The sequence below is a fragment of the Perca fluviatilis genome, chromosome 4, assembly GCF_010015445.1.
Source record: "Perca fluviatilis chromosome 4, GENO_Pfluv_1.0, whole genome shotgun sequence".
Classification (NCBI taxonomy): domain Eukaryota; kingdom Metazoa; phylum Chordata; class Actinopteri; order Perciformes; family Percidae; genus Perca; species Perca fluviatilis.
The window spans coordinates 17,429,730-17,557,616 of NC_053115.1; the positions used below are offsets into that span (position 1 = coordinate 17,429,730).

General features: G+C 41.1%; 17 protein-coding genes across 27 annotated transcripts in view; 11 read left to right on the forward strand and 6 right to left on the reverse strand.

Annotated features, from left to right (window-relative positions):
- The window catches only part of LOC120557606 (von Willebrand factor A domain-containing protein 1-like), a 10,484-nt gene extending 3,648 nt beyond the window's left edge, over positions 1-6,836 (forward strand). Inside the window, exons 2-5 of one of the 2 annotated variants that reach the window (XM_039798116.1) lie at positions 4,547-5,086; positions 5,276-5,554; positions 5,951-6,226; positions 6,468-6,836. In XM_039798116.1, coding sequence (XP_039654050.1) covers positions 4,547-5,086; positions 5,276-5,554; positions 5,951-6,226; positions 6,468-6,751 — 1,379 coding nt within the window. In that variant the 3' untranslated portion in view covers positions 6,752-6,836. The remainder of the gene's footprint in view (positions 1-4,546; positions 5,087-5,275; positions 5,555-5,950; positions 6,227-6,467) is intronic. The other variant, XM_039798117.1, reaches the window with a different exon arrangement.
- Positions 6,837-12,921: 6,085 nt separating this feature from the next.
- LOC120557619 (olfactory receptor class A-like protein 4) lies at positions 12,922-16,264 on the forward strand. Its single transcript, XM_039798140.1, has 4 exons — positions 12,922-13,152; positions 14,315-14,566; positions 15,427-15,672; positions 16,049-16,264. Exons 1-4 carry the CDS (start codon positions 12,922-12,924, stop codon positions 16,262-16,264), a joined length of 945 nt encoding a protein of 314 aa, XP_039654074.1.
- Positions 16,265-16,532: 268 nt separating this feature from the next.
- LOC120557613 (olfactory receptor class A-like protein 4) lies at positions 16,533-18,403 on the reverse strand. The gene is made up of 2 exons (XM_039798133.1): positions 18,148-18,403; positions 16,533-18,060 (listed from the first exon to the last, which is right to left on the reverse strand). The coding sequence occupies exons 1-2, from the start codon at positions 18,232-18,234 to the stop codon at positions 17,041-17,043; spliced, it is 1,107 nt and encodes a 368-aa protein (XP_039654067.1). The 5' UTR covers positions 18,235-18,403; the 3' UTR covers positions 16,533-17,040.
- Positions 18,404-19,998: 1,595 nt separating this feature from the next.
- fndc10 (fibronectin type III domain containing 10) lies at positions 19,999-22,328 on the forward strand. The gene is made up of 2 exons (XM_039798135.1): positions 19,999-20,287; positions 20,478-22,328. Exon 2 carries the CDS (start codon positions 20,641-20,643, stop codon positions 21,667-21,669), a length of 1,029 nt encoding a protein of 342 aa, XP_039654069.1. The 5' UTR covers positions 19,999-20,287; positions 20,478-20,640; the 3' UTR covers positions 21,670-22,328.
- A 764-nt stretch (positions 22,329-23,092) lies between these two features.
- On the forward strand, positions 23,093-28,262 carry ssu72 (SSU72 homolog, RNA polymerase II CTD phosphatase). The gene is made up of 5 exons (XM_039798155.1): positions 23,093-23,366; positions 24,324-24,467; positions 26,482-26,621; positions 26,805-26,923; positions 27,271-28,262. Exons 1-5 carry the CDS (start codon positions 23,287-23,289, stop codon positions 27,370-27,372), a joined length of 585 nt encoding a protein of 194 aa, XP_039654089.1. The 5' UTR covers positions 23,093-23,286; the 3' UTR covers positions 27,373-28,262.
- A 932-nt stretch (positions 28,263-29,194) lies between these two features.
- On the forward strand, positions 29,195-32,993 carry LOC120557636 (transmembrane protein 240-like). 2 transcript variants are annotated; one of them, XM_039798165.1, is made up of 5 exons: positions 29,195-29,210; positions 29,461-29,561; positions 29,774-29,861; positions 31,458-31,666; positions 32,826-32,993. In XM_039798165.1, the coding sequence occupies exons 3-5, from the start codon at positions 29,776-29,778 to the stop codon at positions 32,933-32,935; spliced, it is 405 nt and encodes a 134-aa protein (XP_039654099.1). In that variant the 5' UTR covers positions 29,195-29,210; positions 29,461-29,561; positions 29,774-29,775; the 3' UTR covers positions 32,936-32,993. The 2 variants fall into 2 exon arrangements, with proteins under 2 accessions (XP_039654099.1, XP_039654098.1); XM_039798164.1 differs by lacking the exon at positions 29,195-29,210 and having other exon boundaries at positions 29,248-29,561.
- Positions 32,994-33,785: 792 nt separating this feature from the next.
- On the reverse strand, positions 33,786-40,123 carry atad3 (ATPase family AAA domain containing 3). Its single transcript, XM_039798105.1, has 16 exons — positions 39,931-40,123; positions 39,306-39,382; positions 38,489-38,590; positions 38,308-38,367; positions 37,984-38,053; positions 37,730-37,895; positions 37,383-37,452; positions 36,712-36,867; positions 36,559-36,615; positions 36,358-36,483; positions 36,134-36,258; positions 35,971-36,022; positions 35,768-35,838; positions 35,476-35,643; positions 34,684-34,792; positions 33,786-34,567 (listed from the first exon to the last, which is right to left on the reverse strand). The coding sequence occupies exons 1-16, from the start codon at positions 40,121-40,123 to the stop codon at positions 34,094-34,096; spliced, it is 2,076 nt and encodes a 691-aa protein (XP_039654039.1). The 3' UTR covers positions 33,786-34,093.
- Positions 40,124-40,808: 685 nt separating this feature from the next.
- mrpl20 (mitochondrial ribosomal protein L20) lies at positions 40,809-43,333 on the reverse strand. Its single transcript, XM_039798163.1, has 4 exons — positions 43,092-43,333; positions 42,688-42,798; positions 42,130-42,207; positions 40,809-42,025 (listed from the first exon to the last, which is right to left on the reverse strand). The coding sequence occupies exons 1-4, from the start codon at positions 43,176-43,178 to the stop codon at positions 41,852-41,854; spliced, it is 450 nt and encodes a 149-aa protein (XP_039654097.1). The 5' UTR covers positions 43,179-43,333; the 3' UTR covers positions 40,809-41,851.
- A 250-nt stretch (positions 43,334-43,583) lies between these two features.
- On the forward strand, positions 43,584-50,363 carry sdhb (succinate dehydrogenase complex, subunit B, iron sulfur (Ip)). The gene is made up of 8 exons (XM_039798141.1): positions 43,584-43,721; positions 44,407-44,540; positions 45,276-45,361; positions 45,862-45,998; positions 47,580-47,696; positions 47,790-47,891; positions 48,013-48,135; positions 49,765-50,363. Exons 1-8 carry the CDS (start codon positions 43,650-43,652, stop codon positions 49,843-49,845), a joined length of 852 nt encoding a protein of 283 aa, XP_039654075.1. The 5' UTR covers positions 43,584-43,649; the 3' UTR covers positions 49,846-50,363.
- Positions 50,364-51,129: 766 nt separating this feature from the next.
- On the forward strand, positions 51,130-57,148 carry mfap2 (microfibril associated protein 2). Its single transcript, XM_039798160.1, has 9 exons — positions 51,130-51,504; positions 53,345-53,406; positions 54,464-54,511; positions 54,904-54,930; positions 55,030-55,110; positions 55,212-55,253; positions 55,342-55,429; positions 56,194-56,267; positions 56,348-57,148. Exons 2-9 carry the CDS (start codon positions 53,376-53,378, stop codon positions 56,449-56,451), a joined length of 495 nt encoding a protein of 164 aa, XP_039654094.1. The 5' UTR covers positions 51,130-51,504; positions 53,345-53,375; the 3' UTR covers positions 56,452-57,148.
- Positions 57,149-57,209: 61 nt separating this feature from the next.
- On the reverse strand, positions 57,210-80,402 carry LOC120557595 (rootletin-like). Of its 5 annotated transcripts, none has more exons than XM_039798094.1 (37): positions 80,251-80,402; positions 76,130-76,256; positions 75,889-76,031; positions 74,195-74,386; positions 74,028-74,111; positions 73,846-73,937; positions 73,594-73,759; positions 73,390-73,496; positions 73,062-73,289; positions 72,877-72,967; positions 72,395-72,481; positions 72,108-72,320; positions 71,249-71,448; positions 70,965-71,147; positions 70,284-70,428; positions 70,044-70,190; positions 69,121-69,351; positions 68,745-68,938; positions 68,464-68,591; positions 68,078-68,247; positions 67,778-67,957; positions 67,474-67,608; positions 67,220-67,363; positions 66,077-66,315; positions 65,812-65,971; positions 65,525-65,692; positions 65,012-65,435; positions 64,555-64,712; positions 64,317-64,437; positions 64,014-64,177; positions 63,235-63,450; positions 62,581-62,805; positions 62,334-62,492; positions 61,857-62,057; positions 60,926-61,057; positions 58,315-58,488; positions 57,210-58,171 (listed from the first exon to the last, which is right to left on the reverse strand). In XM_039798094.1, exons 3-37 carry the CDS (start codon positions 76,021-76,023, stop codon positions 58,085-58,087), a joined length of 5,880 nt encoding a protein of 1,959 aa, XP_039654028.1. In that variant the 5' UTR covers positions 76,024-76,031; positions 76,130-76,256; positions 80,251-80,402; the 3' UTR covers positions 57,210-58,084. The 5 variants fall into 5 exon arrangements, with proteins under 5 accessions (XP_039654028.1, XP_039654025.1, XP_039654026.1 ...); XM_039798091.1 differs by lacking the exon at positions 80,251-80,402 and adding an exon at positions 76,900-77,188; XM_039798092.1 differs by lacking the exon at positions 80,251-80,402 and adding an exon at positions 76,900-77,188 and having other exon boundaries at positions 62,343-62,492; positions 75,889-76,034.
- A 965-nt stretch (positions 80,403-81,367) lies between these two features.
- Positions 81,368-87,391, reverse strand: necap2 (NECAP endocytosis associated 2). Its single transcript, XM_039798147.1, has 8 exons — positions 87,143-87,391; positions 85,800-85,900; positions 83,985-84,089; positions 83,173-83,254; positions 82,803-82,911; positions 82,514-82,658; positions 82,321-82,411; positions 81,368-82,156 (listed from the first exon to the last, which is right to left on the reverse strand). Exons 1-8 carry the CDS (start codon positions 87,235-87,237, stop codon positions 82,111-82,113), a joined length of 774 nt encoding a protein of 257 aa, XP_039654081.1. The 5' UTR covers positions 87,238-87,391; the 3' UTR covers positions 81,368-82,110.
- Positions 87,392-88,145: 754 nt separating this feature from the next.
- LOC120557633 (SUZ domain-containing protein 1-like) lies at positions 88,146-93,386 on the reverse strand. The gene is made up of 4 exons (XM_039798161.1): positions 92,690-93,386; positions 90,982-91,031; positions 90,608-90,877; positions 88,146-90,508 (listed from the first exon to the last, which is right to left on the reverse strand). Exons 1-4 carry the CDS (start codon positions 92,738-92,740, stop codon positions 90,397-90,399), a joined length of 483 nt encoding a protein of 160 aa, XP_039654095.1. The 5' UTR covers positions 92,741-93,386; the 3' UTR covers positions 88,146-90,396.
- Positions 93,387-95,285: 1,899 nt separating this feature from the next.
- fbxo42 (F-box protein 42) lies at positions 95,286-101,722 on the forward strand. 2 transcript variants are annotated; one of them, XM_039798104.1, is made up of 10 exons: positions 95,286-95,510; positions 96,540-96,761; positions 96,983-97,099; positions 97,843-97,977; positions 98,611-98,764; positions 98,901-99,011; positions 99,704-99,800; positions 100,057-100,113; positions 100,237-100,353; positions 100,469-101,722. In XM_039798104.1, exons 2-10 carry the CDS (start codon positions 96,590-96,592, stop codon positions 101,528-101,530), a joined length of 2,022 nt encoding a protein of 673 aa, XP_039654038.1. In that variant the 5' UTR covers positions 95,286-95,510; positions 96,540-96,589; the 3' UTR covers positions 101,531-101,722. The 2 variants fall into 2 exon arrangements, with proteins under 2 accessions (XP_039654038.1, XP_039654037.1); XM_039798103.1 differs by having other exon boundaries at positions 95,334-95,510; positions 96,482-96,761.
- Positions 101,723-103,335: 1,613 nt separating this feature from the next.
- On the forward strand, positions 103,336-112,409 carry slc25a34 (solute carrier family 25 member 34). Of its 3 annotated transcripts, none has more exons than XM_039798137.1 (7): positions 103,336-103,399; positions 106,081-106,342; positions 106,800-107,525; positions 109,765-109,830; positions 110,430-110,582; positions 110,698-110,832; positions 110,953-112,409. In XM_039798137.1, the coding sequence occupies exons 3-7, from the start codon at positions 107,043-107,045 to the stop codon at positions 111,139-111,141; spliced, it is 1,026 nt and encodes a 341-aa protein (XP_039654071.1). In that variant the 5' UTR covers positions 103,336-103,399; positions 106,081-106,342; positions 106,800-107,042; the 3' UTR covers positions 111,142-112,409. The 3 variants fall into 3 exon arrangements, with proteins under 3 accessions (XP_039654071.1, XP_039654070.1, XP_039654072.1); XM_039798136.1 differs by lacking the exon at positions 103,336-103,399 and adding an exon at positions 104,351-104,397; XM_039798138.1 differs by lacking the exons at positions 103,336-103,399; positions 106,081-106,342 and adding an exon at positions 106,377-106,435.
- A 69-nt stretch (positions 112,410-112,478) lies between these two features.
- On the forward strand, positions 112,479-115,822 carry LOC120557614 (transmembrane protein 82-like). The gene is made up of 6 exons (XM_039798134.1): positions 112,479-112,896; positions 112,992-113,064; positions 113,150-113,339; positions 113,499-113,916; positions 115,299-115,483; positions 115,638-115,822. Exons 1-6 carry the CDS (start codon positions 112,815-112,817, stop codon positions 115,716-115,718), a joined length of 1,029 nt encoding a protein of 342 aa, XP_039654068.1. The 5' UTR covers positions 112,479-112,814; the 3' UTR covers positions 115,719-115,822.
- Positions 115,823-119,793: 3,971 nt separating this feature from the next.
- Positions 119,794-125,635, forward strand: fblim1 (filamin binding LIM protein 1). Of its 2 annotated transcripts, none has more exons than XM_039798131.1 (8): positions 119,794-120,007; positions 120,378-120,729; positions 121,383-121,540; positions 123,069-123,162; positions 123,275-123,444; positions 124,089-124,267; positions 125,094-125,214; positions 125,306-125,635. In XM_039798131.1, the coding sequence occupies exons 2-8, from the start codon at positions 120,402-120,404 to the stop codon at positions 125,414-125,416; spliced, it is 1,161 nt and encodes a 386-aa protein (XP_039654065.1). In that variant the 5' UTR covers positions 119,794-120,007; positions 120,378-120,401; the 3' UTR covers positions 125,417-125,635. The 2 variants fall into 2 exon arrangements, with proteins under 2 accessions (XP_039654065.1, XP_039654063.1); XM_039798129.1 differs by having other exon boundaries at positions 119,796-120,007; positions 120,378-120,738.
- The last annotated feature ends 2,252 nt before the right edge of the window (positions 125,636-127,887 follow it).

Genomic DNA, 127,887 nt, shown 5'->3' on the forward strand with positions numbered 1-127,887 from the left:
CGTTACGCCCTGTGTCTCTTCAGATTCTGCAAATTAGTAGTAATATGCTTGTTTATCTCAAGTATTTTCAGTAAAAACAGTCTAGCGTACATATCATACACCCGACAGGAACTTTTGGACATCGGCTTCTGCAATTCTGACATTGTTATTAGGCTAAAGCTAACTCCACATCGACTCTCTCTTCCAAGCCTTTTCCTCGCCAATTATCGCTCGCTGGCAAACAAAATCGATGAACTGTGGCTGCGGATCACCACACACAGAATGATTATGGACTGCAACATCATGATTTTCACAGAAACTTGGCTTAACAGTGGAATACCCAACAGCGCCATCACAGACTACAACGCTACCAACCCCCCCTGTCACCGACACCTCCTTGCCTGATGAGCTGAACCACTTCTTTGGCCGCTTCGATAGGGACAACAAAGAGGTGGCCATCAAGGCCGTGGTCTCTGCAGATCACCAGCCCCTCACACTCTCCACCACTGATGTGTGTGTGGCACTGAGCAAGATTAATGCACACAAGGCTGCTGGTCCTGATGGTATCCCCGGACGTGTACTCAGGGCCTGTGCTGTGCCGCTAACTGAGGTTTGGATTGATATATTTAATCTGTCACTAGCCCAGGCAGCCGTCCCCGCGTCCTTTAAAACCACCTCCATCTTGCCGGTGTCAAAACACTCCTTAACGACTTCCATCCAGTGGCACTCACCCCCATCATAATGAAGTGCTTCGAGAGGCTGGTCCTGGCACATCTCAAGAACTGCTTACCACCTTCACTGGACCCCTTCCAATTCACCTACCGTCAGAACAGGAGCACAGAGGATAGCAACACCTATGTGAGAATGCTGTTCATTGACTTTAGTTCAGCATTCAACACCACCATCCCCTCCAAACTGATCACAAAACTCAGGGAACTGGGCGTCAATACCTCCCTCTGTAACTGGATTCTGGACTTCCTAACCAACAGATCTCAGTCTTTCAGGTAAGATAATCACACCTCCTCAACAATCACCCTGAACACCAGCGTACCACAGGGATGTGTGCTGAGCGCTCTCCTTTACTCCCTCTTCACCTACGACTGCACACCTGTACATGGCTCTAACACCATTGTAAAGTTTACAGACGACACTACGGTGATTGTTCTTATCAGCAACAACGATGAGACGGCCTACAGCGAAGGGGTCCAGCATCTATCCTCGTGGTGCACTGACAACAACCCGGCTCTCAACACCAAGAAGACCAAAGAGCTCATTGTGGACTTCAGGAAGTCTAAAGCTGGCACACACACCCCCATCCTCATCAACGGGACTGAGGTCACCAGCTTCACGTTTCTGGGTGTTCACATCTCTGAGGACCTCTCTTGGACCCTCAACACCTCTACCCCGAACAAGAAGGCTCACCAGCGTCTCTTCTTTCTGAGGAGACTCAAGAAGGTCTCCTCAGATCCTGGTAAACTTCTACCGCTGCACCATCGAGAGCATCCTCACCAACTGTGGTTTGGCAACTGCTCTGCCCATGACCGGAAAGCACTGCAGAGGGTGGTGAAAACTGCCCAACACATCACCTGTTCCTCACTCCCCTCCATCGAGACCATCCAGGGCATGCGATGCTTGCGTAAGGCGCGCAGCATCATCAAAGACTGTTCTCACCCCCAATATTTCTTGTCCTGCCTAGGCACCACCTGTCTATACTTGTATATCACATTGCACTTTCTGCTTTTTTGCACTTCTGGTTGGACGCAAACTGCATTTCGCTGTCTTTGTACTTGTACGCTGCACATGACAATAAAGTTGAAGTTGCAAAACTAATTGCCCCTCGGGGACAAATAAAGGTCTTGAACTTGAACTTGAATCTAATCTAATCTTCTCTTTTTCTCTTTGTAGGTTATCTGTGTTTTATTAAGACGTTAGCTGACACCTCTTTGTCTGATTGCGTTCTCCTTCATTTCCTCCCTGCCTGTTTATTTTCCTGCAGCTTTATTTTCTGCCTCCCTATACAAGTTTAATGATTATCGACCACTGCTGCAATAAAATAATGTGTGTCTTATGTGGAGGAGCTGCAAATGGAAAAGAGTGTGACGGATAAGGGAAGAAGTGAAGCATAAAAGCAGATGTGTGCATTATGTAGTAGGGGACAATTAAGGACTCTATTTGTGTTGAATTTATTCTCATATAGCACACACGTTTAATCTGATCCTTAGTCAAGAATCAGATTAAATTATTCTAAGAATGTGTGGCCGGGTTGGCTCAGTTGGTAGAGCAGGCACACATATACATAGAGGTTTATGCCTCGACGCAGAGGTCCAGGGTTTGAGTCTGACCTGTGACGAGTTCCTGCATGTCTTCCCCCTCTCTCTCCCCTTTCTCACTTAGCTGTCCTGTCCATTAAAGGCGGAAAAGCCAAAAAAAAAAAATATTATTCTAAGAACGAATGTCAGTGTAGTTATTACCGGTGATATAAGACCAATATTTCATGAACGACAGGCACCAAATGCACAGAAGTCAAATGCAGTGAGCAGGATTATTAGGAAACACTCAGTGGTCTCCAGGTATGTGTGTACAGGATGGTGCTCTGGGTAGAGTTGATTTTTTTCATCGAAAAGGATTCCGTAAAGGGGACTTTTTGATGACGAAATGGAGCATAATGGCTTCTGAGAAATGAAAGTTTAAGATGGGGAAACCAGCATGTTTTCTTTCATGTGGAGAGATCCCAATATGTGGGATGTGCTTTCTCTTCTTCTCTCTGCACTGCTGTTTTTTTTTCCAGCTGATATATACACAATGTAAATCTCACTCTGGTTTCATATGATAAATTGCGGTGATTCAATTCTCTTTATTCCTGGCAATCATAAATCCTCTGCTGTAGCGCCATTTAAAGTATTTCTCAAGGCAATATTTTTTGGACATGTTTTGAAAATGTTTGAGCAGATTGTTCTCAGGATTTCAGCGTTATGCATGAAACAAGACAGCTCCTCTATCTGTTATTGTCCTTCATTCTTATTCCAAGGACAAGGAAAGCATGTATGACAAACGTCAAGGCTGTAGGCCATGAATTAAAGCTTTTCAATTTGTGTCAAGGTGAGCCTTGTTTTATATTTTGATATACTACATGTATAACAGCTTTTTACATAAAGAATTGCTGTAGAACTGTAAGACAAGAGTGCAGGATGTTTTGACTCGAATATCTGTTGCAGGTTGAAATATCTCAACTTTTTTTGCCATGGAATTTTGTGCAGACATTTCGTGGTTCCTATATGATGGATCCTACGTACTTTGGTGACCCCCTGACTTCATTTAGTGACACCAGGTGAAATGTTTTCACATATCCACAATAGCATATGTGACAATAAGATGAGTCTTGCCTAAGATACCATACATCAGTGTCCCTTTTCTTATATAACTGAGATATCAATATAGTCATGATGGGATGATTCATCACTGGAAATTGTAGTAGTATCTAGTATCTTTAAGCGAAGGCACCTAATAAGTAACCATGTTTTATGAAATTCCATGTTAACCATTAATTAAAAACTTGCTCGTCTGTGCCTTGATCCTATGTCTTAAAAGGGGGGAATTGAAGCTCTACTTTAAAGCTGCGATTACCAATATATTAATGGATCAAATACATTTTTCACATACACAAAGGTGTATGCAAAAAGTGTTTGCTTGTAGTGACGAACTCAAAGAGAATTATCACTTGATTGCAGTTTTAGTATCTTTCAGCTCATTGTTTTGGTTTTATGGCCCGTTATTATATTTCCTGATATCAGACAGAATCCTCAACTCATTATAATCTGTTTCCATCTTCAGTCTGAAATGGCGTCCACTCTAACCAATTTCTGTGGGGGGAGCGGGATTTGATTTTTCCTAACCAGTATAGACCAACGTATCTACCTGAATCTAATCTCATTTTAAGTCGACACTGATGAGTAGCCATGCCAACATCCTAATTTAGCAAAGTAAAAGCAAACTAAGATGTTGGGCGATGCTGAGAAGACGCTTGACAACAGCTTGACAACGTCATTAGTTCCACCCGTGGCACTCATTGGCTAACCATTAATCCCCCCGCAGCGCTTATTGGATCGATTGTTGTTTCAACCTATGAAACTGCTTTTTCATGTCATGATGTCAGGAGAATCGATCAACTTGGTGGAATGGGCGGATTCAAAAGTCTGGATCCAGGCAAGCTACTTTAATGTTTTGATTCACTCTCCCCGCTCTCATCAGCACCATTTTCAGTCACTTTCAGCAACTGTACTAAAAGCTCTAAAAAATGTAGTAGCACCTAAAAGTAAGACCTAAAACGAGAGTGAATACTGGACTTACATTAGCTAGTTGACCAGAAACAAGACTCCAAATGAATCCTTATGTTACTCTAGATATGTAAATAATGTGTAACTGTTTTCCAACAAGTACACCATATCAACGTAAAGGTGATAATATGTCAATTTTGCGTTGACAGCTTTATTCTGCTGCCCCCAAGTGGCCAAAAACTATTGAAACGACATTGAAATGACCTTCCTTTTTTTCCTTCTGTTGTGCACAGTGTTAAACTGCTGTGAAGGGCATATTCTCCTTCTGCTGGACTCTTCAGGAAGTATAGCAAACTACGAGTTCTTACGCCTGTTGCACTTCGTCACCGAGCTGCTTCGCCCCTTCTCATTGGGCCGTGGGCACGTAAGAGTCGGGCTGCTGCAGGTGGGCACAAATCCTAACCTGGAGTTCGGCCTGGACGTCCACAGCAATCAGGAAGGTCTGCAGAAAGCTCTGCGGAGTGTCAGCCAGCTACAGGGAGACACCAACACCGAGGCAGCGCTCAGGGTGGCGCAGCAGCTTCTGACAGAGACAGATGAGAACGTGCCAAAGATTCTGCTGTGGCTGACGGATGGTGTGCAGCCTGGAGACGTGGACGAACCGATGTCGGAGCTGAAGGCGCAGGGAGTTTCTGTTCTAGCTGTGTCTACAGTACATGGCAACTACCAGGTGTTACAACGTGCAGTGACACCTCCACTGGAGTCTCACCTCTACTCTGTGGACATAGATAACATCGACATCATCACAGAGGACCTGAGGGAGGCCATTATCAGTATGTGTATGTGTGTGTGTGTGTGTGTGTGTGTGTGTGTGGTTGAAATATGAGGTTTAGCACAGTAGAAGCAGTAGTTCCATGTCAGATTTTAGACCGTTATTATTAGACTGAAAAAGTGATTTAAAATCTATTAATCTGTCTCTCCTCCCCCCCTCGCTCTTTCCTCTCGTCTTATGTTATCTAAAGAAATTATTCGTGCAGAACGGCTGCGTGTGGTTCACGTGACTTCCCACAGTGCTGTGCTGCAATGGCGTCCTGTTCTGAGTGCTGACAACGGTTACTATGAGCTCTCGTACAAATCTAGGTGGAAAACGGACACTGAAACTAGACGCATTCTCCCAGGCGACTCCAGCTGGGTAGAGCTGACCAAACTCCAGCCTGAAACCACCTACACAGCTGCCCTCCGCCCAGAGTCCAACCAGGGGCTGTTTAACACACTCTCTGTTGACTTCACTACACTTCCTGGTGAGAGGATTTAAAGGGGAAATCCCCTTCCCCTTTAAATACATGTCTTATTATCCTGTAATGCACTTAACAAAACATATTGGATTCATGACACAAAAAAAGGAGAAGAAAAAAAAAACACTTGCTGTTATTGTTCATTTTGCGTAATCTTCCTCAGTTTCATGAAGTTTTCATAATTGTCATCAAATTGTAGATGTTAGAATTTCCATTGATTTTTTACAGAAACATAACACAAAACTGGAGTCATTCAACAGGCTGAGTTTGTGTCATGAAAGAGCATTTTACCTAATTTCTTACTGTTAATGTTTGTATTAAATGTATTATTATTTAATTTGTTGCAGCTAGTCATCGTCACACCTGTGTCTCTTGTCACCCCTCTGCCTCCTCTCCCCTCAGATATTTTAAGCCCGACAGTCGTCTCTGTGTCAGACTCTGGGCCTCGTCAGATCCGTGTGAGCTGGGGTCCCCTGCAGCCGGCTCGAGTCCAGAGATATACTGTTGAGTATGGAGCTATTCCAAGCGGACACGTCCACACCGTTACATTACGAAACCAACAGAACTCTACCTTGCTGAACGGCTTGGAGCCGGGCACTCTGTACCTGGTCACAGTCAGTGCTCTGCATGTGAATGGAAAAGAAAGAGCCATGTCTGTAAGGGCATGCACTCAAGAGGGTACGTATTCAGTTTGAGGTTTGTATACCATGTTTTTATGTCTGTTTGTGTCTTTCAGATGTTCTTCCTTTTACATAATGTTGTTGTCTTTGGTTAAAAGCATTTTTTTCTGTTTATTTGTCTTTATTTAAGGTTGACCTTTAGAGTTCATTTGTGAATCATTCCTACTTTTTGAGGCTGCATTAGCATTAGGATGTTTAAATCTTTCCATTGCTTTCCTCTATGTTTTTTTATCCTGCAGCAGCTCTGGCCGACCTTCGGTTGACCACAGTGGAGCGTCAGGAGGTGCAAGTAACATGGAAGGCCCATCAGGAAGGTTTGAAAGGCTTCTGGCTGAGCTGGGAGGGAGAATTCTCTAAAAGCTCCTCCTCGAAGCCCTCCGCGTACCTGCCTCCTACCTCTCATTCAACGCGTCTCACGCGCCTTGCACCGAGCAGTCGAGTGTGTGTGTCCCCAGTCTATGGCTGGGGCCGAGGAGACGGGTTATGCTGCACTGCAGAGAGGCACACACGTTGGCTCAGCTGAATATTATTAACTGCTTTTTTTCTTAATTCCTGCAATTATGCTCATGCATAGCAGGTTTGGTTCATTAAAGGGAATTGTAATTTTTCATTTGACTTTCTCTTCGGTCTAATAGAATCCAGCCAGTGGGGTTAAAGGTCCCATGGCATGAAATTTTCACTTCATGAGTTTTTTTAACATTAATATGCGCTCCCCAAGCCTGCCAATGGTCCCCCAGTGGCTAGAAATGGCAATAGGTGTAAACCGAGCCCTGGGTATCCTGCTCAGCCTTTTGAGAAAATGAAAGCTCAGATGGGCCAATCAGGAATCTTGCTCCTTATTAGGTCATAAGGAGGAAGGTTACCTCCCCTTTCTCTGCTTTGCCCGCCCAGAGAATTTGGCCCACCCATGAGAGAGAGAGAGAGACATCATGGCTTTCAAATGAGCAAAGTGGCAGTTGGTCAAGGACACACCCCCACCCTCCACCTTGCCCCCCCTCCTCCTCAACAGCTACAGACACAGAAATGGCACATACTAAGGAAAGCTCATTGTAGGACTGGCTCTAGTGGCTGTAATTCTGCACCAAGGCTGAATTTTGGGAAACAGACTTCAGATACAGTATTAGGGGACCACTAAGGTCTATATAAAAGCATCCAAAGAGCACCATGTCATGGGACCTTTAACAACCAGAGTCTGCAGCAATCAGGCTGCTGGAGCAAAACTGTTTGTGAAGGTTGAGCATTTTAGGTGCTGGATGAACCATATATATCTTGAGCAAGACTGAATTATAAATAATAGTATTATCAAGTTAAAATGTTCATCTTGTGGCTTGGTTGGCTCAGTTGTAGAGCAGGGTAACATATACTGAGATATATGCAGAGGTCTAGGGTTCGAATCTGACCTGGGACAATTTCCTGCATGTCTTCCTCCTCTCTCTCACCTAGCTGTCCTCAGTGTTCGAACTATACCGTGGCCTTCGGGGGAGCCCACTTTTTTTTCGGGGTCGTGCGCTTGCAACTTACAATGACTTACAAAGATACATAACAGCTACAAGTGTATGCACTACAGGATTTACCCTATCATACTTTATCGACAGGAGTAGATAGGGCAAACAGCCAGCCACAAATATATAAACAAAGCATCAGGCTGTTTTTGAGATTTCACATGAACAACAGTTAAAGTTACTCAGGCTACCGAAGAATACCAGAATTCCTCCGTTCAATTAGACCTTAGCGACGCACCCCAAGCTCCCATCCTTAACAAACAGCCATGTATATGGGCTCTTCCAGGCTCTCCACTGCTGGCTGTTCCAATTTAACGGGAGAGAGGAGCGAGAGGGGTTAGGATCATCTTCAGCCAGAGACGACATTATTTCTTCAGCTTCTTCTTGCGTTGTCACCCTGGTGGGAGGTGTGCTAACAGGGCTTGCAGCAGGTGAATTAGTCGTGCTATTAACGTCATCGCTACACAGTTTCTTAGTAAAACCAAAATTAATTATACTGCCTTGTTTTCTTTTTGCCATGGCTATATGATGCTTACTGCCGAATGGATTTCAAGGACTTTGCGCACCGATTAATGGCCTCCAATGTTTATATTTTTTCTACGAATCTTTGAGTTAACATGTAGCCTACTAAACATGAGTTGGAATAGCATAGTTTTCTTTATTGAAGTGAATTGGGTTTAAATCACCATCACGCATGGATTATATTTTTGAAGTTTTACACATTATAATCCACGATGATCACATTACACAAAACTGAAATTGCACGTCAAAATGACACATTGTCAATATTTTTAGAGACCCCCCAAAATTTCACAAATCACGTTTTCAGGGGAGCCCATGTCTTATTAAGGGGAGCCGAGCTCCCCCTAGCTCCCCCGTAGTTCGCACCCTGGCTGTCCTGTCATAAATTAAAACGGTGGAAAAGCCCCCAAAATTTTTTTATTTAAGTGACAGAAAAGGCTTTATCACATAACCCCAGCCCTCTGTCCTCACAATGGCTAAGCAAAATTGGGCATTCAGTTTTATTACCAACTTAGCAGGAATGTTTCCCACACAAGCATCACACATTTGTTCCAACACATCAGTTAGTCACACAAATAAACAACTGCAGAGTGTGCAGGCAGCATTCACAGTTTGTGTGAGGAACTATTGTTATTAGCAATTATTAGTTATCATAATGATTATCACTTTGTAATACCAGCCTACCCTTAAATTGTACCTTACAGGTGTAATTACTTGAACTTATATGTAAAAAGTTGTCTTCTCTGTGCAAGTATTCAAAGTTCTTATAATAAACGCCTGAAATAAGATAAGCATGAGAAAATGAATTGAGGCACAATAAACCACAAAACACTCTGTAGAGCTAAAGCTATAAAAATCCAAGTTCCCTGATAAGCTGAGAAGCTGAATCAGAAGCCTGATAATCAGGCAGAATTGCATTTCATTTTCACTTCATTATTCATTTTAAATTGGTGAAAAGAATATGATGTTATGTGACCATTAATTCAGAGGTCTGGAACCAAACAGGTCATCTTAACCCTCAAACAAATGCACTTATTTTTCTTGTACTACAACCCCAAATCAGAAAAAGTTGGGACAGTATAGAAAACACAAATAAAAAAATAAAGTAGTGATTTCTAAATGTACCTTGACTTGTATTTCATTGCAGACAATGTGAACACAAAATATTTCATGTTTTGTCTGGTCAACATAATTTCATTTGTAAATATACATCCTTTCCTGTCATTCAGACCTGCAACACATTCCAAAAAAGGTTGGGACAGGAGCAATTTAGGGCTAGTAATCAGGTAAATTGGTTAAATAATGATGTGATTTGACACAGGAGATGTCAACAGGTGATTGTTATTATGATTTGGTACAAAACAAAGTTGTTAGAAAGGTCTAGTCCTTTAGGAGCAACGATGGGCCGAGGATCGCCTGTTTGCCAACAAATACGTGAGAAAATTATTGAAATGTTTAAAAACAATGTTCCTCAAAGAAAGATAGGAAGACATTTGCTTATTTCACCTTCAACAGTGCATAACATAATTAAAAGATTCAAGGAATGTGGAGGAATTTCAGTGCGTAAAGGACAAGGGCGCAAGCCTAAGCTGAACAACCGTGACCTCCGATCCCTCAGGCGGCACTGCATCAAGAATCGTCATTCATCTGTAAGAGATATCACCACATGGGCTCAGCACTACTTTGGCAAACCTTTGTCAAGTACCACAATACGTAGTTACATCCACAAATGCCAGTTAAAACTGTACTGTGCCAAAAGGAAGCCCTGTGTTAACAGTGTCCAGAAGCGCCGTCGACTTCTCTGGGCTCGGAGGCATCTGGGATGGACCATCACACAGTGGAAACGTGTACTGTGGTCAGATGAATCAGTATTTCAGGTATTTTTTGGGAGAAATGGAAGCTGTGTGCTCCGGACCAAAGAAGAAAAGGATCATCCAGACTGTTACCAGCAACAAGTCCAAAAGCCAGGGTCTTGTCATGGTATGGGGTTGTGTCAGTGCCCTTGGCAAAGGTAACTTGCACTTCTGTGATGGCACCATTAATGCTGAAAAGTACATAGAGATTTTGGAGCACAATATGCTGCCTTCAAGAAGACATCTTTTCCAGGGACATGCATATTTCAACAAGATCATGCAAAACCACATTCTGCACACATTACAAAGTCCTGGCTGCGGAGGAAGAGGATACGGGTGCTTGACTGGCCTTCCTGCAGTCCCGACCTGTCTCCAATAGAGAATGTGTGGCGCATTTTGAAGCGCAAAATGCGACAACGAAGACCCCGTACCGTTGCCCACCCTCAGACTTGTTTGCAGCAAGAATGGGACAAAATTACACCTGAAACACTTCATCACTTGGTGTCTTCAGTCCCTAAACGTCTTTTAAGTGTTGTGAAAAGGAATGGCAACATTACAAAGTGGTAAATGCTTTACTGTTCCAACTTTTTTTGAAATGTGTTGCAAGAACCAAAATAGGAATTTTGTTTTTTCGAAAAAAACAAACAATACAAATCATGAGGAACACATTAAATTATGTGCGGTTGTATTGTCTGAAATGAAATACAAGTCAAAGTACATTTAGAAATCACTACTTTCTTTTTTTATTTGTTTTCCATACTGTCCCAACTTTTTCTGATTTTGGGGTTGTAGTGTTCACGTGAATGTTGAATGAAATAATAGCCTGAAGCTGAAGACGCTTTGAATGCCAAGTTAGAGGAGTATGACCTTGTCTGTTAATGTTTAGCTCAGACTAGCAGCGCTTTGAAACTTATAAAAGCAGTGTTCTCTTGTGAAAATGATCCAAATGTATTACCTTTAAAAAAAAAAAAAGGTTGTGTTACACACAGCAGTATGATAACAAAACAATTGAATTCATCAGTGCAAAGTTATATACATCCATTTTTCTCTTGGTTTCACTAAGTGATGGACATTTAGCAGTGACATCATGTGTCACGCTGGCAGCGCACAGTAAAATCAGACAGGTGTGTTTCTGCATTGCCATCAGCAATAAAACACAGAGACAATGTGGTGCTTGTGAAGCATGAAGATTGTTGTATTTTATGTTATCGGCTCTTCAGATCAGAGTGAATTTTATACTGTATCTGCATCCTGTTTCTGTACTTTCTGTACAGCTCTCAAGTGTTTAGTGCTTATAGTGAATATGTACTGTGAATACATTTTTAATTATTTGTATTGTATTGGACTTTATATGCTGAATTTGGGGCCATGTATATCTGGTAGAATTTACCAGATTTTACCAAAAAGTTTCTTTGGTAAAAGAGAAAAAAGATTCTTTTAAATATATTTGCACACTGTCCATAAGCGTTTAGATTTTTTTTTTTATTATTGGAAGGGGCGGGATTCTGTATGAAAACATTTTTTGTCTTCTCTGGAATTTTGTTGTTTATGGGACCATCTTGTGGCTGTTGGCTGCAATCAAAAACTGCCAACAGAGTAAATGGTGATCTTCGTTTTAACATGATTAGAGGTTATGTTTCATTATATATTATAACTTAACTTGAATGCACACAAATCTGTTCATAAAACTTAAATTGCACATACAGAATGCAATGGATTGGACTGAAAAACATCTTACAATTACAATAATGTACCCACTGATTTAATTTGTTCTATTGGTAGAAATATTAGTAAAGGCATTGGTGTGTTTATGCAGCAGTAATAGTAAAAAGTCAGGCGAAACGTAACACAGCTGCTGTTTAAGGTATGTGTATGTATTTCTTGCACACCTAACCTAAATTGGTAACTGTAAGATTTAAGAAAGGAAATATTACTTGTTGGATATACTGTATATTTGACTGCATTGTTTTTCCTTTTGCACCTTGCACCATCTTCATACGCCACACATCCAGGCATTGCTTTAATGGCTACTGATCTCCACACCTGATTGTTCAGTTTGGTTTAAATAGGCCTATTTTATGTTTGTTAAAATATCCCTTGTGTGAAGTAACCTCCCTGTCACAATTCCTGAACCAGTTTGTGACAAATGGGGGCTTGTAGGATATGAACGCAGAACTTCTCGCACCCCAAGCGTGAATCATACCTTTTGGCTTTTGCCTTTTTTCATTTTTGATAGGGGCATATCTAGCTGTAGTGGAAATTAGGCCAACTTTGATTGCTGATAACCCACCCACAAGCAAGATTGTACATGCACATAAACAAAAAGGCTTCCCCTTCCCAGAGGATGATGGCGAAGTGAATCAAGTTACAAAGACAGCACATTTCATTCAGGGAAGCTGATTAATCTCCTGTGTTTCATTATCATGCACCTCGAGCTCCCCAAGGCATAAAACATTGTGTTGCTTCTTGGTTTTCTGACGTCCTAACAGAGATTGCCTCATCAGATTGGAGCACATCAGATTGGAGCACAAAGACAACTCTGCTGTCAGTTTTTTGTTGTGATGACCCACACAGTATATAAACTTCTTTCATTAGCCCCATTAGGTAATGTCCTATAGGTCAGTGACTGCACCTGCAAAGATCCAGAAGCTACCAGTGGGGTGAGGTGCATAATATGTTGGCAACATGCTGGATGAAGAAAGCTGATTTGTATTCATCTGACATACATTAAAATGAAGATGGAACATGCTTTAAGACTTTACTCCAGCTGTTAGAACAACCCTATAAAGGAGGCTGGAGACACCAAGCTTGTGGGGATGGGACTTCCTGTCTCTGCGTCCCCTGTGCAAAATGCCTTATACATAATCCTGGTGATGCTGGGGATCCTGGGTAATGCCACCGTTATTGTGGTGATTGGTAAGAGTGTAATAATGGACCGTGGTGTGGGACGTACCTCGGACATCATTATCATTAACATGACACTGTCGAACCTGCTTGTGTCTCTGATAAGGAACACGCTGCTTGTCATATCAGACACGGGAGTCAAGGTATGTGGTATTTAAGATTAATAGTTTTTAAGATTGACAGTGAGTCACAATTTAGTTGTTTCAAATGGTATGTTGATTTGACTTCTTTTGCACTAATGATGGGAATTACGGCCCTTTGAAGGGAGCCAGATCTTATGGTTCAGTTCCTTTTCGGCTCATCGTTCTTTTTTTCTTTTCTTTTTTAGGGGGCAGGGGTTAGGCTATTATGTTTTTGTACAAAATAATCACTCTGATAATGATAGGGTAAGATTTGGATCAGAGTCAAACTTAGACATCCCACTAATATATTTTCACTTCAAATGTGTGGACTAGGTTTAGCAGCACAAAATTACTCGTATTGTCAGATCTAACGTCAATGATCTGCATTTTAAACATTAGAAAAAGCCATATCCTTCTGCTTTGTCAGGGACTTTATTACTTTGAATTTGAAGTTTGTGTTTGCCACAACAAACCATAACTGAAAACTAGGGCTGTGTATTGGCAAGAATCTGGCGATACGATACGTATCACGATACATGGGTCACGATTCAATATATTGCAATATATTTCGATACTGTGCGTAAGGCGATATATTGGGATTTTTTTTAAGTATAATTTTAGAAAAACTAATATTTAAAAAAAGACAGGATGTGCATAAAAGTCAAAGAAGTTTACTTTAGGTAAACAATTCAGTGCACAGAAAATCAAACTGCCAGTTTGGGATTGTGGTTCACAGGTTCTTAGTGAGCTAGTTTATATGCTAAAGTAGGCCGAAGTTCAGCCATAGCTACACTGTTATCTTCTAGCAAAAAGTCAGGCACTGCTAGGCACCGCTAGGCAAGGACACTAGTGGTGCGTCTCAGCATAGCCATCTAGCGGTAGGGGGTTTAAACACAACATAAACGTGAACCACTGTCTTACATGAATATTTTTGCACGTAAACTTAATTAAAAATTAAAAATTTAAATAAATCTATATTGTGTTTTTGAAAATCGATACAGTATTGCAAAATAAAATATTGTGATACTCAAGTGTATCGATTCCCCTACTGAAAACTTAGTTATATTTCAGTAAGGTTGGTGAAAAAGACCTCTTTGTGTGTGCGGGAGATAAGTGTGAGTACAGGATATTAGTCTGGAAAAGTTCAAAATTTGTGAATATGCATCGTTCTTTTCTTTTACAGATTTACTTATCCAAAGGGTGGTGTCAGTACTTCATGGGTGTCTGGGTGTGGCTGCGATCGGTCAATGTTTGGTCAACGCTCTTCCTCAGTGTGTTCCACTTCCGGACACTAAGGCGTGTGGCTCCTACTATTGCGTGCCGGGGCATTCCTAAGACATTACTTCTGAGTCTGGCACTCATCTGGTTTCTCAACTTTATTTACTCCATTCCTGCTCATATATTTTCCACTAGTGGGAGCATTAACAGCACAGAGGTGAGAGTTTGCTGCAACAGGAGGCTACATTATTTTAAGTTAAAGGACCACACCTGTGGTTTTTAATGTTTCAGCCTATTTTCTACAAATCATGTAATCTACACATCACAGCTCATTTTGCACACCATGCTACGAAATGTGCATGTTCGAGGCTGGTTCCATTCATTTCTGTACGGGATGAAAATCAACTTTGCTTTCATTGTGTGACCCATCCCAGTTATTAACAACTTTGCATTTATTTTTGTTAGAGTTACATTATCATGACATTACCTTAGAAATGTAATGTAATGCTGACTACAAAAGTAAGCTGCATTACCACACAGACAAAAAATAGTGCAGACTTGATGTTAAACTAAACTATTATGTCTGTCTGTATAGCATGTGTAAAAATGTAACATTGTAAAGGAGTTTGGTGTTAAAACACTGGTATAGTCCTTTAAAGTTTAGAAATGTTTTGTGATAAGGAAAATAGTAGTAAGTAAAAAAAGTAAAAGTAAAAAAGTAAAATTACTTAAACAACAAAGATTTGATGTAGACCAAATGGGGTTACGCTTCAAAAAAGTTTAGTTTGTGGATAGTTTAGTTTAGTTTATTAATAATACCAAGCATCAATCTCTCCCTTTATAAGTGGTACAGAAAGTACTGAAATCGGTCTAACGTAGACTAGCAATACCACAGTGTATTCATCTGAAGCAAGAGGCCTGCATTTATGCTTTACTTCAAACAGATCAGCAATAAAATATTTGTGTCATCGTTGTCCCTTGTCTATGGATAGAATTCCTCTTCCTTAATGGCTAAACGTGTATGTTCCACCATCTTTCCTCCAGCCCCACTCATCTCTCTTCCTCTTCTTCTCTCAGACCCTGATGCTGGTGAGCAGCACAACTCGCCCCCTGCTGGGCTGTGTGTGGAAATTTCCCTCCAGCCTCCATGGCCTGGCCTATGCCACCACATCTATTATCATTAATGAAGCAATTCCCATAATACTTATGGTCTTTACCAACCTGGGCTCCTTTTTCACTCTCTACACCTATGGCAGGACACAGAGTTCGGGAAAGGATGCACCTTTAATAAAACGGGTGCCTGCTGAGAGACGAGCAGCAAAGGTGAGGAAGAGGAGGGTGGAAGGGGGAGGCTTTGTGGTTGTGAAGAGCTCACTGAAGCCATGTTTATCACGTAGATGAGCTGTGGATATGTAAATGAAAATGTTAAATCTACAGCAGACCTGAGAATTAATTTATGGAACCATCAATTGTTTCAATTTTTATGGAGAAACAAAAAAATAATAACTTCCAGTTGCACTTTCACATGGCTCTTTGTAGCTTGGCTTATTTAAAGCTATTCACAATTCTTGCTGTTTGGATATTGTATCTTCAAGATTAAAATCAGCTAAATGACATGTAATGTAATGTAATGAGTCAATTTGAGAATATTTGATCAGTTTCATCTCTCTCCCATTCTTTGCTTTGTGTGTTTCTCCAGGTGATTCTCGCTCTCATAATGCTCTTCATTGCATCCTGGGGAACCAGCATTATTTCTGTCAACTATTTCAACTACAACCGTGGATCATCTGTGGAGTTTCTTCTGGTCATTGCTCGTTTTTCCAACACTACCTTCATTGCCATGTCACCTGTTATTCTGGCAGTTGGCCACCGGCATCTGCGTGCTTTCATCAAGTCTTTGCTCTTTGCTCACTGACAGACAGACACCTGTGCAGCTTACACAATACTGCTAATCATAAACTGCTATTTGCATCAACTTCCCTAAAAAAAAAAACATTTAAAGGAGGTTCATGGTTAAAGGTATCAATATGTGATGTTTCTAAATCTCTACATTTGCATATGCGTGACTGGAGTTGGACTGATGGACTCAATAGAGAGACAAAGTGCTAAAAAGTAATTAAGGTTCCAAGGATTTGTGCAACATTGCCCCATTTATTCAATATGTAGACAGGGCTGACAGATGATGTGATGGCTTTGTTTAACAGTCTAAACAAATAGTCAAAATAAAAAAAAATAAAAAAATCTACCAAAGCACTTCAATTAGCGGCTACATTTTATTTGGAAGCGTTCACTTGGAAAGTTTTTATTGTAGGCTTGTGAAGCCTATTGATACATTGGATGTGATGCTATCTTAAACTCAAAGGATTAGAATAGGATATTCTCAGTTCAAAAGAAACAACAAAGAATCAATGTTACATTGGATTGGATGGAATTGTTTCAACAATAAAACAAAATCAAATCACCTGCTTGATTGCACTGTAATGATTTCTGAATTATAACATACTGTGTTTCAGTTTGACTTGCATTAAATGGCTTGACATATCTCAAAATAAGCATAAATAAACAGTTCTGTCCAGAGGAAACATGCAGTATGGTGCCTCTGGATTCAAATGGATGATGCATCCGTGCTAATTTGGGTATACATTTTAGTATTTTTTCCGTACTTTAGTATCAGTGCAGTCACACTTTCCATCATTTGTTTGCTTTAACTTTGTCCTTCACTTTTATGACCTTCATCTCTTTTTGAACACTAAAAACAGTTAGTTTCCCTTTCTTTCTTTTAGTCTTTGGGGATTTACCCACTTCTTCAGTGTCTTCCCTGTGACATTTAAGAACTTTAAACCACATCAGGATCATACTCATGATTCTCCTCCTTAGCTTGCCATGTCCCAGGGCCACCACCATGGGACTGAATCCTACAAACAGCGAAGCAGAGAATTGAGCCACAGTCAGTAACCCTGTAGCGTGTTGTCCCCTATCATAGTTGTAGTACGTCACTGCAGCAACCTGTAACGCCCAGCAGACCACGAAGAGCAACACCAGCGACATGATTACATGAGCTGCTTTGCGTTCAGTGGACACGTGTTTGTCCAGCTCCCCATGGATTCCTCCTGACTCTGCCCCTGAGGTAACAGCTCGGATGTGTTTTGCCAGAGGAAGTGTGGCTAAATTGGTGCAAACCATCAGCACCAGTGGCAACACCTCATTAATTGCAAGCGAAGAGGAGGCGAAGGCTGAGCCCTGTTGGTTGGAGGGGAACTCCCAGACGCAGCCCAGGAGAGGCCTAGTGGTGCAGCTGATCACCATCAGCTCCACAGTGGTGTTGCCCTGAACATGAGTGCTATATACCAGAGCTGGAGTTGAGATGGCCAGGTTTGCCCCCCACACAAGCCCCAGAACGATCCAGACCCGCCGCCGCTCCCTCTGCTGTGTGAGAGGTCCAAAGGCAATGTACTGTCGCTTCAGGGTGGTGTAGTGGAAGACGCTAAGTGCTAAAGTCATCCAACAGCCCACACCTCGCCACCACACCCACAGCAGCATGAAGATTCGGCACCAGCCTGGAGACAGAGACACATCCAAGCCCAGGTCTGACACAAAGATAGGTACTGTGCAGAAAAGAGAGGTCAGCAGGTTGGCCAGTGACAGGTGCACCAAAATTGTGTCAGAGGGAGGGAGTCTCCGAGACGGAGTCTCAACAACTGACTGAAACACCTGAGAGTAGAAGCAAGACAGACTGAGAATAATCCTACCCTGAACATTCAGCTCAATCAACAAATACTATTCTCCATTTCAACTCACCACATGGATGACCAGGATGTTTCCCAGGATGCCAGAAAAGACCAAGAGCCCAAACAAAATAGCATCTAAAGTGAGGACCTCTGACATGGCATTACCCTTTGCATGGCGACATAGTTAGCTTTTTCTTGTTGACAAGCAAATGTGTGTAAACATCAGGGCTTCACGTGCACCACTACCGCTGCTGATGCTCCTCATGGCATTTTATATATGCACACAGACAAACAAATAGATTTGTCACACAGAAGGTTTCATCTTTGCTGACCAGGCTCAAGGTCAATTTAACCTAATATGTTGATGCTCTGAGTGCACATGCAGAAGGCAAGCATTTTCGTGTTTTCTTTCCACATCACTGACCAACTGCAAATGCAACGCTGCCTCTTGACTTGAACAATCGCATCAACAGGTGTGGGTTGCTGTTATTCATTGTGTTTATAACAGCCTGTTGCATTAAACATTAAATTGTTAAATCTAAATCATCACTTAACTATATGGAAATTCATGTTATGAAGGACCAGCAATCTGCTCATTTAATGTTAACACTTTAGCTAAATGAAAATATAGCTTTCAGACCATCAGATATAATATAAACTGCAGATTTACGCAATGGATTTAACTAATTACCCTGTTCGACCTTTAAAGGCCCGGTGGAGCTTAGTCAGTCCCAGTGAAGCAGCATTTGTTTCTCCTATTAGTCAGCTGTTCATTCTCTCCCTTGGTACTAATTGTTTACTGAGTTGCCAAGTTTCTGTCTTGGCACAAGGCAATAATTGCTCATACATGTTTTCCATTGTGCTTGACATTAAACTTGTTTTTTATGATCATTATAGGTTCTATTTGTTCATGAGGATTTTATACAGAGAACATATGGCTATAATTTCATTCAACAGAAATTACAGTTTGGCCCAGAGAGGTCTTGGTATAATTTAACTTTTGAGGCTGTAGAGTTTCTGTTTTCACCATCAGAGGGCTGAATAAAATGACCTGATGATTTCCCATTACAATTCCATACAACAACACAAGCTACTATCCTCACCCCTTTCTATATATACACAACACATTTACTAAAATAATTTGAACCCAGGAAAAACCAGCAGCAACAACCTTCTGTCTTGCAATTGTACAGTACATAACGCCCCTGTTGTGAAAATTAAAGAATAAAGTGTATTTCTTTGTCTTGTCCATTTCTACCACTTCCCAAAAAAAACATAATATACCATTCATATATTGGGCATGTAAACTCTATTAAATTCCATGCAACCAAAAGTGAGAGGAGGCATCAGATGCAACTATATCAAAACTTGTTGGTTCTTGCAGTGTAACTTCACCACCACCATATGAGTAGGCCTACGAATTGTGTTTTTGGAATTTGAACTGTAAAAGCACCACGGCAACTCTGGTTTACAGCAAGCATAATAAAATCTGAGGTCTGAAAGAGACATGGCACCAAGATTAAACATTTAAGTGTATTTTAAAAGTCCAATCAGAAAATGTTAGATGTGCTTCTATATTAAGAGGCATTTTGATCTGAATAAAGACTGATTCTGTTAATTTTTTCATGTTGGCAAAACAATTAGTAAAATTGATGATTATAGCCTAGAAGATAAATATTTCTTAAAGCTAAGTGATTTATTTATCTAAGCAATATTTTTTTCAAACACGTACGTCTCTCTCTGGGACCCTATATCATAAAAGTTAAACTAATTCAAGATTAAGAGAAACATGACACTTTTTAGGAGACGGGTTTTGTGTTTGTCTGTAGGTGTTTGTCTTTTTTGGACAGGTAGATGTAGCAGCTCTGATCTGCTAGCCTACTCTTCCTGGATGCGATCAGACCTGCAGGTAAGCAGCATGTGGGATGCTTTGGTTAAAACCCTCCATCCCTCAGCGTTGTCGGGATCCTGGTTGTTTTCTCCGTTATTGACAGAGACCTGAAGCACTGTGTAGGATGATGACTCACAAACCGACTGTTGATGACTACAAATATCTATTTTGTGCACGCACCCACGCTCCCAATCACACCGCGGCGCGCGCTCCTCCACGTGCACTCTCGCACAGCAGGAATCAAACCCTTTACGTCAAGCCAGACAGGAAGGCGAAAGCGAACCTGATGGTCTGATAGCCGGGGTCCTCTCCGAAACAAGTAAGTGTTTTCTTTTTAAATGTCTGTGAGTGGAAAGCTGCACGGCATTTATCATCGTTTAGGCTTTATTAACTTTATCCTGCAAGCTTATCATATGCAAGGTCACACTCGAATATCTTACTGGCATGGATCCGCATGACTAAATGTCGGTAGGCTAGTCCTAAATGTTCTTTCTGTCTTCATCTCGCAGATGCAGACCCGCTCCTCTCGCCCATGGACGAGCTATCCCTTTTCACACGGATTTCGTCGTGTGCACTGAGGCAGAGTTGATCTTATGGCAGACATCAGCCCGCCTTGTACCATCGCCCATCTGATCCACTGTGAGAGAAAATAATTCGACGAGAGGACGTGAGATGAAAAGCCAAAAACGACCATCACTGCTCGCCTTATCGGCACTCCTGCTCTGCACATTACACCAGACAGCTGGGTCCAGCAGATCTCATCGCAGCAGCACAGCATCATCAACAACAACATCCTCATCAGAGGCTAGAGGCAGGAATCATTTGGGGACCCAAAACTGGCTAAAAACGACAAACATCAGTTCTAATGGCAATCACAGCCACGATAATAGGCCAAATAAGCTAAAAGAGGCAATGGGGCAAGTGAATAGCTTCTCTTTCAACACCAGCAGAGGCAATATGACTACTGTGATAACGGAAAGGTCTGGCAGGGCACCAAACTGGAGCCGGGAAGAAGGAGTGTCACCACTGTGTGCCTACCGAGTGATTGAGGGAGGTATTGGGGGCCAGCTGTGTTTTCGACACACACTGTTTGGGTACAAGTGTCACAAGGGAGACTGCAGGACAGTGGTGTCTTTCAGGAATCTGGTGGCAAATATTCTCATCAATGGCAGTGTACTGTTACAGTGGACCCATGAGGGAGAATCCACAATGACTGGCCGAGACGTAAAGACAAAAGAGACTGTAGCTGGTCAGAAGGGCGATGGGGATCCAGGGACAAATTTAACAAGAAAGGAAAGCTCAAAGGCTGCTTTCAGTGGCCGACGACACAAGCGTGGAGGCTATGAGTTAAGCTGCTGGTGGAATGGAAGCTATACTCAATTTGAGTGTGCTGGTGTCCATCTCGGATCTGGCTGCAGGGACTTTCTCCTGATTGAGCTGCATGAGAACATCCCCTACCGCATCTGCCTGCGCTCCCTGGCCCGCTTCGATCCAGCTCAGAAAGCAGACCAGCGGGACTGTGTAGAGTTTACCTTGCCGCCATCTGGGATGCAGGACATTGTGATCGCCATGACAACGGTTGGGGGAGCTATTTGCGTGATGCTGGTCATCATCTGCTTGCTGGTGGCATACATCACAGAAAATATCATGAGCCCCACGACACAGCACACATACTCCTACCGCACTCACTCGCATCACTGATGTGACACTGAATCCAAGATGCACTGTTAATAAATAAAATGGCTTACATTTAACTTCCATGATGACCATATCTAATCTCACAATCATAGCCACTCACTGTCAATAATACTTATTTTTCAATCAGCCACATAATGATATAAACACGCTGTTACAACTGAATTGAAGCACAAACTACTGTGGGTACATGCCTTTCTCAACCTCTGCGAGGGTGCACTGAACCAAAAGTACTGATAACCTAATGTACATTTACTATCATACGGTAGTTTACTGTGTTGTGTTTTTGTTTAAGGTTGTGATTGAGTCTGTCAATCTGTATGCTGGCTGCTTATACAGCAATACAATTAATGAAATTGATTGAGCTTGAGCGCATCAGAAACAGCAGTTTTTGCTAAATGTGCAGCCTGTGAAAGTGTCCAGACTTGTCCTGTCCTTGCTGTGACAATGGAAAATAAAACTTAACTGAATTACATTTTTCCACTTGACTAAACCATCAAACTAGTTTTGCTTTTGGTTCCGCATACAGTATTTGTACCATTTTGTGAAAGGCAATACAATCTGGTGTACAATCTCGAAATACCGTGCCAAACATCTTTAGTTAGAATGCCTTTATGTCCTGCTGTCAGTGAATAAAGTACCATGAGGTCATTTGTAATACTTTACAGCTGTCCTGTTTTTTTCTCCTGGTGTGTGATAAAGCGTGTGCATGTGTTCATCCTCACATCCCTGGACAATTTACAAGAATAAAGAACAGACAGGAATTAAAAATATATCGGTATAAACAGACACTAGGTGTCTGATGCAGGTTAATCACTGGGGCTTGATCCCATTATTAAGCATTTTTTTGTTTATGTCTTTTTGGATGGTTAAACAGTATATCGCAATATCGAATGTGTTTTTATTTGAAAATGATGTCACCTCAGGGTATGCATCATCAGATCAGATGAAACAAATAAGTCCAGTGGGAAGAATGTACACAGTAAAGCACAATATGATATAGTAAAACAATACAATGTTGCTGCTATTACACTGTACAGATGCAGTACTACCCATATGAATGGTGGGGAACCTTAGATTTATGGATACAAACACAAAAATATTGGTATTGAACACAAATTAAAAGGAAAAATATATCATAAAAATACGTGTACGCACTGTCTGCTAACACAAACACGATGTCAACTCGAGCTTATTTTTTGGTTTGTTTAGGCCTATTTACTTACTCATTTGTATCATTTGTGTGCCCCTATTTTTGGAAAATGCCCCGGGTGCCCTCATGGCCAAATTTAATGTAGGCCTAGTAAACATATGTCTTTCAAGGAAAGTCACATTTTTGTTTATTGACGTCACGTCTACGTGCATTTTTCAGCATGACTAGTAGAAAACCCCGCCCTCAAATGACATCACTTGATAAAGCCGTAGTCGCTAACGGGGCGCCGCCATTTTAACTTCCTGTATCAAAAGAAAGCGAGTCAGTCGCACAGCATTTGTACTCGAAACGTTTTCTTAGTTAGTGTAACGAAAGGGGTCTGTCTTGTTTTTTTTTTTCAGGGAGCAAACTAACTACCTCTGTATAGTTTCTGACAGCTTGTGTCGGTTAGTTTCAGCCGGAGAGACGCAATGCCGAGCCACCCGCTGCGTGTAGCGGTTGTGTGCTCGAGCAACCAGAACCGCAGTATGGAAGCGCACAGTATCCTCAGGTAAAGATGAGACGCCGGGAGGAGAGCAAAAGGAAAACCACAATGAAGTGAACCAAATCTGCCCGGTATCGAGCCGTTTCTTGAGCCGGTCACGAGTCAAGCCGACACGGTGGCTGGCAGTCCGTCAGGCCTCAACGCAGTTAACAATGGACTCGCTCCTTTTGAGTGTCACACGGGGGCTATGCCGTACTTTCAACGCTTATTACTGACTAGGTTTCAGGTTTGCGTTTGCCTGAAGTAAATATCCACACAGATTTAGTTTTCAAACAGATTCAGGGTTTTCAAAATGCCGACCCAAGTAGGTTTTTTTTTTTTTTTTGTAATTCTCCCACATGCTGACTAGAGCGCCCCCCTGGAGGGAATATTCCGGAAGGGAGGAACTGCAGCCTGTGCAACATCGGGTGGCTTAGCCGCTCTGACCAGTCCCCTTATTCACACACCATTTAGAAAGGTTGTCTGTATTTATTTGTAAACCAAAGGTGTGCGCTGTTCTGGGACTGTCAGACATGTCACACTTGATCTCATTCCCTAATGGCTGTTCTTTTGTCATTGGGAAGCAGTGCACTTCTGTCTAGTAAATTATTTACAGGCCAAGATAGCCTTGTGGTTAGCTGAAATAAAATTAAAAAAAAAAAACTTTCTCTTAATGTTTATTCTATATTAAGAAAAGGTTAATCTCTTATGTAGCAGGAGACAAGGTGGAATTGGCCTATGCACTCTAGTGTCCAGTGGTGTCCTAATTCAGCCTGTGACATGGAACAGGACCATGTTATACATTATGTTTATAACTTGTATGTGAGAAGGCAATTTCAATTGCTGACTTCATAAGGGTACCTTTTACTTAAGTCGTGTAAAGACGCAGATACTGCATTTGGCTCTTGTGTAATGTTTTCTTGTCTAGTGTTGATGTCAGAAATGGTATGTAATTTACTGTCTTGTCCTTTTTCGTCTTTGCAGCAAACGTGGATTTGATGTGCGTTCATTTGGGACAGGGTCTCACGTGAAGCTACCCGGTCCTGCCCCGGATAAGCCAAATGTGTATGACTTCAAAACGACATATGTACAGATGTACAACGACTTGGTCCGCAAGGACAAGGAACTGTATCCCCTCCTCACTCACTTTTCCAAACGCACTCACACACGTTTATACTGTATACTGGAAGCCAGATAAGTAGACATGACGTATGTACATGTATTGTTTAGATATTTATCTTTAGGGGAATTTATGCAAGTGTGACGGCGTTTGAACGGCACAGCAGATGGGACTGCACCGATGGGTAAATCACATGCAGGGATTTTAGAATGTGTTAGATATATTTTGTTATTAAACCTATAATATACAGTGGGTGGAAAAACGCCTTGCAATACAGCAGTAAGTGCAATTTGGTGAAGATCCGTTTTTGTGGAGACCATCAGATTTGAATCTATATTCACTTCTAAAACCCTAGCTTATGTTGAGTGTATTTGCAAGGGTCATGTTACCACTGTTGTTCCTCGCTAGTGCAGTTTCCCTATGTTTTGAATATGAGTGTTAATTTTCTCAATTGATATTTTTGCAGTTTGAGTAAGTCTTTTTTTTTTTTTTCTCTCTCTCTGACATTCCAGTAGTTAATTGCTGTAACTCTTACACTAAAACTAAAAGGCGAAAGTATCAAACCACTGGAGAACTCCATTGGCAAAGAAAAACAGTGGAGACATGACACTGACTGAAAAAAACCTAGCGGAGCATTTAACAAAAGTTAACAAAAACATCACAGGCAGTTTTCCTGTTCAAAGAACTGGCATTCTGAGTTTCATCTTAAATTTGTAGTAAGATATTGACTATAGTATCCCAAAGTTTAATAAAGTAAGTTCAACAAATGAAGATGAATTACTTGTGTTGGTCCTCCTTAGTGAGACTATACATGCACATGCCACCAAACGGGATACTCAAATATCCTTGGACCCCATTACAAAAAGCTTGTAATGTCTGGAGCTGGAGCCTTAAAACCACCTTTGCACATTTGAAAACTGTCAAACTTTGAGTTAATCAAAATTATGTTTTTTATTGTTCCTGTCAATAAGTACGGAGTTGTATTTTGTTTTTGGTATTCATTGATAAACTTCAAGTAATCCATGTCTCCACTGCCAGTTAGCAGTTTAAAGGTAAACCTGCCCCCTTGGTTGGTATATTTTAAGGCTTAATTTATTCCTGGAATATCTCCAATTTTTCTTCAGATAATTGCTTTGTTTAATTAAAGACTAGGCTAAATGTAGGCATATTTTTTAGAAGTTAAGCATGTCTAAGGGGTTCTTGAGTTACTCTCTTTTAAATAGGCTTCCTTTGAAAGTCGAGGCTTAAAAGTAGTAGACGTGTGCTTCACCAAATTTTTACCTGCTAATATTACTGTATTGCAGGTGTACATTTTGCCACCCCACGGTAGGTTGTCTGTATTCCTGCATGTCAAAGGTGCTGTTACAAATTGTAAACTAGCTGCCCTGTAAATCCCAATGTATTGTGAATAGAATATGTACATACTGCCTCTTACAAAAGTATTTGTTGTATTCTTGCAACTTTGCATGGATTTCTTAAAAATATAGTCCACTATTATCGACAATTCACCATGGTGGTTGGTCTTTTTTTATTTATAGCCTATATTTGGCAATGTCTTTTAGGGTGGCCATGTAGTGACAGCAAGATGGACTACTTTGGTTACAATTTAGAAACCTGGAGTATTGGAATTATAATATATGTATTAAGGACAACAAATGCTGGCTGGGCAGTCTCAGAATTGCTTGTCAATATAAGTTTCAAATTTTACTGTTAGCCCTGAAATGCCATTCTTCTATTTAATTATTTTTTTTCCTTTTCACCAGACCACTTGTTTGGTAGTTTTTGCAGACACCACTAGAGGGTGCTGTAGTTTGTCTAATACAAACACTTGATGCCATTCAAGGGTATACCCCACAATGCAAACAAAATATGCAGTCTCATTCAGACAAATGAATATCTGACTGTGTCACACAGTCTTGGCAGGCATTGGAGTCCTGTCTCTGATAGTGTGATGGGTGTGTTGTATTACCTTGAAGTGTGTCTCTCGCTCCTGCTGTGCTCCTTGACTTCCCAACTCTTTAGATACACACAGAATGGCATCCTGCACATGCTGGACCGCAACAAGCGCATCAAATCAAAGCCAGAGCGCTTTCAAAGCTGCAAGGAGAAGTTTGACCTGGTCATCACATGTGAAGAGAGAGTCTATGACCAAGTGCTGGAGGGTAAGGCTTCTCATAATGAATAGTATAATCACTGAAGGGATATAGTTCGTAATTCAGAGCCCCTTGCAAGAACACTGCTTTGATACTACATGATGACATTTATACCCCACAATGTTTGTATGCAGACCCAATTTTTTTACTTTTTACTTCACTCTTTCGCTTTCATCTGTTGTTGCTCCCCAGATCTGAATTCAAGAGAGCAGGAGACTCTACAGCCTGTGCATGTTATCAATGTAGACATTCAGGATAACCACGAGGAAGCCACGCTGGGCGCCTTCCTCATCTGTGAGCTGTGTCAATGTGTAAGTGTCTCCTACTGGGATTCTTAAATGCTGTTGTACAGGCACACTGAGGGCATAGTACAACAAACACTGTTATGTCATTTATGACATTGTGGTTTAATAATGAAAAACTATACAGTATATCTATCTACTTCAGTAGTATGAATAAATTGTTCTTTAAGTGGACCTAATCTGCCATCCAGTATATTTCCAAAATGGGGGATTCAGCGGTCACCTAATGAAAATGCTACCAGTGCTAAAAGGAGCTATATGTTCATAATATGGTGTGCAGATTGATTTGAGTTTATGCAAGTGAGTTGTGTGGATTCAGGCTGTTTAATGTGCTTCCTCCTCCTTCGCCCCTGCAGATCCAGCACACTGAGGACATGGAGGATGAAATGGATGAGCTCATACAAGAGTTTGAGGAGAAGAGCAACAGGCCTTTTCTTCACACTGTCTGTTTCTACTGATACACAATAGAAATTTGCAATAAACGCAGACCCGGATCACAAGCAATCAAACAATATGGACACACACACACACACACACACACACACACACACACACACTTCTTACTCCTCACTCCTCAGTCATCTACAACACTCTTTATATACAGTCTATGCCACAACACAATACATGCACATTGTGTGCCTACACACACACACACACACACACACCTTTGGGTCAGGACCTAAAAAATGGCTGCTGGTGATGATGGGTCTTTCCTCTATGCAGAGGACGGACTCGCTGCTCTCGCGCTGCCTTTATTTCTCCGGATCAAGGTCAGGCCAAGGAGGTCCTCCCTCAATCCCAGTCCAGTGAAACCGCTCGACCATGTCTCCTCAGGGAGAGCCATTAACACCCACACCCTTGATTCAACAACTCCTTTACCAGTCCCTTTTGATTTTGTTCAGTACAGCATATTAACGCTGTTTTTTGTTTTTGGCAAATTATATATAATTGTAATTCATTTAAGTCAGATTTTTATTGCTGACCTGGGGCAGTGTAATTGTTTATCTCGGGGTCAGACAGGAAGGGGAGAATGAACTGAATGCATGTGTATGTGCGACCATGTGTTGTAGATTAGTTTGGATTAAGTTTAAGTGGGTGGGCTGATAATGAATAACCAAACCTAGACCTCTCTAAGGCTCTCCTCCAGTGTGTTTCCAATATAATGTGTTGATTCATATTTAAACTTGGATATGCTGTTTTTCAGGGCGTAGTATTTTTTTTTTCTTTTGTAAATGTTAAAGAATTGAAGCATTGTAATTATTTGCAAACTGCGAGCTCAGCTCAGAGTGCCTGATTTTTCTGTATGTACATATGAATCCTCTAAAGAAAGAAACCTCTCTAAAAAACATGTCATAGCTCTTTATTTGCTTTGTGATATTTAGTTCATGATGGTTTTATGCGAAATGGGTATTGTTACAAAAAAACTATTAGCATTCTGTTACATCAATTAACCATTATCAAGCTATAACTTGTTCTTTCGGCGGATCCTGTTAGTGGTCGCCACAGCGGATCATCTGTTCCCACCTAACGTACTGTATATGGAAAAATATGACTATGACTATCAAGCTAATAACCATGTTAACGTTAGCTGATAGAACTGTCATGTTATTTTCACGTCTAATTTAATGTTATAGGCCTTTGTGGACAAGCAGGGGCAACTTCGATTATTTAAAAAATATTTTACAGTAACGTGTCGAAAGCCAAACATGAGGACTTGGTTTAAATATTTTTGCCTGTTTGAAATCATAGCTAGATTAACAATTTTTTTTTTAAACAATCGAAGTGTCCCTTACTTGTCTATATTCACCAAAGTCCACAGTAAATGTTTATCTAGAAAGCTTTTATCATTGTACAGAAAAAAATAGGAGCGCTACTCCTGATCAGTGCAATAAAAAGACAGGGAAATACCACAAAAACAAAACTTCAGCAAACAAACATCTACAGCCGGCAACAAAGGTTCAAACATATAAAGTAAAATAAATGCAATGTAATTTTGCACTAGATAAGTGTAATTATTGTATATAACAAATCATTTAGTTTGTTACCTAGGCTTGCGATATTTATTTTCCTAGGATGGCCAAGGCATTGCCCGCCCTACTCTGCCTCTGATTGGCGGCAACGAGTACTAGTCAATCACTGTGTATGGGTCAATCAGAGGCAGAGGACTATGCCCTAGCCATCCTAGGAAACGCTCATTTGCTGCCCGGATGTAGCTACCTCGGCTTTAATCTGCATAAATTAACAGTACGTAAATAATGAGCTATAGCTGTTTTACATATTAGCTAACTACTATGAAGTAAGTATTTGTAGGCTTTCTTACCTTAACAAACTATTCTGAACAAACTGATTAACGACGTTACCCAAGCAACCGTCAGTTTAAAAGAAAATGACTAACGTTAAGTTGGAATTGAAATAGTTCTTGTGATCTGCTAACACGTTGCGGTAGCTGATAGTTACCTTGGTAACCTATTTTGTTTATTATAAGCAAAACAACAATGATTTGTTAATACCTGACTGGGAAAATCCATCACCGACTCTTCCCCCAGTGGTGTGGGATAGCTGAGCACGCCGGACAGAGGAGGCAGGACAGCCAGTCTCGGGGAGCCCCGTTTTCTTATCTTGGATCGAAAGCACTAGCTAGCTAACGGTACGGTAGTAAGTAACGCTAACGATATTACGCTAAAGATTTTAACGCTTTTCCATCGACAGTTATAAATCGATAGCAATTAAGCTAGTTAATCAGCAGTTTAACGTGTCTTTCCCCTAGTGTTTTTGGAATAGTATGTAGCTGTAGTGTTGTGGTGGTGTGTAGCGATATCTCAGCTGACTTTTGTTATTGTTTGTCGACTTTGCTGACAGAAATGAACGCGCTTTTTGGCCGCTTTCACAACTTCATCCTCCCGTTAGTGCGAGGGGCGGACGGTGTCTGCGCATGCACCTGTGGAAGGTAAGATACAATCCAGCTGTAATGTTACTGAATGATGTGTCAGGGTTCAAAATTAACTTTTTCGTCCAGCAGCCGAATGGCTAGTGAATGTTCAAATTCTACCAGCCACTCAACATATTACCATTGTTTTTTTGGCTGGTGAGTGAAGCAAATGTACCAGCCACTTGCATATTTTACCAGCATTTGGCTGGTAGATGGTGCTAATTTTGAACCATGGATGTGGTGAGTGAGACACACTCGCCGCTTATATTCCTAAACTTGCTTTATCGCTTCTGTGAGTTGCTAGGCTAAGTGGACAGTGAGCTCCAAAAAGGCTACAGCGATTCAAGAAGCTTTAAGTCACATTTAGCGTTTATTATGGCTCAGAATATGGATTTTCAGTGAGTTACTCACCCTCTGTGTGTTGGTGGGAGATGTTCAGACTGTGTGCTGCTGATGCAGAGGGATGGAGAACACCCCCGCCTGTTTGTTCCTCTGGTTGCTGTGACTTTAGGTGGTGTGTGGTTGTGTTTAACCCGTGACCTGTCAAACCCCAGGGGTCATACAGGCCAGCTGTTGATGATGTCTCATCTGTGCTGCTGTTATAGACAATGTAATGAAGTTGCACTTGTACATTGTGACATTATGGTGGGAAACCTTTACTTAAGGATGCACCAATATATCAGCAATGATATTAGCTTATGACTGTTAAATTATCTTCAGCATTAAAAGTGTGTTCACAAAGTATTTCAAAGTTTGATGATTGTTTATATTTTCAGGTAACATTGTTTCCCTCAGTGCTTTCTAGCAGAGGTTGGTCAGAAAACATTTATGTTAAAAATTATGGTCACATTTTTATGGTAATGGGATTTGAATACCTGTGCGTTCTTAATCTTCTGCAGACTTAAGGAGTTGCATGAGAGCCGAGGTCATTTCCATACCCTGCGCTACATATCTTGCGCTTGCAAAACACTGCACCATTGTCGTCTCTGCTTCCTCCGGTCAGAGGAGACCTTTTCTCAGTTCCCAATCATTCCCTGGGTGCCAATATCCCATACTCCCTTTATAATGTCTTATCACTTTAAAAACCAGATGGCCTCTCATAACCCAGAGAAGCAGAGAAGACAAGGTCAGCTCATGAACTTTAAAGCCCCACACTTTATTCTCACAAAATATATTCCAACAAAGGCAAATGTCATATTTTCAATTATTGTGGCCTTTGTTTAGGCTGTCATTTACTAATTTATTTGATCACAAGACAAGATGTGTCAGGCTGGTCTACCACCTCTGCTAATCAATTTCCTGTGGGACACCCTAGTTAAGATGAAAGATTACGCACATTATGGATCAAGAAAACCCTTATACCTCTTAGGTTCCTAAAACTCATGTAAAATGCATCTGTATAAAAAAAAAATCCATTATTACACATTTTTTTTGTATTCTGAAAACTTGACATTTTGGAAATACATATTTCAAATACAACAACAGGGGTGGGAAAATATCAGATGTTGGTATAAGCTATTTAAAAAAAAATAATCTTATTAATTTTTGGTTAATTTTTGTCTTTACTTTTCTGTGTAAATCTCCCACCACTAGCTTCTGCTTTGTCTGTTGCAGGCGTCAAGTCTATCATGTTATTTCATATAATGGGGCCCAGTCCATGATGGATTCCATAGAAAACTACGTTGTAAGTGACATCATGGCCCGGCAGGAGATTAATCTGATAGTTGGACTGCTCTTGGGCCTCTGCATCAGTTTGTTCTTGCAGTGGCTGCTCGGAGTTTGCCACTCACAGCTCAAATACTGGATTTCAAACCAAATGAAAGGTGAGTAAGAAGATGTCAACTGAAACTGAACTTGCATGTGGGAAAGTTTGTGTTCCTATAGAAAGGCCCCTTGCAGTGATTATATAGTATATGAAACACTTATACTGTATATTTAAGCTATAGCATTAATGTAAGTGAAAGTTTCCAGCCTGATGTCACAGCAAACTCATTCTTTGCTGGACAAAAATGGTTGCATTTCTGGTCTGTGATGTATAGAAAAGAGCACACAAAAACCTTACCCATAACCTGACCAAAAATAATTTTACATACCCTCCTCTACCTTCTAACTTATTTCCACTCTTCCTGAGATAATAGCTCTGAGTAACTGTCAGGAACCAAGCAAGAAAGGCAGAAGGACAAATGTGTAAAAAAAGAAATATTTCTTTAACAAAGTTCCACATTTTGGTAACAAATGATAAAAATTAATACATGTTAATATAACATAAGAAACTAGAGAAAATAGCTAGAGAAGTTAGGGCCCAAACAGAAAGGAAGTCAACTAAGCAATAAAGAAACTAAAGCTTCAACCCAACACAACCTAACCCTAACCAAACAGACCTACAGTATCTTCTAAATGACACACAAGGGGGTTATAGTGCATTCCAGTCCATTTACCTCAGAACTCGGAAGCCGGAGCTGGGAATGACCTCACAGCCGAGTTGACTGCGATCCATTCAACAAGTCAGATTTTCACTGTGGGGCAAGCTCTAGCCAGGTTTGCCATGGTTAGCGATACAAATTGATAACAATTGATTAAGCTGTTTTTTGATAGAAGTTGGACAGGACTGTGTGTACGACTGATTTAGTGAGACACAAATAAGACAGAAGCGCTAATAAACTCTATGTTACTACAGCTTTCACTACTGTTAATGCACGGCGCAGCAATGTGGGCTTGTTTCCGACTTTGACCTAAAAAAAAAAAAAAAATCCGACTTCTGAGTACAAATGGAACACACTATTATATACACACATGACCGGGCTTCACATGTGGAGCCTAACTACATCCATATATTTCTTTCTAATGCCATCAAAATGAGATGTTTTCCCTCTCTCCTTACTATCCATGTAATTTAGCCCACCCCCATGCACACACACACACACACACAAACACAAATTGAAGAGCTTTTCACCAGCCCAATTTCCCTGTCTTTCTTTCCAGATGTGGATTTCTGGTCATGGATGCCCAAATTAAGTAACACAAGGGAGTTGTTCAGGCAGTTACATCCAAAACACACAGAGGACTCCGGGGGGGAACATGTTGCATCTTGAGCAAGATGTGCACCATGATGTTAATGACCCATCAAGATAAAAATGTGGATTCAATTCAGTAGTTACTGCGTGTGCTTTCTTTCCAATAACTTTTCGTTTTCAATCTTGTAGTCTTCAGCCCCAACCGACACTGACTCAAGTGACATCAGTTGAAGCAATGTATCAGATTTTGAGCAGCTCCCTCTGGAGCCACAAAGGTCTTTATACAACTTTTTTTCCACAAAGGCAGCTGTACTTCCCAAGACCTGAAATCAGACATTGAGGTTTAATATCGGTGGAGTTCCCCTTTAACCAGTAAGATATTTAAGATCATTTTCAAATCAGGTGACCTTGTTGCATTGTTGCGAGAACACTGGAAATAACACTTTTGACAGGTTTACCTGGGGACCTCCAGTGCATACCACTTTCAGGTTTTTCATTAAAAGGAGTATTTCTTGCAGTTAACTGCTTAATGCTCAATGCAGCTGTTTGATGTTTTATAAATCAAGCTTAAATGGAATTACCAGATAGCTTGTTTTTTTTTTATGTGAAGCCGTATATCATAGTATATGAAGTTATTCCTATAATGTCTGACAGGGAGATTTATCATGGAGCCTATTCTATACCAAGGACAACTTCATGCCCTTGACTCTGCTTTGTAGGAGAAGCTTCCTAAAGCCCTTGGCCATTACTGTGAAACACTGGAATCCCATGTGGACGGGATCACTGACTCATCCAATCTTAACCCCTCATCTCTGCTGGCTATGTATATTGTTGCTATACCCTGTCTTTCTTATTAAATAAATATATACATATAGCATGTTATAAGGGTTTTAAAGGGTTATACAAAATGTTACCCCAAAAACATCAGAACTTCTACTGTACAAAACACAGATCCATTTAATTATTTCAACAGAGACATTCCACTGTGCACAACACTTATATACTTACAGACACACAGTCTGGTTCCCATGTAAAGTACACTTACAATGTACACATTATATATTAGAATCAATGAGTCTTTTGTGTTTTGTAAAGTTAATTGATTACCTGCTGAACTCATCTTCTGTCACAGACAAGTCAACAGACTTTTAGACTTAAACTGACAGACTAGTTTAAGAAGCAGGACGGGACATTCATCTTTCTAATCCAGGATGCCCCACTGAGCAAATCTACGACTCAAACTGGAGTTCCGTCTTTTGGAGGAGAAGATCCAATTTTGTCTTCCTTTTCCATCTTGCTCTCACTGTCAATGGGGGCAGCAGGCTGGGCTAAACTCTCTGCCTCTGTTGCAGCTTCTGCTTTGACAGCATCTTTACAGTCCTGTCCAGCTGGGGTGGCACTTTTGCCTTCTGCTGATTGGTCGTTGTCTGAAGGAGGTGTTATATTTTCACCTGCTTGTTTCGAATTTATCTCAAGAACTGGAGCGATCACCTCCTGAGCCTCAGGTGCCTCACTGAGGGGCAGAGTAAAGCCCATTTTCCCCCCGCTGCCTGTCCCTCCAGCTGTGGGAGGTGTAAGGCTCTTGGCCCGAGCCTCGTCCTCTCCATGCAGCCAGTCCATCTTCTGAAGGTGTTGCTTGACAGCGTCGTTAACTCGAGCATCAATCATGGCCTCTGTCAGGACGCCATCTTCAGAGGAATATGCTGCCGCCTACAAGAGAAAATGAGTCATCAACACACGTGTTTTGTAGATTCATTTACCTCCAGAAAATCTTTATCGGACTGTGAAATATAGCTTTTTATTCAAAATGACTACAGGAAACGTACCTGCCAAGCCACACCCAGCTTAGAGATCTCTCTTCCTGACATGCCCTCTGTCCATTTTGCTATTTCAGAGCACTTTTGACCATAGTCAAACTGTGCAAGCTTCATCCTCCTGCACACACGGACAGATGAGATGGGGACAAAGTTAAATTATTGTCCCACAGCCTGGATGCAATTTTCTTTCTGACTTTGTTTTGTTGTTGACTGTGTTTTGGAGTTCAGTTCATTGCTTCCTGGCATGTGTGTGTAATGCTCCCCACCTTTCAGCCTCCATCACACATGTGACCTCTGTGTAATTACGGATTTAACAGGACATGTGCAATCTGGGTAGAATTAATTTCAATATGAGGGGGGAGGATGTGCTGTGGGTTCTTTCTATTTCTTCTGTTAGTGTGGTTGAAGGTGGTGGTGGGGGTCTTGTGTGAGTTTTTTTTTTTTAATACATTTGGATGAGGTAATGTATGCTTATGTTTTATGTATGTTTATGTGCAATGCGTTGCCATGTTTTTTGTTCTCTCGACTGCCCAAGACAAATTTCTCCTGTAGGAGACAATAAAGGCTCCAGATGCCCAGCAGGATGTTTAATGGCCTTCATCTCAAAAGAGTCTGAATCTAATACTCATGCTGTCACAGCCATGACTCAGCCCTCACTCTATCGAAATCTCTAAGAATGAATACATTTACATGTGAGTGTAAGACATGGCGGACTGGGCCTAATTACTGGTTTCAGTATGCATCCGTAGTGTGCAGTGGCTTGGTGTAAGTGCTGTGTTGCTGTGTGGCGGTTGTACTCACTGCCTCCCTCCTGTGGCGGGCTCCAGCACATATTTGTCAAAGTACAACCGCACCAGCCTCTCTCTCTCGTCAGGACCCGGCAGAGCAAAATTCACTATTTCATCTATACGGTCGTTTATGGCCCAGTCAAACTGCTCTGGTTGGTTACTGGCCAACACCAGCATGAACCTGCCGGAAAAACACAGCAATCAAGCATCTTCAAAGATGCGCAGGAGCCGAGGTTGTATAGGCAAGGTAAAATAGAGTTGTAACATTGTACATTTTATTTGTACAGAATGTAAATAATTTTTACTTGCTGCTCTGCTCTCCGGTGCGATACAAGAATGCATTCAAAGTGGCTCTGAGGTCTTCACTGATCTTCTCCTACAAAAAACAGAGTAAAGATTGCATGTTATGTAGTTAAAGATAAGTCAAGGAGAATATAAAGGGTAGGGAAATATGTTTTGAAACAAAATTATCCATGGTTTCTGGGAAATTGAATACATGTAGACTTACAGTGGATCTCTTGCGAAGGAATGCATCAGCTTCATCAACAAAAAGCAGAAGTCTGTAACAGGGTCAAAACACATGATAGCCTTTATCTGTTGATATTATATCTGGAGTAGACAGTATTGTTGTTTGTATATTTGTCCATCTGATATAATATCAAGTAGCCTACCCGCGTCGACTTGTGCCAGCCCAGTCAAACACTTTGTGCATGGCTGTCACACCATCACGGCCCATGGGTGCCACATCACCACCAGTCATAATTGCGTAGTCCATCCCAGAATGCACTGCCAGCTTCTACTCGAATGAAAAAGAAATGCCTTAAGGTGAGACAAAGCTTCTTTTTCCCATATATGTGAATGTTTACATCGGTCATTGTTCAGTCCTGGGGTATACCTTAGCGAAGAGAGTTTTGCCTGTGCCTGGAGGGCCGTACATGAGGATGTTCCTGTACAGGCCATTGTTCTGCCTTGTGTTTCTTGTTGCTATGGCGATGTCACGTACACGCTCTTCCAGGGTAGGCTAAGAGACAGAAAAATGCAACTTTAAAAATGCATGCTGGTTACATGCATTGTAAAGGCTTTGTTGTCCACTTACACTGAGCACAACTCCCTCGAGGGCATCCTGAGGTTTGCTCTTCAGCCGTTTGGCCATCTAAACAGTTCAGAAGGAGGGAGAGAAAAAGTATAGTTAGCACGTTAAAATCTACAGTTAACAAAATAAGCAAAGGATCAATTGCTAATTAGCTACCTTGACTGGATGCTTGATTGCCTCTGCCACGGTGAATCGGGACGTTTCCCGCACCAGGGACGGCTTCCCGAGCCTGGCCTCGATGTAACGTCCCGCCACCGCTGTTGCATTTCGGGCCGAATAAACTCCCACAGCTAAAAGGGTCAGTCCTGCCACCTGGTGGTGTGATGGAACAGTTACACAATATTATAATAACATTAACTAATATTAAAATAACACATAATGTTCACGGGGAGGATGAGGAAAACTCAATCCAAAAGCCCAAACCATTTACATGTAAGTGTATGGTTACTCTTTGTGCATAATCGGATGTCATCAATGGTGTAATACTAACAAATGCAAATATGTGTGATAGAATGATTGTAATGTTGGTACTTTTATTTAACAGCAGTATGACTACTTGCTTTGACCATTTTTTGTTATGGACTGAATTTGTGGGCACTCAAAGATGTGTGATGTGTTTACCCAATCAGACAGAAGGTCCAAGTGTTAGAGACTAGACCTAGACCTTTATGAACAAGCTTCAGTCGGAGTGAACTAGAGGCATCTGTATACCTTTAAACTAATTGTCTAATGTCTGTCCTAACATCAGTTGCAAATTCTGCTCTTATTATGAATTCATAATATAAATCATTCAGTAAACTGATTGTGGATGGAAACCGAAATCTCACCGTGGCTGTGACTTTGTCCCAGTCTGAAACAAAGGTCCTGAATCCTTCTCCAAACACAGCACCTGCAGTCCTAAAATTAAATACACGTCAACTGTCAGCACACCTTGTGGGCGTTTACAAGATTCAACTGTCAACTGTTACTTAACATACAAAACTCAAAACTTCTACGATAAGATAAGAGACTATGGATAGAACTTTATTTATCCTGAGGGGGAACTGCTGTTATTTACTGGTATTTATTTCAGTTTCGATGCATGATTCAGGACACCAAGAACCATCAATACACTTCATCTAACCCTCACCATCTATACTACAGTGTGAAATCTTATTGAGTCAGTGTGTCTTACTTTATGGACTCCAGAACAGTCTGTCTGTGTTCTGCAGCCTTCAGACGGATTTGCTCGCGGATTATATCGGCGTTCTCTCGCTCCACACGGCCCCGTGCTTTAGACTCGGCCTCTATACGCAGGAGCTCGTTCTTGTGCCTCAGCTCCATCTCGTGCTCTATCGTCGCTATTAAAACCATGACACACACAAGTACATCAATCACCGCTCAACATCTTCCAAAAGATCCTGTCATTAGGGTTATATAGTGCTATACCTTTCCTCATGGCCTCCTGTTTCTGTACAGACTCCTCCTGTTTGCGAAGGTTCTCCTCGTTCAGGGCTTGCTGTTGGAGAAAAAACATTATGATACTGCGTCTCATTTTAAAGATTATGTTTTGGGCTTTTATTGCCTTAATTGATAGGACAGCTGTAGACAGGAAAGGGGGGGGCTGTTGGTTGGTATCGAAACCCGGGCCATTTCAGTAAGGACTGAGCCTTGGTACATGGGGCGCACGCTCAATCAAGTGAGCTACCAGGGTGCCCTGCTGTGTCTCATTTTAGAGCATTTTATTTTGAAATATGTAGGAGATAACCTCACCTGTTGTCTTAGTTGGTCCTCATATCGCTGCCTGGCCAGTTTATCTTGATACTGAGCTCTCTGTAGCAGAAAACAACCAATTGTCACTATTCAACTCTAACTGGTCTAGCTCACTGCGGCAGCATACTTCCAATTGTTTTTAATATACTAAAAGAAAAGGAAAAGTATTTTCTGTTCTTACCGCTTGATGCTGCTTGGTCTCCTCATTAACAGTTTTCCTCCTCTCCTCTCCCTGGACTCGGATCTGGTCGCCTTTGAGCTGCTCAACTGCTGCTTCATATTCCTGTTACAGAGGCGAACAAAATGATACAAGATGCATGATGCCAAAATCTATTAAACCCCCCCTTTTTAAAAAAAAAAAAAAAAAAAAAAAAAGGTTATTTTTGGCCATTTTTAGGCCTTTATTTGACAGGACAGCTGAAGACATTAAAAAGGGGAAAGAGAGGGGGAATGACATGCAGCAAAGGGCCGCAGGGTAGATACGAACCCGAGCCCCTTGCGTCGAGGAGTAAACCTCTATATATTAAACCCAGTTAATACACTGCTGAACATTTTAATACATTGCAACTGCACGATCAACTGGGTCTTCAAAAAAGTATAAACACATCATCCACATGTGAAAGACATCAACAATGACATTAAACTTCAACATATAGTCATTATCTGACCAAGTAAATAACGTTCAATATTTACGGTTCTCAGTTTTCTAAACTGTTTAACTTCCACATTGTAAACTACATACTCGACTGGTCTAATGCTGACAATTCTGATGAACATATTGCAGCACAGAGTAAAAATAGAGATGTGAAGTATCCATACTCAGTGCAACTCTACCATATCTCTCAGCACCATTATCCATCCAGTAAAATGACATGATTAGTATCATATTCTTTAGTTGATGGAGCACTGTCGAAATCAACTTAATTCTCTGGAAAAGCACTGGTGTCCTGCAGCAGATGAAGAGAGAAGCAGTAGTTTAAGGTGTGGGTCTGCTGTACCTTCATTTTGCTCTGATGTTCCATCTGAGTGGTCTGCTCCTGCATTCGAGCCAACTCCAGAGCTTCTTTGGCATGTCCTGAATGGGGGTGAGAGAGGAGAGAGGCAGTGAAAAGATGTGATGGCTTGGAACATGGAGATTTTCAGTTATCAATGTAACATGATGGTCTATCTGTGAATCCTGACAGATGTGTCACAATAGTCTCTCTTTCTACTTCATCTTGCTAAAACGGTAATGGGACATGCTTAAATCATGAGCACAAAACAAGATACACTCCGTGAGCATGTATGTGGAACAAGTAGAATTTGGGATTTGGAAGCCAGATTGCAAGGTGATGACCTTTGAACACGGTCTAGTAGATTGAATGAAGGTGACAGAAACACAAGGTTGTTCGCATAAGCAAACAACAATTTTAGAAAGATGAAATGAAATGTATATATGTACAGATGCTGGCCAGGGAGTGTGGGCCTCACTACCTAAGCCGTAGCATCACTGAAGCGACCACCACCATGAACCAGAAAGGAGCTGGATGCTGGAGCATCAAGACTTTCTGTGTGTAGTAACTAATGTTGTTATAATCAGGTGAATGCTTTGCTGAGCTAACAGGCCGTGCAGAACAAACTTACGGGACTTGTCGAGCTCCTTGGCCGCCTGAGCAGCTCGCTCCAGCCCGGTGGGATCAAAGTTGCTCCATTTGTCCTTGGCTTTATCTCCTCCGCCGCTGGAGCCTCCGGCCGGCGGCGGCGGCGGTGGAGGCTGAACCGGGAGACCAGCAGGCACTTCAGGCTGCCCCTTGTTCAAGCCGAACAGCCACGACATTTTAACGACAATAAATGAAGCACAGTTACGCCGGTTCTGTGTGGAGCGAGAGTCAGCTGCTGCTCCAGACCTGTCACTGCACTTCCCCTACACGCGTGTCATGCCGCAATCTTCTGCGCAGGTGCAACTGAGTTTACAGGTTTGTTTGAATAACTGCAACGACGATTGGCTGGTAACAAGTACTCCTTCTTCTCATTGGCTGTTCCAACAACCGTCTTCAGCAGAGGCAAAGCAGAGGTCATTCATGATATAGTCCCACCCAAAATCGTATGGTAGCCGCAGAGGGTCATAATAGATGCAATTCACAGGAAAGGACTGGTTTTCGTTTGGTTGCATCAGGCTGTTTGTGCAATGTGTGCTTTATATCTCAGTGTCTGGCCAGGAGCATTCATCAGGAATAAATGTTGACTGGAGGAATGTTTAAACTTCAAACCTGGGTGTTTGTTCTTCTCAAATATCACTGCTGCTAGATAATTGTATCCTTGTGTTCCCTTGTGAGACTGTGCATAGTGGCTCATGGCTATAAGAACATTTGGTTGACATAGCAGTCAAAATGAAGGCTGCAAATGACTAGTCTAGAATAAAGTATTTCTCAAAATCACATCCTTAACAGGTTATTTAACATTTAGAATCAAGAAAAGGAGGACAAATTATATACCAAAAATGTTTAATGAATGAATATTTTAAGAGGACAACTTTGCCACAACAAATGGTTTCATATATATTTACATAAAGACAGAGCTTGAGGTCACGCTTCTTCTCAACCTCAAAAAAAAAAAAAAAAACTCACATCAGCATCCTCTATCTCGATACTGGCTGACTCTAGTGAAGTATTTTGTACGCAGCACTGTTGCCGGAAAAGTCTGGCACACATGATAGAGGTGTTGGACTGAAATCAGTGACAGAGCAGAAGCAGGGCTGTCTGTGGACAAAGCCTTGCTATTATGTTTAATGTCAGCTGCCATCTTGGATTATGATTGTATCCTTGACATAAGAGTGCACAATTTCCAAAAATATGCTCTAATCTACTATAAACTTTACTTGAAATAGGTCACCTGAAAAGAATTTACAAATGGATGTAGGGGTTGCCCATTGCCAGCATTGTCAGCAAGGGAAAAGGCATGAACTTGTCAAATCGGTTTTCGTGGAAGCACTGCTTTTGGACAACACAATCGCAGCATGGGTGCAGGGAGGGTAGCACAGTGAGGGGAGAAACCTTTCTTCAAGGTCAGGGATCAAGGCACTGCAACAGTAATCATCCATCCTGCTGGAGTGTCCTTGAGCAAGATATTGCATCCCTTTCTACTTCAGTGACATTGCTCTGTTGGCAACTGTTTAAAATCAGTGCGGGACTAACCCACGTGAGACTCCATGTCGACCTGTTTATACATGGTGCAGGCAAAGAGACACAGGTCTGGCTGTGCATCACGTCATGGTCTCTCTGATCAGCTATCAGTCCATACTTTTTCAGCCACATATATGGTCATCAGACTCTGGTGTCAAGAAAGGTAATTTATGTGAGTCGTTCAGCGTGGAGTAGCCCTGGTATTGTGAGCAATGAAGTATCATAAAAAATAAATGAAATAATTTAACCTTATATTATGTGAAAGCTACTAAGATGAAGTGACAACTGTAAAGCAAGGAGGTGAGTGTGTGCCTGACTGACTCAAGAACAAGCTCCACAATCCAAAACCACACAACTGTAAATCTGTTACTGCAGCAAGTCCTTCACTGTAGCAAAACAATACGGGAGAAGACACCAGAAGGCTCCTTGCCGTCACCCAACGCTGCACGGAAGCCTTCCTGTTGCCGAGCCTGCGCCAGCTTTGCGAGTGAGAGGAATGTCCGAGGTTCCGTGATCGCCAGATCGCTGATCACACGTCGGTTGAGCTGAACGCTGGTCTGTATGGAAGAAGAGAGGAAATATGTCACATACGGATAAAGTGAACAAACATAAAGAACGTAGAGAGGACTGGTGCAATACTGTAACATTCAGCACAACTAACCTTGGTGAGGTTGTGCATAAGGGCGGGATACTTCATGCCGTGCTCTCGTGATGCTGCTGCAATGCGTGTGATCCAGAGCTGAAGAAATAAGGGCACGACAAATACAATAAGTTACATTGATTACTTTGCTCAATTAAATACAAAATTATTCTTTGCAAGAAGTAAACATGTCCATACTGTAAACAACCTTTTTGACCCACTAAAATCAACCAATGTCGACTTGTCATCACTAATCACAGGATATGGCCCTAGTGTGGACATGATTTATGAGGAGTTCATCCATAGAGTGACTTTTCCTTTATTGTACTATTTAAAATTTGAACGATTTTTAGGGCCCCAGGAGAGGTACAAAAATATCCAATGCCCCCCATCATTCCCAAAGACTCCCTACAGGTGATGCATACTTGTTCCTATACTGAGAACGGTAGCATGGGTTACATAGTAGCTAGAAACTCTTTTTCGGATATTACAAATTAAATCTCATTGAGAGACTGCAGCCTGTGTGCCAGCCATGTGTTTGTTGTTATAGAGGACATTTGTATTTGACGAGTGTCTCACGGTTCTCATGTAACGCTTCTTGAGCCTCCGAGCTGTAGTGGCGTAGACAAAAGCTCTCCTGACCGCCTTCACAGCCAGACTGTAGCAGCGGTTCTTTCTGCCTCTGAAGTGCTGTTGGAGGAACCGACAGGAAGGATGACTGACACAAAATGATTATCATTGTGTCATTATGCTATTAATATTAGAGTAAAATTATGAGGCATCTTTCTAACCGAATTCAACAACATGGACCATCTCTACACAGCAGAACAATATAGCAAATGACTCACTGATTTTTTTTATTTATTTTTATTTTTTTTTAAAGATGTAACTACCAGACAGATTTCTACATGATAAGAATCACAACATTTTGACAGTATGGAACAGCTCAACCTCTTCATTCCAGTAAATAGTCGTGGCCTTACCCGTGCATGTTTGAGAACTTCTTGAACTTTCCAGTATCTGTCAGGTCCACGACTTCTGATCAAACAAGACAACGTCAGAAATACCATGTCTGTTCTTCTAGTGAACGACTTCACCACAATGTCCTTTTTAACAGGATATAAATACTATTTAAATGACCTTAGCCCAGCTCCACCAGTAAAGAGACTCTGTTATGTGAGTTCAATTCCACACACGCCGTGTTACGAGTACGACTGACAGAGCAGAGGAGCACTGTGTTCGCTTGATTTATAAGCCCGGACATCTTGTGACCTCTTCTCCGCCCTGTTTTTGCTGACATAAAAAGGCAAGAAAGATATTATGATAGCTAAACCTTGTTTTTCACAGTTTATAGGGTAAACAAACTAGGAAATAAAACTCAAAAAGTTCAAATAAACCACAAACATTTCACTTTATTCTTCTGCCTCATTATACAGCCGAGGGACGCCAGTCAACAAAACACGCGCTCCCTCCAGAGCAGTGACGCGGCCACGGAGTTGTATGCTGGGATAGCAGGCGCTGGAGGTCAGAGAAACTCCAAAATGTCGGTTGCTGGTCTCACGTCCTTGAGCCGCTGTGGTGTTTTGGCGTTCCGCTCCCCCGCAGGACTGGTGGTATGTTGAAAAGTCTTTTCAGTAATCAAACCATTTCAATCAGCCGATATTGTCAGTTTCAATTTCTGTCCTCGCTTTTCTCAGAGTAACTTGACAACATAGCGGAGGGCTCCGTCTATGCTCTGAACTTCATGTTACGTAGCTAGTCCAGTTAGCTACTAGCTACTAGCTAGCCCTTACTGTTAATTGTAATTGTACTTACACAACATTTCTTCTTATTGGCTGATGTGTGTTTAGCTTAATCTGTAGACAATTCAAATCCACGTAAACACCCGATATGGCAGGAAACGAGTTAAATAAGGTGTAAACATTGTTCATCTTATTATAGTAACGTTAACATTACCTAATGTATATTATTATAAAACAGCAGTCTGACACACTTTATGTACAGAATTCAGTCAAAATAATCAACCAGACAAAATGTATTGAAAATGTATAATACCTTTTTATAATAGTAGAGCCACGTTTAGCAAACACGTCATAAGATCATGAGTGATGATGACCGATACATAAACAATCAATCGTGGTTATTTTGTAATTTTGAATTGTCTGTGCTTTAACGAAAAAAAAAAAATGCTTTATGATCACTGATGTCGCAGTGGTTTAGGCTTAGTGTTAAGCCATGTAGAGTGACAGTAGAGTGCCAAAATGAACATGTATTCTCTCCCCTTGTCCCTGCTGTCAGGCGGTGCGGTATGCTCAAACAGCAGCGGCTCCAGCAGCTCAACCCAGAATAAAGAAGTTCCAGGTGTACAGATGGGACCCAGACACTCCAGGAGACAAACCACGCATGCAGACCTACGACATCGACCTCAACACGTAGGTGCTGCAGCTATTCCCTCTGCCATGAGGAAGCCCAGTGCTGTATGTGCAGCAGTGCGTCAATCTGTGTTATTATTGATTTGCTACTTAAATGTGCAACAAGATGTGCTGATATCCATACATGATGGATGAGTTTATTCCAATGCCACTTGTTAGAAAAACGGGGAGATTGAGTTTAAAATTAATTGACACCTGCCGTCCAGTCAGGAACAACCATTATCTGTGACCATTGTGTATAGATTTTAAACTTTTTATTAGTAAGATGTGAAGTGGACTCCGAGGACAGACAAAACTCTGCTTATCTCTTATAATGCATACTTGTAAATATGGCTATTTTTTAATAGCACTGCTATTAGCTAATCATTTGCACTAGTGGAGGCTTATCTTTTAGTGAAGTTCAAACCAGTACTCAAGCACTTGCTAACAGAGGGCATTATTAATGAACTGTGAAAAGCCTTCAAGTAGATTTAACTTGAGTGGCTCTGACAGCCTGGCATATTTCCAATCCTCTTCCTTCATCTGTTTTCTAATCAGCTTGAGGAAACTCTCAACTCACTTCTGTCAACATGACGCCGCAGCCAAAAGAGTCCAATACTCAAAAATGCTCTTAGGCCATAACATGTGTCAGCATGTTCTTGTTGGACAAGTCAAACACATCAGAGATGTCCCTTTTTACACTTCCATGTCTTGACATTCTGTCCTCACGGACTTGTTTTGTTCTTCTTCATGTAGTTGTGGCCCAATGGTTCTTGATGCCTTGATCAAGATCAAAAATGAGATGGACTCCACTCTGACCTTCCGCCGCTCCTGCAGAGAAGGTCAGTAACATGGAGGCCAGAGGAAACCAATTTACAAGAAGAAACGATAATTAAATGTGTCAAATAATAATTCTGTGTATATAGTAGTAGTAGTTGTTGATGTAGTAGTCAATTAATATATTAGAACAAACCACAAAAAGTCTCAAATTATTCCGTTTGTTTTGGTGCAGCCTACATTTAGTAAAGGTCAAGTAGTTAGATTTCTCTTCAGAAGTTGAAGACAACTCCAGTTTATTTAAGGCAGTATACCAAAGTTTGCTCTGTAGATTATTTTTAAAGTTCATGCCAACTACAGGTCCTTCAACCATGAAAGAGAATGCTGCACTCTCTCCATTTGACTATTTTTGGGGTCCACATTACTCTTCTTTTCCCAATAAAATGTGTCATTACGCTAGAATAACAAAATACTCATGTCCAGTATTGTGATAGAAAAGTGTTTTTGTCTTCACATTATCCTGTCTTAGAAATTCTATAAAACCTCTTATTTTGTTTAAATTAAGGTATTTGTGGATCCTGTGCAATGAACATTAATGGAGGAAACACACTTGCCTGTCTTGACAAGATTGACACCAACATTAGCAAGCCAACTAAGATTTACCCTCTGCCACATATGTATGTGGTCAAGGACCTGGTACCTGTGAGTAAATATACAATCCATTTCTATTTGTGTGAAAATGTTTTTGACGACTTTTCATTTAATCATTAGTTGCCTCTGTATTTTTATGGAAAATATGCACATGGTAATTTTGATGTACAAATAAAGTGTTATTGTTGCTTCTTAGATTCAATCAGAAATCGAGTATTCAAACAAGCCGTGTAATATAACTAAATATTACAGTGGGATCAGGTCGTTCCACTTGTTCTTGGTTGATATATTCCTGGCCTTTTGTGAACTAAGTTAAGTTAATCGGAGAGACATAGATATTGTTCTAACTGGGAATCCCCATTGGAAGCGAGACGTGAGCAGCGTGCTAGCGTTCCATCATCCAATGCACAACACACAGACTCCACCCCCGGCTTCGGTACAGCTGTCTGTCAGCAGCATCTCCTAGGGAGCTGAGTGGACAGTAAGTAAGTAAAGTTTATTTGTATAGCGCTTATCACAGAAAGAGTCACAAAGTGCTTCACAGGCCAAATAAATGCATAAATTAAAACAAATTGATAATCATAAAAAGCACAATAAATCACAGTAAATCATAATAAAACACAAAATTATAAGATATTACATATTAATGCAGTCAACAATGTGGCTAAATAACAGCAGCTGCCTTCACCAGGCTGACAGACGGCAGAAATTTACTGAACTAAAATAGTTTTTATGTTTGGCTCATGGGAAGAAATCAACAGTGTTTGTATGGATTGATTCCTTGATCTTATATCGCCACCCACCATAGCGAGTGAGGGGAATCTGCCTGTAGTAAAACAGACACATTCACAACAGACAGACTGGGAGTGGGGCCGGTTGATATGGAGGAAATCAAATATCACGATATTCTTGACTAAATACCTTGATGTCGATATTGCGACGATATTGTAGGATTGACAATTGGTGCTTTTAACAAAATGTTATTTACACAATGAGATTTTTGTTAATCATCAGAAATGTCGATTTAATGACAAAGTGTGTAAAGGCAAATAATAGAACAGCTAGAACAGTCTGGTAAGCTATATCACTACATCACTTTACTGTAATGCAGCCTTTAAAACCAGGAAAAGACAACACTTATGCCATATTACGATTTTACGATATCCAAAATCTAAGACGTTATCTAGTCTCATATCACAATATTGATATATTGCCCAGCCCTAACTGGGAGGCTTTCTCAATCAAAGTAGATAAGGTTAGGTTCGAAACACATATACAGCGGGATATTTGTGTGATTTAAACTGCTGTCTATGCAGATTACCCTTCACTAAACGTAACAAAAATGCTTTTGACTTCAAGTGTAAAAAAACAAACAAACAAATGCGGGGTCTTTGTGAGACACCCGTCTCACAGAGCCAGTGTGGATAAAACCATTTTTAAAAATGGAAGTGTATCTGTTCCGTGAGACGAGTGAGTGATGGGCGTCAAAAAACACTGTTAGTGGGTGTCGGCCGTAAAGCATCGACACAAAAATCCAGTTTTCCTTTATGCATTTTCAGATGCATTTAAAAAAAGGTTTTATTCTGAAATGTATATGCTGACTGAATCCTTGAATGTACTATTGGTTTGCAGGACATGAGTAACTTCTACGCCCAGTACAAGTCTATTGAACCCTACCTGAAGAAGAAGGATGACTCAAAGGAAGGGAAAGAGCAGTACCTGCAGTCTGTGGAGGACAGACAGAAACTGGTACACCTGTTTTTTTTTCGTGGATCAAACATTGAAGTGCATCATAAAAGTCACATGAAAATAAAAAGCATTCCTTCCTTTTGCCGTGTGTAGGACGGGCTGTATGAATGTATCCTGTGCGCCTGCTGCAGTACCAGCTGCCCCAGCTACTGGTGGAATGGAGACAAATATCTTGGGCCTGCTGTGCTGATGCAGGTGTGTGTCTGAGCACATAAACATTTAGGAATCACTTGATTGAAATCTTAATCGGCATAAAAAAAAAACTGAAAAACCAGACAGATGAAGAGTTTATGGGTTCCATCCTGTTGTCTCTCAGGCATACCGCTGGATGATTGACTCGCGAGACGAGTTCACAGAGGAGCGTCTGTCCAAGCTGCAGGATCCTTTCTCCCTATATCGCTGCCACACTATCATGAACTGCACCAAGACCTGCCCCAAGGTAACCTGTCGGCACACATCTGCAGCCACTTGCACACCGCAGCTTATGTATGTCTTGTGACCTTGAAATACAGACATGTGCCGTTTGCAGTGTTGTGCCTGAACAAGTTCATTGAACGATAGTTCATGAACTCGTTAATATTTTGGGCGAACGTGAACTGACCGTACTGTAATACTGCCTGATGAGCGTTACTGTGAACTCGTTCATTCTGGTGTCTGTGAACGGCACACTCTCTCAGTTTAACTTAGTTCAATAGGGTGCCAGATTTCTATAGAGCCTTCCAGGCGAAAACCCGGCTAAAACACACTGTAAACAGGCCTTAAGATGTAGCGCAGGGGTGTCAAACTCAACTTCACTAAGGGCCACACTTGGAAATGAGAATCGCATCAGGGGCCAGACATGTAGAGTTTGACATGCTTTTATTTAATCTAAGTCTAATAATTATAGTTTGGAAAGAGTTTCCCGTCTGTTTGGTTTCTGCGCACAACTAGGCAGGCCAAAATGTATTGTGATGTAGTGGAAAAAACACCCAATCTGGCAACACCAGCCACCAGTGTCGCACCGCCGCATGCGTCATCAAAACAAAAAGCGGCATGGAGGCGACAAAGCAGCAAGGAGGCGTCGTATGATCATTTAAACGGAAAAAAACGTCGGTGAGGATGCGAAAAATCTGACATTTCTGTGCAAACTTTGCCCCCCCCCGGCTTTCAAAAAGAAAATCTGCACTTCAGTCACATCCACAGCAAACCTGAAACGGCACGTTGAACTGATTGGATATGAAGATGAAATCTGACGCATAGTTTCAGTGTTAAAACTGATAAAATAATTGCTGTCTGTGGTTCTATATGGGCTGTGGCAATCATTTTGAAAAATAATAGCTCGCAGCAACATATGGAAAAAAAGATCTATGAACTACTTCATTTTTGGAACTGTGAACTTAGTTCAAAATTTTGAAGTATGAACCATGAACTGAACTACAGTACAGGCCAAAAGTTTGGACACACCTTCTCATTCAATGCGTTTCCTTTTTATTTTCATGACTATTTACATTGTAGATTCTCACTGAAGGCATCAAAACTATGAATGAACACATATGGAATTATGTACTTAACAAAAAAGTGTGAAATAACTGAAAACATGTCTTATATTTTAGATTCCTCAAAGTAGCCACCCTTTGCTTTTTTTGATAACTCTGCAAACCCTTGGTGTTCTCTCAATGAGCTTCATGAGGTAGTCACCTGAAATGGTTTTCACTTCACAGGTGTGCTTTGTCAGGGTTAATTAGTGGAATTTTTTCCCCTTATTAATAAAAAAGCAAAGGGTGACTACTTTGAAGAATCTAAAATATAAGACATGTTTTCAGTTATTTCACACTTTTTTGTTAAGTACATAACTCCATATGTGTTCATTCATAGTTTTGATGCCTTCAGTGAGAATCTACAATGTAAATAGTCATGAAAATAAAAAGGAAACCATGAATGAGAAGGTGTGTCCAAACTTTTGGCCTGTACCGTTGTTAATTTTAAAATTTGTGAACTGAACTTTGAACTAGTTCATGTAGAAAGTGAACTTTCCCAACACTGGCATTTTCTTACTGCTCTTTCCTCGTCTGTCTGGTCTTCATTTTAGGGCCTGAACCCAGGAAAAGCAATAGCTGAGATCAAGAAGATGATGGCCACATACAAAGAGAAGAAGGTGGCTTCTGTCTGAAACCTCAGTTGTCCTCTTCTCCAACTTTTCCCTCCATGATGAAGTTAAATATTGATTAAATAAAACGTTTATTATATTAGTATATTGATGCTTTTTGAGGTCGGACTGGCCAGTACACCAGTCAGCTTCACCACCACCACCACCACACTCTGCAGACTGCAGTCAACTGTAATGGTAATGTGTGTGTGGCTGGAGGACTTGGTGTTACATAAACGCACATGTACAGGATGAATGCACGAGAAAGTCAGTGTGTTTGTGTGTGTCTTACATGTACCATAACGGAGGTATTTATCTTTAACGCTACTGTGTGTATGTTTGTGAAATTGGGAGACATGTCGCTGCTTATTAAAGTAAAAAGGAGAAGGTTTCTTGTGTGTAAAAATTTTTTTTTTAGCTTGCTGCTTTTCAGCAAATCTGCTTCATTTAAAGACCTACATTGTATATGTTCCCTCAGATCGTCCAACATACCAGCAGCAGTCCTTTTTTTGATTTGGAAATAAATAGTTGAAATACCTGCAGCAGTTTTCGGTGGTTATTATTTAAAGTGCCTAGTGTTGCTACACAGTTCCACTATGGGTAACAGTTATGACCTCTAGATGTCACTGTTGTGCAAAGGCTCAAATGAGTCACACCATCTACGATTTCATCACGTTACTGAGTTTAGTTTTTTTTAAATCGTGTTTTAGTTCAGGTTGTTGCATTCTTTTAAAGTGTTTTAATTTAAAAAGTCACATATAGACTACTGTAGATGTTGGTATCTCACAGGCAATACATCTGCTTAGACCCGAAGCAAAGCTTTCAAAGTCTGTATGTGGAGGAGGACATTTTAGTTTACCAGTCTGGAGCATAGAAATAGAATAGGCTACATCTTATTTTATTTCTAAGGTCTAGGCTCTTGTTGTTGATGCATGAGCTTTAAGTTTTATTGTGTGCATAGTTCCATTTGTTGTGTTTATACAATGGAGAAAAACGAATACATTTTTTTAATTTTTTTATTTTCGGGAAATGTCACGCCAGACACCCTGTTCGAACTGCAAATATATACTTAAGTGGATCATAGGCTCAATCATCATTGTGTTACCTCCTTCAGATAGTGACTCAGGCCTACCAGTCATTTATTGAAATAATTAGGCTTACATGTAATCAATGAAGACAAAAATAATGACGATAATTATGAAACATAATACATACATTTTTTTTGTAGCGCTTTTCTAGACACTCAAAGACGCTTTACAGTTTTGGTTACAAACAGACAAAAGGTTATATGACAGACACTGTAGGCTACATATGTGATTTGCTGTTGTATTTAGATTTTGTTTACGCATCTCAGCTCCTGCTGACATGTTGGTATTCACATAGGTCACCCGGTCACCTAGCAACAGGTGATAGCAGTGATTCGGCAACCAGCAGCAGCTACTAATACCTGGTCAGTTCATCGATACTTTTGATCCCAGCGTCGAAGGATCTGACGGGTAGCCAGTCTCGGGATATCCATGATGGCGTTGCGGGTCGGTGTTGGGACCGGGGGACGGAGGCTGGGACTGGACGGGGAGGAGACTACAGATGCGGGGTGGTACAATGTGGCGCTGCGAGGTCCTCCTGCACTCAGAGGACGCATGAGAGCTGAGGATAGCCGGAGCAAACTGAAGCAAAGTTTGGGTAAGACAAAAAGTCTTGTGTTTGCATTTTTCAGTTTAGTTGTAACTGTACTATTTTTTAACGTTTTTATTGTATGCGTCTCACTCAGATAGTTCAAAAGTATTAACTTGAGTTGCATTTATGCTGAGAATTATAGAGGGAAAAAAACAGGAGATGTGAGGGGATTGTGCACAGATTGCATGCAGCCCAGTCTATGTTTCAAGGACATCAAAGCATCCAAAGCGTTTATCAGTTATGGTAATGTAGACCGAATAATAGTGGGATCATTTGCGTGCATGCTAATGGCTGTTGAGAGCTGACATGTGGTCCTGTGTTTTCACTGGAGAGAAGAAAGAGGAGGGACTTCACAGCTCAGCCTGCAGCAATGGCACTACAATGGAGAGCTAGGGTGCCAAGAGGGAAAAAAAAAAAAAACAGAGTTGCTTCATGAGGCTGGGGGTCGATGAGGGCACATGGGAAGATGATTTTGTATTTTGTATTTATCTGCCATAGTTGCATGAAAACAAAAGGCGTAAAATAGATGACAGCAGTTGCATCTCCTGTTGCTGTCCTCAGAAACTCTTACTTTATGTGTGTGTGTGTGTGTGTGTGTGTGTGTGTGTGTGTGTGTGTGTGTAGGTGGTGGGGGGGCGGGGGGTGTCTCTAGCAGGGAAGGGAAGGACTCAATGGGGAGAGAGGGGGTTAATCGCTCCCAGATGTGTGCTGTGAAAACATATGGTTTCGGAAAGCCACTGTGATGCACAAGAAGTGTGTGTGTGTGTGTGTGTGTGTGTGTGTGTGTGTGTGTGTGTGTGTGTGTGTGTGTGTGTGTGTGTGTGTGTGTGTGTGTGTGTGTGTGTGTGTGTGTGTGTGTGATATGCTGGTACACAAACTTCACTTCACAGATTTATTGATACACATGCAGAACTTGTGCAAACCATGTTTCAATCACATTTTGTGTTTAGTGTGGCCTCAAATTCTCCATGCAGTCACACAGAGAGAGAAAGGTCTACAGTGTAGGATGTAAAAAGCACAAGCAATTAACTGGTTTATGTTGTATGTATGAAACAGCCTACAGTACTGCAGTGGAGGAGGAGCATTCATACTTTCCACAAAGTGGAAAAGTAGTTTAGTGAGTGTTACAGGAAACTAAGGTAATGGATTTTACTGTATGCAACACTTTCCCAGTGTGACTTCCTGAATTTCATTGACAACTTTACAAAAAAGTAATAGTCAGTGATGTCTTGATGCTGTCAGTGTTCTTTTTTTTTTTTTTGTCCACATGTAATTTACTCTCAACCTGAGAGGCTCTTGCTCGGTGGAGTGAAGAAGAAAGAAAAGGGGGAAAAGAGGAGTGTGGGGAGGGTTCAAGGAAATGACCAGTGAGGGCGACAGAAGGGAAATGAAGGATGTGGAGACAGACGGAGAGAGGGAGGGAGGGAGGGATGAAGAAAACTTAGGGAGAGGGGTGGGGATGAGGGGTCCTCTGTTTCTTTTCCTGGAATGCAGCCCCGAGACTCTGCTGCAGCGAGGAAAAGTAGGAAAACAGAGAGATTGTTCCCAAGAAGACAGACGTGCCACATTCTTGCTGTCAGAGTTTTCTCCCCCTCTTTTTCTTGCCTTAGCTGTTTGGGGCCAGTGGGGGGAGGAGGGGGGGTGGAAGGAGGGCAGGAGAGAGGGGAGAACAGTGGAAGGAGGGCAGGAGAGAGGGGAGAAAAGTGGGGGGTTGGAAAGGTGACGGAGGGCAGGGGGAAAGAGATGAGAGTTCAGGAAACCAAAGGAATATTCAGCACTAAGCACTTTATTCCCCTCTTGTTGTCTCTGTTTTGATTATAAATCCTCTCCTCATCTCCCCATCCAGTGTTAAAGTCAGTCTACCTCCCAGAGTGACCATGAGAGTCCTCCTACTCATCTGCATGCCAGGTAACTGCACCAACAGTCTACTGAAGCCAATGAAAACTTGGTTTCAAATTTAAATATTTATTACTAAATGTGCAACCATCAAAGTTTAAGGAATAGTTTCTTGTTTTTGGATACTACTTTTATTCACTCTCTTGCCGAGAGTTAGATGAGAAGATTGCTACCACTCTCATTTTTGTACGATAAATATAAAGCTACAGCCAGCAGCCAGTTAGCTTAGCTTAGCATAAAGACCGGAAACAGGGAGGGGGAAAGCTAGCAGTTCAGTACAGTCAGAGGTTTGTGCTGCTACAGCCTCACTTGGTCTTGGATGACCAGTAGCATATGGTGGCTAATGTTAGCAAACTTAAGCTAGATATTGTTGTGTAACTGACATTACTGAGTCACTTTACTGACATTATGGCCTCTTCTACACATGTGCTACTGTTACACTAGCATTTTTCTATTATCCCATTACCAGGCCAACAGCAAAAGTTACATTATAGTTGATTTTAAGCAAACTACTGTGTTTAATGTCTTGATAATAAAAACCTATATTTAAAAAGCAATATAACACACCATGGTTCAATTCGATACACTTGTGGTCTGGTGACTTTATGTTACGTTTGCTAACTGTGACTGCAGGTGGCAGTTAAGAGGATAATGGTAAATGCTAAAAAGTAGTGTAACAATAGCACATAATGTCAGTTACACAATATCAAGTGTTTGTAGGCTAACAATAGCCACCATAACATTGTCATACCAAGCCAAGTAATACTGTAGCAGCAAAACCCCTGAGTGTATCGAAATGACTATGGGTGCGTTTTATTTCTTATGAACTCAATTTCATTAGTGGCAGAACACTTTTGAGAAAAAGTACAATGTACAAAACTTTAAAAATCAAAAGTAAAAGTAGAATTTAGAAAACACCTGAAAAAGTACTAGTATAATAATAATAATAAAAATAAAGCATTAAAGATACTCACTATTCAGAGTGCTTGTAATTACTGACTTTCCCTCCCCTGTTTTTCACTCATTACCCCATCTTTGTGATTACTTTGTTGTTCTGAAATGTCAACAGTTCTGCTGCTTGCCCAGCCTCAGTACCAGGAACCGTTTCCTTTTTTGGGTGAGTTCATTAAGAGAATATTGGCCTTGATTGTTCCAGCTCAGCATCTGTTTATATCATAGCTCTGCACATCTGTTACCTATTTCTTGTTGTCCTCTGATGTGTCACCTAGCCTCGAGGAGTTCTCTCCTCCTTACTTTGTTATTTACCACCCGCATAGCAACTGTTGTCACAGTGTAAATAGCACTTTGACCAGTCTGCGTGTTATTATTTTTAAACATCTTGCATATGAAGTCATGCATTACACCCTCGCAAACTGCTTGTTTTTATCAGTTTTGGCGTGCAGGTGGTTTATTTTATATGGTGCAGTGCTTTTTGTTGTGTTTATAATTGGTTTCACAACGTTGATCTCATGAGACAATTTTCTCTCCTGCTATTTTGTGGCTTAACAGATGAATATGGGCCAGACTATTTTCAAGGTAAAGCATTTTCAGGTTCATAGAAATTTTCCTTTATGTTACTTTCATAGTTTAACACAAGTGTATTTTATAAAAGCGATTCCTCTCTTTCTTGCCCAGTGTCTGAAAATCCTGAATCTCTTCCTGGAACCTACCAGCAGCAGGTTCGACTCGAGCCAGTGGTCCGTCCAGAAGATTCAGGTATATTTGCTGAATTTTCTTCCTCATTGAGTCATGCTATTTAAGTAGTTTGTGTTGTGTCTAGAACTCATATGAAAATCTGTTTTCCATGTGAATATCAGAGTCTGATTTGGAGACGGAGCCCACAGAGCCTGGCCCTCTTGGTAAGAAAACCCTTTTGGAGAATGGAGGACAGATAATCAGTTGTTTAGTTTGAGTGGAGAAATAATTTTAGCTGTGTTTGATTTTCAGATTGCAGAGAGGAGCAGTATCCCTGCACCAGACTCTACTCTGTTCACAAGCCATGCAAGCAGTGCCTGAACAGCCTCTGCTTCTACAGGTAGGCATTGAATTGACTTTTAAACAACTAGTTCACCCCACAATGAAAACAAGTCATTATCTCTATTTCCTTTAATTAGTCAAAACCTCTCTGAACTTTGTAGAACAAACAAACTGTGAGTTACTTGCTGTAACTCCATCTCAGCATTTCCCTAAACAATTTCCCGAAACCACTACTTCTACTACTCTAACTCACAAAAAGCACAAATTGTTTATCAATCTCCAAAACAAATCTTCTCCAAACAGCTTGTGCTTGCAAACTGAGAGCTCAAAAGTCAGTATTTACCCAATTTATTGGTATACTTTCTTCCTAGACAATGCATGAGTTATGGTCTATTCTGGTGAGGTAAATACAGAAAATATAGGACTTTGGGAGCTACAATGCATTTATGTGTTGCGTATTAATACACATTTGGTGCTCTGAGTATTTACAGCAGGACGGTGTATGTGAGATTGCTTAAAAATAAACTACAGTGCCCGTGTTTATCGTAATGAAGGAACATGTCAGCCAGTGCAACAGTATGACTCATTGATGTGTTTTCAACAGTTTTTGGAAAACAATGAAGCTCTGTGTTCACAGAGAGAATACGATATATCAGGCTTTGGATACACAGATAACACTTGTTGATCAGTTCATTGTTGGGTTTGATCTTTTCATTGAAATTGTTGACAGAATACAGAATATTTCCAGACTTATTCTTTAAGTAGAGTTTTGACTGATGTGAAGATGTCTCTTTTGTAATTTCTACATATGTTTCCATTAAGTTTGCGACGGGTGTATGTCATCAACAAGGAGGTTTGCGTGAGGACCGTGTGTGCACATGAAGAGCTGCTCAGAGGTGCGTTCACTATATTCTGCATTTGTGTTTTTTGTGTGTTTGATTACTGAGACTCATTTTAACTTTCTCTGCGTGTTTAGCGGACCTGTGCCGTGATCAGTTCTCTCGCTGCGGCGTTGCGGCGCAGAGCGGCCAGTGTGCATCACTAGGACCAAGCTGTGGGAAGAGCTGTGGTGGCTGCTGATTGACTACAGAGATCACCTGCCCAGATACTGCCGCTTTTTCTACCACTCACCCACATCCTCTTTCTTCCTCCCAGTTTCTCCTCACTTTGCCTTTTGACTCTTCCTGTACAACTTATTACTCCTGTGCGAAAAGCATTTTGTGTGTGTGTTTATCTTTGTCTTTTCACATGTATGTTTGCCCAGTAGATCCTGTGTGTATGGATGAATATCCTCCAAAGAACATTGATGATTGTATTAAATCACTGGTGCTATAAAATCATCACACTGGTGCTATAAAAACTATTAGAGATGCACATAAAACTGTGGAACATCTTCAATTGTTTTTGTTTTTGGCATACTGTACCATATTAATCTCATGCTTTGTTGATATGTTACTGTACTTGTGTTGAAAAGCAGCCATTCTCATGATAATCAACTCATCAATGGTGGCCACTGTGCACTGACATCAGACAAAACTAATCAATATCGAGCCATGCTAGATCATGAGATGTGTGAAGAAACAGGTGGTGAGTGACCTCAGTTCATGTACTACTGCCACCTGGATCTGTGCTTAGCAACCAAGCAGCAAGCTTATATAAATATATTCCAGTGGCAACAAGTGCTTTAAAAAGGCATCTCACAAACAGCCTCTACTACTGCTTTGTAAAACTGTCACTATAAAGACTGAGAAAAAAAAATAAACTTTTTTTTACTACAGCTGTTCAGTGTGTGATTGAGTCGAATGTAAGTCATCACTGTAACATAATCTGAGGCTGAGTGCACTGAAAGGTATTTATGAAAAACATGAATTATGGTGAGTTTATGCTCCTGCAGACATGTGGCTGCCATGTGTATTGTCCATACAAGTCATATTGCTATTATTAATCATCACTCTGTCAGCGTTTATACAGTAAGTACAAAGTATATACACCTAGTAAAACTAATATTCACTAATAAAAAAGACATACTGTAAGTTTACCACCATACTGCAGTGCCTTATGGTCCCTTTTTCAGTTATAAAACTGTGTATATAACATAATGAATAAAATCGGTTTCTGAGAGAAAGTACAGTGCAGCTCATTATGCTCAATTTGTTGGTTTCCTGGCACTCGCACACAGTGAAGACCTTCCTTTCATTCTCTTCACGTCCTCGACTGATAATATAAATGTGGAGGAATCTGGGCCAAACTGCACAACTGGCAGATTTTCATTCCTGCACTACATCCAGATTCTGTCTGGAGGAACATCCTCGCGGTGATTTGGGTTTTCTTCTTGAATAAGAGCAGAAAGTTTGGTAAGATGTTGAGCAAGGATCAAGTACAGATGGTTGCCAGCAATCAGCAGGCTGATGGCGTTTTTAGCACAGCTGCTGCATCACGTCGCTCCGTTCCTTCGCCTGTCATTGGCTGAGTGTGTGCTGCAGGTTGTTATGTGTTCTTCACAGTACAAAATATCAATGAAACGCCCAAATGACAGTGGTTTTCATTTCAGTTTCACAAAGTAAAATAAATCATGTTTTAAACAGTAGAGTTAGAGTATGAATACTTTTAGGAGCGTGTCTTTTGAGTAAATATTGCTTTCAAACATTCATGATGAGTGGATTTTCCCTGGATTAGACGTGGAGTGCTGGTGCTTCTGGTATTAAGCTGTATCTCACTTTCCTGCCGACAATAAGGAGGATTGAAGAGAAGGTTGCCGCCGTTTCATCTCTTGTTGCAGCTGCTCCTTCAAGGTGGACACCTGCAGTGATACAGTGGGTGACAAAACTACATTTAATTACACCCCAAACCAGCTCATTCATGTGGCAGGGAATGAAAAGTGTAAAAAAAATTTAACTTGAGAAAGACTTAAGCTAAAGCTTCAATACAACATGAGGTGTGTACCTGCTCCTCCAGGCCTTTGACTCTATGTCGGTGAGCTCGTTCTCTGGTGCCCAGCGTTCGCTCTACGTCCCTGAAGCTGGTCCTCAGTCTGTCCGCCTCCCGCTGGGCCTCGTCACGCTCCCTCACCAAACTCTCACACAGACTCTGTGCCTGCTCCGTCTCAGCCAGCTGAGTCTACTCAAAATACACACAGACACACACACACACACACACAGACACACAGACACACAGACACACACACACACACACACACACACACACACACACACACACACACACACACACACACACACACACACGTGGTAAAGAACAAAATGTTAAAAAAAAGAAAAGGACAGAAAGTCGGGCAGGATACAAAATCTCAGACAGTTTATATAGAAAACGTCTAAACGCTGGATAGACTTTGGTTCAGTTTTTCAAAAACCTCAGATCAAAAGCAGACAGCTAACCACCCATCAACCATGACCTGGAGACCTGGTGGAAAACCATACTCAAACATACATATGTTTTCTGGAAATGCGCTTAACTAAAACCTTTCTGGAACAATGTAAATGCAGCCATGAAAGGCATTATGGGTTCTGCCTTCCAAACAACTGTGCTGTGATGTAGGCTACCTAATAGGGAATATTCAAAAGGGCAAACAAAAGAGATTTTACTTGTAGCCTGCAAACAGCTTTAACAAGAAATTGGTATAAAGATGATCATCCAGGGCACAAAAACAATGGTTTGATATTGTTCAGGACATCTTTTTAACGGAAAAATGTGCATATCTTTTAAGACCTTAGGCCGTGATCAGACAGAGCGTGTTTGCAGGATGCAAAATGCGAGGCGCACTGCACTGCCTTTCTTGTTGAAGACGCCCTGATCAGACCAGTTGCTTCTTTTTGTTATTCTTGCTAAGCAACCATCGAATCACCCGTCCTCAGCCAACCGTTACTTTGCTGTTAAGTTAATAATGACGTCGGGTGTTGTTTCCGCTCTGAGTTTTTTCAGCTCCAAGGCATTCAGGGCGCTCCGGCAAAAAAAAAATGGCAAGGCGCTCAGCAATGCAAAATCAGCGAGCAAAACGCCTCACTATCATTGAAAACAATTACAAAAAGCCGCCATCTACATGAAACATAGACTAACTTGAACGTTTAGTTAGTCGCATTATTTATAGATGAGTAAACATCACAAATCTGTTGTTCACGTTTCTGATTACTAACCCCTGTGATGTTTACTGGTCTGGAGAAGGTCCTTTAAAAAACTTCCAACATGCTTAAAGGTTCTTGTTTTTAGGTTAAAGGACACAATGTGCAGATTCTCCATTTTTTTCTTCTTACTTTCAGCTCTAGTTCAGGGGTTTCAACTTTTCTTTTTCTTTTTTTACACCGTAGACTGGTTAACTCACATGCTGAGGATATACTTTAGTTCAAAGTATCCTTTTGCATGACAGAGAGTAATGAATTAAGATGCAGCACAATTTTCAAGGCAATTACAAAAATAGCCTTTGAAGTTTGATAAATATAATGGAGCTTTTTCTTTGCCAAATCACAGTAGTTCCCCAGGACCTTAAAGCAAATGCTTGAGGGTTTGTGAATTACTGCTTTAGCTGATTAACACTGCAGCCTGCGAAAGATTTTTCAGTTAACAGTGAAATAAACAACTTCAATGACTCTTTCAGAGTTCTTATGAAGCCCACTATAGCTTCATTTATTTGTTTGTTTATAGCATGTCTGTGGTAAATAAAAAGTTATGACCTTTGTTTAGCATTATAAGAGCCAAAAAAAGCCTCCCCAGAAATATCTAAGGGCTTTGGTCGAATCTTTTCATTTTGAGTGAAGAACTAACAAGAATGAGTGCTGCAGAGATGAAGAATAACTGAAAAACAACTCCTGAATGCTTATTTTTTTATGTGTAACAGAAAGAAGATGTATCCAGAGCTGAAGACACCAGTTTTTTTTTAAGTTACAATGACCTCACTTGACATTTATGGGATCTTCCAAAATTTAAGGTGTAATCTAATGAATATTTAGGAGGGCTGAATAAACTATTTATTTCACGCAGTAAGACTGTCCTGCTGTGAGTTATTAATTCACTTAATCTTTCCAATGCTACAGTAAGGCACATGCTAGCCTTCTCCTGTCACATTCACCGAAGAAAATGTTTTCTCATGAAACTATTTAAACCCTCATTACTCAAGTCAGTGAAGACACAGAGTTTTACACAATGTAAACAGTCTTTTAACTGGTGGTTGTGTGGTTTAATAAGTGATGGGAAAATAATTGATACTCCACAAAAAACATATAATGCTCAAACTATGGAATTCATTTGTCAAGTTAAAAACCCCTTTTTAAATTTTTTTTTTTTCCAAAAAGGGGGGCCCCCCTTTTTAATTTTTTTTTTTTTTTTTTTTTTCCCTGCAAAATAGGTGGGGCCCCCCCCCCCCCCCCCCGTAACACTCAGAGGTGTGAGGCAGCTAAGAAAACTAATTCTGCGTCGTCAGTATTCACTCTGCTAACAGCAGTTTGGTATAGCTTCTAAGAGGTTAGTGCCTTTATTATGCACGGTATGCCATAATAAAGACAAGTAAGATTTCTGACAGATCTGTCAGTGTTGGTTTGCTCCCTACCTGCAGCATCAGTATTTGTTGCTGTGCTTCCTGCAGCTCCTGTTCAGTGGTGTTCAGAGAGCGATCCAAGCGGCTTTTCTCTGCCGACAGCCGCATGCTGCCTTCTTCAGTCTTCAGCTTCTGACGTTCAACCTGATGAAATAGACATGTAACAAATAAGAAAGAGTGAGATCTCTTACAAAAAAAGTCACTTCCGCACAGAGTAGCATGGCTGCAGACTCATGTTTTCAAAGATGCAGGTGAAAGTTATTATTTTGACGGAGAAATTGGACCTTTACATATGGTATGAAAACTAGTGGTGAGCTGTCCTCTATCCATCATTTGACTGAAGAATGAGTGCTCTAAGTGACCCCAATTCAGACAAAAACACTTCATGGATCAAATCTGCGTGTCATGTTCTGACCCTCTATGACTCTAGTTTCCTTGCACGGCAGCTGGATTCTTACGATATCACGAAAGCCCGTGAGAATCGCGGGATCATATATCACACAACAGTCCATCTTGTCAGGCTTCAAGTAAATGCGTTTGTGTTCCAAAAGCAGCGGACCGAACCAATCAGCGTCCGGTGAGGAGCTACTGGCAGCTACGGGCGTGGTTTATGTGTGAGTGATGGCCCCGCCTGTTCGTTCAAAACAACAATGGCGGACGTGATAGACAGATGGCTAATCCAATCACCTGCTACTCAGATGGTTCTGCGTTAACAAACCATCTGGCACGTCAGGTTATGACTCTGGCGCTCTATGACCTGATGTCTATCATAAGGCGTTGCTCACTGTGACCTAATAGGGTCACAAAGTTCTTTTGCGCCTACCCAACATGTGTCCATAAAGCACATCAACTTTGAATGTTTTAATTCAGAGAACGATTGAATGAACCAAGGATGATTGAAACGATTGAATGAAACAAGATGTGCACAAGCTACAGTGCTGACCTTATCCAGTGTATTCCTCAGTGCATCCTTGTCTTTCTCCAGCCTCACAGCCTGTCTCTCAGCATCTTTTTTCTCAGTCTCAAGCATGGCGACCGCTCGCTGCAGCCCACGCAGTCGCTCCTCTACAGCGGCCCGCTCTGTTTGAGCTGACTGGGCGCTGCGCTGAGCCTCTGCGACACTGGCCGAGCGCTGACGCAGAGCCTGATGGAAGGAAGACAGAGATCACATACAGAAACATGACTCTAGAGAAGAAAGAAAAGCAACCACATTGAGAAGGTTAATATATATATATATATATATATATATATATATATATATATATATATATATATATATATATATATATATATATATATATATATGTTATGTATTGGGAAACGTTTTCTTCTGCAGCGTTTAATTTTTTTCTCTTTCCAGGGTATAATGTCTTTTGCCGAAGACTTGATAAGGGCATGTTTGTCGACACTGATTATTTACCTCCCTCACCTCTTGAGTGTTGTTGAGCTCAGCCTCCACTTCCTCTCGTCTCAGCTCGCTCTGGTCCAGCTCACTCTGCAAGCTTTGCACGCGCTCAGTGAGGGTGACCACATTCCTTTTCCCCTCCACTAATGACGCCCGGGCTTCATCCATTCGTTCCTTATTGGAACAAAATTATCATCACATCAGTATCCGGGTTTCATCCGCATTGTCCAAGGTATTTTTTCCCCCCTTCTCTCTCACTCACCTGTAGAAGCCTTTTGTCCTGTTCAGCCACACTCAGCATCTTCTGCAGAGCGGTCAGACGACTCTGTGTGCAGCTGTGAGAAGCCGCTGCCTCCTGAAGGCTCTTTTTGAGGGAAGAGGTCTTCTCTTGGAGTAAAGACTCGCCTTCCTGAGCTTTGAGCAGAGCCTGGCTCAGCCTCTCCACCTCTCTCTGGAGCAGAGACACACAGGCTTCTCTTTCTGCCACCTGCAGTTTGTAGAAATCAAATTAATGTGCAATCAAGTCAGCAAACCAACAAAGAGAATAGCACTCGCTAAACTAACATGGTGAACATTATACCTGCTAAACATCAGCATGTAAGCATTGGAACTGAACATGTTAGCATGTTGACCGTAGAGCCTCACAGAGCCGCAAGCGTGGCTGTAGACTCTCACTCTTGTGCTACAAGAGTGAGAGTCTACAGCCATTTTACACAGTTCTGTGTAGGAAACTTAAAAAAAAAAAGTTTATTATGAGAAAATTACGGACCCATAAAATACAGTATTTCTACATTAACCAATGGCTTGGTCAATTCTGAGGAACATTAAATATATCATAAATTTACTTTACTTTACAAAAACTGTGCATTTCAAGCCAGAACAATCAGAAGCACATAAAAGGACTCTTGTGCTGTACCTGTTTCAGTAGAGAGTCATGGCGCTCCTGGGAGGCCTGGCTGTCAGTCTCCCGGTCTCCCAGATTCAGTTTGAGTCTCTGCAGCTCTCCCTCCACACTGCGCCTCCCCAGCTCCACCCTGGTGGCCCGGGCTTCAGCTGCCTCCAGCGCCTCCCGCAGACGCTTCCTCTCCGCCTCCAGACGCATCTCAGCAGCACGCTGCTTATTCAACTGATCCTGCAGAGATGGAAGGAGGACAGAGATGATTTTCGAGACCAGTCGGTCAAGCAAAATTCTTTGTTGTATAATGGAAACCTGAGTTTTAGACACAGATTACAGAGGCATGCACAGACAGTCCAAAGCACTGTTAGGCCAAACAGACACAAAGCGCACACACAGATGATCCACAGCTGTGTCTAAGCTCCAACTTTACTTTGTCTCTTCATAAATCCTCCTGAGAAATATGAATTTCCTTCAATAGCACCCACATGCTCAAAGTTTTGTCTATTCAGGCTATTTGCGGCTTTTTTATTACTTTCACTTCATGTCCCTGCTCCTCCTGTTGTCCAGACGGTGAAATATTTTGAAAGGTGCTGGCATTAAAACAGACATATGGAGAGCTGACACCACAAGAGGTGTGACACTATGTGTGTGGCATCTGTTGTTATTACATATTGCCCTACCGTTGAGCGCTGCCATATGGTGATCAAGGCCGATCAGTGGTCACTGCTGTGCAAGCAACAGTACAAATACATGGTGTTTATATCCGTGCACACAAGTGCACAAACGTGGTTGTGTACCTGTGTATGTTTTTTATCCATCTCAGAAGCCTGCAGCGCCCGCTCTAAATCCTTCACCCTGTCAGTGAGCACTCTCCTCTCTCTGTCTCCTCTCCTCGCAACCTCCTCCTGCTGCTGGAGCAAACTCTGAGTGGTGGTCAGACGCTCGTCCAGCCCACGCTTCCCTACAATCACACACATTAACACACATTAAAGATGGCTTTGTGATTATTATTTAGCATATTGCTGATTATTATTTTGTCTTTTGGTTAAGGGTTCATCTTCTGAAACTACATGGACAAATATAAAATTTAAAAGTTTGACCTTCTTGGTATTCCTGTAAGGTGTTTTGTAGTTGAGTGACACGACTCAGAGCAGAGTCTCGTTGCCCCGTCAGCTCCTCCATCTCCCGCTGCAGGGCCCCCAGCTGGCATCGAGTATCATCCTACAAAATCAGCAATAAACAAAGACTTGAACCATACACACACACAAAAATAGCCTTGAATTATTATTATTGTTTACTTTGTGATTTTTTTCCCCCCATGCTGTGCAGCTCTGTTACCCTCTCTCTCTGTGCCTCACGCAGCTCCTGGAGGAAGTCTCTCAGATCACTGCGCAGTGTGTCGGGGTCCAGCTCTGGCTGAGGGAGAGGCAGCGGTGTATCCCCTCTCTCAGGAGACACTGAGCCTAAAGTATTGTCAGGGGTGCTTTCTCGAAATTCTGTAAAAAAAAAAAAAAAAGAAATATAAAGAGTTGCAAGCACCACAGATGAACTGTTTTTATAGAGAGAGGAGGGATCACATTATACTGGATATGAGATATGGCCCACTGGAATATTTGCTATACTTTATATCTCAAGAATCTAATAAAAAAAGACTTTAAGCAGCTAAAAGGAATCTTCTCTGAGACAGTCCTTAATAACAATTACGCTAAATTAGAATTATTTTTCTGGTTACTGAGCTATCTATAACGTCTGAATAAATATCTGAATAATGTGTTGCAGAGTTAAAGCTGCTTACCTTTAGGAGGGGACAGCGAGCAGCGCAGGGGCGAAACGCTGTGGTAGCGTGACATAGTGGCTGGTGATGTGGAGCTCCCCCCGGGGCTTCTCCCCCTGCCTCCCCTGCCGCCTGCTCCGATACCCAGCGTTCGCGTCAGTGCCGACTGAAGGCTGCTCAGACGAAACTCCAGGTCCCTCCTCCCGGCCTCGGCCCGGGTCAGCTCTGCCTCCGTGGCGGCCAGTCGGCCCTGGGCCTCGCTCAGCTGCAGGCTGGACTGAGCAGCGGAGTCCTGAGCCACCTGAGCGCGCAGGGCCAAGTTCTTGGCTTCGTCCTGCATCTTCTTCTCGCAGCCACGCGCCTCCTGCAGCTGAGCGGTCAGTTCTCTTTCGCAGCCCCGCCAGCCCGACTCAGACTCCAGCAGGCGCTTTTGAGTCAAAGAAAGCTACATTGAAAAACAAAAGAAAGAGAAATGATGACACAGTGACACAGCAAGGGAGCAAATAATGTCTTTTCACTCTCCTCCATCCGCACCTCTTTCTTGAGGGAGCCTCGAGCTGTCTCAGCCTCAGTTAACTTCTGTTTGAGGGTGAAAACCTCTTTCCCTCTCTCCTCCTCTCTTTGCTCCTCCAGCGACAGGCGAGTCTGCAGCTCCGCCACCTCCCTCTCTCTCTGCTCCTTCTCTCCATCCAGAACCTTCAGCTGGAGCCAAGAAAAGGCACAAAATCACAACACAGTCGCAAATGTGAAGCCTAGACTGGAAGCAAAGTTTCTTTCGAAATGTCACAGAGGTGTGAAGGAGGAAATGCGGCATGTCTGACCTGTCTGCGGAGCTCCTGGAGTTCTCGGCGAGCTTCGAGTCGTGACCTTTCAACTTCTCTCAGGCAGCTGCGCAGCTCTGCCACCTCCTTCTGATTAGACGACAGATTCTCCTCCAGCACAGCCAGCCTCTGCTGCTTCTCCTCACACTGTCGTTTCACACTGAAAACCCCAACACACACACACACTTAATGACTCTGCTTTTTTTTGCACTCTGAACATTGCATTTCCGTCAACGGATACTTTCCCATTCATTGAAGTGTTTACCTGATTCTCTCCGTTTCTGCACTTCGTAGAGTTTCTCTCAGCTGAGTATTCGACTGGCTGAGGGTGTCTCTCTCCTTGGTGACGTCAGCGAGGCTGCGTCGCAGCTCCGTCCCCTCTCTTCTGTTGTTTTCTGCTGCGTCCTGAGTTTGGCTGAGACGTCGTTCGCTGTCCAACAGGTCCCGCCTCAGCTGGTCTCGACTCTCCTCGTTAGCTGAGAGAGAAGCTCTGCACTGATCCAGCTGGAGGGGGAAAGTCATGTATGGAACAAGGTGATGTAACCGAACAGACTCAAAATTTGGTGAATTATCTCATGACGCCCACTAGGAAGGTCTGTTTTCTGTTTGCTCGTTCGCAGGATATCTCAACACATTTTTCACTTACATTTGGTGGAAGGTGACATCATCCAAACGTTATTCACCACGCAAGATAAGACATGTTTGTGCATTTTATTGTTTTGATCGTCTATCACTACAAGTATGTTGATCCAAGATAGATATGCAGCCTGAATTTCTTTTCTTTTTTTCAGTATATTATATGCACTTCACCTGCATTTCAACTCCTTTCAGTGCTTGAACTTCAACAAAGCCTGCGCTCAGACCAACTTAAACCTTGCAAGAAAAAGCGCTGCCCTCCTAAATACATTTACTTGTTACTCAAACTGGGCTTTTTGGATTGTATTTTGTATCTAAAATAACCCCATCAACGCAGCCCCCTGCATTGTTTTATCCCAGGGCTTTTGTCTGTTAGCCTGGCATCGCCAGACTAATTTACAAATGTGTATCTGCCAAAGTACTGTATATAAAACATGAGCTTGCAGATTTGTCTGGTTTCCAGGGTAGTTTTCTGTCATTTCACTATGTGTATTTGCACATTTTTGGCCATGAGCACATGTAAATTTCTTTAAATTGTTGTAATTTCTTGTTTTTTAATGCTGTACTGCAACTACTTTAATGACAATAACACAGCACATACAGTAAATCCCATGCTTGTCACCATGTGTATGTTGATGTATAACTGCCTACAAAAATTGTGTTTTATATTATTAAAACAAAAAATGAAAGAATGTGCAGCCTTGGTGGAGGTATGTGCTCTCTGATTTGTACGGCATCACTCTCATATTACTACATGTACAGCATCATCTACCTCTTTGAGAGCAACATCAGCACGTGACTGAAGATCAGTACAAGTCTCTCGTAGACTCTGGAGTTCCCTTTCATGAACAGAAGCTGCATCCTCCAGGTGAGAGCGAAGCTCCAGCAGCTCGCTGGTCAGAGCCCCAACTCTGATCTGTGTAAAAAACAATACGTCAACAAAAAAAAGTCTATTCAGAAACTCTACCTTATACGCTTGCGTTAGAGAAGATATTTCAACAACAACAGAAGAGAACTTCACATCACCTGCTCCTGCTCTTTGTAATGAGCTGCTTCTCTCGACATCCGCTCGGCCTCCAGGGCTGTAGCTGACAGCTCAGCCTGCAGGGTGGACACCCTGTCAGACAAAACGGTTTTCTCTGCCTCCTTCAGAGAAAGGGCCTGGGATGAGAGACAAGGTCTGGTTAACAAAAAGATGTACCGGAGCTGAGCCACACTGGCTCTATACTGTATCTACTGAAATACCATGACAGAAAGGACAATAAGGTTGAAACCATTATTATTATTATTAGCAGGATTTTTCACAGTTTCTCAGAGACTCTGATCAGACCTGTTGTTTCTCAGTCTCTGCCTGCAGCAGACTCTGATCTCTGTCATGCTGGACACTCCTCAGTTCATCCTGCAGCTCCTCTCGTTCTCTCCCGGCTCTGTGGAGCTGATCCTCCGCCTCCTGCCGTAGCCTCCTCAGAGTGCCCTCATGCTCCATCAACAGGCTGTGCCGCACCACTTCCTGTGAAAACGAGCAGCCAAGAGCACAAACACTGATTAAAGATCATCAGCCTAATCCGAAAAGTACAAACAAGTCTACAGACAGTGCACTGAGTAACACTGAACCACTGAACCTTCTGACCTTTTCTGAGACCAGCCTCTCCACCTCCTCCTGATGTTCGGAGATGGCCTTGCGTAACGCCTGCTGGGCCTCTAGCTGCGCAGCATTTAGAGTCTGAGTCAGAGCCTGTTTCTCTCTCTCAGCCTGGGCCAACACATTCTCCCCATCTGAGCGTACACGCCTCAGTTCAGCTGGAAAACCCATCCAGGACAACATCCAGGAGAGGCAAACACAGCACTCAATCATTGGGTTCTTCACATTTAATTGTGTCATATTACTGATTCACCGTCTTTCCCATTACAACAAACACCTTCACTTTAGCTCTTAAAAAGGCATATTTGTGTCTAATTCTCGACTCAAAATATACTATATGTATTATATAATATATAGTATACTTCGTCACTCACCTGCTGCAGTCTCACAGCGGACTCGAAGGTTTTGGTTCTCCGTCTCCAGCTGCTCCCTACGAGACTCCACCTGAACAAGCTGCTGCTGCACCTCGAACAGACTGGTTTCCAGGGACTCCCGCTCCGACCTGCACAGTTACAAACACAGGTTTTACACACGCACACACACACACACACACACACACACACACACACACACACACACACACACACACACACACACACACACACACACACACACACACACACACACACACACACACACACACACACACACACACCTGAAAGCAGCCAGTTCCTCTGACAGAACGGCGTTTTCTCTCTCAGACGCTGTCAGCTGGACCACCAGCGCTGCTTTGTCCCGGGCCAGGTCTGCCCGACCGCGGCCGGCTTCCTCTAATGCCACCTCGTTTCTCTGGCCATCTCCTTTGGCAAGACTCAACTCTGATCCCAGAGAGGTCACCTCGCCACAAAGCTATCAACAAAAGCCAAAAAAGAAAACGTGAGTGACAAGAAACAATCAAGAAATTAAAAAACAAACATGTGTAAACAGTAAAACGTCTTCCCATGTTACTGGCAGTTTCCATGGCTGTTTTAGCCAAATAAACATCTAGGTTGGAACCTTTAAATGATGATGTAATATATTTTGTTATGTACCTGGGTGACTTTCTCCTGCAGCTTAAATCTCTCAGCCCTGAGACTCTGGAGCTCTGCCTCCATCCCCACCCGGCTAAGCTCGGCGTCCTGGAGTGACTGGTGAAGCGTGATGCGGGCAGAGTCTAGCTCCAGCCGGTCCTGCTCCAACCGGACCAGCTCATCTCTTATGGTCAACTTCTCTTGCTCCGCCTCCCGTTTCTGAGCCTGCAGGAGGGCCTTCTCTTCCTCCAGCTAAGAGAAAGAGGGAAGGGTGAGACATGGAGAGGAAGCTGAGACATTCCAATTAATTTACTTTAGCTCTTTGTTTTCATTCTTCACAAAACTACTGATGTAACTTGTTGTGTGTGTAACCAAGGGCAACATCATGAATGTGCTCTTATCCCCGTTTGTTTGATTCGTTTTATCGAGACTACAAGACACACGAAATAGGGATAAATGGAGACAGATACGGGGTGTAGTGTAGCGTTGCTCCAACACGTAAAAACACTTAAGCCAACTTTAGCAGCAACCACTTAGTGAAGTTGGCTGACAACACAACGTGGTGAGACCCACTACTACAGGAAAGAGGTCAGCCAACTGGTGCAGGGATAACAACCTCTTCCTAAATGTCGACAAGACCAAGGAAGTTGTTGATTGATTTCCAGAGAGGCCACACCCCTAAACCCCCACTGACCATCAACGGTGCTGCTGTGGAGAGAGTGAGCAGCACCAAATTCCTGGGGGTGCACATCAGTGAGGACCTCTCCTGGACAACAAACACTGCATCACTGTCCCAGAGGTGCCTCTACTTCCTATGCAAGCTGAAGAGAGCAAGAGCCCCCCCACCCATCATGTGCTCCTTCTACCGGGGCACCATCGGCAAAAAGCTTCCCTCCCCTCTCTCCTTTTCCTCCCCTCTGCCCTTGGTTTTGCCTTCCACTTACCTGGAGAATGTAGTTGTTAAGTTCAGTTTTGTCCTGGGCCATTCCCTCATTCATGCTTCCCATTTTGGCCAGAGAGTCCCTGAGAGCTGCATCCTCAGACTGCAGCTTGTTGAGCAGCATAGAGAGCTCTGCGTTACTGCCCTCAGCCTGGAGGGGAAAGGTCACACACAACATGAGAACATTTTAAATATCGTATTAAATCTGCAAAATGTTAAATGAGCAAAAGTTTACTTCTCTTACCCGAGCAAGTGCTTCAGAGAGTTGGGCTCTCTCTCGCTCCAGCAGCTGCCGCTCAATCTCCCACTGCTGGTGAGTCTCCCTCACTGCAGACAGCTCTCCACGCTGGGCCGAGGCTCGACTCTCACTCTGATCCCACTGCTTTTGTCTGTAGCGAAACAATATGCATGCGGTACTATAACAATACATTTTTGGGCTACTAATGAGAGGCTCAGTAGGGGAATAATCGTAGGTACTATTTGAGCAACACAGAGTCCTAAGGGCCCAGTAAAAGGTGAAATACAGTGTATGTTTTTTTAGAAGATGAAACATACAGCAGAAGTCATAAGCATTATAAAGCTATCAAATCTGTTGGGCATATACGTACTGGACATAAAAGTAGTGGGGCGCAGTGAACTGAGTCAGCTGGCTTTTCTTATTTGTGAAAAAATGAATTTCAAGGTGTGAAGGTTTCAGGGCAGCTCCGCTCTGATTTGCATGAAGACCTTGCATCAGATCTGTTGACCAGTGTTTGGGGTTGTGTTGGTAAAGCAGGTCAGGAGGGCTTTGTAAATGAATATCTAGCTAATACAGATATAATGAATGGCTTCCTGTGGGCATATGCACTGTGTGTTGGCTGCACAAGGCTGTGTGGATTAGCGTCCACATCGCATGCACTTAATCACCATCAATCAGCCTACTTACATCCTCTGAGTCTCTGCCTTTGCCCGCCCTCTCTCCTGAATGGCGGCCTCCTTCTCGTCCCTCTCGTGATCTCGCTCTCGCTGTGTGGACGCCACGGTCAGCTGAAGCTTCTCACAGTCCATCTGTAGGATCTGGTTGCTGCTCTGTGCTGCCTGCAAGGTCTTCTCCAAGCTCACCTTCTCACTGCAATGTTCATAAGAGAACAGTTATAGTTATGTATACAAAAAGATTTAAGGATTAGAAGCAGATTGTAAAAAGGTGATGTACTGTAATTGTCTGTAAACCTGGCCAGTGTGTCTCTCTCCTGCTTCAGACGGTCCTTCTCTCTCTGTGTTGTCTCCCTCTCTCTCTGAGCAGCATCCTTTTCTCTCTGCAGAGCTTGGTTTCGCTGTTCTGCATCTCTTTTTGCCAAATCAGTCTCTGAAAGCTGCTTGCGCAACTGTTGAACCAAGGACTGGGCAGAAAGCAGACGCCCTCGAACATCCTGCAAACAACACAAGTGGGGTCACTTGCCTCTAGTAGTAGTAGACAGTTGCTTAGGTTAGAGCAGTGGTTCCAAACTTTTTCACATTAAAGGACCCCTGAACTGACACAAATTAGACCATGGACCTACTATTTGATGAGATTTCGTCCCAGATTCCCCCATCTGATAGAATTTTTGTTTTTATCTGTTTTATTACAGAAAGTGTATGAAACCCGTGTTCAAAGTAGTTATACATTCTGTTACTGTGTTACTTATGGTTGGAAATATTGTGAACATTTTGGTGAAAAAAGGATTCCCTTTTTTGCTGGGGACCCCCTGGAACACCCTCAAGGACCCCTGGGAACCACTGAGTTAGAGGACTGCTGTTATGTTGTTACTGACTGTTTCCAGGCGGGAAGTAAACAATCATAGTCTCTGTAATTATTGTCTAAAATATGTGAACATTTATATTGCAATTCTCAATACATGTGCATCATAATAACCTGGGAAAGTATCATTATGAAAACACACAGTCCTTACAAAATCAGCATTATTTTTAGCTGTCTCTTTGTCCTCAGCACATTAAATGTAAACACAAAATTAAAGCACAATGTCACCAGTGTGCTTTCTTCCTGAGACAATTACTGTAATCATTTGAAATTAATGACTTGAAATGTCACCTGCAGCTGGAGCGTCTTGTTTGTGACTGCAGAGCGCAGAGCTGAGAGCGCCGCCTCAGGGAAAGGAGCCAGCGAGGAGGGCTGAGGGGGAGAGGACGACCTGCGAGGAGAGGAGGAGCGGTGAGGTGAGAAGCCACGGATCAATGCTAGCAGCGGAGCCCCGGTGCTGTCCTGGTCTGCCTCGGATGACGACTCTCCATCGGACAAAACAGTCTACAAAAGAAAACTAAAATGAAGCACTCCCATACTTTTGATATAAAATCGTGTGCATATGTGTAGTTGTTTACCTGAGCGATGTCCCGCAGAGTGTCCAACAGCGTCTCAGTGTGAGCTCTCATCACCTGCATGTCAGTCTCATCATTGTCACTCTGATCCTGAGGGAAAACATAATGAAGGACGATTAATGTAACTGAAAAAGCATTACAGCTTTCTTGTCAACAAATCCACGAAAAGACTAAAAGCAACAATGTGTTATTCCTTCCCTCAATACTTTCTGATTTCCCTGTCTGTGGTTCTCCGCTACAAGTCCATTTGTTTCTAATGAAGAGGTGTAACCCAGAATTTTTTTTAAATACAGCTGGGCACTGTAGTTTTTGGCAAATGTTACTCAAACAGGATTAAATACTGTATTTTTAAGGGACTACTTTCAGCTGCGGATTGATACACATTTGGAGAAAAAGTGAGTGTGTGCTGTGTCAGTCAGTCCAAAAGTATTGCTCATTGATGTTTTTCATTTTTGACAATTAGAAAAAAAGGACTACCCTCTCACCTCAGCCCTCCTCATCAGTATGACAATTTCTCTGTCTCTCTCTTCAATTTGGCCCTTTAGTCTCTCAGCCTCTCGCACTGAATCTGACAACCTGAAAGTCAACACAATGGGAACCGGTAAAAAGGCCTTCATACAAATGTTTAATTTATAACAAACCTGTAAGAGAGCTAAACCCAGTCACTGACCTGACGTTGAGCTCACTTCTCTCTGCGTCTGTTCTGGTCTGAAGATTCATCATCTCTACCACTCGCTCTCTCAGCTTCTGCTCGATCTGAACCCGCAGGGCTTTCTCCTGCTCCAGGGCCAGAGCTGCTCCTCCCTCCCGGGTGTGCAGGGTGGCAGACAGACCTGCACAAGACACCTGAGCAGAGTGGGACGTCCGAGCCAGCTCATTACGCATATCTGACAGGTCCCTGAGATTGGAGAGAGATTGACACAGAGAGGAAACTGTTAGTACCATCAAAGATTCAGATTACAACCCAGAAAATGGCATCATGTTAACACATTGTTGACCTTTCAGTGGCGCTCTTCAGTTCACAGACATGCCGCCGAAACCCGACTACTTGCCGCCATAGCGTCAGCAGTCGACTGTGCTCAGTACTGAAGTAACTGTTGAAAGACTGAAAGGGGAGCCAAAGACAGAAATAGCATGTCAATTCTCTTTAAATTGTTCTCCATTTAAATTGTTTTACTGTTCAGTAAGCATCCCTCTATTACCTCCTCTTCTCTCCTCCAGTCAGACTCCTTTTGTTCCAGTTCCTCCCTGGCTTTCGTCCAATCAGCAGTGAGCCTGCGGATGTCCTGACTGAGAGCCTCATTGGCAAAACTGGCCTGCTCTAGCTGCTCTCTCAGCATGGCATTCACCGCAGACAAACTGCTGCTCCTGAAAACACACGAGGGACAAACAAATTATGTTGACAGAGCAAGAAGGCAAAAACAAGTGATATTGTGTGACAGGTAATCGGTCACCTCTGCTGTTCTTCCTCCAGACGGATTAAAGCGTCCTCCAGGTTGCTGCTTGATTCGTCTTGATGACAACCATTTGAGGATTCACTGTGGCTCTGAAGGAGAGGATAGTTGATGGTTTAAGTGTTACTTGTGGAAAGTTAACGTTGTCTTTCCGAGAGTCAAAATCAATAAATGCCACTCACACTTAACCTGTGTTTCTCCAACTCTGAGGACCGCTCCTGCACCATCTGCTCTAGATCCCCACACCTCTTTTTGTACTGAAGTACCTAAAGTAGCAGGAAAACTATTACTGACTTGTAACATCCCTGAAGACTACATCTCAGCTGAAGACAGAGTCAAACAATCACACCTTGGCCTGCAACTTCTGCACGAGCTGCGCCTGCCTCTGCTGACCCTCCTGGTACGCAGTGAGTTTACGCTTGTAGGCCGCCTGCTCCTCATCCAGCCGCCGGCGTAAATCCAGGTTCTGCTGCGCCACGCTGCGTGACTCTGGTGAATCATGGTCCCCGTCTCCCGTCTCAAAACGTAGCGCCTGCTCCAGCTGTGGGTTTAATACAAAGTAAGAGGCAGGGGGGTGATGTTTGTTTCACAGATCTACACAGTGCTACCATGCTGTGAATTTAAAATACCTACACGTACAGTTAATTCCAACGTTCTTAGTATTTGAGATTGAAAGATCATTCGTGACCTTGAAAACAGGAACCAACAATCTCACCACAGGGTCCATTTAGTAGCTGTTCTGGAGCTCTAGGATCGAATAGATACTGAGGGCAATACATGGTTATTCTTCCAGTAAATGCTCTAAGTCAGTGCTCTATTTTATTAATTAATCATTTAACAGTTATGTGTTCTTATGAATAAAAGTGCACCATTTTCAAGAGAAATTACCTCAGTCTTTAAAAAATATTCCCCACTACCTCCCTGATATTTAACGTACGCCCAAACCTGTGAATATTCAGTAATATCATGCTTACTTTAGGACCTACAAGCCCCTGACTCAGTCTTTTCAGTTTATATGGATCTATAAGGAATGCTGTAAATGGTTAACACTCAAATGTAGTATGTGTATTACAATTAATAAAATAGAGGGCAGCCATAGCAGAGATTTTAGACTTTCACACTATATTGTTTTCAGGATCATTGTTTTGCTGCACTCATACTGTAGTTGTAGCCCCAGTATTGTTAACTGTTGCTCTGTATCCCATATTCTTTGTGTTTTTATGCATATTGAACTACTAATTAGGACTAGGTATAATAAGTATTTCTGATTCTGATTCTTTGTGTTTTTATGCATATTTAACTACTAATTAGGACTAGGTATAATAAGTATTTCTGATTCCAACAGCAGAAAACAAAGTTGCAGTATCCCAGTGTGACCAACCACTATTTACTTTAATTACAATAAATTAAATTAGTTGAAAGAGAATAAAGGCCTAAAGCCACTCACTTACTAAGGGAAGTCATATTTGGTACAAGGATAGAAAAGCAGTTATCTCAACAGCCTACAACACTGTTTAATATTATTTTACAGTAGCCTAATTTATGGAGTTTTATAAAGTACCTTATTTATCTAAAGGAACTTCATCCGAGTTGTCTTTTGTTTCTGCATGCAGACCTTCAGTAATGTTCAACCCAAAATGAGATGTGTGGCGCCCACCCACCACTACACATACTCCCGTCTCCACTGAAGCCCCTGTTTACAGTCGCCCAGGGTGACAGACGCCATGGCAACATTCCACTTCAGCTCATTCCTGCCCCATCACCTGGGAAACCAGCAAATCTCAGACAAAGAAAGGCCATGAAAATACTGAAATGGGAAAACAGCAAAGTGCCACAGCATTCCCTTTAGGTGTATGTAACCTTGAGGATTTTGAACGTCTTGAGATTTTATTTTGAATACAAAGAGGGGAGATGAGGGTCAGTCATGTGTAGAAACCATGATACTTGATCTATCTAGTTTCTCTCATCCAATTCTCAAATCCCCGTTCCTATTCTGCCCACCACTTACTATCAGTGCCAGTTGTTGTTGCCCTGGCGTCTTACCCTCTCGCTAATTGCACTGTACTTGATGGCGAGCTCGTCTCGGTCGGCTCTGCTGTGTGCCAGCAGGTCCTCCAGCCTCGCCAGCTCTCCCTGCAGCACCCGGTTCTCCTCCTGGAGGGACATAACAGAGGACATGGCCCCAGCTGCTGAGAGAGAGGGCAGACGGAGACAACGGTCAGGCAAAGAAAAGTGTCAAAACGTACATTTGATATGACGGGGAGAGCAGATTGTTGCCACTTACAGCTATCGTTGAGGTTCTTTGTGACAATCTCTCGTACTCGTGCAGGTAGACATGTAGGGGGGGCGTCTGTTGAAGAACCCCGGACGGTTAGCCTCTTCTCCTCAGACAGAACACTCTCCTCCAGCCTCTGATGCACACAACACAGACATTTGATGCTTTACCTTTGAGACATTTAGAGAGAAAATAAACCACGAGAGACAAAAATTACCCAGCAATTATAGAGTATTGCTCCATATACAGGCAATATAATAATAAATAATAATCTGGATGATGATGATGTGTTTGAAAAGTGCCACAAGTATACCCCCTTTTTTCTATTATCATTTTATTTGGTTTGTTTTTCACTACCATTGCCCACCTGTAATATGCAATGTTAAAGCTTCCCATGTTCAGGTAGTCAAGCCGTTAAGCATAACAATATGTGGAAGAGCTAGACAGTAAAATGAAAATTCAATGTAGGTTACTGCAAATCCCTTGCCCACCATACCTATGGACAATGATAGACAGCGTATATACATGCAGTAACACTGATGTGTCCAACCTACACTGTGAAAGGAATGATTTTCCAAATAAAAAAGAAAAGAAATAAAGAAAAGAAAAATGCCAAAAGACCAGGTGCCATAGTAGTTACAACAAAACTGTTGCTGCATGACAACACAATATCAACACAAACATGCACTCACATAAACCAGCAGCTTTATTTCATCACATCACACAGCAGTACTGTATGTTAAGCGATGGGGGATGGAGGAAGGCCCGGTGCACCTCACCTGTATCACAGACTCCAGTTTGTCGGAGTCGGTGTCTGGGTTTTCCGCAGCGCTCATCGCAGCGCCAGCAGATATTTAAAACCCTCCAGTGAACAGGATTAACTCCGAGTGAATGCGACGTCTTCACAAACTGAACTGTCGATCTGTTGCTTTCCAGCAGGCGCGATAAAGAAGGAAAAACTCCCTGCCTGAAGCCGGTTGTGTGTGTTGATGCCGTTGGAGTCGACAAAGTTTGGTCGCAGAGCAGAGTGTACCCGTCCTGTCGCTTCCTCCGGCAGACAGGCACAGATTGAGGACAGCAGGATTAACAAGGTTTAAAGATTCACACCCCTCCACCTCCTCCACTACTCCACTACTCCACTCTCACTGCTCGCATTTACAACCCTCCAGAACAGACCACTATTCAACTGCACAACAAAGATAAGCCAAAGTCAAACTGTAATAGCCCTATAATACACTCTACAAGGAAAAAAACTATAAAAAATATTTTGACCATCGGTTTTTTTTATGTTGCAAAGTAAAATATATCGATTTTCAAAATAAAATTTTGAGTAGGGGAGGTCGGGGTCAAAGTTTTGAGAGCAAATAAGAAGGCTACAAAGATCCTTTTCTTCATAATTTATGACGGCAGGTGTTCTCAATGTGCAGTTAGATACAAGTTGCTAAATCATTTTAACTTTGCATCAAGTCATCAGTAGCCTAATGTGAGGGTTGCAAATACTGCCAATTACATCGAGAATCAACAGCCCACTTTGCAGCTTGAGCTTTAGCTGCAGGGCCCCATTAACCGGATAGCGGGCCAAGGGCAAAAGCGCTCCCCAACTTAGTCCAGTTATAACATGAGTTATAATAGCAATGTATAATCGGTCGAAGCGATGAATCTACAGAGAATTATAACAGACTATAAGCGGATCCCCTGGGCTTCACGCAGCTTTATAGTGAGTTTCAGTTGATGTTTAGGTGTCCGTCCAGCAACTTCACGGTTTTTGTTCACTCTCACCACTTTCATAGTGTCGTTTTCAGCCACAGCAGGCAGCCGTTTTCAGAGAAAAAGCTAAAAAAAACTACCTGCTCAGCACCAAACAGCAGACAGACATAGTTAGAGAAATTATTAAATTAACAGATCGCCTTCTGATGTGAGTTGATGGCTACCCATCACAAAGAAGACAAAGGTTTAGTTTTGGTTTCGGTAACAGGGTCAACACAGGCAAACAGATTCAAATTGGCTTGTATAAAACTGTGGTCAGCAGCTCAGACAGCTAACAAAACATAAGGGAGATGAAAATATTATGAATGATGATATTTATTTATTTTAGGATGCACAATTCAGAAAATGTCACGATTTTCAGGCTCAAGATTGGATTCAAAATCGATTTTCAATTCAAAAATGATTCTCGATTAAAAAAACGATTCATATACGTACATATGTAAATGTAGTTTCTTTTCCCATGTGATTGCAGTAGAGGTAGGCCTACAATAAAAAAAATGTTTTAAAAAAATATGAATCGATTTTTGGAATTCTATTAATCGATTTTGAATTGGTAGAGCTTGACTCGCGATTCGAAAGTGAATCGATTTTTTTGCACAGCCCTAATTTATTTATTTATTGTTTATTTATCAGGGACATTACTTATATTATCAATACCAAATGTGAGAGATGCAAGGTTTTTTTAGGATGTCCAGCCTCTAGCTTTTACAAAAACAATCACAGCAACAAACACAGCACAACAAACAGTTACCAAACGCACCTTTGTCTATAGTGAACAAAAATGTGTAAAGTTAAGATAAACAATTTATCGTTTTATCAATTTATCGATTGACAGAAAATTTATTGGCAACTATTTTGAAAATATATTAAATCAATTTTTCTGAGAAAAAAAAGCAGTTTGCAGGTTTGCTGCTTTTCTCTGTCTTTTGTGAGAGTAAATTGAATATATTTGGGTTTGGAGAGTTGGACAAAACAAGACATTCGAAGACGTCACCATAGGTTATAGAAAATGTGACAGGCATTTTTCACTTTTGTCCGACATTTCACAGACCAAAAGAGCAATTGAGAAAATATGCTGCAGATTAATAAAAAATTACAATAATCGTTGTGGCTTTACCATGGTGTGCACTCTGTTGTTTTTGATTGGAGGAAAGTCTTCCAGATGACCCGGCCTGTTCTCCCCTAAAACATAACTGCAGCACTAACCATGCAGCATGTTTAAAAATATATCAGAATAATGTTACAGTTGCCTAAACCATAAGGCTTTAAAACACTTTTCTAAACAATAAACTCATAATAAAAACTGAGTTAGCCTAAAACTATGACACAAACATTAAACATGAGGGGGTCTGCACTGTTTGGATTGTCATAGTTACCGACAAGAGGGTCATTGTGTCAATACCAGACCCCCAGTACAGCCTTACACACACAAAACACACACACACACACACACACACACACACACACACACACACACACACACACACACACACGTTGTCACAACACAACTCAGTAGGTCTATATAGCAACTAGGTGCGTCTATAATAAGAAATGACAGACATATAGCTACTGTCGGTGTTGGCGGTTTCCCTTCAAATGTTTAGGCATTTAACATTTTTTAAATTGTCCACAAAAGTTACTGCTTTGTGATGATTACAAACCAACTGCTGAACTTGTATTTGTCCATGTGATGTGAGTGACAAGGTTGCATGAATTTAATCATGACCATGAGACACTTTTAATGGCTTAACATCTGTGGCGCCCTCAGCTGGCCTGTTAGTAGAAGACTGGCATTGATTTCACAGTGTGCGAGATGTGAGCCTTATACTGTACAACTGGTGAAATACACACCTGTTGATATTTTATTTTACTTTCATCTTCCACAGACCCAACCCTAGTGCAGTCCAACTCATGACTTCTTACTCCAGCCTTTATGTTTAGGCTTACAGCCCAAAACTGAACTGAATAAACAGGAATCATCCACAACTGCTTCCTCTTCTGGTGTAGGCCTACTTTAACACTTCATTTGGTATACACATAAAACGAACATAGTATCCTCTTAATCCTAACATTAAGGAAACACATCCAAAAAGACACGCCCAAGTTTTCAAAAGTCTGTCAGGAGTTGGAGGCGGGAGGAAGAGCAGAAGGAGGGGGTTGCACGTTAAACTGTGCAGCATCCGAGCATGTTACATTGATTATTAATTGTTTCATAGCAGCAGAGACGGAGATCCAAACACAAACGCGCTGCTATGGAAACAACCGCCTGGATATAAAACACTTTATGGAGCGATATTCATCCCCATTATGTTGTGGTGTACGCGGTGAAAACATCCACTTCCCTGTTTGATTAATATTCTCACCTCGACAGATCGGTCTGATGTGCGTTATCCTGCCGTCCCTCCATTTTTGTGAGCGGGCTGTAACATTACAGAGGCAGAAACAAACCTCATCCACAACAGTTAGATGTAGGTTACCATCATCAGCTGCTGGCAGCGTCGCCTTCCTCCGAAATCCTCCCCATGCTTTTTCCGGGGAGGGACTTCCAGTTCAGCTGCAGCCTGCAGTCTGTTTATAAATGGCACTGTCTGTCCATGTACTTTTTTTTTTCTTTTTTTCTTACAACTGATTGACATCAATTTACAAAAAAACCCTAAGCCTCAGCAAGTCTCACTATCCAGACAAAATGACTAATTTTTAGTTAGTTAGAAATATTTTGAATGAAGCTCGCAATAACATGGATCCCAGAATTCCTGTAGCCTACTATGGCTGTAAGTGCGGTTACATAATTCCAATTGCCTCATTACCTTAGCTGAGATATGTTGATTTCTTAAATCTTCAAAAACTTACACCATTTAGGCTTTTTAAAGTTTGTTTTTAGACAAAAAGGGTCTTATTTTCCTCAAATAACCAAAGTCTCAATTGTAAAAAACAATGAGTGCCACTGATCTGGTAAACCGTGACCAAATTTATATTAGGTCGATAGATTGATGTGACAAAATCGCTCCACAGTCAGAAGAATCAGAGAAATCCTGTTAGCCTAATGGTCTGTAATACTTGATGAATTTTAAATACTGTTCAACACGTTAATAAACTCAACAAACTCACATTTAACATGGTTTAAATGTATTTAATAAGTTAGTTATTTAAAACAAGAGACCCTGTTGCAGCTGTGAAGAACTCTACACTCACAAGCCTACTAGTTCACTAATAAAAAGAAATCAAGAGTCAATGAAATATATTGTTTATTTACAAGAAGACATAAGTTCATATTTTATACATTTCAGATAATTTTCAGAAAGGCACTTAATCAAATACTCGACGCAAATTAGCAACAAGATTGAGGAAATTTCTATTTGGTAAAAGGCACATTTTTTAAAAGCAACAAGACATATGAAGGCCATACACAAAAACAATCATGAACGAAATATGTTCAAACTTTGAATGACAGACAAAAAATGGCCAATCGGGACTTTTTTCCCAACACCATGATTACAAAAATCTGGGTATTTTTTTAAGGAAGGCTTAAGAGGTTTAACGTAAAACTAATCAAATATCAATATAGCTTTGCAAGATCTCTTGGAAATAATGCAACTGAAAACCAAACACACACACACACACACACACTAGTTAAAGCTAAAGAAAACATTGATACTGTAATGGGTAAACTAACTTTCCCCAAATGGTAAAAACAACTATGAGATGAGTGGTGCTGGTGTAATGAGATAGCAGTATGATGGGAGCACGATGTTGTAAATCACAATCAAATCTGATTCTGGACAGACTAACAGTGACTAGGAATAGATAATAGAAATAAAATAAGGGAACATTTGATTTTAGGCAATGGATAGACGTTTTCATCTGGCTATTGTAATGAGAATCTGTCCTTTCAACCATCACCATCCACATTTGTCTTGAGGAGAGCACATTCTCCAACAATGATGATTTAGGAGTCTCTCCTGGCTTCTAAAATCAAACAAAGATCCCACTTCAAAAGCAGAGTGTGACACAAATATAAGATTATAAAAAAATATGTACATGTTTACGGTTTGTTTCTCCAGAGTGTGTGGTCTCTGCGGGCTATAGTTTATGTGAACATATTCTTTAAGTGCAGCCAGAACAAATGAGCCAGTCAAGTTTGCCAACAGTTCCTCTCTTTTAGTTTCTTTTTGCCACAATCATCCGGTCCATGGAATGTATGGAACCTGAGTATTTCTCACCACTCAACTAAACTGCACCCATCCTGATTTGACAGCATCTTTACTGGAGCTGTGGAGGAGAGGGGTGGAAGAGGAGCGTGATGGTGATGATGATGATGATGAGTGCGAAATAATCAAAAACTAATTATGTTAAAACAAACAAATGTGACAGATTGACAAGATGGATTAGTACACAGACAAAAAAATACTGGTGACATTTTGTGAAAAACTTACTTGGAGCCTGCAGATGTGAAATCTCCCCACATGTCGGAGCTGGGTGGGGTTGCAGGGCCAGGGGACCCAAAGTCAAAAAGAGAGGCTGGATCTGGAGAATAACAATTATTGAAAGCATGAATACAGTTTAAATCATGTGAAGATGTTTTACATTTTTTTTAATTTTTATTTGATACAATAGCACGGGGATCACCAGTGTTAGCCTGTACAGCTGAGACTGTCTGCTCTCCCAGAGTGGGCGGTATGACACCTCCAACCTTCACGCCTGGTGGAGGTGGGAGTAGACCCCCACCCATTGGCCGGGGTTTGGCTCCACCTGCATCCTTCTTCTTGATGTTCTGTGATTGACAGAGTCATGAGAATATCTGAATATCTTTATGGTTTAATTAGTGGCTCTTTTCTTCATAGAATCTGTCAACGTTCAATGTAGTATTTATTCCTTTCAGTAATTCCTTTACATCGGTGATGTTGGAGTGACTCACCCCAATGCTGATCTTGATAGTCTGTCCCTCTTTGAAGCGAAGGTCCAGCTTAGGTGCTGTGCTCTCAGAAGCTTCCTGTTTTGCGAGCTCACCTTCTTGCTTTACCCACCTTTAGAAACAGTTTGAAAGCATAATAATTATTATTAAAATAATGTTAATAGAGTGGGTCATTGCAGTAGCAAGATACAGATGACAAAAACATCAGTATTGTAAACACAACCATCTACAAAGGTTTCGTGTGTGGACTTGTTTTACACTCATTTAAGATGAAAAATTATTGATATGCACAATGGACAAATGTGCACCACACAAAGCAAATGTATTTATTAACAAAGATCAGATAGTAAAAAGGCTATGTAAGATAACTTACTTAAAATGGTCTTGCAAAGCTACGTTGAAGTCAAATGAGTCGCCACGATCAGCAAAACCCAGACCGATAAAAGCATGACGTCCTTTATAAAAGTAATTGTAAAGACACAAGAGGATTAGGGTACCTCATGCATCACATGATAAAAGATATACAGTATATAATACACATTCCTGCAGTAAATGAGAGTATGGGCCTGTGATTTACACCATTCAGCCTGAATGAGACTTTTACCCCTGGAAATTACAGAAGTCGGGTTGTCTTACACTTAAGACTAGATAAATGCTATAAATGGCATCTTGATGTAAAGAAAAAAAATCCCTTTTAACTTCCATCTACTGACACTTGATAACTTCAGTATAAGACAGACAGAGTTCCTGTGATTGACTTGAGAAAATGGCCAAAAACCAGGCCAAGTTAACCTTAAGACTTGTGTCACTATGATATCACATTAAGGATCATGGTGATCAATGAAGCAGACTCAAAATAATTTTAAGTAGCCAAGACACACAGTTTTTAAAATGTAGAAACCGACACAATCCTTGTCTGTGAAAGGCTAATGCAATATTTCACTTCCACAATTCAAATCTGAATACTGATTCTCTTGAAAAAGAAAAGATGTACTATTAATCTAGTTATGACCAGTTGCACACGGTCAGTCATGTTTTTCTTATATAATTTAAATAAATTTCTACATTTATATTAAAACTGATAATGTTTTTTTCTCTAAATGTGAAATAACATTTAAGATGTCTTTGTCTACAGTATATCCGCCTACTTCTTATTTCCAAAAGTCTCTGATGAAAGTGTCTTACCATTGCCATCTTCTATCCGGATCACAAAATACCTGCTGGAGTCTGTGACTGATTCAACTACACACCCTGGATACTGTTCGACTGGAGCTTGGGCAAACAACTCCCCTGCAAAAAAACAAATAGACCAAATGGTGCCTTAGCCCTTGTGTTGTCTTCCTGTCAACCTTGAAGAAAAAAAAAAAAAAAAAACACTCTTTCTCCAACGTTTTTGACGCCTTTTTGTTTTGTTTTTTGCTTTTTCCAACGTTTGAAATTGTAAAATTTTTCTTCTACACATTTTCAGCATTTATTTCTACGTCCCGTATTTTCTGATATAAAACATGACCCGAAGTCAACACAAGGGTTAAGGTTATTTTCTGCATTGGGAGTAATCAAGTAAAAAGGTTGGTTGCAAAGGACAAAGAAAGATCACACTGTGACAAACACACACATTTTCTCTATGATAAATGTGACTGGAATTGTATAATTGGCAAGTCTTTCCAGGGATTATTTTGAATTGTTAACTCTGAAAAGGGCAGCAGCACTACTTGCAGCCTCTAGTCTGCTGCAAATTCACCAGAGGAGATACTCACCTATACAACTACAACCCAAACTGAACCACGCATTTGTAACTTGAGCACATGCTTAGCAAACATGGCAGGAAAACTAGAATTACCGCCTCACGGTTGTATGGCTCCACCAACCATTCAGTTTACATCCATGTCTAGGACTCCTATTACACGTATATGTACCTTCAACCCAGCAGCATAGAAGATCTATACAATCACCACAGTTCAAGGTGGGCACCCAAGACAAGTGCCAAGAAAACGTTTTTCTTGATTTATGATCAAATCAGTCCCATTTTTGTATGCAGGGTGGTTTACCAAGCTTGGGTAATTTATTATTCCTTTTAATCCATCAGAGAATACTACTGCAGCCAGGTTCACTCATGCTGTGTACCAGTGTTTTAGTACTAGAGATCAGTCTTGGTCTGGAGACGAGTTTTTGAAGGTCTCGGGTCTCGTCTCGGAATCAACCACATTTTTACTCCGTCTTGTCTCAGTCTCAGATAAAGAGGACTGGATTTTATTTTAAGACCGGTCACTGCCTTTTGGTTTTTGATACACTTATGGCAATAAAAGAGGAGAATGAAGAAGAATCTTTAGTTTTTTTATAGGAATGTGGATCTTTCAGATAAATTTGAGGAGTGCCTATGGTTAGCATTTTCCACATTTTATTGTGTCATGCGGTGTGGGACTTGCCCTGCCTTGGTCCTGGTCTTGACTCTGTCTCAAGCCCTCAAAGTCTTGGTCTCGTCTCAGTCTCGATACACTCTGGTCTTGGTGATGACCTGGTCTCGGTTTAGGTGGTCTTGACTACAACACTGCTGTGTACCATATGTTTCAAGTCTCAAACATTTTTGAACCACCATCTTGTGCCACCTAATTGTGAATGCATTTGATCCATGTAACACTAACAAAGCTAGACAGAGCAGACAGGGCAATGAGGCAGTCTCACCGTTTCATGGCTAAACTGGTGAGGGTTTCTCACCATCTTTCTGGCTACACTATCAAGTCTTCTCTAAAGTTTAATGGAAATGATGGCTCACTTTACAGTTACTTAAACAGTCAGCGTTTTACTTACACTTGGTACTCTGGTGGTGGTGAAAGTTAAGAGACTCACTTAAACAAGTCAGTTCTTCTTGTAAAAGGTTGCGTAAAAACTTAACTGTAAGAAATTTATCTTGGGGACATTAGTTAAGAGACATACAAAGAATTCATGTGGAGAATTATGGACACACAACATTTGTCTTCAAGGAGATGTCAGTTTGTTTACCTGTGTTTTTGTCCTCTAACTTAATGTAGGCCATCTTGTCTTTAGCAGTGATTTTCATCCTACCACTCCATGCAGGTTCATCCAGCTTCCAGTCAGCAGCACTAGAAAAACAGGAAGCACACATCTCAACATGAAAGTGGCTGACTTGATCACTGTTTTTACACAGGCAGCCGCAGCTTTTCACAGCAGGAGGAAGTGAAAATAAAAGGTTTCAGGAAGACTAAAATGAGGCTTTCGTGTGACAAGAGAAAAAGCAAACCTCAAGGTCCACTTAGAAACTTTTTCAGGTGCTTTCAACCACTACTTGCGGTCTTCTTTTTTCATCATGAGATCTGAGCAAATCCGATCCATGGAAGAAGACTGTGGGATAAAGTGGAAAGCTCTGGAAAAGGCTAGTAAGACCTTGAGTCACGTTTTTTTGTTTTGTCCAACTACTGTTTCCAAGATTCAAGAATGAATGCCTAAGAGAGTTTCTTTATGTAGAAATACATCAGGCTGCTTATGAGCAGTGATAAACTGCTGGATGATCACTCTTTCTCGGCCTGTCACATCAGAATTGGACTCAACCTGACAACAACTTAATTTATTTTAAGAGAGTATAAGAGGCCGTCAGTTAGGTAGAAAGGTCCCCTAATCCCCCCCTATCCCCTCTAGCTAACGTCAGATAATGTTTTCATAAATGTATTTTTTGATAATTTTGTCAGCAAAACAAGCACACATTGCACTTAACTGGCTACAGTTTTGTCCATCCATTTATTGTTGAATTAATCATCACGCAAACTCAATTTACTGACACTTCGTGGACACTTAGCTAAAGTTCGTTAACCGCTAGCATTAACTACAGAGCTCTACATCCATTATCGGACATATAGCTACTGAGCCCTGCCATTTTTAAACTTTCAACGCTTAACATTTATCAGCAATGTCATAATTTCTAAAGTCGTTGACAACTAACGTTAACTTTTTAAATGGCAGCAGATGTAAGTCGCAGTCAAGGAACTTTTTGTTGACAAAGTCGGGATGATTGTGTCCGACGTAAGTGAGCAAATAACAGTTAACGTTATAGCAGCGATGTGCGTTTGGAAACAATGCTAACGTTATTAGCGCATCTAGCGCATGTATCAGCTAGCTATGTCTGTAGTCCTTAGTAGATACTGGCTGCGTTGGCTGCAACCGTCACTTTGCAGGGAAATAAAGAAAAGTTAAAAGACGTCCTAACAAGTGCTTGTCCGATAATGGATGCATCGAATTAAATTAGCTTGGCGACGGACACTTGCCTAGCAGCCAGTGAGACTCGTCAGCTCACTGCTTTAAAAACGTTTTACTCTCTTAGCTCATCTTACCGATATCCACGGTTAGAAGCCCGAGGCGGGATCCGATAAACATGAACCTCGGGCTTTACGCAGAGCATTGACTCATAACTGTTGTCTTCTGCCATTTTGTCCAGTTTTACTAACTATCAGAAGAACCAACTTCCGACTTTCAATTCACACCTCTCTACTACTGGACCCTATGACTGGACCAGGCAAGATCCCAAAAAGAGCCGCGGTGCTCGATGCAAACAGCGCCGAGTCTGGTCAGGATGATTTGAGCAGTGGTGAAGTTCTTCTTCTTCTTCTTTGAGGTTTTACGGCAGTTGGCACCCATCACTGCCTCCTTCAGTTTTTATAATCATACATCCATGGTTTTACCCTCCCTCATGTTCCATTCATCTTAAGCCGAATTTCCAGTCCAGTCACTCTTAAAAAACTAAATAACATTTTCCTTCCTTGACCACTTCTTCCACACTGTAATATACTTTTAACATTCGTGATCTGTTCTCCCTGTTTCCTGTAATTGTGTCACCATTTCTTGCCTTTCCCGTGTACATGTTCTGCATGACAGAAGCACATGCTCAACTGTTGCATCTTCCTGGCACAAATCACAAAGACCCTTTGGATTTTTTCCCATAATGAAAAGTGTAGGCTACTGTTAAGGTTACTGTGCCCAATTCTCAGCCTGCTTATTGTTACTTGCCCTTTCCTTGTTGTTCCCCTACCCTGCGTCTTAACATGCCTACTCTTTTTTGGATTGAGTGTTAACGTCTTCCTTTTATTGCGTTATCCCAATGCTCCTGCCACTGCTGATTTACCTTTCTCCACACTATACATACACTTAACCCCTAGTTGCTCCAGAGGCGTGCGACCTCTGACATATATAGCAATTGTAAGTCGCTTTGGATAAAAGCGTCAGCTAAATGACATGTAATGTAAATGTAATTTTCAGTTTAATCCTATCTGTTTCACAATAAGTAATTTAGAAACAATATATGCTTCAAAGTCATCCAACTTTCTGCTCAAGAACCAACAAGTTTGAAGTGTGTTTATTAAAGGGTATTCAAATTTCATTTGTTTTTCAAGTTTCAAAAAATAACAATGACATCAAAACAGCCTCAAAGTAGCAAGTGGCTGTGAATGACTGAAACAAAGCTTCATGTGTGTGGATCACATACGGGATGGGCTTTTGCTTTTAATTATCAATTTAAAATGATTACAAATCTATTTTATTTCAATCATTGAAGCTGATCCTTTGGTAATACTATATAAAGTAAACCATGTATATAACAATAATAGTGATGTTGGAGCTGCAATGGACAACTTATATTAGTTTAAGCCATATTTACTGTATAAGTATGCTGTAAGTGTAGAAGCAAGTTGTTTAATTTACCATTAATCATACTTTAAATCCATCACTTTCCTTGTGAATATTTCCAATCAATGGTTTTACTGACACTGGAAAATATTTGGATAAATTACGGTCAAAGCAGTCACGGAACCCTTCGGTAAGAAAAACATTATTGCACCCTTACTGAGTGTGATTTTCAATAAAATAATTAACCTATCACTAGGGCCAAAAAGCTTAAGATTACCAAGCACTACCCATTGGAAAGTGTATGTATGTAACCAGGGATCATTTGTCATTTAAGGCATACAAGTGTCAAAGGGCTCAAAAATCGTCAGTACTGGTAACTCATCAGTATTTGATGAGATTATTGATTTCATGGTTTGCAAACTTTTATTTTCAATCAGTGGCAAACAATGGTGCAAAGTCCGTTTTGTGCGGAAAAACACCCAATGAAAGACATTCATCAAACCAGGCAGCGGAATTTGGCTTCGTTCTAAAGGACACAAAAGATGAGATTTCTAATCTTTTTGTGATCATTTATGTAGTTTTCACCACAAATTTCCCTGACCCTTTTCAAAATTAACGCAATTATCATGTGGCTGTATCATCCTCCATGCTGAGCATCAAATTGTTTTTTTCTGAAGACCAAAGATCTTAACGCAATCAGTCAATGTACTACTTCAACTGGTGCCAAAACAGTTCAAAGTCCTCCATCCTAGGCAGATGCAGTGCAGTTGGCCGTAAAAGACGTTCCAATTTAGCCATTCTGATTAGAAACAGCAAGGCAACACACACATGGAAATTTATGCACGATAACGTAAGATTTTCCATTCATGAATAGGTCTGACTTTTTCCACTTTGATAAAATTTTATATGACACTACCAATAAAGTTTCCTATGCAGGCTACATCATCTAATCTCTGATACACTACTGATCTCCTTACTTAAACATACTATGTCTCGGCAAAACAACCCACAAACATGAAGAAACAATATCAGCGGTTTGAAACAAAAGCTAATTTAAAACAAAACACAGCACCGGTAATTAGGCAATATATAAAAAATAATCCAGGGAGTAAATTCATCTTTATTGCTTGAATAAACTTAGATTTAGTGACATTCTGTCCTTCCGATCTATAATCTTTGGCCACAGGCTGCGTGCCCACCAGGCATGTAATTCATAGCCACCACTGCCAAACCGAGGCCTGTGGACTGTGTAAAGTGCTGGCTGGGCCTCTGCCATTGCTATGCAACTACAGTATTAAAACGCACTTTAAGTACAGTGCACTTTTACACTAGTGTTGGATCAGTGTGACGTTCTCTCACCTTGCACTTAAGATGCTGAACACACAGTAAAATCCCAGCACTGTCAAGCACCTAATTTCCACTGAACCCAACAAACTGAGGCCAGCTTCCCGGTGGACACCCAGCCATGATCCAAGCTCCATCAGTGGAAAGGCCAGCTTGTTCGCTTGTACCTCTCCGGGGAATTCCCAGATTTACGAGCTCTCCTTATTCTCCCTGAAGAGACAGACACCTGATGCCCTGGCACACGGGCGGCCAATCATGCTTAAAATCATAGGGCACCTCATGGTACATCAAAGTATCACAGTGTGTAGGGATGTGAGGCAAAAGCCTGTTCACAGTGTGGAACAGAAGGGGTTTCAGATCTTTGGCTGATCTCTGCCAGCCCCTTGCAGCGTTCCACAGAGGGAAAAGACAAGGTGAAAGGCAAAGACCATGCCAATAAGCAGAGTAGAGAGAGGGTGGAGAAGTTCATTTCAATCCATGCTACGTCATCATATTTCTAAAGTCTGTCAAATTTTGTGTCATCCCACCACTCTGCTCTTTATACCACACACAACCCCCTTAACTGCCACCCTTTATGCCCTCTCGGGGAGGCAGCTGACTCCCTGCAGCAGGTAGCTCCTGCTTATCTGCAGAGTCGGAAGCCTGAGGTGCCATCTGGACCAGTGGGCTGGCGGATCACATTATTGTTTGGACGAACTGGTTCTGATGGTTGCTGCACGCTCATACGAGCTGGCCTAATGATATGAGGAGAAATAAAACATAAATAAATTACAGTGTTTTTTCACATCTAGGCATTTTAACTACACGGAGAATTAATTGTTGTAATTTCTTACCTGTCCTGACATGGATTGTCCTGAGGCGTATCATCTGAAGACGCACTACCCAAGATCCTTCTTCGGGCCTCCGCGTACTCTGCCTCCCGCTGGGCCAAAGACTTCATCTGCTGCGAGGGACGGGTCGAGGATGCAAGGTTTCCTGCAGTACCGTTATTTGAAGGACGTTTCAAAATTCGAATTTGTGGTGGGGGTGCTGCAGGCAGAGAGTCATCCTGGATTACAATAGCAGTTCGAACAGGTGAGCCACCTGAACCCAAGCTGGACTTCCTGTACAGGTAAAAAAGGTAATAGGATTAAAATTACTGGGGAAAAAACTTCTATGCAATCTTACCATGTATTGAACATTTTTGATAAATTTTCTCTTTACTTACTTTGCCTCCTGGTTTATTTTCAGTTTAGCCTCAAGCCTTCTCTCTATTTCCTGAGGAGAAAACATACTTACACATTATAACCTTTGTATTACTGTTCAACAAGTTAATTATCCGTCTCAATGACCTGTATAGCAAACATGTTCATGAGATCCTGATTTCTAAATTGATGACTGGTTGCTGGAATATAAGAAAACATGCTTTTGATAGAGATGACATATTTCAATCATTACAAATCAACATACATACGTTGGAATTTATATTTAGTGTTAAGCCAATTCAAAGTCAACATCTTAAACTGTAAACATATCCCAGTATCAGATCATATCAACACGTTGCCAGCTGGTGGATTTCAGTTTGCTCATCAGGATAAAAAGAAGAAAAAAAATGGAGCAACTCAACCATTACATTATATCCATAATAATAATAATAATAATAATAATAATATCATGTACTGTCACAAAAGTGACATGGACATGTTTTTGCATCCACTTAAAATGTAACAGATAATTTTATCACAAATCAAGCTGGTTCATCTACCAACACACACTAATCAATGGTTTTACTGACACTGGAAATGATCAATTATGTTCAAAGCAGTCATGGAACTAGGGCTGCTCGATTATGGGAAAAAATATAATCATGATTATTTTGGTCAATACTGAAATCACGATAACTTAACACGATTACTCGTTGACTTCTGGAAATATGTTGCAATTATTGAACTTAAAAAACAGTGGGAAAAGTTAAATAAATCAACGGTAAAAAAACACAACTGTGAAATTTGCCTTAATACTTTTCCTATTTAAACTTAATTGTTTCATTCAGAACACAAGAGAAAATAACAGTTTACTTGCAAAACGTAATGACCTAAATAATTGTTTTTTTCGCCTATTCTGTTTTTGTGATCATTGGGAGCCGAAATCATAATCACGATTAAATTTCGATTAATTGCACAGCCGTAAATGGAACACTTCTGTAAGAAAAGCTTTATCGCACCCCCCTAACTGAGTGTAATTTTGTATTTGCCCAACACTCAGCTATAAACTGTGCCTCAATGACAGGAGTCATCCAAAAAAATAAAATAATTAACCTATCACAAGTGAACAAAATGCGTAAGATTAACATGCACTAACGATACCTTTTGGAAAGTCAATCAAATCAAACTGGTTCAATCTACCAAAACACGCTACTTCTACACTACACGAACCTGCTAGATCTATTTGCATATACTCAAAATATACTATTTCAAAAGCCCTAAACATACTACACAGGTATGGTATTGTCATGGGTATTGTAATGATTCAGTGCAACCTGTCATTTCCGCAATGGGCGGGTCTAAAAAAAATGGGGGAAATCATAGGAAAAAGTCGACTTTGTAAAAATTAAGTTTTTTTATGGATATTATTCGGGATTTCCACAGATCATAAAATCGTTTTGTTGAGTAAACAGAATGACATTAAGCCAGGCTCAGTCCCGTGTCGTTATGGGACAGCGAGGCCTGCAAGACTCAGTCAGGAAAACACGCTGCATTTCTTTGATGAGAAAACAAGCCGAAAAAAAACAAACAAAAAAACATGTTTACATCAGGTATTCAGGCGCCACAAACATGTAGCGAATCGCGGTCGCGGATTCTTGCTAGGTGACTGGCAAACTGAAATAAAGTTGTAATCTTGTTCATAAGAATATTTTCACAATTAGTGTTTCTCACCCCGCTGTCCGCTGCCTCTTCCCAGCTCTCTGCAACCTCTTCATCCTCCATGTTTAACAGATCTGCTGGCTGGTTACCTCTTCGGCTCCACCGGCTAACTATCTCCCATCCACGCAGAGGACATGGGACGGTGGGCAGAGTTCACGCAGACCCGCAGGCACAATCTCACGGGCTTTTGTGTTCGGATGAAGGCTGAATAAATAAGTTCGCAAACCGGAGCTTGGCCGCGTGTTGGCCTGCTAGCGTAACGTTAATGCTCTACTGAGGACAATTCTTCCCCCCCTCCACCCCCCGCCTGCCTGCTACTTTAATTTTGGCGTAAATTAACGTCAACCTCGGTAAATCAACCGGCTACCGGTGTAGCTAATCTACACGCACCTCAGACGGAAAAACAAGTTTTGGATTGTTGACAGTTGTGCTAGCTAGCTAGGGTTTACCACTTAAGCAGTGCCTCTTGACACAGAAAGGGAAATGACGTTATATTAACGTTAGGAAATGTAACGTTAGCGTCACATTGCTAGCTTTCAACAAGACAATCAACCGGCAAGATTAAGTAACTGACACTTAGCTAAAAGTGAGCGATACGCTCACTCCACCACACTACTTGTTGTTTTTTGGTAGAGAAGACTGAGAGTTGGATAGTGAGGTTAGCCCATGGATGTAGCCTCGCAGCACTTCCTTTCAACACCACGGTCAGTGACCACTGGACAAAACAGGCTAGCTAGCTACATAGCTAAAGGCCCAAAGTGAAATATTTTATTACCCGTCCGTTTGCGGGGATCATAGACTGTTAATATTTATAAAAAAAAAGAAAACTTTATTTATTTAACAGGTGTTAATTAATATTTACAGTCTATGGCAGGGATCAGCAAAATACCAAACTTTATAGTATCTAATTAGCAGTTGAATGTGGAAATGAACGGTAGTGACTTGAACGCATCATCAGAATCAGAAATCATAAACATTTATTGCCAAGTGGCATGTGCATGATATTACAAAACAGCCCCTGTTAAATAAATAAAGTGGTTTTTTTTATTTGCATTTATAATATTTACCACCGAAGACCAGTATTATTATTATTATTATTATTATTATTATTATTAAAACTATTGTTATTATTATTTTATCTTGCCCTTACAAAAATAACCAGGACGAAAGTCCTGGAGGAAAGAGGATACAAATGAAACTCTTCAAAGTATTGAGCACCAGAGTGGTCACAACTCTTACATTATGCAGGCCTAAATAGACCTTTCCAATAGCAGACATTTTGACATGTCACAGTAGGAAAAGCATAAAATTAATTAATGATTAATTATTTTCTTTAGCTGCTTCAGTGTCAGGATACTGTTATTGTTCATGCTCACTTGCTGTCACACTGTCATGGTTAGCACTTGATAGAACCATAGGTAATGTTATTCGCACCTGTGCTTTTTCTACTAATACAAGTGAACTGTTAAAAGAAAAATCCTTTTGTAAAATGTACAACCTCAAACACAGCTAGTGGCCACAAAACACTGCACATGTAACACTTTGCCTACCTCACAAATGTCAGAATAGCAGCAGTATTGTTTGTTATTTTTTGTGTACAGACAGAGTAGGCAGCTAAACCATGTTTAGACATGCAACACCTGTTAACACCTTGCACGTCTAAACCATGTTTAGACGTGCAAGGTGCTCCTTGTACCTTTTCTAAACAAAGGAATGGGGCATGTTTGACTGAAACTACAGGTCTGATGATGAAATTGTCTAAGTCTGTTTTGGGTTCATATGAATTACATAGTGTGTCCAATATTGTTAATGTCTCTGCCTACATAATAAAACATGATTTCTGACACTATATTTAATGGTAAGTAATTTATTGTATTAGGTTAATATTTAATTATTTGTATGGTGTTTGTGTGTACACTTTTATACATTATTTACAACATTTTCAGTGTAGAAATTAGAAGAATTTTGTTCATTATGCAACAGCAAAGAAACCAGTTATACATGCAGGGTACATTAAACATTTTTATATTTCAACAACTTGGTACATTGCATGAAAAAAAGTATGGGAGAAACTATGAATGTAGTACGAACTTACAGCAGTAATAAATATACATCTTAGCCCTATAACCCACCAAAAACAGGTAGACTAAATACAGACATTTCATTCCAAGGTGCACAGATATGAGATGTACTTCTTGTAACAAACCAATTATGAAAACTGTTAACATTTTTATTTTTTAAATCAAGGTCAGATGAAAGTGGAGGAGACATGTCCGATTTTCTTAATTTCTTTTAGGTATTAATGAAATCTTAATAAAAAAATCCACTTACATTATCAGCAATCATGGATTACTACCGAAATGAGGTTAGTAGCCCACATTTCTTTAAGACCATGGGCTTATGCACAAATGGTGTTTTGACAGTTCAAGTAATTTCGATGTTTCCAGTTTCTGTTCTATCAGTGTCTGTGGTATCACCCATCCTCATTTACAGATTGATTTCCTAATATAACGTTATAATTGATTATATTATGGTATTGTGCTAATTTGCTACATTTTAAAATTCCAACTTTCCCCTGAGCAACACATTTGCCCACAGTAGCTGGGGGCGCAGTGTTTTGTTACAGAGGTCCATAATAACGCGTCCCGCCCTGGTACGTGGGTACCACCATATACCACAGAAAGTCAGCGGCTGCTACAGCGTCGCTGTGCTGCGGAGGACGCTGTTCGCGGAAGATGGCGACTGTTTGGAAGCTGCAGAGAAACCTCCGGAGTTGATACCGGGGGTAAGAAGAGGAAATATACACTCAGAGCCCTCAACGTCTACAAAAACGGTATGAATAATGCTGCAACAGTTAAGGAGTGAAATTGACAACCTTTATCTGACATTAGCTAGCTAGATGAGCTAGTTAATGAATTCTCGAGCTAACGTTAGCATAGCTAGCTAGGTTATCAGCAGAAGACTGAAGATAACCGCTAGCTAACGTTAGTTAGTTAGCTAGTTAGTTGGGTGTATAGTCAGCCGAGAATGCTGCCCTGAAATGTTGCCGTGTCTTAATTAAAAAGTATGCGGATAGCACATTTTATCAAGCAAATCTATTTGTCGTTGACGTTTGAAGAAAACGCGTACGCTGTTGCTATGTACCGTTAGCTAAATATTCATTAATGCTCGCTACCGTTAGCTTGGATGCTCATTATCAGTTAGCTAGCGTTAGCCAGTGCAATCATATTTTGTCGAAGGATCAAACGTTAAATCCAATAACATGTACACGCCGGTGTTTTGTAGCATTCGCCGTTCCTCGTTTAGCCGTATGACATAACACACGTTTCATGTATTTTCCCAGGTGGTTAGCTTTAACGTTAGGCGGTGTTTAGGGTTAGCAATCCAATATTTCATTTGTTATGCGATGGCTAACGACAGCTAACGTTAGTTACATGAACGATACAAGGGGGGGGGGGGACGTGCTATATGAAGGGGCCAGCTGCTTAGTCTAAAGAACGGGCACCCCCCGTTTCAGACAATGGGTGAGACAATTAACTGTTAGGACTGATGAGTACTAAATGCCACTAAAATGTTTGGTGGGTATAGCTTTGCTGTGTCATCGTTTATTGGGGGTATGACCAAATTCAAATTTGAGTTGCAGAAATTTAAAAAAATAAGTTATAGGGCAGGTGTCAAATGGATGAGTCAACTAGAATAAATGGCACATTTTAACAGATGTTACAGTGTAGCTAATTGTAGCTGATGGCAAACGTGCTCCTGAACATAGCTCCATCACTAGCATGTCTACCAATGTCTCAACAGACAATAATGTCCTGCTCCCCGGATAATGAGGATGGATGTTTTGTTGCCATGGATACAGAGGATGATTGTGCAGACCCTGCTGGGATAACAGAGGAAGAAGAGGCAAACATGGGGTCTTGCCGACAAGAAGGGAACATGGACAGTAGTGCCAAAGGAGGAGGGAGAACAATGGTGGAGTTGCCGGAGGAAGTTCTTGAATATATTCTGTCCTTCCTCTCACCATACCAGGAGCACAAGACTGCTGCACTTGTATGTAAGCAGTGGTATCGCCTCATTAAAGGTATGCCTCTCATATTTACATAGTCTTGTATAAAACTGAATCATAAGGTAGACTGGTTAACCTTACAGTGGGTCAGAGTGGGCATAACACTGAGCAGAGCAGTAAAATCTTGAACACCTGAGATGTAACATTTCAAAAGTAATACTCATTTTAAATGCACTCTTCGTCAACTTAAACCATTTTTGTGTTCATGTTGCTTACTAATATTTTATCTGAACTAGGTGTTGCTTATCAGTGCTACCACGGTTTCTTGAGAGCTGTCCAGGAGGGAAATATCCAGTGGGAAAGTCGCACATACCCATATCCAGGAACCCCAATCACCCAGCGCTTCTCACACAGTCAGTATATGCTGCTTTACAACACTTAATGTCAAATTGAGTTGCATGTAATGTATACATTTCTTTTTTTTTTTTTTTACTATAAGTCAAAAATACAGAACTTCCGGTTATGCATCTAACATTTGAAAATATTTCAGTGAATTTTGAGCAGTGGATTACATCAGAGCTCTTCTCCTAGGGGGTCCTCAGAGTTAATTTTTTTAAAAGTTTTTTAACATATTATTAGCATCCTCCTATTTGTGAAGAAAAATAATTGATGGTAGGCTTACTGGCCTGTTGGTAATGTAGTCACTAAGGTAGCCATCCACAGATCCAGTTAATCCTAAAGTTTCACTGTTCCACATGTATGTTTAACAGTAAAACATTATTTATAAAAATCATGCCAACAATTATTATTTAAATAGCTTATATTATTTTATGCACTAAAAATGTATGTATAAAGATACATAAAAGGCCACTTAGCTGGATTTTTATGTAGAATGATTCACCATTTTACTGAATGACAAGCTTAACTGTGCAATTTTGAAGAATGATTATATTTTAAATTTAATTAATCTGTCAATGCAACTGCACTGTAAACCACTATGTACAAAGATATGTAGATGTCTTTCATTTACCATTTTATTAGAAAGGCTGGGAATTGATTTTACAGTTCAAGGCACACAACAAAAAACTTATCTAAAAGGCTCACTGTTTGCTCTGTTTTCTCTGGTAATTATTTTATTTTTTTTTTCCGGTTGCAGGTGCATGTTATTATGACTCAAACCAGTCCATGTATGTGTTTGGGGGTTGCACTCAGAGTAGCTGTAATGCTGCCTTCAATGATCTGTGGAGACTTGACCTCAACAGCAAGGAGTGGATCCGCCCTTTAGCCTCAGGTACGAATAGGTTACAAAGCAGTAAAGGCCAACAGGAAATAGAAATTTAGACTCTTTTTACAATATGTAGCTCTGGTTAAAAAAATAAAAAAACTGCATGTGGGGCTTATGTAAGGGGAACTGTGGGAGGGCAAACCACATTACGTAAATGTAGTAGTCAGATGCTCAGCAGCAGCAGCAGCTGAGTACACAGTATTTGAGGAGGTGGTAATAAAAACAAAAAACAAAGAAGCACTGATGAAATGAGATTGTAGTAAAATTATTTTACTAGTGCCTTTGCATTATATTGCTGTGAACTTTAGAGCTTATTGTGCCTTTTATGAAATTGCATGTTAAGGATTAAGAGGTAGACTTTTGTAATTTACCATTTACTGTGAGAGATTAGGCCTACTGCATCATGAAAAAAAATTACGTAGTCTTACTGTGTGCCATATTTTCCTTTTTTGTTCAGCCATGTTAACTTTAAGCACTAAGTAAGAGTTAAGTTAAATGTAATTGGTCAAATAAATGTTTTTTCTCCACTAATATATATTTTTTTGGCTATATTTTTATTGAATGTTTGATTTAATTCATACATATAACATTATGCTTATTTAGCTAAAATGTGAATATCTTTGCTCTTTTCTTTTCCAGGCTCTTATCCATCTCCTAAAGCTGGGGCGACTCTAGTAATGCACAAAGATCTGTTGGTGCTGTTTGGGGGATGGACACGCCCCAGCCCATATCCACTGCACCAACCAGAAAGGTTTTTTGATGAAATCCACACCTACTCGCCTTCAAAGAACTGGTGAGAGAGACTTCAGTACTGGGAGTTAAAGGATGTAGTTGTGACAAGTGATGGACAAACTTTGTACAGTTTAACTTTTCTTCATAATTCTTTTTCTCCCTTTTTTTGTGATTCACTTTTTCTTCTATTATCTCAGGTGGAACTGTATAGTGACAACACATGGACCTCCCCCTATGGCTGGCCACTCTTCCTCTGTGATTGGAAACACCATGGTGGTGTTTGGGGGATCACTAGGAGCACGGCAAATGTATGAACGTATTACTTATTATATTGCATTATACAAAACTGAGCTGCACAAATTAAAGGCGAAATCTGTAACTTTTTGTACATTAAAATAACAGATAAGACCTAAGACGGGACATGTTTTCTAAGGTGTTTCACCTCATTGTTCATAGACAGTAAACATGTTATTGACTCGTCAAGTGTCCGCTGATTGTGAGAATGTGATTTAAATCCCCTAAGTAAATCCTATACAATCGCTGTAGTTATGCAGGTAAAACGGGGAAAAAAACAACAAGTGACACAGGAGCTGTTAGAGCCTGTGTAGACGGGCTGTCGGAAGACCTAGACCAGTCTAATTTGACAAATAAATCAACATTTCTAAAAAGCAAACTTAACATACTCCACCATGTAAATTTATGCAGGTAAAACGGGGAAAAAAACAACAAGTGACACAGGAGCTGTTAGAGCCTGTGTAGACGGGCTGTCGGAAGACCTAGACCAGTCTAATTTGACAAATAAATCAACATTTCTAAAAAGCAAACTTAACATACTCCACCATGTAAATTGATGTCATGATATTTTAATGTAAAGCCTAACACATTTCAGATTTAAGTCTTTAAACTTTGTTAACTGGACTGTATTTAAAGTGAATAGTGAATAAAATCTTTGGCTGTCACATCTCACCATATTGTCGTTCCCTCTGATGGTTCTGATCAGGAGTAATGAAGTCTGGGTTCTGGATCTGGAGCAATGGTCCTGGTCTAAACCACCCATATCTGGACCATCGCCCCACCCGAGAGGAGGTCAATCACAAGTAAGAAGGCATCAATGTTTAAGGAAATCTTTCATTTCTTTTTGTTTTTGACAATCTTGAATAGTATTTCTGGTCATTTCAACTTTTTTAATAAGATTCCTACCTAGATCTGACAATTAAGTTATTACATAAATGAAGTGTTAGAGTTTTGACCCTTTTTAGTACAGCTTTCCAATGTCCCTTGCAATATTCAAGTGGTTGGGTTTTTCATATAAAATTTAAATGATACCATTTAATGTTTTTTTTTTTTTATTAGATTGTGATTGACGATCAGACGTTGCTCATCTTGGGAGGCTGTGGCGGCCCTAATGCAGTAAGTTTTATTTTATTTTTTTTATTTTTTAACTTCACTCTTGTATCAGAACAACATATCTGTATATCGTAGCAAATGTTCCATGTGACTACAGTTTTGACTGTGTTGTCTTGTGTGTTAAAGCTCCTTAAAGATGCCTGGCTCCTCCACATGGACGCACCACCTTGGAGGTGGCAGCAGCTGCAGGTGGAAAACGAGGACCATGGGGCCCCGGAGCTGTGGTGTCACCCAGCTTGTAGAGTAAGTGTCTGTCTGAGCTGTCAGTCCTATTCTGAATGTCTGTGCCTAATCATTAGATTGATCACTAATGTGCCTTTTTTTTTTCTTCCCCCTCATCTTGTTCATTTTCCTCAAGGTGGGCCAGTGTGTGGTGGTTTTCTCACAGGCTCCATCTGGCCGTGCACCTCTCAGCCCAAGTCTTAACTCTCGGCCCTCCCCCATAAGTGCCACGCCTGCCCCTCTGGGTCCCGAACCGCCTTCCCTGCGCTCTCAGTCTCCTGTTCGGAGTGGGGCCGCCGGTGTTGTCCTGGGAGCTGTTGAGGAGGCTCCGTGTGTAAACGGCCGATGGGGCACGCTGAGACCTCGGCCTTCAGCTAGAGGAGGTGCCAGAGAAGGGAGCCCATCCTCATCCCAACAGCCGTCTCCTTCACAAGGCCCAGACAGCCCGCCTCTTCCTCCACTTCCCCCGTTATTAAATGGATCCTCCCCTTCACCAAGGACCAGCCCAGCCCAGGCTGCATCTCCTTCCTCTCGCCCTCTCCCACTTGCCTCCACAGACTATGGCTGGGAGTCTCCCCCTTCTGCCGCTCACCACCATGAGGTGCCCTGCACCAACGGCCTGCATACACCTCCTGCAGGCTCCCCACACACTCCCCCAGGTGCCGTGTCCCCTGCTGCCTTACGACGAAGTCTGGAGGCAGTGAAAAACAAATCTTCCTCATCTTTACCGTCTTCTTCATCGTCGTCGTCTTCCCTTCAGACACAGGGGGCTTCTCCTGGAGGAGGAAGTGGTGGAGGAGGGGCGGGTCCACCTGGAACCCCTCCGTCATCATCCTCCAGCCCTCCACAGGCTGCTGGAGCTGATGGACATGCTATCCCACCTATTGCACGGCGTCTTGGCCATCACCCACCCCAAAGCCTGAACGTAGGGAAACCTCTGTACCAGTCTCTCAACTGCAAGCCCATGCAGATGTACGTGTTGGATGTGTCCCGGGCCAAGTCTGCTGGGGTGGTGTCCTGGAGAGTTTATGGGAACGGGACTCCCGCTGCGGTTACAGGGCCTCCTGAGACCAGCCTTCACACCGTGGTACAGGGCAGGGGAGAGCTCATCATATTTGGGGGCCTCATGGACAAGAAACAGAATGTGAAGTACTACCCTAAAACAAACGCCTTGTACTTTGTACGAGCTAAAAGGTAATGCAGCTCCAGGTGTGATTGGGAAGACTGACGCTCCACCCTGTGACCACACAAGGGAATTGACACAAAAGGCCTTTTTCCTATAAAGAGAATTATGGGAAAAGAACATAAGCATTGTTAGGTGTTCCACTTCATAAATTCACTATTCTCTTCTGCCTACTGCAAGCATTCAAAATAAAACACTTTAACTACACTTTGATAAAAACATTTGGTTCAATGAAAATCGTGTGTGTGTGTGTGTGTGTGTGTGTGTTTGTTGTGTTTTGTGTGTGTGTGTGTGTGTGTGTGTGTGTGTGTGTGTGTGTGTGTGTGTGTGTGTGTGTGTGTGTGTGTGTGTGTGTGTGTGTGTGTGTGTGTGTGTGGATTAGAGAGAACAGGACATTTTTTGTTGTTGTTCCCCAAAAGATGATCAACCAAACAATAACGCTTTTGTTTTTCTGTGTCGTCCTCCTGTTAACTCTTGAAAGAGGAACTCTGTAAGAAAGGACACAAACGGTTGACGACTACCTTGCTTTTTTATCACTCTTTAAGCCTATAATGTTTACATTAAAAACAGTGTGCGCGTGGTGGTGGTTAAAAGGTGTTGACTAATGTGTGTCGGGGGCCATGGAGGGTGAGAGATGTGGCACTGTACTATAAACCTAGTTAAACAATAAAGGCCTCCATGTCCGCTCTGTCACAGTCTGAATATTCCTGCTGTGTGGTCTATAAAACCTTTCTGCATTTGTTGACAAAAAGATCTCACCATAAGGTCCATATTCCTTTAGTAGCTGTTCTGCAGCTTTCAAAGACGTGCGATCTTCCTCAGTAGATGTAGTTTGCAGAGTTGTCATCGTCTAGATATTCAAATGTCAATTTTTTTTCTGAGCATGAACTTTTAATCTCAATGCTTAAACCAATGTGGGTTAGAGGTATGGAAGCAAAGAAAGCCCTTGTCATTTTTTTATATTTATAGCGATCCCAGTTTTCCAATATTGATTTAAAAATGGTCCTCCAGACTTTGTGATCAAAACTCCATCCATGGCAATGGTCTAAAAAACAGACCATAGACTGCCGTGCTTGACCAATCACAATCCAGTATTCAACGAGGCTGTGTAATACCATAGACTTTTACAGTCCATGATTATTACTAAAGGTTCTAAACCGTCTCTGGTAATAATCATAGACTGTATACAACTATGTTTTACAGTCTATGGTAATAACATAAGATTAAAAGTATAGCTGCTCTGCAGCAATGTTCAGGGCTGAGTATTTTGAAGAGGAAAAGGAAAATGCGGGGGATGGAGAAGAGGAAGAGGAGAAACATGGCAAATACACAAGGGTTCTGTCAGCAGAAGTGCCAAACCGAGACATTCCTGCTCATCACGTTGAGTATGCTCAAGGAGCTTCTTAAATTAAAATCAGATTTTATGTGTCTCCATTCCCCACAGCATCATGCCAGAGTATGCTATGTTAACCTAGGACACAAACTAATGAGCTGATCATTTCAGACAGGTGTGTTAAAGCAGAAACACATCTAAAACATGCAGGGAAGGTGTCCACAGCACAATACCTGATTTGACATGTGTGCAATACTGCATGAAAATGCAGAATTTTAAATGGTCAAAAATGAATCACTATAACATTCTGAGAATTTGTGTACTTTGTCTAGACAACATAGAGATGCCTGTAATTTATTTTATTAAGTCAAGCTGGGGTAACTTAATAACATGACTTTACGGGAACTGAACGTTAAGTTGAATCAGGTGTGTTGATGGAGACACACATCTAAAACATGCAAGGCAGTCGTCCGTAGCACAATGCCTGATTAGATATAGTATGATTATCTTGCAACACCAGGGGTTTGAACTCAGAACTTTCGTCACTGTAGGTAGGTGCTGATCTCAGAGAGCTATTATCTGGGTGATGACACAACTGGCTTCATGACATTACAAAAAGTGGACAATGGGCAGGACTGCATAAATGCAGAATTTAAAACTACTACTCACTTGGAAATTGAGAATTTGTGCACTTTGTTTAGACAACATAGAGATGCCTTTGATTTATTTTCACAAAGATCAATTAAAGGTCCCATGGCATGAAAATTTCACTTTATGAGGTTTTTTAACATTAATATGCGTTCCCCCAGCCTGCCTATGGTCCCCCAGTGGCTAGAAATGGCGATAGGTGTAAACCGAGCCCTCGGTATCCTGCTCTGCCTTTGAGAACATGAAAGCTCAGATGGCCGATCTGGAATCATCTCCTTATGACCTCATAAGGAGCAAGATGTGGCTGTAATTCAAGGCTGAATTTCGGGAAAGAGACTTCAGATACAGTATTAGGGGACCACTAAGGTCTATATAAAAGCATCCAAAGAGCACCATGTCATGGGACCTTTAATGACAAATTGATGTTTAAAGATGCTCTATTTTGCAATGGCATAGATGAGGATACGATTTGCTAGCCTAGAAATCTAGACGCACTCTAGCGGCAGCAAATGTAATTTAAAGCCAGGGTCAGTCTAGCAACTCTCCGTTGGCTTGCGAGCTGGAAAAAACTAATTCTGGTCAGGCCAATCACATCGTGTATAGAGTCGGTGGGCCGGCTTAACATAAGGATGGCAGAGTGAATGCTACTTGAAAACAAAAGAAGATCGCTGCTGCTGCTGGCGAACAGCGGTCTTTGGAATCGGCTTTGGCCGCGACTCTGTAAGACTTGGAGTTAAGCACTGAAGTCATTCTTAAAAAAGGAAGATGTGTTCGGAGTTTTGCCGACTGGATACGGCAAGAGTTTAATCTATCAACTAGCGTTGCTCTGGTTGGCTATGAGTGCAGAGGGAATTTGAAAGACAACCGTTTATCCCGCCCCTCGGATTGAGCCCTGCTAATGGTGAGTTCCCAGACCCAACATCTTGATGTGGGTCTGGCTTGTCAGGCTAACGATTTGCACATTGAAATTCACCTTTTGAGATAATTCTGAAATGTTGCACACTAAATCTACAGTGACCTCAAATTTGTTTTCCATACATCATAGATTTAGTTTTCAAGAAATTACAGTATTTGTTTACACTACTGTATGAAGTAAAAGTTTTTAATGCACTGTGGGCTAAATTTTTGATATATCAAAAATCTGTATGGGACATTTGTGGAAGATAGTCTGGAGATGAAGTTCCCGAAGTTTGGCATCAATTGAGCCAGAAATGTCCCCGCAGCTTCATTGTGTAAAACTATCAAGAGCTCCTGAATTGCTTCATATTAACCCTGGTAGTGGGATTGTTTTTGTACGCTGTTGTTTTCAATATCAAGAATTAACTCTTATTGTTGCATTTGGTTGATTCATTAAAGGTGCACTATGAGTTCCTGCATGGTTACTTCTGTTGACGTTCCAAGTAAATTCCAAACAAAACAGAGAACTGTCATGACTAACTCACTTAAGGCCCAGACACACTGACCAGATGGCCGACCCTCGGCAGAAAAGGCAGTTGGACTGATCAGTCTCCCCGAGTTGGTCAAAAAAGTTTCTCCGGAAATTCAAAGACAGGCTGTCTTGGCGGCTTGTTCAGAATACGATCTCATATTGTACGAAAATAGTTCACGAAACGTGTTTCTGAAAACATTTTAAGCGAGAAATAGGCCGTGCAGTTGCTGAATCTGTCTTCATTTCAGATCGACAAAGGTCAGTTTAAAAGATTTTCATCAGATTTTGAGAGACTGGTGGCACTCTACCAATCAGATTGGTCTTTTGAGTCCGACTGCCAGCAGTGCCTTCCGATTTAACGTGTCAAATCGGCCAAAATGAAGGACGACGGCCCCTCTTACGGACAACCGCACAGAACACACCGAACAGACTTGAGTCAGTGACCTCGCCAGACTGTCTGATGGCTGATTATCGGCTCAGTGTGTCTCGGGCTTTACTGTCACTAACCACCACCCCCTCCCCCTCCCCTAACCATCTTGTCGGTGATTGACTGGAGTGGTTTGTTGTATTTTGGTGCACAGCCTGTGCCTCTAGTGTTTGTTTGACATTTACGACCCCTGTGTTGTCTCCCAAGACCGGGCTTTTTCACAGTGTATTCATGGGGCAGGCAGCTAGCAGATCAATGAGAGATGCCTATGATTTGAGACAAAAATGAAATCGCGCTGAAACCATGCAGGAACTCATAGTGCACCTTTTAAGAGGCATCGGGAGTCATGTCTAAGGGTTTGTACTTTGAAGAGCTGTAGAATATCTCCCTCTAGTGGCCCTTTTGCATACAGCACATAAAGAAAAGGCCAAAAAAAGTAGCATCAATTTTTCCAAATCTAATTTATAGCTACCACATTACACAACAGATGATTTTTAACCGATCTACCAAATAGTTTTTCTCTGTTTAATCTATATGTATTTTTAAAATGTCTCTAAAACAGTCGTTCCTATGAGAACATAATTAATTTAATCAGGATGCAGAAGTTAAAACAGAGCTCAGGTTTGTTTGTTTTCTTTCTGAGATTATCAACACTATCTTCAGCAGATTAACCTTGTTAAAACACCGTTCTTAGTCAGCATTTGTATCTTTGCTCTCTTTTCCCTCAGACACTCCACCCCCCTCTTTGACCAACAATAACCTTTTACCCAGACAGCTCCTATAGGACCAGAGCTGGGGGCAGTTTAGAGTTTAGAGCCATTTGATTGGTGCAGAATCGGGCATATGGCGATGTGGTAGAGAGGACTCAAACTGTATTGGCTTTGGTAAGAGTCAATGGGAGGAGACTTTGACAATGAATGTGCTGAGGGCACATGTTTACAATGATGGGCAAGAGAGGAAAACTGGAGCTGCACATGATCACCAAACACTGTGAGTTTATGAATGAAGTAACCACAAGATAGATTTTCTAACTTTTCAAAAGGCACATGAGAGGAGTTTTCTTTTTGAGTGTGTTTGCCTCTGGTACTTGTACTGTGCTTGTTTGTTTAGTTGCATGTTGGTTTGAATGAATGTGACTTGGGTGGTGTGTGACTTGTTAGTGCCAGATGATCTTGTGTGTGTGATTGTCTGCTCTTAAAGGTGTTCTATCTGTGTTTTTTCATGTATAGTGTTTAACATGCTGCACGTTTAGAGAGTTAAACAGCAGGTTTGGTTTTTAATGTCTTATTATGTGAGCTAAAACCTGAATGTTTCCATTCCAAGAGGACTCCTCACACTCTTTCTCTTGTCTCACAAACACCCTCTGTCCTCAAATGTATGGCTGAGCCTTTGTGAACACACCTTTTTTAAAAGTTGTTTACTTGAAAATGAATACATTCTCTTGCAGATGGTGCCTCTTTTGAACAGACTGACAGAAAATCACTGCAGAAGGACACCAAAGAGGCGCGTTGACCTGCAGTGTCACAGGAAAAACATGACAAAAAGATATTAGATAAGTTAGCACAACAGCTGATAGCATTTGTTTCTGACTTCACTGTTCTGTACCAAGTACAACACACTCTTCTTGTTCCCTAACAAACTGACACAAGGGGGACAAGTCATCACAAGGACTAACAAACACTCCTCAGGGATGACCAGTGCTCAGCTGTTGAAGACTTCACCAGAAGAGTCTGCGTTTGGTGCCCAGCCTTCCAGGATGGCATCCACTGGCGGTGTCCTTGGCTCCTCACCTCCCCCTGCAGCTGTCTGGCCTCCTCTGGACTTTGCCCTGGGCGCTCTTTCCTGCTGCGCGGCCTGTGTGTTCACCAATCCCCTGGAGGTTGTAAAGACCCGTCTGCAGCTTCAGGGAGAGCTGCGTGCACGGGGGTCCTACCAGAGACACTATCGTGGAGTTCTGCAGGCCCTCTGGGTGGTAGGCCGCACAGACGGGCTGCGGGGCCTGCAGAAAGGGCTCTCAGTCGGGCTGATTTACCAGGGTGTGATGAACGGTGTGAGGCTGGGCTCCTACTCCTACTGTGAAGCTCTGGGTATCACCTCGTTCCATGGGGGGAGTCTGCTGTCAGGGGCAGGGGTTGGGGCGCTGGGTGCCTTGATTGCCTCTCCTGCCTACCTGGTAGGTTTACCAAAGTTTCTCCTTTTTTCTACTTTATCACAGTGGCTCCCCATATTGTTTTGCTTGTGAGCCTTCATCACAGGGTACATGTATGTGAGCAGTTCATTTGAAGTGATTTTTACCCTCTTCAGACTGTTTAACGTTTAATAATTTTTAGAGGCCTGAAGAGGTAAAGATGCACAGTATTTGGCATGAAAAGAGCAAATCTAATAAGTGTGTGTGTGTTTGTGTGTGTGTGTGTGTGTGTGTGTGTGTGTGTGTGTGTGTGTGTGTGTGTGTGTGTGTGTGTGTGTGTGTGTGTGTGTGTGTGTGTGTGTGTGTGTGTGTGTGTGTGTGTGTGTGTGTGTGTGTGTGTGTGTGTGTGTGTGTGTGTGTGTGTGTGTGTGTGTGAATAAAACCAAAGAAAGTTAATAATTAACAGCCAAACAGCTGACATAAAGAAGACAAGGGAAAGATGATATGGGTAATTGTATTCTGTGGCAAGCTTCAGATGTATTATGCAAAAGGTTTCAGAGTAACATTAACAGACCACACTGTTTGAATAATGGCAACACACTGGTCATCATCTAAAATGTAAACAGATTGGCGACAGGCACTATTGAATCCTTAGATTACATTGTTAATTTACACACTACAAAGCTTGTGCAACATTGTAAAGTAAGAGGTGTTCATAGTTCATTCATATCTGTTAGCCGTCAGCAGTGGACATTTAAAGTAAGTTTCTACAGTTCACATTCACTCACACACTCACTTACCCATATGTTCATTAAACTAGTTTTTGGTTGCTGTAAAAAAGACTGTAAATATGGAATATGCTAACTTGATTTGTGTTTTTAAATCGCCTTAGAAGGATCTTTTCAAGACCAGTATGGACAGGTGGAAACATTACAGTGACCAATAATTTATTTAATGTACATATGGACATGTGTTGTCCACATTGTTTGAAGATAAAAAATGTCAACCTATCCTTTAACACTACTCTTTAGCGTGACTAAAGGGAAATATAAACAGGAAAGTTACTAAAGGGAGTTTAAAGGGAAAAATACTGTGTGAAATAAATGGGAGGGGGGGGTGAGTGTCACACTTCTAATGAAATAAAAGAAACTAAATTGGGAAAACTTAAATTTAAACGTGACATTTGGCCCGAATAACCGTATTGTAATTCATCACAATCAGAAGCAGGACAGTGAACCAGCTCAGTTTCAAAGGCTATTTTTATCCAGCACGCAAAGTGACATTACATGGGTAGGTGTGGTAGAGTCAGGTGAGTCACCGATGACGTCTAATTTGATGACATCTAGTTTTGAAAGAACGCAAGATAAAACAATGATCTTAAGATGTCTTAACCACATCCCACATGGATGAGTAATACATCTTTTCATTATCTACCTGCCCCCCAACCTGTCCACATCCAGGTCCCAAACAACCGGCAGACGAGACTCATGTTTTGACATTCACACCTGTCTCAAATGACACTGTCTCTTGATTTAAAGCACAATTTATTCATTTTTTAATCTTATTTTATTTAACCTTTATTTATACAGGTAATCTCATTGAAATACAAGGTCTCATTCTCAAGAGAGTCCTGTTTGGGACAATACACATCGGTTACAGACAGACAGTCAGACAGACAGACAGACATACAGACATATTACAATATTTAATTGAAAGTATTAATGTCCTCTACATGTCCCTTTTTATATGCCAGGAGAAGTGTTGTTGTTTTTCTGCCTCAGCTGTCAGTCAATGCATTTAAAACCATCTAACCGTGTTTGTCTATATCTAGGGCACTAAAAATACCCTGAACTTTACAACCTACCCACTGCTGCCAAAAATATACAATATCTTGTGGCTCCTTGCTGTTTACTGTACTATACTGTTGGCAGTGTGAGTGAAGGAAGGTTTGCTGAAGGTTATTTTACTGTCACTCAGTATGAGATTGCCTAGAGAGGCTTCTTGGTTTTCTGCTGTTTGATCCTTAAGGTTTGGTGCAAATTAATCACTGAGGAATTTGTTAAGACAAGTTCCTGGTAACAAGTTTGTGTAATGTGACTCATACCTGGTCAACATTAGCAGAGTTACCTGTCATTGTTTTATAACTCATCTTGGCATCTGGCTCAGACATTATCCCACTTAGTAACAAGTCTGGTTTTGTCTGTACTTAGATTAACTTTTGGTACAGTATCTAGTGCAGGTTGAATGCACATTAAACTTTGTGTGCTGCATTTTCTCTCTATAGGTGAAGACCCACCTGCAGGCTCAGACTGTGGAAGCCATAGCAGTAGGCCACCAGCATAACCATCTGGTAAGACGGACATGTTCAAAGTAAGACACGCTAATAACTTTTTATAAGTTATTTTATCTGGAATTAGGTCATAGTAAATATGTATTCAGATGCTTTATTTAAGTAAAAGCAGTGATGGAAGAAGTACTTAGATCTTTTACTTGAGTAAAAGTAGCAATACCACGGAGTGAACATACTTCAATATAAGCAAGTCATTCATTCAAAATTCAAAGTACAAGTATGTACAGTATAACCAGAAAAAGTATCAAAAGTAAATGCCCTCATTACGCAGAGTGAAGTGTTTTATTATTTTTTAATTTATTATTATATACTTTTTTATATATTTATACATTATTTTATATACTTTTTTTTTATTGATTTTGTCACTACTGATAAATTAAAGTATAAGCAGCAAGGCAGAGCAAACTCTAAGTACTAATTATACTGTTTGGTAGTTTAATCATAATAACTGTTACAAGCAGACTACTTTGCGCTGGTAACTCTATCCATCAGAAATACAGTTCTATCCCTATATACTACCAACACATGATAGAAAACATACTTTGTACCATTAGCTGCTACTTCCAACACACCAATGCCTTTGCTTTCTTCCATTTCAGGGGGTGTCTGACGCCTTTGTTACCATCTACAGAAGAGACGGTTTAATTGGTCTTTGGAGGGGTGTGAACGGGGCCGTGCCTCGAGTCATGGTGGGATCAGCTGCTCAACTGGCAACATTCACCTCGGCCAAGGACTGGGTGTCACATTCCCAGGTAGATGGGATAAACAGCTGACATTTTTTCCGCACATGGAACCGAACAGTTGCCGTCACGCTGTCAGTCAAACGTCAAACCTCAGTCAATCATCAATGTCTTTCTTTCCTTGCAGTGGTTTAGTCCAAACAGCTGTCTTACGGCTTTGATAGCCGCCATGATCAGTGGAGTCGCTGTGGCGATCAGCATGACACCATTTGACGTCATTAGTACCCGGCTCTACAACCAGCCAGTGGATGAGTTTCGTAAAGTGAGTTTAAGTGACCTCTGTTCTTGCTCTCAGTAATGGCACAAAAAAACTCTTGTAAGAAGTGTTCTAGCTACTGTAAATACATACTAAGACTTACTGTTTTCCTTATGTGTCTTTTAGGGGCGTCTGTACCATGGATTTTCTGATTGTTTGCTGAAGGTGTGCCAAGCTGAGGGCCTGCTGGGGTTGTATAAAGGCATGGGCCCTGTCTTTGTGCGCTTGGCCCCACACACAGTGCTCAGCATGCTGTTCTGGGATCTGATGAGGCAACAGACAGTGAAGAACAACCAGAGCCAGGGAAGGAGCTAAAACATCCCTGCGCATGATTGACAGGACTCAGTCACAACTATTGAAGTTGTCCACCAATTAAGGAAACACTGAATTCAAGGTGTGCGCTTTTTCGTTTTCTAGCAGAACGTTAGATAAGAAGATTGATACCACTCTCATGTCTGTACAGTAAATATGAAGCTACAACCAGCACCTAGCTTAGCATAAATACTGGAAACAGGAGAAACAGCAAGCCTGGATCTGTCCAACTGTAATCAAATCCAAATAGCAAGACCTCTGAAACTCACTAATTAACACAAAGTTAAAAAAATATCTGAAGTGTCAAAATGTTTGTCGCTTTACATGAGTTAATCATGACAGTAACTTCCTGGAGGCTCCGCTGTCAACTGCTAAAGGCCAAGAAACATAACATAACTCCCGTCCATAAAACGGAAAATTGTTTTTAGTGGGCTGTATAGGTATGGTAGGTGGATTTTAGAATAGATCTTTGTCATTGTTTCACAACAACGAAACACAGTTTAGCAGCTCTCAGTTTAAATAACAGACAAATAGAAATATAAAGTTTAAATTGTAAAATATAAAATAACTATCACAATTCAAACTAAATCAAGATAAATAAACACAATGAGGTGGCACTATATTTTTGTACTTTTGGACAGAGCCAGGCTAACTGTTTCCAGTTTTTGTGCTAAGATAGGCTAACCAGCCGCTGGCTGTAGCTTCGTGTTTACTGTAAAGACATTAGTGGTTGATCTTCTCATCTAACTCTCTGTCAGAAAGTGAATACGCATATTTAGAACAATTAAGAGACTCACTCTGTCTCAAGCAAAGCAGATTGATGAGCATTAAAGCACTTGATGAAGATGGGCACATGTTGCACAGGCTCTAATTTCAATATCAGGAGTTCCTGTCAAATTTCCCAAATGCATGAAAATGCTGTTTAACTATCAGGTTTTACCTTTTAATACCTCAATTGATCAATTTACAAGCAATGTCTTGGGCTTTCATATGTCCTCTTGCAGCAAAGCTGAAACGAGCAAAGTAAGATCCACGTGGCTTGCAGCCATATCAATGGATGCCACCACACGCAGATGAAGATGAGATGAAGAAGTCTGGATTATTAAAACAGAAACTCTGTATTCCATGTTTGTAGCCCTGTGGCTGCTGTGATTTTTCACACCTTAAAACATAATTTACTGACACATTGATCTAAGGTTTTTATGTACAGAAATGTGAACTATTTTTGAACAGCAGTGGATAATAATAAATCATTTTTTGTATAAAAAGCATTTAATACATGTGTTTTGTATCCTCTTGGACACAAGTGCTACATCTTTGAAATACATGATGGTGATCTAGACACATTGTAAGCAAAGTGTGATTTTATTTAGAGCCAGTTAAAAGGTGTCCGATTGCTCTGTAAGCCTAATCATTTTTTTTAGAGGACTTTCAGCCTCTTTCATCAGGAGATGATTAGACTGACAACCACACTCCAATCACATTTGACCTTTGGACCTTAAACATGGAGCTCACACAGACCAAGAGAAAATAAAGGCAATGTGACCGTTTGGCTCACAGTAATTCAGCATTAACTGACTTATAGTTTCTGATCAGGTTCTTAAATTGAAATAGCATGAGTGAGAGATCATAGCACCTTTTTTTGTATGTGTCCCTGAGATATTACAAGGAAAACAATGTTTTTTCCCTTCTCCTGCATCCTGGGAACTTCTGAATGGACGTCTTTTGATTTAAACCCAACAGATTGTTTATTTAAAGGTGAGTTCTTCATGGCAATAAAAAAAAAAAAAAAAATCTAAATTCTTAGAAACTTAGAAACAGATACTTTTGGCTGTGTTATTTGTGCTTCAAAGGTCTTGTTGGTGCATGTGGAATATCCGTGCTGTACAATTTGATGAGAGTTTACCATTTCATTCAAACATGCAGGTGAGTTTATTCTATAAAAAGAGGAGAAAATATATCATTATTTTATTCGCAGTCTTTTTCATTTTCTATTTTCTCCTTCACACAGTGATTCCGAGACTGAAATTGAAAGCAAACTGAAGACATCCTCACTTGGAAATCTGAGAGGGAACTGGACAACAGCTCTCCAGTTCTGGACCCTGACGGTCCTCCTGTCTCTGGTAAACTCGAGGGTTTCCTCTCTGATAGTGCTGGAGTTTTCTCTCAGAGCTGTTTCTGTCTGGGCATCAGCAGGACTGGTGAGTTTCTCATCAATCAATAGCAGATAGCACATTGATTTAGACTTGTTTTATGTCTATACTGAAAGTGGGTATACTTTCAGTGTTAAACGTATAGATCTTTTGAACACTGACCTGACCTATTTTTATCCATACATCCTTCAACCTGTCTGAACCCAGGATGCCAATGGCAGAGGCTTAGACCTACTCCTGATCCAGTGCCAGTTTCCCCTGGGTTGCGGCCTCACCTGTACTCTTGACTTCCTCCATAAGGGGGCTCCACACAGCTCCCTCAGCTTGTTTCTGGCAGCTGCTCTCAGCTGGGCACTGGCAAGTGTTGGCCACAATCTGTGGAGCCATGTGGCCAGACTTTACCCACTACATAGCAGAGAGCGTTACTGTGGGAAGTGCATCACCCTCCTGGCCTCTGGACACACCATACTGGCTTCACTGCAAAGAGCGGTTGTCTTGGCCTTTGCTCTAGCAACTGTGGCTTACACCAGTACGATTTATGACCAATTCCTGTCCCAGAAGGATGCTCTAAAGTTTTGGATTCCACTGACACTCTGCTACGCCATGTTGGTGGTCTACATTCAAGGTGATTGTCTGTCAACTATTTGGGGAATTAAATGATCCTTTTTAAATGAGATTAGATAACCTGAATAACTAGTTTGATCACCCATATACAGAGGTGGAAAAAGTACTAAAATATTGTACTCAAGTAAAAGTACCAATACTTTGATGAAATATTACTCAAGTACAAGTGAAATTACCTATCTGAAAAATTACTCAAGTAAAAGTAATAAGTAGTTCATTTAAATGTACTTTAAGTAAAAGTTACTTAGTAACATTAAAAGAAACTGTAAAACGGGGCGGGGGGATTTAGCCAGTGTCCTACATACGTTGTCCTACGGGTTGCTTGTGCTAGACAAAAATTAGCAGTGCCACAAAACATGTGGTTTTGCTAATTGGCAATTTGCTAGTAGTCATGAAAGTACCAATGCACAAATACTTACCAAAACATGCTTCCGCAGATTAGATGTGGAGTTATTGAATCACCTTTGGCAGGCACATCTGGCATTGCATGATGATACTATCGGCCAATGTGGCCAAGGATTTTCGTCGTTTTGGGCAGCAGAATTCGATATTTCAGCTAGCATTTCTACTGAAACAGTCTCTGAACCGTCGTCGCTCGCCTGATCCACCTCCATCTCGTTCTCAATCTCCTACAGAAAGACCTGGCGCCTGGTAGGCAGCCTAGATGCTGATCGTTCGTCACTGTAGTGGTTCCAGGCGCGATTTATTTTTTTTTTCTTCCTTTCGGTTTTCACTAGTCAAAGTTTTTTTTTTTCTTTTTTTTTACTCAGTAACGGATGGGATTTGTAATGTAGTGAAATACAATACTTCACTCAAAACGTAATCAAATACATTTTAAATTACCAATTTTAAAAATACAAAATATCCACCGGATTTCACTCTTTTCAGCCGGACGTCCACTTACCTTCCTCTTTCTTTGTGTTGCCGTTCTAAACTTTGGTGGATTTCTGAGGACTATGGTTAACTGCTCCTCAGATCTCTGCAGGGTAAATCCAGACAGCTAGCTAGACTCTGTCCAATCTGAGTTTTCTGTTGCACGACTAAAACAACTTTTAAACGTACACCTTCTACCAAAACAAGTTCCTTCCCAAGGCTATTTTGCAGTGGCACCATGGCTTTTCCTGGTCCTTAGCGCCGCCCATGACGATTGTGATTAGTTTAAAGAAATGCCAATAAACCAGAGCACATTTTTCTCCTATCCTGGAATGCTGTGTGGTAACACTAACACTAAAAATAAAAAGCAGGCCATAGGTGATAAGAATGGGAACAATAGGGGTGGCCTCTAGTTCACCCAATAAGAGCGTTCGACCCATGTTGGCTGAGTCCTGCAGCGGCGCATCTTTTAACATTACTGGGTCACCTTTTGTTTTTCATTTTGCACAGATAATCAGCAGCAGCAGCCTGGCATAGATGTCCTGCTGCACACTGTCTTGCTGCGAATGGGAGCCTTACTGGTGCTCATGCTGATGGTGGGCAACTGGTCTGATGTCCTCCATGTCCTCATCACTTTCCCTGGTGAAGCAGTCTGCCTGCTGCCCTCTCGGGACCTGCTGAAAGCTGCGTTAAAGGTCTGTGTGAATCATCTCTTCCACTCACAGTGATATGACAATTTCATTTAAGCTGCAATTTCTACAACAGGACTATTTTTGTATTTAAAACTGTTACTTGTTAGTAATGTTGAAATATGTGAAAATTACATTTAATTGTCATGCTTCATTTTAGGAAGAAGAAGACACAAGCTTGAGAAAATATGAACAGCGCTCCAGTTACAAAACAATGAAAACATCATCAGCTGACAGCTGATGTTGAACCCAAAATCTACGTTAAATACCAGAGACTACCTCAAATGTCAAGATGTGATGATAAAACAATAAAAGGATTATTGTGGCCACACTTGTTGGCATAAACTTTGGGCTTCATTTTTGTTATTGAGTCTTTTTTTTTTTTTAAACCGAAAGAAAGAATGAGGAGTATGTTTCGATGCTTCATGTAATAGAAGACAAAAGATGAAAAGGGATTTTCAAGCGTTTTATAAAATATATTGTTTTGCAGATTATGTTTTTTGTAGTAACACAGCATAATTATACCAAGCCCAATTTAATAAAGTCATGATGAGTAGAATACAGATGAGCAGAGAGCTGATAAAAGGTACACAGTGTAAACAGACCCCCACCAGGAAAGGATGAAAGCTTGTCAAAAAATGCATTTTAAAATATATAAAAACAATCTTCAACGGCATAAAGTATTTAATGACACATTGCTGTAAATGAGATGCATTTATGCACTGTTTATACATTAATTCTACTATTGCTATACAACAGCTACACATTTTTGAAGAGGTATTCTTTGGCAAACACTTCCTTCAGGAATAACACTCAAAATGCATTAATACCAGCAATAGCAGAGAAATTGGTCAGGAGGGTGTGTACATTTTAAGATGCTAATCATTAGAATGTCACAGCGGCACCAATGTACGGAGCCCCCCAGGGGTCAGCTGGGGGGCTCCGTACCAGTGGCCAATTGATAATAATTAAAGTGGCTAAATGTAAATTTCAGTATGTGTCGATTCTAGCGGCCGCTTTGGACAAAAGCGGTAGTGTTTTTACCACACCTGTCGTAAAGATATTTTCTTTACAATGTTGTATTACCCACTGTAAATTACTGAGTAAGCTTTACCGGGAGCTCATATAGTTGAAATAAATATTTTGCTCATTCATTTACAATAAGATAATAAGTTACAGATGCATCGTTGCATTTCAAGTGTGTCGTATGGTAACAAAGCCTACTCTGGATGTATTGTGAGCTAAACCGGGTATCACTGTCACTGTGTCACAAGCCAAAGCAAGGGAAAAGAAAATAGTAGGACAACACAAACACGGACTAAAAGGAATAAAACGTCCACGCTAAATGGAAGGGGCGTAATTTAATCTAGGCTAGTGGGGTACAACCACATCACATAAAGTTATTTTATGAATGAAATAGACATATTACATACCTGAGGGCCAATTCGGGGACGTTTGTGAATCATTTACAAGCCCGTAATTGTTAAATCTGTTGATGAAAAGTTACACAGTTTCAGAAACATTCAAAAAGTTACATATAGTCACTTTAAAAGGGGTACTCCACCATTATTACACATGGAGATCTGTTCACTTGTCATGAGGTGTACTGGTCAGCCTGTAAAAGCAGTTGTGTAATCTATTCAACACCTTCTCACCCCATTGGCGCTGTTATAGACGTTAAAAGTCTCCTTTAGCGTCTTATCTAAACACGCTTTATCTAACTGCGCTTGGTCGGGACTATTGGCGTCACTTTTGACGCAGTTAGGTTAAGGAAAAGGTCGTGGGTGGGCTTACGTTTCCATGACACGCGGGACAAGAACAGGACAGTTGGGTTTAGGAAAAGAAGAACGGGACGGTTGGGTTTAGGAAAAGAAGAACGGGACGGTTGGGTTTAGGAAAAGAAGAACGGGACGGTTGGGTTTAGGAAACGTGACAAACGGAACACGATTCCCGCTGTCCTGTGTTGTTTGACCCATCCACCACCCCAACCAACCTCCCTATGCGGATTTTGGGTTTTCATACTACTTGCTACCGTAGTCGCTCTTAGTGCTACGTCATCTTCAAACGCAGTGTAGCTGCTGCTCTCCCTGGTGCGTTCTATACACACGCTGAAGGGCGCTTTTTGCGTCGTTTCGGACGCTGACAGCCACTGCTCAAAAATCCGTATTTTATGAGTTTGGAGTGAGAACGGGTTGATCTATTATAAATGATGTAATCCTGTGACTTTAGATGGAGCTTTGTGAAGTTTGAAAAAAAATGATGATGTCATAGTGATGTCATTAAGGGTATCTCAGCTTGTGCTTGAGATTTAAATTGTTTTAACAGAAAGCCTACATTACAAACTGGAGGTGTAGAGTTTTCGAAAGTCTGAGGCCGAATGACGTCACACCCGAGTTGACTGCGCGTTTCAGTAACAAGTCGGAAAAACATTATAGTTAACGGGGTGGGGGGACTCTAGCCAGTTTAGCCATTGTTAGCAATACCAGTTGATAACAATGCATTATGCTGTATGTAGCACATACAAACATTGTTGCAACATATCTATGGATATAAGATAGACAGTACTGTGCGTAGAAGTGCTAAAAAACAGTATATTCATACAGCTTTCACAGCTGTTGATGCTTGGAGAAGCCATGTTGGATTGTGATGTCAGAAATCCAACTTCAGGGTGTGTTTGAGTTGACATTTTCGACTGGGAACTTGGAAATTCCAACTTCCAAGTTCAACTGAAACACACCATTATAAAATACATTATCCAGTTGCATTATGGGAAGTGTAGGATTCTGCTTTTTTGGAGCTAAACCCACTAGGGACTAAAGTCAGAATATCTCAGCCTCTTTCTCTTACATTTCCCCCAACTTGATTTCTGAAGTACTCCTAAAGCAGTCTAATCCTACTCCTACTTGAGGTATTTGGTGAAAGGAACAGTATTTATCCCTGAGAAGTTTTTACACCCCTGCAGATGTTTGCAGTTAAGAAATCAAAATCAACTGTATTTGTGAACATGCAATTGTCATTGTTTTTGCTATCTACTGTGTTTCTTCCTGTCCCTTCATTCTACGTAGTTCCATTGTTTTCCTGCTCACCTAAGTACATAAAAACTGAGAATTAAAGTAAAAAATGATATTGTGATGTTGGTGAGTGAATTGAAAAGTCATTCTGTAGAACCAGTGAAGAGGTTCAGAGGGTTTAATGAGGATTTTGGCTGTTTGGGGAGGGATTGTGTCATCAGTAGGCATGCTCCCTCCTGCAATCGTGACATCACTACAGCATTCCTTTCCACAGAGCTGGAACAACAGAGACCCCCATCACTCTCCTCATCTCCGTCTTGTTAACCCTCTCTCACACAGCCATGCCTCACTCTTCTTTCACACTGACCCACATTGATCAATTTTATTCAACACTTAGTTACTCTCTCCATCCTGCCTTTTGACTGCAGGAGGGGAGTAGACCTTAAAAAGTTTGGCTCTGGAAACTAACCACAATATTTGTGGATCAGCAGACCTGATATTGCTTAGACTCACTCTGGTGGAGAGCAGCAAACACAACAAAGCAGCTTTTTCATAGCTCTCACACACATCACTCACTGCCCCCTCTCCTAATACACCAATATCTCCTCTTGCACAATGCCCTGATTCATCGCACTGTAATGCAACGGCTCCTTTACGGCTGCTTTCAACCACAAAAGCTCCATCAGGAGAGCCTGATCACCACATATTATCAGACGTCGGTGGGGCACAAATGGAAGCAATGCCATGTGACACTGATAGTGAGTCAAGGCTAAAGTGATATAATGTAGTGGGGGAAGGGAAGAAGGAAAGAGGGAGAAGAAAAAGGAGGCAGACTCAATGAGGGAGGTAGGGAAAATAAAGCTGACAGAACAATAAGGCAGAGCTGCACAGGAGGGGGAGAGAGAGAGAGAGAGAGAGAGAGAGAGAGAGAGAGAGAGAGAGAGGACAGTTTAAGATAGAGAGTTGCTGGAAAAGGCAGGTACAGTCACATCCTGCTGGCATGCAAAAAGATAAAGGGTGGGAGGACAGGAGGCTGTGTCTATTAAGGGCGAAACCTTATGAATTACTTTATAATACTACTGTATATTGCTTTTCTAAAACGTCTGACTCTGCTTTTGGTTAGATTGCCCAACTGTTGCATGACTTTCTTTGTGTGTCTACGTGCATGCATGCCAGTGTGTGTGTGTGTGTGCCTGCCAAGTTTTCATAGTGGATGAATGTGTCATGTTTTTTACTGCACTTTGCCAGAGATTAACTGTTCACCTTTTACGGTCAAGAGGGAGGTGGTATTGTCATTCAGCCAGAGAAGGAGGAGGGGTCGACGAACGAGAGAGTCGGGAGGGAGGTACAGAAGGAAAAGGAGTGGCCTTCTGCTGATAGTCGCCCTCTCTACCGGAGTAAAGTCTTCTCTCAGTGGCAGCTTACAGGAGGGAAAACAAACCAGAAGTTTTGAGATACAGAGCAGGGAAGGAGAAAAAAAGAAAAGACAGAGCTGTCCTCAAACCGAATTTTCTCCCAGGTATGTAATGGCAGCTCACAGCCAGAGTTTAAAGGAAACAGATGATTCAGATTTGTGCTTTCTGCCTCAAAAACCATTCATTATGGGTAATGAGAGCTGTGAGTGTGAGTTTACCTCTCTAAAGTGAGTGTAAGCTCTACCACAAAGTTGACTGAGAGGGTGTGTACACTTAGATTCAATATTAGTGAGATGATAGAAGTAAAATGTCATGTTCACTATTAGTATGTTTATTCATACACTCCAGGGTTGCTCAAAAAGATCAAGTAAGGTGTTGAGTCTGTGATGTGTTTCTGTTTCTATAGGACTATAAAACATTAAATGTTGCAGGCAGTCTTGAGTGTAGATAATAATTGTTCTGTCCTCTTGTTAGGCTGTACGTGGGTTTTATACAGTCATGGCATCAGCAGCTCCACCAAAAAGGATGGTGTCTTCTGTCTTCATCACTCTTGCGTCTCCTCACCAAGCCACTGTGACACAGCAGCAGCCTGTCCTCCAAGCTCACAGTGCTCCGGCCAGAGACAAGCAGCACACTGCTGTACGAGTCAGCCCAAGTGACAACATCCCCGCCTTCAGACATAAGAAAGAGGACCACTCACAGTCTGAGTCCTATGGCAGTGTAGACAGCAAAGACTGGACTCGTACGGCCCGAACTTCAGACCCTCAGAGCCCAAAACCTGCCCAACCTGGACCCAGCAGAGGAACACTGCAAGAAGATTACATAGGTGCTGCAGGTATTCATGACAATAATCCATTTTTCATCTTGGATTCAAGCAAAATGGGGAAAACTGAAATATATTCAGAAATTGACCCTACATATAATTGATGCCATCAGGGCATGGCTGACATGTATTATATGTTTTGGACCGGTCATTCCATAACTTCGTTTTAGAAGTCTTATTTTTAATCACTTGTTGAGGTAAAGAGTTTCTCAAACTATAGGCTATATGAGTGCTGCTCTTTTTAGGGCCCTCCCCAGACAAAAATTAGATTTTATTACTTTCCTGACCTGCATGCAGAAAGGTTGTCACTTTAGTTTGACTAGGAGGAGCAGAGCACATGCTTCGAAGACATAACTTTCAAGGCTTCTATTTCGCCACTTCTTTTATATTAATTTCTCATCATCATTATTATTTTATACTTATTTTCTTTGTTTTTCTAATGTAATCCTTTTACATGTTTTGGGGTGGTGGCATCTGTATGTTTATGTATGCACATTTATGCAAATGTATGCATATGTATATATATATAGATTTGGGTTTCATATTAATCCTATCCTGAATTTCAGGAAATGTCAGTGCTTAATTGAAACTTAAATAAAATGCATTTGTGTTAAGTTGCTGAAAAGTGACTTGAAATAATTGTTCTTGCCAAACAGAGTTCTTGCCTCCTCCTCCTCCTCCTCCTGCTGCCGCACTGCCTTCAGCTGTGGGAACATCGCTCTCTGAAGAATCAGCACTTCCACCACCTCCTCCAGCCCAGTCGCCTCTCTTCCACCCTATGACCCCCGGCCGGCAGCCAGTTTACAACAGACAGGTATGCAGACTTCTGTCACGTTAGCATCACTCAAATGTTCGTGCACTATTTTTATACACTTGATCCCAATTTTCCTCAAAGAATTTCACCAGAAGTAGACAAGTATTTTTTTTTTTTCCACAGTGAAGGTTTACAACTTCCACAGCTTTTACAGATACTGTATTATGTTGCAGCTGTTGTAAAGTATGAACTGCAAAACACATTATGAAGGAAAAACAGCTGTTTTTTAGATTTGACTGAATGATCAAAAAAAATGTTTCCTTCATAATCGGAGCACTTTCCAATCTATAGCTTTACAAGAAACTTTTAGTTCTAATCATTACAGCCCCATCTCTGTGCTGAAACAATAACAGTGCTAATCAGGAAATTGGGCTGAGTTACAGCATGAGGTCTAATAATACTTTCCCTTTCTTTACTATGTACCTATGTATCTTTTTCTACAGTGTGTACCTATACAATGTTTTTCATGTTTTACTGTTTGTGTTTTCATTATTTTGGTTAAGGGATTTAATGAAAATTATCTGTATACCCCAAAGTAGGGCTGGGCGATATGGAGAAAATCAATATCACGATATTTTTGACCAAGTACCTTGATATCGATACCGCAACGATATTGTAGTGTTGACTATTGGTGCTTTCACAACATATTTACACAATGAGATATTTGATAAATAATCACCAGTAATGTGGATATAATGACTAAGTGGGTAAAGGCAAATAATAGAACAGTTACAACAGTCTGGTAAGTTCATAAAATGACATCACTTTACTGTAATGCAGCCTTTAAAACCAGGAAAAGACAACACTTATGCCATATCACAATATCGAAAATCTAGGACGATATCTAGTCTCATATCACGATATCGATATAATATCAATATATTGCCCAGCTCTACCCCAAAGCTTTTAGTTATGTAAAAGTTCAAAATAAAGCATTTGCTAAATTATGAGGCCAAACGCAAATGTTGACCTTGTCAAACTTTTTAAAGCAGATGTCTTCAACGTTTTTTAGGCCAAGGACCCCTAGCTGATTAGAGATGACGCAGGGACCCCCTACTACATATATTGCTTAAAATTGAGTTGCATATTAAACTGGGCCTACAATAACATGAAGGGTGGCCTAAAGCCTATACATATACAGTACCTTTTTTATGGTGCACACAATACCAAGCTTTTAAAATAAAAATTGTTGGCATGTTCATATATTTATACATTAAGTTTTAATGTTAAAATGTGGCACATTGGATCCTTAAGCTTAACTTTATGTAGAAGGCAACCTTTGGCTACCTTACCTATAGGCCTATCATCAATGTTGTGTAGATTTAAAAAAGATGTGTCTTTACTAATAATATGTTGGATTCATGTTAATGTATATTTTCAGACATTTCTTTTTTTTTTAAACCATCGATCAGTAATTTGGTGGCCCCCCTGCAACATTTCTGAGGACCCACTAAGGGTCCTGGACCCCCTGTTGAATATCTCGGGTTTAAAGTTTAGTTTTACATTAACAATGTGATTTACATTTAAGGTGGAAACAAGCACACCATCTAGTGGGTTAAAACAGGATGAACAGTCCCATGGGATCCATAAAAATGGCCAAGACACAAGCAGGGAGAGTAAAGGTAACATGATCTCTATTTACACATGTACTGCTCAGGCTTTAAACTGCTCCACTTTGACAATACATATATTATTATAACAGTCTTTGACTTTTGATGTTTGTGTACAATGCAGAGGTGTGTGGCTTCTGTCGGAAACCCGTGGCTCTTTCTGAACCTGCCATAGAGGCCTTAAACAGGACATACCATGATGGTTGCTTCCAGTGTAGATCTTGTCACATTCCCCTGGCTGGTAAACAGTACTACAACAAGGCAGGAATCCCACTCTGCGAAGACTGCTACCAGGTAGATCAAAGTCAATACTACAAAGCATCCACTACAGGATGTTATTAAACCTGAAAATATAAATACAAATCTTTCTAAAAGGACCATACCAATATTTTTGCATGCTCATTTAATTCAAATCAGGTATGCTTTACATTAATAATGCTAACGGTTATCCAAAGACTGCTGTAATGGTTTACATTTTTGAATTTTGGGTTTCCCCACACCTTCCAGTTAGCCGTTGGTTTCCCTTACTTTTAAGACAGCATGCAAATGAACTTGCACAGACTTGAAATCCATCTATCAATGTTATGTTATCATTTCTCTGTGTGGTTGCAACTGGAGATTGAATTCCAGTCTGACTCTAATGTAATATATATATATATATATATATATATATATATATATATATATATAATATAAAAGTAGCAACGATGTTCATTGTGAGGGTTTACCATTATCTCTGTCCAGCCAATGGTTTGCTTGGAAAGTGGGTTGAGCAGAACTCAAAAATGTAAACACTCCGCTGTGTTTTGGAAAATGACCAGCAGGCATACACTTGAGGTATAAGTGGTTTGTAGCAAATAGGTTAAACAGTGGAACATTTTGGTATCATCTTTAATTACAGAAATATATTCGATTCACCATTTATCTCTGTCTCTTAGGCCAGTCTGGAACTTTGCTGGGCATGTGGGGAGGTTATCACAGATCATGTTATCCGTGCACTGGAGCGAGCGTACCACCTTTCTTGTTTCAACTGTGAAACATGTAAACAGCAAATTGGAGAGCAAGCTTTTGCTCAGGGAGAAGTTGGAGAAGTGTATTGCCTCCAGGACTATTACAGGTATGAGAGTTAAAATGATAGCAAGCACTGCATGAAAAACACCCTTTACACAATTCACCAGAGGTTTTCCCATTCTCATGAACGTGTTCGTATGATATCCTTATGCCCACCAATTTGTATGATATCCTACCAAATTAGGCAACCACCAACTGCTCACATGACGACAGGTCACATGCCAGTTATGTTTAGCGGTCTTTACAGTTAAATTTAGCCGACTTAAGGTTACTGGAAGCTGGCTACAGAGCACTGTGAGCAGTCGGTCGTTTCAGAATCTGTTGCTAGTTGAGTTTAGCCAAGAAAAGGTGACTTTGAGCCAGGTACAGGGCACCGCAAGGGGACGGTCCTTTCAGGGGCCGTGGCAGTTGAGTTTAGCTGACAAAAAGTGAGCGTCATGCGGCGACGACAGTTAAGTTTAGGCACCAAAACGACTAGTTAAGATTAGAAAAAAGATCGTGGTTTGGATTAAAACACTCCTGGGAAACAAACACGCATTGAAAGCCCTGGGTTTTATGAACCAGCCATCCATCCTGACCTTCTCCCTCTGCGGTCCAGAGCGTTCTTATACAGCAGCAGTCAATATGCTGCATATACTAACTACGACTAAATACGTGGAATACATTCGAATTACAGTGCTTTACTTTCAATAGCTATATGTACGAATGGTTCATGAGAACAGCCTGAAATAATACATCAACAAATTGCTTTTAAAGTTGTTCTAATGCATCGTTTCACCTATTTCAACTCACTCTGTGTTTGAAAGGTGCTATAATAAAGTTGCCTTGCCTTGTCTAATATTTTCTTTCCTCCTGAAACGTTGTCCATAAAGGAAGTATGCTCCAAAGTGTAATGCCTGCAACCAGCTAATCATTCCAAAAGAAGATGGTACTGACAGCTATAATGTTAAATGCTTGGGACGCTCCTACCATGAGAACTGCTACAGGTGTGAGGTAGGTAGGAGTGTACTGTATGGACACACTGACAAGTTTGCAAACACAAATTAATCTCAACCAGTTGATAAGTCTTTCCTATTATCTGCAGGTCTGTGTCATCCAGCTCTCTCCTGAACCAAATGAGCGTGGCTGCTATCCTTTGGAAGGGAAGATGCTTTGCAAATCTTGCCATCTGAACCTGGTTTCAGGCCAGCACTAACACTGGCCTTACAGCCCGGGATAAACTGCAACATTTTTTTTTTCTTTTTTACAATACATCATGCTTTCTGAAGATTCTCTTTTTCTTCTTTTATACTTGATAATTTTGCACTCGAACTACAAAATGCACCAAATATATTTATGCAATAGCCTTTATAAAAACATACTGCAAGCATTATTTGATCTTTTGTAAACCTCAATCAGTATACTGTTTCTCACATTTACCCTATATATATATATATATATATATATATATATATATATATATATATATATATATATATATATATATATATATATATATATATATATATATAAAGTTTTACTTTTTATTAAAAAAATGTTTATATAAAAGTAAACTAATATATTTTATCTTGAGGCAGGCTCCAACATAGTCTATATCCACAACGTTCAACTTCTGGGATTACTACGTTGCCGACGGAAATTCAGCCGGATTTCACTCATTTAGGCTGGATATCCGTTGCCTTGGGCTTTCTATGAGTTGGCATTTGAAACTCCGGTCGGTTTATGAGGACTATGGTTAATGTTTTCTCAGATCTCTGCAGGGTAAATCCAGACAGCTAGCTAGACTATCTGTCCAATCAGAGTTTTCTGTTGCACGACTAAAACAACTTTTGAACATACACATGTTCCACCAAAACAAGTTCCTTCCCGAGGCTATTTTGCAGCGGCACCATTGCTCCGTACAGTGCTTAGTACCACCCATGACAATAGTGATTGGTTTAAAGAAATGTCAATAAACCAGAGCACGTTTTTTCTCCCATCCCGGAATGCTGCGTGGACTAGCCAGACCCTCCTTCGCAGAACTGTGGAGGAAGGTCTGGCAATGCGAGACTAGCTCCAACATAACATGTGTTAAATTACACACACAATATCAATTCTGTAGCCTAGTATTAATTCTAAGTTTTAAAATGTGAAAAACAAATTAAATTTTTAGCTCACAATTGTTTAACTGTAAATTAAACTAAATAATGATTATAATAATATATTATAAAGTAATGTGTAACAGAGCACACTAGCACATCCTTAAATACTCTTTATGGACCAAAACTAGAAGGTACTTTAGATGTGTTTGCATTCACATTTCTAAACACATAAAGATCTTCACTGGACCACAGGGCCAATGTTGTCTTTTTTGCCTCAACAATAGAAATATTCACATTGATTAGAATATTAAAGTCTCATACAGATCCCAGCTGAATTATTTTATTATTTATGTTCTGTATCTCAAATGACATGTTTGTGGAATTATATTTCTTTGTATCAAAACATTAAAAAAAGAAACAATTCTGGAAAAAGTAATTTTGGCATTTACGAATGTATTCATCACACTTTGATTTTACTCTGTAAATATTGCAATGGTGGTTTGCCCGTCTCTTATCTTTTCTGGTCTTTAAAGTGAGATAATTTAACTTTTGAAAGAAATGAAAAGTTCAATTTATACAAAATAATGCTGTGAAACATTACTGAGTCTGTTTGCTTACGTTCTGAGTCTTCTCTACTTGTGATGATGGTTACACTAACATTTACCATTAATTGTTACTTGTGGCCACAGTGGCTGCTGTTCAGCATAACTTACAGTCTCACATTAAGTGGTCCAAAAGACCACCTCTTTAATTGAAGGGGGAAAAAAACTCAGCAATCTGATTCAGGCAGTTAAAACAATAATTGATTAATTAAAAATATGAATTATTAAGTATTGTCATCAGTGCACAATGTTTGCGCAAAACAAAGACTTGCTGCAAGATGAGCATTTAATTTTGAGGTATATAGTTTAGTATAGGCCTATATAAGCTTTGTCTAAGAAAACAAATTTATCTGAATTTACATTTACAAACACTGTGCGGCACAGTCTGTACCTGATGTGGAGTTAAATCTGACACCCCTGCTCTTTGAGCAAAAAACATAGCCTACCTGTGTACCACTGGTGGATACAAGATTTTTTAAATAGGGAAGCCAAAGATCCAAGGACTGAGTGTTGAATAAAGGGGAACGTATTTTGGGAAGCTTTTCTGACCAGCTTTGATATATCCATACAAAGACAGTAATAATAACGACTTGTGGGCCAAACAATGAAGTGCCACAAGTTTCAAGGTGGTATGTGACCTGGGATGGCCAATCAGATTGGTTCTTTTTAAGATAGTGCTAGGGCTTAAACAGTGAGTCTATTGATCAGTTTTGACCATCGATTTTGAAATCATTTATCAAGCTAACATAACAAACATTTGCTGTATTTCAGGGTGTGAATTGCTGCTTACTTCTCTACATCATAAACGGAATAACTCTGGTTTCAGCCTGTATCAGACAAGGAAGCAGGTCGAAGGCGTCATTTTTGGGGTTTGGAAATTTGTGATGCACATTATTCATTATGTTCTGACATTTTATGGATTTAACAAATATTCGATTAGGACCTTAACAAATTGTCAAAAGGTCGATATTTAGCTGTAGCAA

Coding starts and splice junctions, on each gene's coding strand:
- LOC120557619 (XM_039798140.1), top strand. CDS start 12,922: ATGGGACTTCCTGTCTCTGCGTCCCCTGTGCAAAATGCCTTATACATA. Junction 13,153..14,314: donor TATCAGACACGGGAGTCAAG/GTATGTGGTATT, acceptor TTTCTTTTACAG/ATTTACTTATCCAAAGGGTG. Junction 14,567..15,426: donor GGAGCATTAACAGCACAGAG/GTGAGAGTTTGC, acceptor TTCTTCTCTCAG/ACCCTGATGCTGGTGAGCAG.
- LOC120557613 (XM_039798133.1), bottom strand. CDS start 18,234: ATGTCAGAGGTCCTCACTTTAGATGCTATTTTGTTTGGGCTCTTGGTC. Junction 18,061..18,147: donor ACATCCTGGTCATCCATGTG/GTGAGTTGAAAT, acceptor TTCTACTCTCAG/GTGTTTCAGTCAGTTGTTGA.
- fndc10 (XM_039798135.1), top strand. CDS start 20,641: ATGAAAAGCCAAAAACGACCATCACTGCTCGCCTTATCGGCACTCCTG.
- ssu72 (XM_039798155.1), top strand. CDS start 23,287: ATGCCGAGCCACCCGCTGCGTGTAGCGGTTGTGTGCTCGAGCAACCAG. Junction 26,622..26,804: donor CTATGACCAAGTGCTGGAGG/GTAAGGCTTCTC, acceptor GTTGCTCCCCAG/ATCTGAATTCAAGAGAGCAG. Junction 26,924..27,270: donor TCTGTGAGCTGTGTCAATGT/GTAAGTGTCTCC, acceptor TCGCCCCTGCAG/ATCCAGCACACTGAGGACAT.
- LOC120557636 (XM_039798165.1), top strand. CDS start 29,776: ATGAACGCGCTTTTTGGCCGCTTTCACAACTTCATCCTCCCGTTAGTG. Junction 29,862..31,457: donor TGCGCATGCACCTGTGGAAG/GTAAGATACAAT, acceptor TGTCTGTTGCAG/GCGTCAAGTCTATCATGTTA. Junction 31,667..32,825: donor GATTTCAAACCAAATGAAAG/GTGAGTAAGAAG, acceptor CTTTCTTTCCAG/ATGTGGATTTCTGGTCATGG.
- atad3 (XM_039798105.1), bottom strand. CDS start 40,123: ATGTCGTGGCTGTTCGGCTTGAACAAGGGGCAGCCTGAAGTGCCTGCT. Junction 38,591..39,305: donor AACATCAGAGCAAAATGAAG/GTACAGCAGACC, acceptor CCTCTGTAACAG/GAATATGAAGCAGCAGTTGA. Junction 34,568..34,683: donor AGCTGGGTGTGGCTTGGCAG/GTACGTTTCCTG, acceptor TTTCTCTTGTAG/GCGGCAGCATATTCCTCTGA.
- mrpl20 (XM_039798163.1), bottom strand. CDS start 43,178: ATGGTATTTCTGACGTTGTCTTGTTTGATCAGAAGTCGTGGACCTGAC. Junction 42,799..43,091: donor AAGTTCTCAAACATGCACGG/GTAAGGCCACGA, acceptor TTCCTCCAACAG/CACTTCAGAGGCAGAAAGAA. Junction 42,026..42,129: donor TTATGCACAACCTCACCAAG/GTTAGTTGTGCT, acceptor TCTTCCATACAG/ACCAGCGTTCAGCTCAACCG.
- sdhb (XM_039798141.1), top strand. CDS start 43,650: ATGTCGGTTGCTGGTCTCACGTCCTTGAGCCGCTGTGGTGTTTTGGCG. Junction 43,722..44,406: donor GCTCCCCCGCAGGACTGGTG/GTATGTTGAAAA, acceptor CCCTGCTGTCAG/GCGGTGCGGTATGCTCAAAC. Junction 48,136..49,764: donor GCACCAAGACCTGCCCCAAG/GTAACCTGTCGG, acceptor TCTTCATTTTAG/GGCCTGAACCCAGGAAAAGC.
- mfap2 (XM_039798160.1), top strand. CDS start 53,376: ATGAGAGTCCTCCTACTCATCTGCATGCCAG. Junction 54,512..54,903: donor GGAACCGTTTCCTTTTTTGG/GTGAGTTCATTA, acceptor GTGGCTTAACAG/ATGAATATGGGCCAGACTAT. Junction 54,931..55,029: donor TGGGCCAGACTATTTTCAAG/GTAAAGCATTTT, acceptor TTTCTTGCCCAG/TGTCTGAAAATCCTGAATCT.
- LOC120557595 (XM_039798090.1), bottom strand. CDS start 76,956: ATGAGCGCTGCGGAAAACCCAGACACCGACTCCGACAAACTGGAGTCT. Junction 70,429..70,964: donor AAGGCAGAGACTCAGAGGAT/GTAAGTAGGCTG, acceptor GTTTCGCTACAG/ACAAAAGCAGTGGGATCAGA. Junction 67,609..67,777: donor CAGAGACTGAGAAACAACAG/GTCTGATCAGAG, acceptor CTCTCATCCCAG/GCCCTTTCTCTGAAGGAGGC.
- necap2 (XM_039798147.1), bottom strand. CDS start 87,237: ATGGCAGAAGACAACAGTTATGAGTCAATGCTCTGCGTAAAGCCCGAG. Junction 85,901..87,142: donor GCTTCTAACCGTGGATATCG/GTAAGATGAGCT, acceptor CTGTTTTTCTAG/TGCTGCTGACTGGAAGCTGG. Junction 82,157..82,320: donor TTCACATCTGCAGGCTCCAA/GTAAGTTTTTCA, acceptor TCTCCTCCACAG/CTCCAGTAAAGATGCTGTCA.
- LOC120557633 (XM_039798161.1), bottom strand. CDS start 92,740: ATGGAGGATGAAGAGGTTGCAGAGAGCTGGGAAGAGGCAGCGGACAGC. Junction 91,032..92,689: donor AAGAGGCAGCGGACAGCGGG/GTGAGAAACACT, acceptor TTTTCTCCTCAG/GAAATAGAGAGAAGGCTTGA. Junction 90,509..90,607: donor GACAATCCATGTCAGGACAG/GTAAGAAATTAC, acceptor TCATATCATTAG/GCCAGCTCGTATGAGCGTGC.
- fbxo42 (XM_039798103.1), top strand. CDS start 96,488: ATGTCCTGCTCCCCGGATAATGAGGATGGATGTTTTGTTGCCATGGAT. Junction 99,801..100,056: donor CGAGAGGAGGTCAATCACAA/GTAAGAAGGCAT, acceptor TTTTTTTATTAG/ATTGTGATTGACGATCAGAC. Junction 100,354..100,468: donor GGTGTCACCCAGCTTGTAGA/GTAAGTGTCTGT, acceptor ATTTTCCTCAAG/GTGGGCCAGTGTGTGGTGGT.
- slc25a34 (XM_039798137.1), top strand. CDS start 107,043: ATGACCAGTGCTCAGCTGTTGAAGACTTCACCAGAAGAGTCTGCGTTT. Junction 109,831..110,429: donor GCCACCAGCATAACCATCTG/GTAAGACGGACA, acceptor CTTCCATTTCAG/GGGGTGTCTGACGCCTTTGT. Junction 110,833..110,952: donor CAGTGGATGAGTTTCGTAAA/GTGAGTTTAAGT, acceptor TGTGTCTTTTAG/GGGCGTCTGTACCATGGATT.
- LOC120557614 (XM_039798134.1), top strand. CDS start 112,815: ATGTTTTTTCCCTTCTCCTGCATCCTGGGAACTTCTGAATGGACGTCT. Junction 112,897..112,991: donor AACAGATTGTTTATTTAAAG/GTGAGTTCTTCA, acceptor TGTGCTTCAAAG/GTCTTGTTGGTGCATGTGGA. Junction 113,340..113,498: donor TCTGGGCATCAGCAGGACTG/GTGAGTTTCTCA, acceptor GTCTGAACCCAG/GATGCCAATGGCAGAGGCTT.
- fblim1 (XM_039798129.1), top strand. CDS start 120,402: ATGGCATCAGCAGCTCCACCAAAAAGGATGGTGTCTTCTGTCTTCATC. Junction 120,739..121,382: donor AGATTACATAGGTGCTGCAG/GTATTCATGACA, acceptor CTTGCCAAACAG/AGTTCTTGCCTCCTCCTCCT. Junction 125,215..125,305: donor AGAACTGCTACAGGTGTGAG/GTAGGTAGGAGT, acceptor TATTATCTGCAG/GTCTGTGTCATCCAGCTCTC.